This window comes from Azolla caroliniana, unplaced genomic scaffold (genome assembly GCF_043228905.1).
Source record: "Azolla caroliniana isolate FFs.n. ecotype wild unplaced genomic scaffold, voAzoCaro1.0.p SCAF_14, whole genome shotgun sequence".
In the NCBI taxonomy this organism is placed as follows: domain Eukaryota; kingdom Viridiplantae; phylum Streptophyta; class Polypodiopsida; order Salviniales; family Salviniaceae; genus Azolla; species Azolla caroliniana.
In genome coordinates this window covers 17,143,022-17,287,200 of record NW_028230449.1, presented here as the reverse complement: position 1 = coordinate 17,287,200, position 144,179 = coordinate 17,143,022, and the positions used below count along the sequence as shown (strand labels likewise).

The 144,179-nt window shown below is 40.4% G+C and overlaps 5 protein-coding genes and 1 long non-coding RNA gene across 8 annotated transcripts; 5 read left to right on the top strand and 1 right to left on the bottom strand.

Moving 5' to 3' along the window:
* The first annotated feature begins 75,315 nt into the window (after positions 1–75,315).
* On the top strand, positions 75,316–79,668 carry LOC147855661 (uncharacterized). Its single transcript, XM_087330098.1, has 3 exons — positions 75,316–75,568; positions 77,095–78,199; positions 79,288–79,668. Exons 1-3 carry the CDS (start codon positions 75,357–75,359, stop codon positions 79,666–79,668), a joined length of 1,698 nt encoding a protein of 565 aa, XP_087186224.1. The 5' UTR covers positions 75,316–75,356.
* A 34-nt stretch (positions 79,669–79,702) lies between these two features.
* LOC147855660 (transcription factor bHLH68-like) lies at positions 79,703–81,121 on the top strand. The gene is made up of 4 exons (XM_087330097.1): positions 79,703–79,819; positions 80,075–80,140; positions 80,258–80,299; positions 80,750–81,121. Exons 1-4 carry the CDS (start codon positions 79,703–79,705, stop codon positions 80,951–80,953), a joined length of 429 nt encoding a protein of 142 aa, XP_087186223.1. The 3' UTR covers positions 80,954–81,121.
* Positions 81,122–86,178: 5,057 nt separating this feature from the next.
* On the top strand, positions 86,179–95,957 carry LOC147855658 (UDP-arabinopyranose mutase). 3 transcript variants are annotated; one of them, XM_087330498.1, is made up of 3 exons: positions 86,179–86,372; positions 86,863–86,992; positions 87,511–87,613. In XM_087330498.1, the coding sequence occupies exons 1-3, from the start codon at positions 86,247–86,249 to the stop codon at positions 87,579–87,581; spliced, it is 327 nt and encodes a 108-aa protein (XP_087186624.1). In that variant the 5' UTR covers positions 86,179–86,246; the 3' UTR covers positions 87,582–87,613. The 3 variants fall into 3 exon arrangements, with proteins under 3 accessions (XP_087186624.1, XP_087186621.1, XP_087186623.1); XM_087330495.1 differs by lacking the exon at positions 87,511–87,613 and adding an exon at positions 95,614–95,957 and having other exon boundaries at positions 86,190–86,372; XM_087330497.1 differs by lacking the exon at positions 87,511–87,613 and adding an exon at positions 95,164–95,471 and having other exon boundaries at positions 86,190–86,372.
* On the top strand, positions 92,188–93,128 carry LOC147855659 (uncharacterized). The gene is made up of 2 exons (XR_015530817.1): positions 92,188–92,455; positions 92,661–93,128. It is a non-coding gene; the product is annotated as an uncharacterized LOC147855659 (long non-coding RNA).
* A 16,658-nt stretch (positions 95,958–112,615) lies between the features above and the next one.
* LOC147855657 (linoleate 9S-lipoxygenase-like) lies at positions 112,616–118,466 on the top strand. The gene is made up of 9 exons (XM_087330328.1): positions 112,616–112,879; positions 113,560–113,837; positions 114,964–115,204; positions 115,716–116,012; positions 116,137–116,222; positions 116,327–116,434; positions 116,543–116,835; positions 116,981–117,244; positions 117,573–118,466. The coding sequence occupies exons 1-9, from the start codon at positions 112,753–112,755 to the stop codon at positions 118,351–118,353; spliced, it is 2,475 nt and encodes an 824-aa protein (XP_087186454.1). The 5' UTR covers positions 112,616–112,752; the 3' UTR covers positions 118,354–118,466.
* Positions 118,079–123,755, bottom strand: LOC147855656 (pentatricopeptide repeat-containing protein At4g13650-like). Its single transcript, XM_087330329.1, has 2 exons — positions 123,561–123,755; positions 118,079–121,798 (listed from the first exon to the last, which is right to left on the bottom strand). Exon 2 carries the CDS (start codon positions 121,732–121,734, stop codon positions 119,368–119,370), a length of 2,367 nt encoding a protein of 788 aa, XP_087186455.1. The 5' UTR covers positions 121,735–121,798; positions 123,561–123,755; the 3' UTR covers positions 118,079–119,367.
* Positions 123,756–144,179: the final 20,424 nt, after the last annotated feature.

Here is a 144,179-nt window from a genome sequence, read left to right as displayed (position 1 = left end):
GCATGCCTTCTGGCGGCACTCTTGAACTCAGAGAAATCGTCATTTCAGTGATCCATAAATCTGCTTGATTTTCATCCATCTCTGTGGCTACTATGGTGTCAATGAAAAAGTTGAGCGTCGGGAAAATCATCCTTTACTCCTGTACCCGACTCTCCCGACTCTAGTCGACTTAGATAGTCAGTGACTGCATGTTGTACCCTTGGGTTATGGATTATTTCAAATTCAAACTCTTGCAACAATAATGTCCATCGGGCTAGTTTTCTTGTTAATTCCTGCTTGGACACTAAATATAATAATGTTGAATGATCAACATGAAATGTGAATTTTCGGCCCAACAAGTAATGTTGAAATTTATTGATACTATATATCATGCCGAGAGCCTCGTGTTCGGTCGTCGAATAGTTGCTCCCTGCCGTTGATAGCTTCTGACTTACGTAATAAACTGGTCTATACCAGTTCGACTTCGTCATCTGCATTAAGGCACTTCCGATAGCTACATCGGAGACGTTGACAAAGACATGAAATTGCTTTCCCCAGTAGGGAGGTTGCACAATTGGTACCTTAGTGAGCATCTTCTTAAGAAAATCGTAAGCATCTTGCTCTGCATTCATCCATTGAAAAGGTGTTTTATGCACTGCCGTATGTAAAGGTGTTACTACATCGGCTAAATACCTAATCATCTGACTATATGCCATTTGATTTGGCCTAAAAACCTACCGAGAGCTTTAGCATTAGTTGGCACCGAAGCTTCCATTATTTCCTTCACTTTGTCGGAATCAACTGCTATGCTGTCCCGACTGACAATATGGCCGAGTGGTGTACCACTCATTACTCTGAATGCACATTTAGCGGGATTAAGATTAAGTCGGCCTTGTCGACACTATTTTAGACACAAACGTAAATGCTCTAAATGATTAGCTTTTTTACTATATACAACAAAATCATCAAGAAATACTTGCATAAATGAAGGTATATAATCAATGAAAATTTCCTGAATGACCCTCTGAAATGTCGTCGGCGCCGTTTTTAAGCCAAACATCATTTCGACTGCGACAAATACTGCCCATTCAGTTGTACAAATGTTGTTTTCTCCTGATCGTCCGGGTGCATACGAACATGATTACAACCATTAAATCCGTCCAGAAAACTACAAATTTCATGTCCTGGTACCGCATCCAAAACTCCATCTGTAAAGGGTAACGGAAATGCATCCGTTACCGTAGCTGCATTTAGCTTTCTATAGTCGACACATACCCTGATCTTTCCATTCTTCTTGGGTACGACTACGATTGGACATAACCAAGTTGCCTTCTTCATTGGTCGAATAAAACCGACTATGAGTAGTTTGTAAATTTCCTCTTTTACTTTCATAGCATAATTGGGATTTAATCGGTACTGATGCTGTTGTACAAGCTTCACATCTTTATGCAAATTTATCTAATGATGACAGAAGGTCGAATCTAATCCTTTCATATCTTCAAATGACCAGGCAAACATGCATCTTTATATTGACACAATAAATTAGTCATCTTAGCTTTATTAGCCGACTCCATTTCTTTAGCTATCAGAATTGTTTTCAGTTCGGCATCGGTGTCGACTAAGTTTAATTCTTCGAGTGCCGACGCTTGAACTCTTTGGGACCAATGTTGGGCAAAGTCCTAGGAATAGTGTTAACGTTCTGGTTAGGTTGGGACTTTTGCTGGCCAAGGTTGGGGACAACCAAAATCGATTCCGGCCAGTTTTTCGTACCACCGGAATCTAGCCGGTTCATATTTTTTGAATTGGCTATTTATATAGTTTTCTAAAAATATAAATAAAAGTGATTTTTTTTTATGTTTGCCCCTCTTTTTTCCCTCTTTCCCTTGCTTTGCGTGTGCACTGTGAAGCTCTTACAGACATTGCATGAAGAAGAATATGAAGCTCGATGCGGGCATCATACGGATCAGAGGAAGAGGAATATGAAGTGGAGGAAGAGGAAGAGGAAGAGAAGGGTGAGGTGGATGAAGAGACAATAACTGCTCCTGTCATCTACAACTCTTGTATCTTGCACAACATCTACAACTCGCTACTCCTCTAAGGTATCTCTCTCTCTCTCTCTCTCTCTCTCTCTCTCTCTCTCTCTCTCTCTCTCTCTCTCTTTGGTGAAAACACACAATTATATTAATAAATGTGTGTGAAAAACACTACTTACAATACGTGTGACAATGGAGTATGGTCACACACTAACCACACTACACTACATGGGTAGTGGAACATGTTGAATTGCCAATAGACAAGACGAACACTCCACCGAGGAAAGAATTTCCACTTGTTCCAATAAAGAAAATTGCCACATTAGTACTCCCTTCAACTTTCGTAGATATGCTTTCACTCCATGTCTACCATCGAATACAAAAGTGTTGCGCATGTTCCAATTATGACGCAATCCCCAATATCTCAGAAATAGGAAAACAATCTCCATCCTGATTTTGGGTCAGCTTGTGTAAATTGTGCAAACACCCATTGTCTAGGTGTCAAATAACTCTGTGAAAAAACTTGCCAAATTTGAGAAATGTAACTCCAAATTTGACAAGCAATTGGACATTGTATAAATCGATGAGTACTATCTTCTATCTGAACTGTGCAAAAGAAGCAGGTACCCGTTGCTAGTCCACGACGCTTTAAAGCTAATCCCAAAGGCAATCCTCCGATCAAAACTCTCCAAATGAATACCTTTGCAACAAGTGGCAATTTAGAATGCCAACTACGTTGTAAGATCTGCCAACACCCATGATCAGATTTGTGTATTTTCCATTCTGCTTTAGCCTTAGATGATAACCATCCAAGAGACTCAACGGAACAATGATACAAAAGATTAGTAGTCACTTGTAACAATGGTGTTTGACCCCTTAAAATCCAATCAATCCACGGTTGTTCTCTTGTTTGTAGAGGTAAGGGACCTTGCATCAATGCAATATTCTGTAGTTGTTGCCAAATAAACCCATAATTAGGCGGGATGCGTAATAATTGTCGTGCTTCAGTAAACTCCAAATTTTTTTGAGATGGAACCTCAACTATATCTCCCACCTCTTTGACCCCCAAACGAAACAAACGATTAAATTGAGAACGCAATCTCTCCTTTCTTGGCCAACATAATAACCGAGAAGACACAAGTAACTCTTTTTGCAAAGAGTTACAATGCTCTCTACTAGATGATGGTTTCCATACACATAACAAGAGTGCTTCTTGCCATGAGGTAACTAAGTGTTGAACACATGAAGAATCCGGAATCCTAAGTGAAATACATCCATTCAGTAATTGCCACCATGAAGCGTTAATCGTTGTCCTCCCATGTGTTAAACCCTTGTTCTCAATGAAATATCGAACAATAGATATCCATGGTTGTGAGTTTGAACACATGTCTTGTAATAGTGAAAATCTACGAGCCATCATATGCATAGATAAGTTCAATATTCCAACCCCCCCCAATCGCTTAGGGGTTGCTAGATGAATCCAAGCAATCCATGTGATTCCCATCTTATCCCTCTTCTTCCACAACAAATATCGAAGAGGTTGCAAAATAGAATTCAACGCCTTCTTTGTCCATGGCAATAATGGCAAGTAATATAATATCATGGGTTCCATAATACATTGTACAACCTCAAACGAACATGAAATGGCCAAGATTGTGACTTCTAATACATGAACTTATCCCTCAACTTACTAGACATCCATTCAATCAATTGACCATTTGTAATGGATAGCCCAAGTGTCGAAAAATAGAGCCTTTCTTCACCACGGATCCTTGCCATCCTAAACATTCCAAATCCCTTTCAGTGCATGATATGAGACTATACTTCCTCCAATTAATATGTAATCCGGAAGCCAATGCAAACTAATTCCATACAAGCATCCCCTTCTCAAGATTCTCCCGTGAGGCTTGTAAAAACATGAAAGAATCATCCGCCAAAGCTTGTGCTACTATTTGCCCTCCGGACGGAAGGTGTAAACCCACAATGTCACCATTTATTGCAAGTCTTGATAGCATCACTAACAAAGGATGAGAAACAATAGCAAACAACAATGGGCTAAGAGGGCATCCTTGACGAACGGATCTTGTGAGGGCAATATCCGATGTAACTCCCCCATTAAGCATTACTCGAGACACTGCATCTTGTCCTAATAAAAATATGAGGCGAGACATACGAGGTCCAAAGCCCATTGTATGCATTAACCCAGAAACAAAAGACCAATTAACATGATCATAAGCTTTCTCCAAATCTAATTGCACCATAATCAATTCTTGATGAGTGTTCCGAGCATAATCCATGACCATTTGAACATTCAACACATTATGCAATATATTTCTACCTGCAATAAAACCATATTGGGTGGGGTGTATCAACTTTGGCAAATACTTTTGTAATCTATTTGCCAAGACCTTCGTAAATATCTTGTACAACCCCCCCATCAAAGAAATAGGTCTCCATTGATGTAAATATCTTCGTAAATCTCTCTCTCTCTCTCTCTCTCTCTCTCTCTCTCTCTCTCTATGTTACTACTACTACTCTCCACTTACCAAAAGTATCGTCCATCTCATAGTTTGCAAAATATGTTAATGTAGGAATTATGGAGAGAGAGAGAGAGAGAGAGAGAGAGAGAGAGAGAGAGAGAGAAAGATATATTAACGTCTTCTAAGGCCAAAATTGGCCCATGAGGCAAATGGTTTACAACAAAAAATGGGATATTTACCCATTCATCGAAAGTAAAAAATAAAAATAAAAATAGAGTTTTAAGCTAAATAGTTCTAGTAAAATAATATAACAAACATGTTCTACAATGAAAATGATGTTATACTAGGCCTAATTTCCTTTCCATCCAAGTCTCTCGAAGAGAAGCGGGAGGTCAAAGGGTTTCGATATGGGTGTGGCCCGTGGCCCCAATGTAAAAGGTACCCCAAACATAGCTTCTAGTCGACGTAGCTCACGTTCATTTATCTTCTTAATACTTTCTACTCCGTGTCGACTTGTTTTGAAGCCCAACATTCGACGAAGTTTGGTTGTTCTTTGCGTTTTGGCTTCCTCAAGAGAGAGGCCGAGCGGCGTAAGTGTATCCACATGCATCGTCTCCCCTTATTCCTGAAAAATTACACTAGTTACAAGTTGATGAATAGTAAAAGGGTTATGGTTAACACTTTGTAATTTATTCTCCCTATGTTGTTTTAGCTCTAAGAAATACCTACCTAATCTCTTTACATCCAGGGTATCTAACAGTTTGGAGAGGGTGGGAGAGGGTCCTAATATGTCTTGGTATTCCACTCGTATCTCGGCATAAGTTGGGCACTTGCATGTGAAGTGATACTCATCCTCTATCTCTATGTGGCACAACCTACATAGCCTTTCCTCCCTAGGGATTCTATTGGCCCGACCATTCTCAATCTCAAGTTGGTGAGTTGATATCCTAAGTTTTCCAATGGCAACCCTTAGTGCATTTGATAAGAATGTATCTAGATATCTTGGTCGTGTAATAAAACCTAACTGAGAGAAGTGCAAGAAGTGTTCCTTATAGTACAACATTTTAGTTTGGAGTGGCTCTTGTGGGGTGATCCATTTATATCGAGTGTAAATTTGCCATATTTCTTGGCGCATCACTTTATTACGGTCTTCATGAGATATTAGAGTTTGGTCAGTCCCACGGTTGTACTTAAGGTGGGGTAAGTTATTAATGTCTATGCCGTTTGCAAGTAACCAACTCACTAAAGTGCTATACCAAGAGCTAGTGTCTCTAGACGCATGTAGGGATCGAGATGCCTCAAAGGCTGGACGGGATATCCTATCTTGTGGTTGGCTATGTATCCTATGAATAAAAACTACCACTTGAAATAGTGCTTCTACTAACATCTGGGGCAGACTGAACTCTACTCTAATAATGTCATGTGGTACTGTCGATTTGCTTCGGAGTTGATGTGATAACATCGTCACCAAAGGTCTCTCTAATTGCGTCCACTTGAAAGATGGTAGACCTGGAGCCCATACTACTGATGTATACATGAGGGAAGGGGTCACTAATGAGTCGAAGAGCCATCCCTTAGTCCGTGGCTCTTGAAAGTATGCCTGGTGGTATTGTCTCTCTAAGAGTGAGAGGGATTCATACCCTCTCGTAAGCCTATCTTTGGCTGCCTTGGTCATCGAGAATTTACCTGAGCGAGCACTAAAAGTGACTCCCAAGTATACATATGATCCAACTAGTTTATGAGAGAGGATTAGGTGACATTTACTCCTAACTCGGGACAATGTATGAAAGATAAGGACTTTAGTTTTCGCTAGATTCACTACTAGTCCTCGTTGTGTACAAAAGTCATCTAGGGCATTAAGATGCTTTTGTAGGTCGTGTTCTGACTCTGAGAGCAAGACAATGTCGTCTGCGTAGAGTAAGAGACTAACTTGCATATCCCCAATAGCTACTCCTTTGCCTCCCTTACAAGCAATAAAATCAGTGATCTCATCAATGTAGATCCCAAAAAGAGTCGGTGATAGGGGGCAACCCTGTTTTACACCAATGGTGCTAGTGAAACAATCAGATAGGCCACCTAGGCATCTTACGCACCCAGAGACTTGCTCATATAGGGTATAAATGGCCTAGATCATGTCATTTGGTATCTCCAAGTTCTTAAGTCTATCAAACAACTTCTCCCTAGGAACTGTGTCAAAGACTTTGCGGAAGTCCACAAAGCAACAATATAATTTCTTCTTACTAGCCTTTGTCTGGTCAATTAAGGACCTAAGTGTGAAGATATGGTCAATAGTGGAGAAGGCTCGTCTAAAGCCAGCCTGCTCAGATGCTCGAAGACTTAAGGTTTCCATATAATCGCTAAGCTCTGCTTCCATTACCGCACCATATAGTTTAGCGAGCGTATGGACTATCATAATGGTCCTATATGTATTTGGGTCCATTGGGTCCTCTCCTTTATGTATAGGGGCCACTATGTTCATGGTCCATTGTGGTGGAAAACCCTCGGCGAGGGCACGGTTGAAGATTAGAGTGAGAAAGGGGGCTAGGCACTCTCGAGCATATATGATGTGCTCGACTCGCAATCCTGTGTGGTCCATGGATTTGCTATGTTGTAATTTTTTTATGACCTTCATGACCCTAGATGTCATGAAAAGTGTCCCCATGTTAGGTCGGGGTGTGGAAGGCATTGGGATGGGTGGTTGGTTCGGGACATGGTAGAGTCTCTCGTTATATGTGTGCCAAATATTGGGATCCTTGATGGGTGTTTGTGGTCGCGGTTCCCATAGTCTCTTCCATGCAAGGGCGCAATCCCTACTCATGAGCATATGGTAGAGTTCCCAATATTGGGATGCTTCCCAAGCTCATCTTTTACAACGTGTCATCTTGCGCATCTCTTTTCGAGCCTGTACTGACCACTAAGTCGCGACACTTTAAGTTGTCTATACAACTCTCTACAATCCTCGTCATAGCACTTGTTCTGTGGCATAGACCCTATTCTACTATGATTGGAGTGTTTCGTGCATGGGAATCTACTAATTGTTGCCGAGTGAAGGGTGTGTGCGAGTTTTGTAGTGAGGTTCTCTAAAGGCAAGGAAGAATCAATAGAGGAGAGATGGGCTTGAACATGTCGAGAAGATATTTCACCATCTTCCCTAGATGTCTCAAGATCCTTAACTTGTTTCTGAAGGTTCGTGTTGTCTACTTTAAGTTTCGTTATTTCATCAATAAGCACTTCTTTTTCTTCCTTATCTTTTTGTTTTTCAGCTTCAATCTCTTTTGCCCATTTTTCTAGTTTAACTAAACGGTTAAGGACATCTAAAAATTCTTCCGTACTTATAATTTCTTCGTGTGTTGCCTTATGGTTTCGTCTAGAAGTCATGTTGTAAATCAAAAGATAAAAGAAAGAAAAGTCAAAGAGGATAGAAAAAACTTAGCCGAGCATCGATGCCTTGCGTGCTAGGTTCGAGTGTAGAAGGACATGTATGCTTCAACGGATTACGTCATCAGAAGTGTAGGTGATAGTGGGGACGGACAACGACGACAATGCCAACGACTACACACAACAACGGGGATGACAACGGCGACGGCAACAACAACAACAACAATGGCTGCGGCAGCAGGCGACGATAGCTGACGGCGGCATCAATGACAGAAAGAGCCGTTACTAGAGAGAGAGAGAGAGAGAGAGAGAAGTAACGTCTCTTTCCTCCACTCAGCAAGCGGCCTTCTTAGTGTCTGGCTTAGGGGGAAGTGGCTATGAATTATACAAAGTGGCTATGACTATGCCACCAGCTGTGACGTTGGGAAAGTTGGGTTTTGGACAAAATTTTTGGACAGGTTTGAGCTCTGAGTGCATCAAATGGTAATTAGCCTCCATAGTTCATCCGAGGTTGTTGAGCTTTAGGATATGGCTTTTTCTGACGTGTTTTTATGTTCTTGGTGTAATTCCCTTCATGAGCCTTTGGTATAGACTCAATTTTGATTTTGCTCTCAAAATCTCTTTCTATATGTTTGTTAATAGTCATGGTAGCATTTACTAAGAGAAAGAGAGAGAGAGGTTTTTATTGGATAATTGTAGCTTTTTCTTCAAGCAAGAAATGGAACTTTCCTTGATTGGTTTAAAAAACGTTGGAAAGACATCTTTGGTGAATGTGATAGCGGTAACATTATTGGATGACATTTTGAATTTGATACATGTTTTGGACATAATCGGTGATTATGATTGACATGTTTTGGACATTGTATTCGCAGACTGATGGACATAGTGGCATAGTGAGGACATGATTCTTACGATAAACTCTTACCCTTGTTTGAAAGCTTTGTGGCATAGTGGCATAGTCCAACTTTGGACTATGCCACTATGCCCATATGTTACAACTCACTAATGGGTTTAATAGTATCGGTGATTGTTTTAGAATCATGGAACAATACTTCTATTATCACGGGGGGAGGGCTTTGTTCATTGAACTCAAATGATGTCATGTGGAGTGGATACTTTGATATATATTATCTAGGACTATAATGATGTGGACTCTCTATATCCATATGTACATAGGGTGTCTTAAAGCCCATATGGTGTATCATACATAAGGGTAGGGGAGGAACAATGCCAAAGTTCAAGGATAGCCAAAGTTGCATATCCTTAAGTGAGTCGATCCATGGTGGCGTGTTCATAGAGAAATGCCCATTTATGCTTGTAAATTTGCTTCATATAATATCCTCTATCTATGTTGCTATCTCATCTTGTGCTAAATTTTTTTGGTATGTGCAAATTTTTTTTTTTAGCATTTCCGGTTTACATTATCACTAGTAGGAAAGTGGCCGGTCTAATTTTTAAATTTCCGGTTAGGATCATAAGAAGCAGGAAAATTTCTTGGAGGGCTGCTTATAAACTTTGCCCAACACTGTTTGGGACTCCTACATCTCCCTTTCTATAGCTTTTTGTTGAAGTCGTAACTTCTTCAATGTTTTGTCATCAACATGAATTTCTTCTTCTTTATCTTTCTCACCCATATATGATGTAAGCGCCTGTATGATGTCGACTTCGAATAGTGGAATAATCTTTGGATTGTCTTCAAAATATTGATCTTTTTCGGCTTCATCCAATCCTTCCATCATGGTCACAACTTCGGCATGAACTGGTAAACACTACCGACTCGTATTGATCTTTTCTTGTGTTGACACCCAGAATTTACTCTTACCCTTCCGGAATGTTAAGATGTTCTTGTTTCAATTCTGTTTATTATTTGTTGTCTTTAGCGAAGGTTGGCCTAATAATAATGGATATGCACCAAGTGCTTCCAAATGAAGCACTACAACCGAGATCTGGATAGTGTGAGCTCCCACAATGACATCCAATTGGCGAATTAGACCCAGTGGCCGGATTGTACTTGTGTCGGCCATTCTTAACTGGAAAGGACATGTGCCCCATTTAGTAATTCCGAGCTGATCACAAGTGATCTTATTAATCACATTTACCCCTGATCCGCCGTCGACAATAGTGTCGGTGACTTCCTGACCCTGAATTACCTCTTTTATTGATGGACTATGTTCATCCATTACAATAAGCCCGGTGATCGAATTGATGTAATTAACCAACACTTTTTCGGCCTCATTCTGCACAATAATAGTTGTGACTTTTTCCGTGAATCTGGGCACTAGTTTTAATAATCCTACCAAGGGTAATGACACTTGGCAACCTACCAAGATTTTCCATGTTTCTTCATCTTCTAGTGTCGTTTTGGGTGCCGATTGGCTGTCTGGTTGAGGGTCGAATGATGCATCATTGTCTTGCAACATTCTGGCGACATTCTTGTTGTTGGCTTCTTGGACCCATTCCTTAGCCGCCTTCTGTACTTCTTCCTGCACCTCCCACTCTGATTGTTTTCCTTTACTTCGACTGGTTCATATTGAGGTCGACGAGCATCCCAAGGTTCAAAATTATCCCTATCCCTGGAATCATGTTGAAATTGTCGAGACCCCTTCGGCTTGTGGCTGTCATTCGGCTTGTGGCTGTCATTAAACAACTTGCCTGAATCTGAACTCTTCTAATGTAGGTAAATTCCGGTGTACTACTGAATTTGAGTACATTTGTTGATTAGGTTCATAAATTAGACTGCGGGTTTAGGGATGTTAATGGGTTTTAGGGTTAGGGTAGAGGATTACGATAGTATGATTATGATAATGATGATTGGTGATGGAGATGGTGTGTTTGATGAGGATGATGAGCGTTATGGGATTGATGGTGAGAGAGATGACGTGCATCAAGAAGCATTGCGGGGTGGGGGGTGGTGCCTAGAATGGCTCCACCCCCCTCCCAAGGGGGTTCAACGTAAGGGGAGATAGAAAGAGAGAGAGAGAGAGAGTGTCAGGAATAGTACTAAAACAGAGATGGAATTAGTACTAAGAACAGCAGTACTATTAGTACTAAGAGGACGGGACTGCGTAAGATTCCCGAGAGAGGTAGTGAGAAGAGGAGAGAGAGAGAGATAGCGAGAATGAGAGAGATGATGACAGCAGCTATATATTATGTGAAAAGATAAGTACAAGCGGCTAAGAGGCTTAAGACTGGCGTTGAACCAATTTGGTTCAAAACAATGCCTTGTGCCTCCTTTTATAGTGTTTTTAGGAATAATCTTGAAGCTTCTAGAATGTTCCAGAGAGATCTGGAATATACATCAATTTTCTATGATAAAGTAAAAATGAAAATAATATCCTACAAAATACAATTCCTAATCTAATGGTAAGAGCTCGACCCATGTAGCATAAAGTCATGGGTTCGAGTCTTGCCATGACACTATCTCCCCCTTAAAGACGACGAGTGGAATGAGTCGGCGCTAACTGCGGACCGGGTTTGTCCGGATACTTTCGGTGGAAATCAGCAAGAAGATCTTGTGCATTGGCAACATTCTCGACGGGTTCCCAAGTACGTTCGCTCGGACTATAACCGAGCCAATCGACCTACGAGGAGCGTATAATCTCGTGCGGATCCGACCGGGAGATGAGTGGAAGACCGCTTTTCGCACGCGGTATGGACATTTCGAGTATACTGTTATGCCGTTTGGCCTAACCAATGCACCCACAGTCTTCCAACACATGGCAAATGAAAATAATATCCTACAAAATACAATTCCTAATCTAATGGTAAGAGCTCGACCCATGTAGCATAAAGTCATGGGTTCGAGTCTTGCCATGACACTATCTCCCCCTTAAAGACGACGAGTGGAATGAGTCGGCGCTAACTGCGGACCGGGTTTGTCCGGATACTTTCGGTGGAAATCAGCAAGAAGATCTTGTGCATTGGCAACATTCTCGACGGGTTCCCAAGTACGTTCGCTCGGACTATAACCGAGCCAATCGACCAAGTAATAAAGTTTGTTGCGAACAAGTTTGGAATCGAGGATGGCAGCAACTTCATACTCCAGGCCGGCGTCCAACTCCAGCGGGGGCGGCGGTGGTGTCACACGATCGGGAATGGTGTTTGCTTTATAAGGTTCAAGAAGAGAACAATGGAAAACCGGATGTATTCGTCGACAAAACGGCGCATGTGGGGCCACCAAAAAGATCGCTGCACTAACTCCAACGTCTTGGTACTACCGAAATGTCCCGCTGTATGGGTGTCGTGACAATGTTGGACGATTTGAAGGCGACAGGAGCAATCGGGGACATATACGCGCTTTTTAAAGAATAACAAACCATCATGATATTCGAATTGTCGGTAGTCAATACCTGGTTGTTGAGACTGAGAACAGGATGCCCGAGAAGTATCAATGTGCGCCAGGATGTCTTGAGCAAAACTATCCGTCTTCAAGATTGCACGTATGTCATCGGTAATCCGTGAATCCATCGGGGTGTGAAAAATCCGCGTCGTGTGCAATCGTGTTGGTCCCAAGATTACTTGCTTTTGATTATCAAATGTTGCGTCACCAGGACGAGGTGCAAGATATGAACGCCGTGATAGTGCACCGAGTTTCGACCATTTCACTCCATCAACTACGCGAAGAAGGACCCAAGGAGGCAATGTTCCTATTTGCCATATCAGTACATCCTTCTAGCACTATTAAGAAGGACTCCTCAATACAACTTCCGGCAAAATATCATCCTTATGCCGATGTATTTGACAAGGTAAAAGTCGGTACCCTTCCTCATCACCGTCCCTATGACTGTCCCATCGATTTACAACCAGGAACCGAGCCACCATGGGGACCAATTTACAACTTGTCACCCACCGAGTTAGAAGTCCTTCGAGCCTACATAGAGGAGAACTTGGCAAGCGGGTTCATCCGTCATTCGAAATCTCCGGCCGGTGCACCCATCTTCTTTGTCAAGAAGAAAGATGGCTCACTTCGTCTTGTCGTTGATTACCGCGGATTGAATAAAGTCACCATCCGGAATAGGCACGCTACTTAGCGGCTCAGCCTTGGCATGGTTTGCTCCGCTTCTAGAAAAACAATGCCTTGTGCCTCCTTTTATAGTGTTTTTAGGAATAATCTTGAAGCTTCTAGAATGTTCCAGAGAGATCTGGAATATACATCAATTTTCTATGATAAAGTAAAAATGAAAATAATATCCTACAAAATACAATTCCTAATCTAATGGTAAGAGCTCGACCCATGTAGCATAAAGTCATGGGTTCGAGTCCCGTCCTCTTAGTACTAATAGTACTGCTGTTCTTAGTACTAATTCCATCTCTGTTTTAGTACTATTCCTGACAGTTTGAACCAATTTCGTTCAAAACAATGCCTTGTGCCTCCTTTTATAGTGTTTTTAGGAATAATCTTGAAGCTTCTAGAATGTTCCAGAGAGATCTGGAATATACATCAATTTTCTATGATAAAGTAAAAATGAAAATAATATCCTACAAAATACAATTCCTAATCTAATGGTAAGAGCTCGACCCATGTAGCATAAAGTCATGGGTTCGAGTCTTGCCATGACAGAGAGAGAGAGAGAGAGAGAGAGAGAGAGTAAAATGTTCCTTGTATTCATTCATTCCCCATAAGGGGTTAAATGGGTACAAAAGGGTAGATACACAAGGGTGCAAGTCACTCACTCACACCTCTTTGTATCAACCACACTCACACTTACATTCACACTCATAATCGTATAACATTACACATACATATCAACACATTACATCTTTCACCCTCACTTATCACACTTATCAATCACCCGTATATGTCGTACGGTAACACAATATGGTACGCCCATGGGAGTGTGCCTTGCACTTCGATACCACATGCTTTGATCATAATCTTTCTTCGACCGGAACTTCCATCGGTCCTCTCAACGATCGACTCCCTCGATTGGAGCGCTTGACTCGAACATCTTCATCGGTCAACGAATCTTCCTCGACACGAACATTCTCGTTTTGTCGGTTCACGAACTTCATCATGGGTCCAAAATCACATCGTTTGTATGTGTGTTCCTCCTTGAGTTGTTGTAAGTTGTGAGTATATCTCGTCCATTTCTTTTAGTTTGATGAGTTTTACAATTTTTTCACTACCCTTTAGTTTTTAAAATTCTATTATGTACTATCGAGTTTTTTAAAAATTTTGTTCAATAGCCCTAGGTTTTTGAATTTCCTCTCATGCATGCAAATTTCCTTAAATGCTCTTGTATTTATTCTTCTCTCATTTTCTTTCTTTGGTTTTTTTCTTTGGCTGTTTTCCTTGTCTCTTTGTCTTTCTCGTTCTTTCTCCAGTCTTTGTTTCTTCTTATTTTCTGCATTTTCTTCATCTCCTCTTCCTAATCCTTCTCTACCTTCTTCCTAGTATTCATCTAGTCATGTTTGTCTAATCTTCTAGTCGTGTTTGTTTGTTATGTGTCTTTGCGCATTCTGGAAATCGCTCCAGCCGCTATCCGACGGCTGCCGCTCTGCCGCTGCCAATGTACGACTGCGGCTCCATCCGGTCACTGTCTCTCTTTGACCGGGCCGCTGCTAGTCAGCAACCACTCTAGCCATTGGTATGTGGCCACTTCCGTCCAATCGTCTTCCTGGCTCTGTCACCGTTCTGATTGTTCGGCTCATTCAGGTCGTCGTTTGGTGGTTCTCTGTCCAGTCCGTCTGGCCACTACGGCCATTGTTCGGCTATTCTGATCGCTTCGGCCACTCCTCGGCCACTATTTGGCCGCACATCCGTCGTTCCGGCTTCATCTCCGACCGTTGATGTCATCCTTGTCTGGCCGTCTCCATTTTCGTTTTCCTCTCCAGATCCGTTATCGTTGTTCGGCGTCTTGTCCGTTGTTTGACCTTCATTTTGGTGACCGCTTTCCGGCCTCTCCGGCCTTTTCTATCTTTATCGATTCGTCGTCGTCCGGTCCTTCGTCCCGGTTCTATTGTCATCTTCGTCGGCCGGCCATCGTCAGGCGTCGTCGTCATCTCCATCGGCCTTTCTGGTCGTTGCCGCTTCATCTGGCCGTTGGTTTGGTCGCTCTCTGACTACTGCCTTGTCACCGCTTGTTCGGTCCATTCTACCGCCGCCATTGTCAAGACACCACTCCTATGGCCGGTTTTCCTGTTTAGGTTTTTGGCCACCCCTTTGCATTCTGGTCATTGGTCCAGCCGTTGTCTGTCCGTCCGACTTGTTGATGTCCATTCAATTGTTTTTCCGGTCCAGTCGTTCGTTTTTTCTAGCAGTGTTTGTGTCTATTAGGTCGTATGTGAATAGAAATGCTTTCTCTCGTATTTGGAAGTTACAACATGCATAGATCATAGGCTTTCTTTCTCCCTTTCTTTTTTCTTCTTTCTTTGCGATCCGATCCACGCCAAAAAGACATCATCACTGTGTTACATTCCTCGACGGCTTCCAATCACCATCACCATTTCCTGCACATCATCCATTTGATTTCTCGCACATTATTGCCACCATTCTTGCACAACTCGTCGTTGCCATGTCTTTGCCGCGTATTAGTCTTCGACTTCGTCTCCAAAGGGGGGTCGCATTAGTGGTCGCCAATAAGTGTGTTGTCATCGTCCTGGACAAGCCGCTAAAACATGGTGTCCCTTTGGAACACTTCACAAAAGGGGTGGTACGGTAAGGAATGTGCAGACTGTGATACAGGACCGATCCTTCCCGGTTACTATCCGGAATGATTAACTTGATACATGCGTATGATAATCACATTAAGCACAGAATGGTATTAACAAGATACACAATATGTAAAGACACAACACCTCTCTATTAATTATCAGTCCTTCCTTACATCGTCTCCAGATCCTTTTATAGGTATTCGGCTGGGTTACAAACCGGTGCCAACCGACAATCGGCTAAGAACCGGTTCAGATCCGGATCGGCATACCGATTCCGGTCCGTCCGTCCGCTCTTATAATTATCATAATTGAACTAATTACAACTCCCAAAACTGACTCCCCTTTCATACTCTGGCCTAACCAGCCAACAAGGGAATTAGAAAATAATTTGATAGTGGATGAGTATGTCAATGTATTTGTGTTTCTTTTAGCATTGAATTCGAGTACATTTGTTGATTAGGTTCATAAATTAGATTGAGGGTTTAGGGAATTAGAAAATAATTTGATTGTGGATGAGTATGTGAATGTATTTGTGTTATTTTTACTGCTGAATTCAAGTATATTTGTTGATTAGGTTCATAAATTAGATTGCGAGTTTAGGGAATTAGAAAATAACTTGATAGTGGATGAGTATATGAATGTATTTGTGTTGTTTTTACATCTGAATTCGAGTACATTTGTTGATTAGGTTCATAAATTAGATTGAGGGTTTAGGGAATTAGAAAATAATTTGATTGTGGATGAGTATGTGAATGTACTTGTGCTGTTTTTACTGTTTAGTTCGAGTACATTTGTTGATTGGGTTCATAAATTAGATTGAGGGTTTAGGGAATTAGAAAACAATAGATATAAGTCAATGTGAAATTAGCTCATTAGCCTTATTACAGAGATGAATTCAACCCATATGCGAGGTGTTGGACCTTGTTTGAATGATGAACAAAGGTTACAAATTTTGGAGATAGTGGAACAACCATTAGTTGCTTCTCTTCGCAACATAGGTAGAAATTTTGGTGTAAGTGAATTGGCGATTAGAAGTTTGATCAAGAAGAAGGATGAGATACAAATGTGTGTCCAATTAAAAGATCATAATACAAAGAAAACAACTTTTAGGGGATCCAAAGGGAAATATCTTGAATTAGAGGAACACTTGTATGCTTGGATTGATGCATCTCGTCGATTTTCAATTGCATTGCCTCCATCAGTTATTATGGAGAAGGCTCAACGATTGGCTACACAAATGAATATTTGTGATAATGATTTCAAAGCAACTTGGGCTTGGTTTAGGAAATTTTGTCATCGCCAATGTTTGAATACTAGTTATTTTGTATGGCGAAGGAGTGGCAATTAATCGAAATGACCCAGAATTGTTGGCTTCTTTGGAAAGGCTCTATACTATAATCAACGAGTATGATGCTTGTTGTGTTTACAATATGGATGAAACATGCTTGTTTTTATGATTAGTTCCAGGTTATATAGTGCTTTTGCCTAGTGAAGATCCTATAACAATTCGTGGTAAGAAAAAATTGCTAGATAGAGTTACCTTAGTTGTTTGTTGTAATGCGACTGGAACTGAAAAAGTTCCCATTACAATGATTGGAAAGTCTAAGGAACTAGCTTGTATTGTTGGAAATTCTTGGCCATTACCCTATTTAGCACAAAAAACGCTTGGATTGATATCCCTACATTTAATAAGAGGTTTGATCATGTGTTTGTACCTTTTGTTCGTTCTCGAACTAATCGCAAAGTGCTTCTAATCCTTGATAATGCTCCTACTCATGCCGAAACATTTGAGCGTGATGTTATCAAAGTGATTTTTTTCCCAGCCAATGTCACATCATGGAAGCAACCAATGGATATGGGAATTATTGCAACGTTGAAAAAGAGGTACAAATATCATTTGATAAGAGAAATTTTGACATATCATAATAGTCCAGAAAATGTTAAGTTTCGTTTGGAGGATGTTGCTAAACGAATGAGAAGAGATTCTATTGGTTTAACTTTTGGAAAGTTGGCACATTTGTTAGATGTTGCCAATATCATTGTTATTGCTTGGAATGAGATCAAGCAAGAAACACTTTTCAATTGATATAGAAAGGCAGATATTATTCCATCATTCTGTATTAATGATGTTAAAGTCGTTGAAATGGAAGATCAATGTCTTGATGATCTTGTTGCTTTGTTATGTAACTGCGGTTTGCTTGAGAATGCCCATAACGTAGAAGAAATTTGAGAGGAAATCATGGAATGTGTCAATGCAGATGCAAATGAATCAAAAAAACTAAATCAAAATCTCCTTGAAGAGATTGATGAAGTTATAGCGCAAGCATCCAATACCAATGAACCACTTGCATATGATGAAAATGATTCAGATTCTGAGTTTGTTGAGATGCAAGATATGCATGGATGCTTAAAGGAAGAAGATGTGATTATTCCTGAAGTATTGCAAAATATTGTTGATATCGAACTCATGCTCAACTCGATAATGACAACAACGTATTTGAGTTCCGAGAAAGCAAAGCAAGTAAAATTAGCTTTATCGAGTGCTCGTAGAATTATTCAAGAAGAAAAGTCTACCATTGTTTCTAAGCGTATCCTGAAAAGTAGGCAAATGACCTTACATGATTTTGGTATGAAATAGCGAAAGACATAGAAATCCTATTTTTGTTGAATTTTTGCCATTGTTTGTAAGTTATCGCTAAAAGTAGGCAAATGACCAAACATGATGTTGGTATGAAATTGCGAAAGAAATTAGAAATATTATTTTTATTGGTGATTTTGTTGTTTTTTGAATTTTTGGAACATAATTTCCATTTGGTTCAATGTATTTTGTCATAAAACAATATATTATTTTTGAACAGAATTTTGACATCTATAAAAAGCGCACTTAATAGAATTGCACACTTAATTGGACACACACTTAACCGAATGGTTACTGTAACTTATATTAATTCCAAAATAGAACAATAGATTTACAATATTTTCAGCCCCCCTTTTATAGGTAAAATCGAGAGTATCTTTTCAAGATTACACTTGCCCTTGTTCGGCAAGAACTATTACAAAACTGTCTAACTAATTCTAATACATATTTTTACTATTTGGCAAAATTCGTAAGTGCTGACTCATCGATCCGCCATGACAATCCGACTCCGACTCCTTCGTGCTTTCAAACATTGTCGGATCCGACCCTTTCACACCTGTCCGATTCCGACCTTCCGACCCTATAGCTGACTAGCTAACAAAAAGGTACCCTAGCCATAACTTCCAGGTGGCGCAACTCACGTTATGTTTCTACTCCACGTCGAGTTGCTTTGAAGCCCGACATCCGAGCGCGTTTGGTTGTTCTTTTCTTTTCTGCTTTAGTAAGGGTGAGGCCGAGTGGTGTAAGTGTGTCCACATTCATCATCTACCCTTGTTCCTGAAAGGTTTCAGTAGTTACATGTTGGTGAATATTAGAATGGTTATGGTTAACATTTTCTAGCTTATTCTCTCTATATTGTTTTAGCTCTAAGATATGCCTACCTAGTCTCTTTATATCCGGGGTATCTAATAGTTTGGAGAGGGTGGGAGAGGGTCCTAGTATGTCTCGGTATTTCGTCCTTATCATAGCGTAAGTTGGACACTTGCATGTAAAGTGATACTCATCCTCTATCTCTATGTGACATAATCTACATATCCTTTCCTCTCTAGGGACTCTATTAGTACTACCATTCTCAATGTCAAGTTGGTGAGATGATATCCTAGTTGTCCAATGGAAACCCTTAGTGCATTTGATAAGAATGTATCTAGATATTTTGGTCGTGTAATAAAACCCAACTTAGAGAAGTGCATGAAGTGTTCCTTATAGTACAATTTAGATGGGAGTGGCTCTCATGGGGTGATCAATTTATATCAAGTGTAAATTGGCGCATTACTTTATTACGGTCCTCATAAGAGATTAAAGTTCTATTAGTCCCATGGTTGTACTTAAAGGGAGGTAGGTTATTAATGTCTATACCATTTGCTAGTAACCAACTCACTACAGTGCTATACCAAGAGCTAGTATCTTCGGATACATATAGGGATCAAGATGTCTGAAAAGCTTGACGAGATATCCTATCTTCTGGTTGGCTATGTATCCTATGAATAAAAACTACAAGTTGGAAAAGTGCTTCTACTAACATCGGGGGCAAAGCGAACTCTACTCTAATAATGTCATGTGGTACTATCAATTTGCTTCGGAGTTGACGTGATAACATCATCACCAAAGGTCTCTCTAATTGCATCCACATGAAAGATGGTAGACCTAGAGCCCAAAATACTGATTCATACATGAGGGAAGGGGTCACTAATGAGTCGAAGAGCCATCCCTTAGTTCGTGGCTCTTGAATGTATGCTTGGTGGCATTGTCTCTCTAAGAGTGAGAGGGATGCATACCCTCTTGTTAGCCTATCTTTGGTTGCATGGGTCATCAAGAATTTACCTAAGCAAGCACTAAAAGTGACTCCCAAATATACATATGATACAACTACCTCAACTAGTTTATGAGAGAGGATTAGGTGGCATTTACTCCTAACTAGAGACGGTGTATGAAACTTAAGGATTTTAGTTTTTGCTAAATTCACTACCAATCCTCGTTGTGTGCAAAAATCATCTAGGGCATTAAGGTGCTTTTGTAGGTTGTGTTCAGACTCTGAGATTAACTTGCGTACCCCCAATGACTACTCCGTTACCTCCCTTACGAGCAATAAAATCAGTGATCTCATCAATGTAGATCCTAAAAAGAGTCGATTATAGGGGGCAACCTTGTTTTACACATGGGCATCTTTCTCACCCAGAGACTTGCTCATATAGAGCATAAATGGCCCAGACTATGTCATTTGGTATCTCCAGGCTTTTAAGCCTATCAAACAACCGCTCCATAGGAATTGTGTCAAAGGCTTTGAAGTCCACAAAGCAACAATATCTAGTTTCTTCTTGCGAGCCTTCATCTCATCAATTAAGCATCTAAGTGTGAAGATATGGTCAATAGTGGAGAAAGCTCGTCTAAAGCCAACCTGCTTAGGTGCTCGAAGAATTAAGGTTTCCATATAATCATTGAGCTCTGCTTCCATTACTGCACCATATGATTTAGCGAGCGTATGACCTATCATAATGGTCCTATATGTATTTGGGTTCATGGGGTCCCCTCCTTTATGTATAGGGGCTACTGTGTTCATGGTCCATTGTGGTGGAAAACCCTCGGCGAGGGCACGGTTGAAGATTAGAGTGAGAAAAGGAGCTAGGCACTCTCGAGCATATATGATGTTTTCAGGCTCGCAATCCTGTGTGGTCCATGGACTTCCTATGTTGTAATTTTTTTATGACCTTTGTGATCCTAGATGTCATGAAAAGTGTCCCCATGGTAGGTCGAGGTATGGAAGGGTGGTTGGTTCAGAACGTGGTAGAGTTACTCAGTATATGTGTGCCAAGTGTTGGGATCCTCGATGGGTGTTTGTGGTCTCGGTTCCCATAGTCTCTTCCATGCAAGGGCACAATCCCTACTCATGAGCATGTGGTAGAGTTCCCAATATTGAGATGCTTCCCACGCTCGTCTTTTATGACGTGTCATCTTGCACATCTCTTTGCGAGCCTGTACTGAGGAAAAAGTACCACTAAGTCGCGATACTTTAAGTTGTCTATACAAGTCTCTACAATCCTCATCATAGCACCTATTCTGTGGCATAAACCCTATTCTACTTTGATTGGAGTGTTTCGTGTATGGGAAGCTACTAATTGTTGCGGAGTGAAGGATGTGTGTGAGTTTTGTAGTGAGGTTCTCTAAAGGTAGGGAAGAATCAAGAGAGGAGAGATGGGCTTGAACATGTGCAGAGTATATGTCAGAGAGCGCATGTGTGAAATGTATTGTGGTGTGATGGCGTGGTTGACTAGATTTGGTGATGTTAGCGATATCGCATTTTAGCTCGAAATATAAGAAACTATGGTCCACGCCAATAGGGCATGGGGCCACCCGGAAAGAGTTAATCATGTGGGTAGCTTCAGGGCGTCCTATTAGGTAATCAACTGTGCTTTCCCCTCCTCCATGTGGGAAACATATGAGCTCTTCCGAGCCCGGCCACTTGGCTAAACCATTATATATGATCATCTAGCATCGACTTCCAAGTTCAAGTAGATGATGGGCAAAGCTTGTGGTGTCCACACCTTGATCTTTTGATATACATGTGATATCTATGGCTAAAGGGTTGACATTCACCATTTCTAGGTTTTTATCCATCTGAAATATTGGGCATTGTCAAGATTAGGTTCTCGCATTGAAATCTCCTATGAGGAAGACTTCCCCTTGAGAAGAATATTGGGTTATGTCATTCGATAAAGGTTTGTATGGAGATGACCCATGTTGCGCTCCGTCATCAAGTAAAATCGCTCCTCCAACCATATTGTATTGGGATCCTTTCGAGGGAAAGTAACAAATGGCGATAAATATTCCCTTATCCTTGCTAGTGAGGACTTTGACTCACATCAAATGGGCTTATGGGTCCATCCTAAGTATTTCTACCCTATTATGTATCTCTCTTCGAAATAGTATTGCAACCCCTCTAGACCCTCTAGTAGTGTGTTGACGCGAGGTTTGTCTAAAGACAAACTCCCAACAAAAACCTTCAACTCATGGCAATCCTCTATTTGGACTCGGATATGTTTCTACTAAGAAAAGTGTAGCACATACCTTCAAAATCTCATCTAGATGGCCAAGGTGTGCACAAAGTGCACCATTACAATTCCATAAACTTGTCATCCTAATTTTATTTTCTGTCACATGGGCAACATGCCGTCAATTGGGGGCGCGATCATTTATTATCATTCGTCCGTTTTGGTAAAGGCACGATGCCCTTCTTTACGAGCTTGCATGACTCACGACATACAAGTTTTACGATGCTCAATTTGCATATTGGTGAGGTCTTCATCTAGGTAGATAGGGTCCCTGTCTAATCCTCGAAGAATTAGTCTCTTCTTAAAAAATGTGATTCTAGATTCCACACCTTTAAACTGCAGGACTAAAGCTCTCTTCCTAGTAGTGTCACGTCCGACCCTCCAAGTTTTGGTGATTGGTAGGGCCTCTGTGTACCCTAACATTTTCCCGAGTGTTTGGGCATCTTCGTCGGAAGATGCCCCTTCCTTGAGTCCAATGACCCGTACTTTTAGGCGTCGAGCTTGACGCATTTTCACTTCCTCAAGGTTAATGTTTAAAATATTTTCATCTTTTATTTCCTTTTTAATGTTACGTTTTACTGCATTGACCCAACTAGTTTTCTCTAATTCCATGTTGTTTCTTACCTCTTCCTTAACCATTTTAATCTCTTCCTTAATATCCTCTAGGGAGGATATTTCACCATCTCCCCTACATGTCTCAAGGTCATTAAGTTGTTTCTGAAGGTTGATATTTTCTATTTTGAGTTTCGTTATTTCAGCCATAAGTATGTGTTTTTCTTCCCTACCTTTTTTCTTTTAAGATTCGGTCTCTTTTGTCTAGAGTATACAGAAAAGCAGAAAACCCTATTCACAAGAAGCCATAATCAACCAACTGACCACTACAAAGTGGAGGAGAATGTGCTTAAGTCGCTCTCTCTCTCTCTCTCTCTCTCTCTCTCTCTCTCTCTCTCTCGTTTCTATCTATTTGTGATAACGACAACCCAGTCTATTGTTGCGCCGTCATCTGCTGCCATGTGGTGTTGTCTGCTACTGTGTGGTGTCGTCTGCTATCACGTTGTCGTCAACGGCCGGTTGCAACCGTCTGTCGCCGTCTGCTGTCGTCTCCGTGTTGCACGGTCTGCTGCCGCGTTGTCGTCTCTTGCCGTCTCTTGTCGTCTATCGCCGTCTATTGTCGTCGTTGGCCATACTCTCGTGTTGTCGTGTTCTTTTCTTGACGTTGTTGTGAAGTTTTCTGGCTATAGTGTGAAACCGGGGTGGAACGGGCAAGTCGGTGGTGTGCAACATGTGCACATATATAGTAGGAAACGGTGTATAACATAAGGGGGAGTATTTATCCCACATTGTAACATTCCTCCCTCCTGATATGCAACGCTCGGCCACAACTGAGTCTAAGATCAAACATAGAAAAACGGATAATGAACGCACGACACAATGGAGAGAAGAGTACACAGGATGTTTAACGTGGAAAACCCTGAGAGGGAAAAAACCACGACAGTCCACTGACTACTAACTATCACTATGTCACAATAATTACAACAATGAGCTCACGGAGGCAATGACCTCGCGCTCACGATCTTCGCCACAGGCAGTGGTTACAACAAAGGTAGCGACCTCTTCCTCTCTCTCTCTCTCTGTACACTGTTACGCACTCTCAAGTCTTGCACCAACAAGAATGACAACACCGCTATCTAATAAGTTTGCCCTAAGTCATATTTATACTAATATGACTTTTCGGCTATTTACAAATATAGCCCGGATGGACTCTCAGAAGACATATTTACGAATATGTCCCTTCATCTGGTGAGCGCTCCTCACCGGGCCTGCATCATCCGGATCTTGCCGGGCACTCGTCATCCGGTTCTCACCGGGTCTTCCGTAGCTAGGTACTCTTCATCCGGTTCTCACCGGGTCTTCCGTAGCGGGGTACTCGTCATCCGGTTCTCACCGGGTCTTCCGTAACTGGGTACTCTTCATCCAGTTCTCACCGGGTCTTTCGTAGCCGGGTACTCCTCATCCGGTTCTCACCGGGTTTGCACCATCCAGCTCATGCCGGGTACTCCACATCCGGTTTCGGCCTCAGCCGAGTTTGCTCATCAGTACTGCTCTTTTCACTTCCCATCTGGAGGGACCTATTTCCTAACACCTCCTTGTTCTATAAAAGGAAGGGATGGTCCCTTGTAGAGGGGTTGCCCATTTTGAGTCAGGAGGGTATACCAATTTTGTCAAGGGTCATTTTGTTTCCGAGGGTTAGTAACTTCTTCTTCTTCCCCTTCTTGAGAAGTCGGGTGTCACAACCATGGCGGCAAAGCTGTTAGGGCTAACTTCTCTTCTTCTGAGCGTACCCGGCTCGAAGCCGAGGTTGTATCTTCCCCCTTTGTAATATAAACACTTACATTTGTTGTGCATATTGGTGGTTCTGGTGGTGTATAGCCCTTTCTGTTTCTTGTGCATAAGAGTCGGTGTCGCGCTCATGCCCTTTTTCTCTCTCTCTCTCTCGTGTTCGGTTGTCTCCGGGTTGTCTTCGGAGTCGGTTTTCTTGGCATCCCTTTTCTCCCTTGCCCGAAAACCCCGTGGTCCCGCCCCTTCTACACGCACGCGCGTAATAACATGATATCTTTGGTGAATCCGACGTGAAAGGGCGGCAAGGGAGAATGGAGTTGGAAGAAGCAGTGAGGGAGTTTGGACGAGCAACAACGAGAAGAGAGACAACGCATCAAGCTATTGAGCGGGTGGTCGACAGAGTTGGCCGTTTCAACGGGGACAAAGTTCCATTCTACTTGGAAGCCTACAATGCAGAAATGGAGGAGCGAGACGTACAGGAGGCGTTGAGGCTTGAGTTCTCCTGTCGGGTCGTCGCCGTCCGTATGCACGCAGAACTGAAGGAGCTCCGAGAAGCTCATAGTTCGTGGGAGGCCTTCGAAGAGGCGCTCCTGCAGGCATATGGAGGACGGTGGAAGAGCCAGGGACAACGCAACTTCGACTAGTGGGTGGCATCGGCAAAGACCCACCGGAGTGCAACGAAGGTGTTCTGAGAGTTCAAGCGACGGCTCGCTCAGCTCCCGTAGCGGGAGCAAGGTTTGGTGGGGGCGGACAAAGTCTTGTTGTTCGTTAGGTCAATCGACCGAATGGAACGGGAGGCCATTTGGATTGAGCTCGAAGATGATGATGGGGCGAATGGCCTTACGGAGGACTAGTCGAAAGTCAGAAGGGTATGGCAACGGCTAGATGACAAGCGGGCTGAGAAGGCTAGGAGGAAGGCGCGCGACGGCGCGCCATCACAACGGGAAGAGGTCGAACAGCAAAGAGAGTCGGCAAGGCTCGGCTTCAGGGCCAGGATTGCGGAGGCGTACACAGCTCTCGAGGCAATGCTCAAGGAAAAGGAAAGATCGAGGCCCCAAACCGACACCGAGGAGACGGACCTGGTCCACGAGAAGGCAGAAGATCGGTACGATAGTACCACGGGAGAGGGTGCGAGACAAAACGCCCTTTCGGCTTGCGGGGATAGAACGACCAAGGACAAAGCCGAGATACCGATCGCAGAATCGGAATGTCGGGACCGGGGGTTTTGGGCATGTCAGCCCGAAACTCCGGACATTGGAGAAGCAAGCCCAGGCAGGGCTTGCACGATCGGTAAGGAGACAACCACCGATCACGAGGAGGCAATGGCTACGAACAAGGGCGTAAATAGGACGGGCGATTCTACACGTCTTCCCACACTTGCTCCCGAGACGATGGCAATCGGGCCCGAGTGCCCATGTGAGTCCCAAGAGGAGGAAGGTGGTGGCGAGAGACCGAGAATCACCGTCGCGACGATACGGGGAAGGAACAGACAAGAGCCCTCGGGACCGATTCCGGAGAACTCGGCATTCAGGCCCTTACGCCCATGTGAGACCGAGGAGATGGGTGACGGTATCGAGGAGTCCTAGCACGATGCTAGCGAAGATGGATGGGAAATGGCCCGCGAATAGGTCGAAGAAGAGACCAAGAAACAACCCGACCGGGGACCGAACCGCACGGCACTCCGATTCGGTTGGAGCACGATCTGGTCGTGGATTGTTCGACCGGGGCCAGAATCGGCATGAGGGTGCCGATACTGAAGAGGGTGCAGATCGAGCCGCCCTTTTTTACATGGGGAGAAACACCGACCGGGCGAAGGTCGGGAATAGAAAGGAAGGTGACCAAGGGTTCAAAACGAATTCGGCAGGATCAGCATCGGAGCCGAAACTCCGGACATTGGAGAATCAAGCCCAGGAGGGGCTCGGTTGATCACAGAGTTGATGCTATCCACCGACACCACTAAAGGGTCTGTGGCCCCGGATGAGTAGTCGGGAATCGTTACGAAATCGGTCTCCACGTCCTAACCGGAGACTTCAACAGTTCAAGCCAACATGGCAACGTGAGGCCGAAAGAGAAGGGAGATGGTGGGGAAGCGCAGGAAAGAGGATCAGCGACGACGAGTTCGGGAGAAGTACACGGGACGAAGGCCGAGCGGCAAGGAGGTATCGGACCGATGAGGCGGCCACAAACCAAAACCAGACCTTCCACCAAGGTCGATGGAAGGAAGGGGGGAGAAGAAAAGGAAGACCGGTCCTATGGGTCACCTCACACTGGGCTAGAGACTTCGGCAATCAGCATCGGATCCGACGTAAGACCAAGATACTGACGGTGGCGGTAGGAGAACGGGACCCAACAATGCTGAGTGACAATCGGACCCGGACGAGAACCGGGTGGAGCGGACTTCCAGATAACCGATCCGGAAGGAAGGAAGAGGCGGGCCTACAAAGAGGCCGGGAGCACGATATGACGGTACCACGAGGGAGGGTGTGGAGCAAGCCACCCTCTCGACATGCAGGATGACCCGGGAAAGTGTCGGGAAGACGAGAGGCCCAAGGAGGATCCTTCACATTGGATCTAGAGACTTCGACAATCGGCAACGGAGCTGATGTAAGGCCAAGAGATTAACGGTGGCGGCGAGGGGACGAGGGTGGAAGGCAGCGATGGGCGTTCCTATGGGGTCCTCACACCGATCCGGAGACTCTGGCAGTTCGAGCCAACATGGCAACGTGAGACCAAGTGAGAAGGATGGTGGCGGCAGGAAACGGGAATCGGCGATGCGGGAAGTGCAAATGGGGCGTTCCTATGGGGTCCTCACACCGATCCGGAGACACCAGCAGTTCGAGCCGACATGGCAAGGTGAGACCAAGTGAGAAGGATGGTGGCGGCAGGAAACAGGAACCGGCGATGCGGGAAGTGTGGATGGGGTGTTCCTATGGGGTCCTCACACCGATCCGGAGACACCGACAGTTCGAGCCGACATGGCAACGTGAGACCGAGTGAGAAGGATGGTAGCGGCAAGAAACGGAAATTGGCCATGCGGGAAGTGTGGATGGGGTGTTCCTATGGGGTCCTCACACCGATCCGGAGACACCGGCAGTTCGAGTCGACATGGCAATGTGAGACCGAGTGAGAAGGATGGTGGCGGTAGGAAACGGGAACCGGCAATGCGGGAAGTGCGAAAGATGGATGGTCCTATGGGGTCCTCACACCAATCCGGAGACACCGGCAGTTTGAACCGACATGGCAATGTGAGACCGAGTGAGAAGGATGGTGGCAATAGGAAACAGGAACCGGCAATGCGGGAAGTGCGAAAGATGGACGGTCTTATGGGATCCTCACACCAATCCGGAGACACCGGCAGTTCGAGCCGACATGGAAACATGAGACCGAGTGAGAAGGATGGTGGCGGCAGGAAACGAAAACCGACGATGCAGGAAGAGCGGGACCGGTGTCGCGTTGCTACGTGCGTGCGTAGAGAACAAGGCGGGACCACTGGGGTCTTGGACCGAGGAATAGGTGAGGAAGCGAAAGGAGAGGAAGAGAGAGGCACTCACTCACGTATAGACAAAGAAGCGCACGGGGGCGCTCACACAACAACACAAGAGACACGAGTTGAGAACACTAGAGTATGTATGTAACAATATGCATGTATTTGCGTGTATGCAGACGACTCGAACGGTTACAACCGACCAGGTCGGCGAGGCGGATGCCGACGCCCGATCACCCACGCACACAGGAGAGCAAGTTGGAGATTCTGCCGGAAGCACACGGGCGTTCCACGGAGCAGAATCAGCCTCTCGAGAACCTGCGCCAAGAAAGCTATGGAGAACGACAGAGGAGAAGAGCTCGGTCCCAGTCCGACAACACTTCATCCCCTCTAGCGTGCGATACCTTCTCTCCCCGTCTCCCTCTCTTTTATAGCTCAAGGAGGGAGACCGCCTTGCCCGTTTACATCACATTAATTCTCTGTCCTTTCGGACAGAGATACTCCTCGATTTCCCTTACAGAATATTGCTACCTAGGATTTAACCTTTGTGCCTACCTATCTACTATACGACAAGGGACGTGCCCACGTGTAAGGGCCGGTTCACACACACTATACACGGTTTGCGCCTGGGGACGGTTTTCTTCACGACATCCGCCCCCACCTAACCGCGCATCCACTGGTATGCGCCAAAATTGGGTTCCTGCATGGAGAAAACCGGTCCTTGCTTTTATTCCTCCTTAACCGGTTCGTCCTCTGCCTCGGGCTGCTCGTCGTTGCTGTTCGTGCCTCCTAGCTCCGGCTCACCGTCGTGTCGTTTCTTGAACGCTTTGATCCTCTTCCCCGCCACCGATATCGCCATTCTCGTACCGTCGAGCTCCGCGAGATGGTACGTCCCATTGCCGTTGGTGCCTGTTACTACGTAAGGCCCGAACCACCTCCTCGCAAACTTCCGCGTGGCCCTGTGCTGATTGTCGAGGCTGTTGTCGTAGACTAGCACCCAGTCGCCTTCCTCGATCTTCCTTGGCCAGAACCGGTGTGTTCGGTCAAACCGGGCTTTGTTATTATCCTCTCTACTTGAAGTTTCTCTGCGGCTCGCTCTACGTCTTCCGGCCTCCGCTCGAGCTGTCGAATCCGCACCGCCAACAGTTCCTCCCGGCTCATCTCATCCCTCCAGTCCACCGTGGCCCACAAGGAGATCGTTCGCTCTGTTGGCATGATCGGCTTCTGTCCGAACATCAGCTCGGCCGGCATGAACCCGGTTACCGAACTGTGCGTAGTCCGGTCCGCCCACAAGGCATAAGGTAGCAGTCGTGGCCAGTCCCCGACTTGGCCTCCGCACGCCCGTACTAGCGCTTTGACAATTGGCCCTAGCCGGTCAAACAGCTCTTCGGCTTCTTCTGTGTTCAACTCGCCACGGTCAGCCACGATCTTCCCTACGCACCCGTATCGGCATACTACGTCCTCAATCAAAAACCGGCATACGGCTGCAGTCATCTTGTTCGGCAGGGCTCGGCCTTCAACCTGGTTCGTTAGATCTTCCCGAGCTAGCACCAGATACCACATCTGTCCTACCCCCATCAGCATCGTCACCAAATCCATCATCCACTTGAAGTGGATGGTCGGAGGGTAGGTCGGGTGAAGCTCGTCCCGATGTCGGATCGTGGAGTGCATCTGGCCGCTTTCGCAAGTCGTCACGAACCGATGCACGTCCCGGTATAGTCCCGGCCACCAGTAATTCCCCTTTAGCTTTTCGAACGTGGCCCACGTTCCATGGTGTCCAGCCCACGGGCTATCGTGGTACGCCGCCAGCAAATCCTCCTGTTCCTCCTTCTTCGCCACCACTTGAAGCGGGATGCCTTTCCTCTTCTTCGGGTGCTTCCAGATGTATCCGTCCTGGAGAAAGAATCGGTAGGCTTTCTTCCGAATCCGGTTGGCCTCGTCCGTTGTCCATGCCGCGTCCGGTGTCATTGTTTTCAGGAACCCGCCAATCTGTAGCCACTCCCCGTTGTACTTGCTCTCGTCGAAGTCGTTAAGCTTCGGAGAGCATTCCCTGTTGGTTGTCACGTAAGCCGCCTCGAAGAAGTCCACGCCGACTTCATCGTCCTCTGAAACCATGCCGCCGTCGTTTTCGAACCTCGCCCTTAAAAGCATGTCGGCCATGGCATTGTCATTCCCGGATATGTGTCGTATTTCCGGATTCAGGGACTTGATGTACACTATCCACCTGAGCATTGCCAGGTCTGGCGTCGCGCATCCGGAAACCATGCCAAGAATTGGCAGGCAATCCGTCTCGATAATTACCTCTGCCCCGATAAGGTAGTCTTTATCGACCTTTACCGCCGAAACGATACCCCAGAGCTCGCGTTTAACCTAGGCGTATCCTCGTTGTCGCTCGCTGAGGACCTTCGCGCCGAACCGGATCGGGAAACGCATGCCGTCCTCGTCCTCCTAGTTGACGACCCATCCGATCCCGGTCGGACTCGTGTCTACCGTTACATAAATTGGAGTGCTCTTTCCGTAGACAGCCTTTCGGAGCGCCGGAGCCGCGGCAAGTGCTTCCTTCATCTTCCGGACAGACTCCATATGCTAGTCTTTCCACTCGAATCTTCGCCCCTTTTTCAACAACCCATATAACGGCTCCGCGACGTGAGCGTAATGCGGGATCCATATGTGGTAGAACGCGAACACTCCTAAGAACCTCCGAACCTCAGTGACCGAGCTACAGTCGTTCTTCATCGCGGAGATGGCTTCTACCTTAGCCGGAGACGGTTTCCGGCCGTACGACCCGCATAGGTTTCCGACGACCATGATCTCTGCTTGCTCGAAGGCCGATTTTCCCCCGGAGAAGGTGAGCCTCGCGCCCTCCAACCTCTGTAGCACCTTCTCGCAGTCATCGATGTGCGTCGCCATGAATTTCCGGCACCCGTCCGGTCCAATCGTCTCGTCCTTTCCCTCCATCGGGCATCCCTTGATCGGGACGTCGTCCAGAAACGGCATGGTGATGTCCGGGATACAATCCCTCAGCACCTTGTTCATTGCGTTGACCATGTGAGCCACCAAGTTCGTCCCTCCTTGCAGTAGGGTACACATCCGTACTAGGCCGAGAGGAGTTCGCATTGTCGTGATGTCTCTGCTTTCTATGGCTAGCTAGAACTGATCGTACCCCGAGTAGAGATCACCGACCGAGTAAATCGACCTTCCGGTGAAGGCCTCTGCAAACTCGTCTATTGTTGGTCCGATCCCTGCATTTCGAATGGTCATCTTGTTGACCTGTTGCAGGTCTTGAATAAAGTGCAACGTGCCGTCCTTCTTCGGCACGGTAAACCACCGATTTGAGTATGGGGCACTCGACAGTTCGAGGATTCCCATCTCGACCTTCTGCTTTAACAGCTCCATCAGCTTCGGGATGTGAGCTCTGGGTATTGGAATCGGTTTAGGACTCCACGGCACATGCGGTATCGTGAATATCACCATCGGTTCCACGACTGTCGGGTCTACCCGTGCCTTCCGAGCATTCCCCGAAAATGGTCCTCTTCTGCCAGCAGTAGGAAGCCGCCCCCACTGATTTTGAGCTCGCGTTGCGTTATATCAGTGAACGTGTGTCCTATGCGGGCCGGACTTCGTAAACTCGGGTCCGACGCAACCCCTTTTATTCGCAACTCGCTGCCCTCCAGCAAGGGAGCCGCGACTGGCCTCACCTTCCGGTCCACAGTCTTGTACCTCGTGTCCACCCGGGCCGTCCGACCCGACTTGAGCCCTCTACTGAAGTCCGCGATGACTTCGTACATCCTTTCCGAACATACCGGAATCGTCCGGTCCACTTTAAGGACCCCTCCGACTACCTCTCGCAACTCCCCCAAGGTATCGTCGAAAGAGACCACCTCCACGGCTCTGTTGATTTCCTCTCCAAGGCTGAGGACGCCACATTCCCGAAGTCACTCCTCCGCCCTTCTCTTCTTCCGTCCAACAACGTCAACTATCGTACACCCTCCCTTGTCGGAGAACCAAAATTTCCTATTTATAGTACAGGGTTTCTTCGCTATCTTACACTTGTGGGGTTCTCCTAGAGTGTCCGGACTATCGCGGCCCCACGCCTTGATAGCCCTCTTCAAAAATCCTCCCGGCTTTCGCCTCCGAGGGTCTCACGGTTCCTCTCATGGTTTGGTCTCACCGTCAGGAACTGGACCGAGTGGCGCCCATCCTGGCTCTTGACCCTTGCATAGGCCGAGCCGTTGTCCAGCACCTTGGTCTCCATCCGTGCTGTCGTGATGTACGGTTCTCCTAGTATAACTGGATGTGAGGACGTCTCCTGCACAAAGAAGTGTTGGTCAATCTCGACATCGCCGATCTTTACTCGTACATTCGGGCAGGCTCCATGCAGTTCTTCGGTGGCACGCGTCGTTGCCCGTATCTTCCACCCGTGCTTGGTGTTGATCGGCCATTTCCCCTTCTTATAGAAGTCCATGGACATCAAATTGATTTTTGAACCGTGGTCCACCAACGCCACCACCGGTTCATGAACATCTCCGATCTTCACGGGGGTCTACGTGGTCGCTCTGGCCCAGTGCGGCCTCGAATAGTGGCTCTCCGCCAACTCGTCTTCCAACGCCATGTCCTCTATGTGCGTCGTCCGCACCTCCACCGGCTTCTCCGGTTCTGTCTCTGTCGACAGCCTCTTCCTCTTCACCAAGTCTACGATGGAGTCGTGGAACTCCTTCTTGGCGATCCCGAGCACTTCCCTCAGCGACAGTTCCACCTTGCTGTCAAGGATTCGTTCTTCCAGGACCTTTCGCAGGTTCGTGGATCTTTCGAATTCAGTGCCCAGCCAGTACCCGCCCTTCTTGGGATTATCCTGGGCGCCGGATGCACCGGCCTCATTCCGTCTTTGACCGAATCGAGTGTCATATCGTTGCGAGGGCCTAGCCCCTCCGGATTTCCCTACTCGCTTGTCCTCCACCAGAGCCTCGTAGTTTTGACAAGCGGCTTCGACGAAGCCCGTCTTTTCTTCCACCGGGTCACTCCACCCGGTTACCTCCCGGACCCGTTTTTCGGCGCGGTCCACCTCTTTTTTCCTCAGCCATGCGTCGGCGAGGCCTTCCAGCATCGTCGGCCAGAACCCGGCTTTGTTCTTCTTCGGGGTCTCGCCTCCTCCGACCCGAATACCAGCCGACGCCGAGTAGTGGACGGTCTCCGCATGACGAGCCGCCGCCTCCTCCATCAGCCTTTTCATACCCCCTCGCCCGACGTTCAGGTTCAGGGCCCCTTCGGGTTTCGCTGGCGTGCACTCGACCGTTCCACAGGTACACCACGTTGCTTCTCATCGCCTCGGCGAAGTCCCCGCAGTCCTTTCGGATGTGCCCAACCGCGTCACACCACATGCACCTGTTTTCAGCCAGAGGTCGTCGGTCACGGGCCTGTTCGCCACCATCCCTCCGTGCCTGGGTGATCTGGAGATCCCTTACCATCCGCGTCAGCTCCTCCAGAGCTGCTCCCCCGGACGAGCCATTGACCATATCGGTTGAAGCAGACCCGGTCTCGAGCCATTCTCGGGTCTCTTCCCTTTGCGTTGGTGGTGTTGGCTCGAGCTTCCTTGTTGCGACGGAGCCCGCCCCTGTCGATCCTTTGTCAGCCCATTCACGCCGTTTGTCGAAACGGCCACAGACCCTTTTCAATACGGCCCAGTCGGCCGTCAGCCCGTCATCAGTCTCCAATAGGAGGCCTACCTGCTCCCGATCTCGCTCGTCAACCAACTTAACAAACAATAGGACATGGCTTGTGTCCAGAACGGTCCGGTCAAGCATCGAGAGGCGCGCGAAGCGTTCCTCAAACTCCCGAAGGAGCACTGACGTGTTCCTTCCTTTGTCGGGGGTCTCCTAGGTCCGGCTCTCGGTTCGTACCTCGAGCACCTCCGTATGGATACCCGGCATCGCCAGTCGAGGGAATCCGTCTAGACGCCTCTCTTCCGGAATGTCCCTCATTACCATCTCAGCCCGGTAGGACGCCAAGTAGCTCGTGGCATCCTTCCCACTAAACCGGCCGATCGTACCGACAACCGCCTCGATAGCCCTATCAAGGGCGCCGGTGCCTTCGCGAGCACTCACTATACGGTCCACAGCCGAACCCATGGCTTCTGCAAGGTCCGACCCCCTCATCTTCTACTCCTCTGCCGCCTGTTCACGTCAAGTTCACCAAATATGTCGCGTTGCTACGCGCGTGCGTGGAGAACAAGGCGGGACCACTGGGGTCTTGGACCGAGGAATAGGTGAGGAAGCGAAAGGAGAGGAAGAGAGAGACACTCACTCACGTATAGACAAAGAAGCGCACGGGGGCGCTCACACAACAACACAAGAGACACGAGTTGAGAACACTAGAGTATGTATGTAACAATATGCATGTATTTGCGTGTATGCAGACGACTCGAATGGTTACAACCGACCAGGTCGGCGAGGCGGATGCCGACGCCTGATCACCCCCGCACACAGGAGAGCAAGTTGGAGATTCTGCCGGAAGCACACGGGCGTTCCACGGAGCAGAATCAGCCTCTCGAGAACCTGCGCCAAGGAAGCTATGGAGAACGACAGAGGAGAAGAGCTCGGTCCCAGTCCGACAGCACTTCGTCCCCTCTAGAGCGCGATACCTTCTCTCCCCGTCTCCCTCTCTTTTATAGCTCAAGGAAGGAGGCCGCCTTGCCCGTTTACATCACATTAATTCTCTGTCCTTTCGGACAGAGATACTCCTCGATTTCCCTTACAGAATATTGCTACCTAGGATTTAACCTTTGTGCCTACCTATCTACTATACGACAAGGGACGTGCCCACGTGTAAGGGCCGGTTCACACACACTATACACGGTTTGCGCCTGGGGACGGTTTTCTTCACGACACCGGGAGCCGGCAAGGCCAGAGTTAACAGGGCCGAACCCTTACCGGCCGGTTACGGTTTCGGAAGGAAGCCGGTGAGGGGTAAGCTCGGAGCGGATCAAGAGGCGTGCGAGTGGCCATCGAGGGCCAAACCAAAGCACGAGTACGGGACGGTGTTCGGTACAGGCGGTGCTGAACAATGACAACGAAAGATGGCACACGACGGTGCCGGGAACGAGAGCACGGGCGCACAACGGACTGCACGGTTTGGAGGCCGGAAACGATTCAACGGGCCGAAGGAGGATCCTCCACACCCACTTCGGAGAACTCGGTGGCTCAGTCAGAGTAGCAACGACTGGCATGGCAAGTCAAGCCCAATGTAACAAGCTAGTGGGGGTGAGGGGACGACGGCAAGCAGAAGGCACCAAACTAGTGGCAGGAGTGCAAGACGAAAGGGGTCCAAGCGGGCTACTATGGGGTGTTCCTCGGATACAGAGGACACCAATATGCGGAGAAACGACAATGCACGATCTGGTAGGGCGAAGGCCGACAACGCTGTCGTGCCTTTCGGCTCCGGATCGTTTGCGTGAGTCGGGTGGGAACCGCTGAGGTTTTGGACTAGGAGGAGGAAGAATTTGAGGCTAATCTAGTTATGAATATGAATATGTTGTAAGAAAGAGTAATAGCAAACTCGTGAATCCCACGAGTGTATTGTATTAGATTAATCAATATGAATATAAGAATATAAATTTGGGTTGAAAGAGAATGATATATAATCCTCGTGAATCCCACGAGTATAGTTTATTAATTGGTGTTTTTTAGAAACATATCCAGTTTCCAAATATTTTTCACACACAATTACATTGTGCTCCCCATCCTTATGTAGTGATGAGGAAGTCTTAGTAATCCATGCTTTTTCTCTAACTATAGACCCCATGCTTTTCCTATAGATAGACTATATGCTTTATCTAAAGTGATCATGCTTTTTTCTAACTTGTGCGTTTTTTATCATGCACGCTAGATGTGTATGTGTAGCTTTTTCTTTTGTTATGCGTTTTTTTAATGTTTATCCTAGCGTGAATTTACCTTTCTATGTGGGACATCTATGCTTTAACACTAATGAAATGCTAGTGTAATGGTAAGACATTACATTATTAACATGGAGGTGCAAGGTTCGAATCTTGCCCTATGCATGTTCCATTTATTTTGCTATTTTCTTCTATTTCTTCATTTTTTATTGAATCTAATACTATATACGTTTTTCACGTAGTGTACAAAATACACTATGACACTCACCCCCTCCAAACCCGCACATCCTCCGGTATGTGCCGAAGTTGTTGGTGTTTGTTAGTCTCCTCCGTCCAGTCTCTACCCGATTGGTTTCGTTGCCGGCTCGTAGTACCCTCGACTTCTCTTGTTATGTTGACTTTGTCTCTCCATTTGGAGCACATCCATTCTTTCCACCCGAACCATTGTCGACATCCGATCCACCATAGTCTTCGTTCGCTTTTTGCATGGCCCGCTTGGTCCTTGTCATCCGCGGGAGTATCTTTTCTTGCCCTCTTTCTTTTCTTCATCAATCTCGACTTCTTTTCGGATTTTCGGTTTAGTCGGATTAGCTTACTTCCGATTCGGTCTCGTCGGATCGTCTTTCGTTTAGTTCGGCTTCCTTTCCGATTTGTATTCGGTCGATCCGGACTCGGTTGATCGGTTTTTACCGATTCAGTGCTCTTTCGGGTCGGTTTCTTTTCTTTTCTTTTCGTCCGGATTTGCTTTCTTTTCTTCGTTTTCACCTGCCTTGTCCGGTTCGACTTTCGGCACTTCTTTCCGTTGTTCGCTACGTAGGTCCTCCGATATGTGCTCGTTGTTCGGTCCTCGTGTGGTTGTAATGCATGCTTCTTTTCTCGCCGTAGCGCGTGCTTCTTTATTCGCCATAACACGCGTTTCTTTATTCGCCGTAGAGCGTGCTCTGTATTACGCGCTTCTCCCGTCGTAGACCCGACCTCCGCATTGTCGCACTTTCTTTTAGATTGGAATTTCGGATGGATCATTTTCCATCCGAACCGACTTCCGACTTTACCTTCCTCGCCGCCATCTCCCGTCTCTCCGATCTCACGTTGGTTCTCGGACACAACCGCCGAAGTCTCTAGATATTGTTGGCATGAATCCTCGGTATTACCTTCTTTCGTAGTTTCACCCTTAGCATTCTTCTCGGCTATCTCTTCATCGTATTCGTCGGCTTCGACATTCGTTTTCTCTCCGCCACCTTCCGTCTCTTCGGTCTCACGTTGCCTTTCGATCGCAACCGCCGGAGTCTCTGGAATCAGTGGTGGGGAAGTCTCGATATGGCAATCCGCCATTGATTCGTCCATAGCCACCTCCGATTCGATTTCGTCTTTTGTGGCTACCTCCTTAATCACATCCGCTTCACACTCTTTATCTGCATCAATTATGCAAACATCTATTATGCTTACCCCTTTTTGACCCGATGTCTCGGGCACTTGTATCCCGAAATTTCCTTCTACACTTGAATTATCGGCCTTATCCTTCGCCATCGTTCTTTCACAAGACGAGTGGGTGTCTTGTTCCACTCTTTCTCCCGTGGTACCATCATGTTGTATTTCGGCCTTCATATTGGCTTCATCGTTTTTCCTCAATCGACCATCCTTCATGGGCCATGTCGTTGTTGACGAGATTCTCAGCTTCCTTTCATCATGTCTTCGGCATACCCTTTCGACTTTGGCCCAATCCTCGGTAAGACCATTCGTACCGTCATCGTCTTCGAGTTCGATCCCGATGTCCATCCTTTCTTTTCGATCGATCGATTTTACGAACATTAGGACTTTATCCTCCCCCACCAACCGTTGTTCCCGCTCCGAGAGTCGAGCAAAACGATTCTCGAACTCTAGGAATGCTTGTGTTGCACTTCGGTGGGTCTTCTCCGATGCCACCCATTCGTCGAATTTTCGCCGATCTTGTCCCTTTGATCTCTTGTAATCATATGCCTCTCGTAAAGCTTCTTCGAATGACCCCCATGTCGAGTTTTGTTGCCGTATCTTGTGGATTCTCTCTTGTAGCTCATCCGTGGCCACCCGATTGAAGGATGTCACTTGCAATCCTTCCGGTATCCCACATCGTATCATCTCCGCCTTGTAGTCACGTAGATAGCATGACAGATCGTTTCCGTTGAATTGTCCGTTTCGTTGTACGAGCCGCTTTACTGCCCCCGTGATCTCCGACATCACTCGTTGTTCTTGTAGCATCCGCTCGAACATCATCATCATCGTTATGCTCATTGCCTCTTGTTGATTCTCCATCTCCTTGCCACCCGTCTTCACGTCGGGTTCACCAATTGTGTCGTGCCTTTCGGCTCCGGATCGTTTGCGTGAGTCGGGTGGGAACCGCTGAGGTTTTGGACTAGGAGGAGGAAGAATTTGAGGCTAATCTAGTTATGAATATGAATATGTTGTAAGAAAGAGTAATAGCAAACTCGTGAATCCCACGAGTGTATTGTATTAGATTAATCAATATGAATATAAGAATATAAATTTGGGTTGAAAGAGAATGATATATAATCCTCGTGAATCCCACGAGTATAGTTTATTAATTGGTGTTTTTTAGAAACATATCCAGTTTCCAAATATTTTTCACACACAATTACATTGTGCTCCCCATCCTTATGTAGTGATGAGGAAGTCTTAGTAATCCATGCTTTTTCTCTAACTATAGACCCCATGCTTTTCCTATAGATAGACTATATGCTTTATCTAAAGTGATCATGCTTTTTTCTAACTTGTGCGTTTTTTATCATGCACGCTAGATGTGTATGTGTAGCTTTTTCTTTTGTTATGCGTTTTTTTAATGTTTATCCTAGCGTGAATTTACCTTTCTATGTGGGACATCTATGCTTTAACACTAATGAAATGCTAGTGTAATGGTAAGACATTACATCATTAACATGGAGGTGCAAGGTTCGAATCTTGCCCTATGCATGTTCCATTTATTTTGCTATTTTCTTCTATTTCTTCATTTTTTATTGAATCTAATACTATATACGTTTTTCACGTAGTGTACAAAATACACTACGACAACGCGTGCATAGGAGTAACCAGAGAACGGAACAGGCGGTGCTGAACAACGAGAAGAAAAATGTGCGACACACGGAAGCGCTAGAGCGGAACTACTGAGGCAAAGGAAGGTTGTCGGTTCAGGTGATCTCGAATAGAAAGCCGGAGAGGGATCCTCCACACCAGTTCCGGAGACTTTGGCAGTTCAAGCCGCCGAGGCAACGTAAGACCAAGGAGAAGGAAGGTGGCGGTGAGGGGACAACTACTGAGAGAGAGCGCAGCAAGCGAGGTAGAAACAAGGAGTGCGTAATGGGGTCACCTAAGGACCGAAGAATGAGCGCACATTCGGAGGACGACAATCACACATGGGTAGCACCTATGGGAGACAAGCGTGGATCGGATAGAGCCGACGGATCAAGGCTGGTAAGGAGCCAGCAAGACTGTCTGGTATCGGGAAGGAGGAGAACCCGGTTGATCACCGTCACCGAAATCTCTCATCCTTTCCTTTCTTGGCACGTACCGGTGGACTTGCGGTTTGGATGTCGTGAAGATTTCCGGCTATAGTGTGAAACCGGGGTGGAACGGGCAAGTCGGTGGTGTGCAACATGTGCACATGTATAGTAGGAAACTGTGTATAGCATAAGGGGGAGTATTTATCCCACATTGTAATGTTCCTCCCTCCTTGTTCTATAAAAGGAAGGGAGGGTCCCTTGTAGAGGGGTTGCCCATTTTGAGTCAGGAGGGTATACCAATTTTGTCGAGGGTCATTCTGTTTCCTAGGGTTAGTAACTTCTTCTTCTTCTCCTTCTTGAGAAGTCGGGCGCCGCAGCCATGGCGGCAAAGTTGTTAGGGCTAACTTCTCTTCTTCTGAGCATACCCGGCTCGAAGCCGACGTTGTATCTTCCCCCTTTGTAATATAAACACTTACATATGTTGTGCATATTGGTGGTGTCAGGTGTATAGCCCTTTTTGTTTCCTGTGCATAAGAGTCGGCGTCGCGCGCATGCCCTTCTCTCTCTCTCTCTCTCTCTCTCTCTCTCTCTCTCTCTCTCTCTCTCTCTCTCTCTCTCTCTCGTGTTCGGTTGCCTCCGGGTCATGTCCGGAGTCGGTTTTCTTGGCATCCCTTTTCTCTCTTGTCCGAGACCCCCGTGGTCCCGCCCCTTCTACACGCATGCGCGTAATAACACGACAACGTTGCCTAGTGCCACTTGGTGTACGTGCATGGTCTGCGTTGCGACTGTTGTAAAATGCACATCCTTGGACCATTGAGGTGTGTGGGTTTCACCTCGAGTGTCTACCTCTGTTCGTGGGTTCTTTCAGCGTGCTCGTCGCGTGCTACAAAATGTCGATGTGACTACGACATACACACAAACTCGGCTAGGTCTCACATCCATTTATTTTATCTTTTTCTTATTGACACCACAATGACGTCTAAACGAGCTAAGGAACATAAGGATATACAAGACGAGGCTATAAGTAAAGAGGACTTTTTAGATATGTGTAATCGTTTAACAAAATTAGAGATGGATATCAAAACATGGGCAAAAGGCGTCGAAACCCACAAGAAAAAAGATAGAGAGGAAAAAGATGCCCTCAAGGCCGAAATAGAGAAACTTGAAGTGGAAAACATCAACCTTAAAAAATAACTTAACGACATTGAGGTATCTCGGGAGGACGGTGAAAGATCCTCCATAGAGGATATAAAAGAAAAAACATAAAGTTAGCTAAAACGGGTTGGGTAGATGTGGTTAAAAGAAACATTAGAAAGGAAAGAAAAGATGAAAATATTGTTTATACCACCCTTGAAGAAGAGAAAATGCGTCAAGCCCGATGCTTAAATGTACGTGTCACTGGGCTCAAGGAAGGTGCATCCCCAAACAAGGATGCACAAACACTTGGGAAAATGTTATGGTACATAGCGGCCCTACCTATCACCAAAGCTTGGAGGGCCAGACGTGACACAACTAGGAAGAGAGCCTTAGTCCTTCAATTTAAAGACTTAGACTCTACAATCACTTTCTTTAAGAAGAGACCAATTCCTCAAGGATTGGGTGGGGACCCTATCTATCTCGATGAAGCCCTCACTAAGATGCAAATTCAACATCGCAAGAGTTGTATGCCACGAGTTATGCAAGCTCGTAAAGAAGGGCATCGCGCCTTTTATCGAGATGGGCGAGTGATTATATATGATCGCACTACTAATTGACGGCGTGTGGCCCATGTGACAGAAAATACACTTAGGATGACCTTATGGAATTGTAAGGGCGCACTCTGGACACACACCCCAGCCGCCTAGAGGAGATATGAAAAATATCAAATATACTTTTCTTGGTAGAAACACACCAAAGCCCAGATAGAGGACTCCCACAAGTCGAAGGATTTCATTGGGAGTCCCCTTTTAGACAAACCTCACATTGATGCACTACTAGGGGATCTGGAGGTGTCGCAATATTGTTTCGGAGAGAGCTACATAAGAGGATAGAAATACTGAGGACAAACACAGAAGCTCGTTTTATGTGGGTGAAAGTCTCCACAAGCAAAGACAAGGTAGTATTTTTCGCCATTTGTTACTTTCCCCCGAAAGGATCTCGTTATAATTTGGCTGGCGAGGTGAGATTAGTTGATGACGGAGTGCCACATGGGCCTTCCCCATACGAACCTCTTTGATGACATAATCCGATATTCGTCCCAAGGAGAAGTATGCCTTGTAGGAGACTTTAATGCGAGAACCCAATCCCGACAATGCACAGTATTTCATATGAATAAAAACCTAGAAATGGTAAATGTCAATCCTTTAGACATAGGCACCACACGTAGATCAGAGGATCAAGGTGCGGACGCCATGAGCTTTGGCCATCATTTGCTCGAACTTGGCAATTGGCACCAGATGGTTATATATAATGGTTTAGCCAAGTGGCGAGGCTCGGAAGAGCTCACATGTTTCCCACATGGAGGAGGGGAAAGCATAGTTGATTACCTAATAGGATGCCTTGAAGCTAGCCACATCATTAACTCCTTCCAGGTGTCCCCATGCCCTATTTGCACGGACCATAGTTTCTTATACTTCGAGCTAAAATGCGATATCTCTAACATCACCAAATCTAGTCAACCACGCCATCGCACCACAATACATTTCACACATGAGCTCTCTGACATATACTCTCCACATGTTCAAGCCCATCTCTCCTCCCTTGATCCCTCCCTACCTTTAGAGAGCCTTAGTACGAAACTCACACACATCTTTCACTCCGCAATAGTTAGCAGTTTCCCATATACGAAACACTCCAATCAAGGTAGATTATGATCTATGCCACAAAATAGATGGTATGATGAGGACTGTAGGAACTTACATAGACAACTTACAATATCGCAACTCTGTGGTAGTACTACCTCAGTACAAGCTCGCAAGGAAATGTGCAAGATGACACGTCATAAGAGACGAGCATGGGAAGCATCCCAGTATTGGAAACTCTACCATATTCTCATGAGTGGCAATTGCGCCACTGCATGGAAGAGATTATGGGAACCAAGACCACAAACACCCATCGAAGTTCCCGAAACCTGGCACATATATACAAAGAGATGTTACAAAATCCCAAACCCATTCCAATGCCTTCTACACCCCGACCTACAACGGGGACACTTTTCACGACCTCTAGGGTCACGAAGGTCATAAAGAAATTACAACATAGGAAGTCTGTGGACCACACAAGATTGCGAGCAAAACACATTATATATGCGAGAGAGTGCCTAGCTCCCTTGCTAACTCTAATCTTCAATCGTGCCCTCGCAAAGGGTTTTCCACCATAATGGACTATGAACATAGTGGCCCCCATACATAAAGGGGGGGACCCCATGGACCCAAATACATATAGGACCATTATGATAGGTCATACCCTTGCTAAATTATATGGTGCAGTAATGGAGGCAGAGCTGAGCGATTATTTGGAGACCCTAAATCTTCGTGCACCTAAACAGGTTGACTTTAGATGAGCCTTCTCCACTATTGATCATATCTTCACACTTAGATGCTTAATTGACCAAACTAAGGCTCGCAAGAAGAAATTATATTGATGTTTTATGGCCTTCCACAAAGCTTTTGACACAGTCCCTAGAGAGCGGTTGTTTGATAGGCTTAAAAGCTTGAGGATACCAGATCACATGGTTTGGGCCATCTATGCACTATATGAACAAGTGTCCGGGTGTGTTCGATGCCCAGGTGGACTATCCAATTGTTTCACTAGCACTATTGGTGTAAAACAAGGTTGCCCCCTATCTCCGACTCTTTTTGGGATCTACATTGATGAGATCATAGATTTTATTGCTTGTAAGGAGGCAACAGAGTAGTCCTTGGGGATACGCAGGTTCGTATCTTGCTCTATGCAGACGATATAATTTTGCTCTCTGAATCCGAACACGACCAACAAAGGCACCTTAATGCCTTAGATGACTTTTGCGCACAACGAGGATTGGTAGTGAATCTAGGGAAAACTAAAGTCCTTATCTTCCACACATCGACCCAAGTTAGAGCTAAGTGTCACCTAAATATCTCCCATAGCCCAGTTGAGGTGGTTGGATCATATGTCTATCTCGGAATCACTTTCAATGCCCGCTCAGGTAAATTTTTGATGACACACAACGAGGATTGGCAGTGAATCTAGGGAAAAATAAAGTCCTTATCTTCCACACATCGGCTCAAGTTAGAGCTAAGTGTCACCTAAACATCTCCCATAGCCCAGTTGAGGTGGTTGGATCATATGTCTATCTCGGAGTCACTTTCAGTGCCCGTTTAGGTAAATTTTCGATGACACAATCAGCCAAGGATAGACTTACAAGAGGACATGCATCCCTCTCACTCCTCGAGAGACAATGCCATCAACCATACTTTCAAGAGCCACGAACTAAAGGGTGGCTCTTTGACTCATTAGTGACTCCCTCCCTCATGTATGCATCAGTGGTTTGGGCTCTAGGACTACCATCTTTCATGTGGACACAATTAGAGAGACCATTGGTGATAATATTATGACGCCAACTCTGAAGCAAATTCACAGTACCACATGACATTATTAGGGCTGAGTTCACTTTACCCCCGATCTTAATAGAGGCACTTTTTCAACTTGTAGTCTTTATCCACAGGATACATAGCCAACCACATGATAGAATATCCCATCAAGCCTTTAAGGCCTCTCGATCACTATATGAGTCCGATTATACTAGCTCATGGTATAGCATGATGGTGAGTTGGTTTCTTGTGAACGGTCTAGACATTAATCTCCCTCCCCTTAGGTACAACCACGCGATTGATAACACTTTAATCTCTCATGAGGACCGCAATAAAGTAATACGCCAAGAAATATGGCAAATTTACACTCGGTATAAATGGATCACCCCACTAGAGCCACTCCCATCTAAAATGTTGTAATATAAGGAACACTTCATGCACTTCTCTAAGTTAGGTTTTATTACACGGCCAAAATATCTAGATGTATTCTTACCACATGCACTAAGGGTTTCCATTTGACAACTTAGAATATCATCTCACCAACTTGAGATTGAGAATGGTCGTACTAATGGAGTCTCTAGGGAGGAAAGGATATGTAGGTTATGCCACATAGAGATAGAGGATGAGTACCACTTTACATGCAAGTGTCCCACCTGCGCCAAGATAAGGGCAAAATACCAAAACATACTTGGTTCCTCTCCTACCCTTCCCAAAATATTAGATACTCTAGATATAAAGAAATTAGGCAAATACATCCTAGAAACTAAAACAACACAGAGAGAATGAGTTAAACAAAATGCTGACAATAATGTTGCTAATGTTCACCAACATGTAAGAAATGAAGTTTTTCAAGAACAGGGGGAGAATCGAGACAACTAATGTCGACACACCTACACCACTCGGCCTTTTCCTTGATGAAGCAGAAATTCAAAGAAGAACCAAACGCCCTCGGATGTTGGGTTTCAAAGCAACTCGACGTGGTGTAGAAGCAATAAAGAAAATAAGTGAACGTCAGCTACACTGCCTAGAAGGCATGACTGGGGCACTCTATACACCCACACCAAAACCCTTTGACCTCCCACTTCTTTTTGAGAGGCTTGGGTGGAAATGAACTTAGGCTTAGTGCAAAGTCACTTCCTTTTATTGAGTATACCATGTTTTGTACACTTCTAGAACTCTTTTAGTTTAAGTTCTATTTTTACTTTATTTTATTTTAGTCTGATGATTGGATAAATACCCATTTTGTTGTAAACCAACTGTCTCATGGACGAATTTTGGCCTTCAAAAGACGTTAATATATCTTTCTTTCTTTCTTTCTATGTTCTATCACTACAACCACCAGTTGAAAAGAGGTAGAGACGTAACTATCTACAAAATATGTGTCATAGAACCCTAAAGTTCTATGACACACTAGTTACTATACTAGGAGATGGGGTGTTCACACACTTGAGTATACTAAGGTGTGTTCCCACACTAGGGAAGTTGAGTTTGATTCTCAAAATTTCTGTATGGATAGAGCTAAGATTCTTGCTTCAACTCGTGATCCTGTTGAGATAGAATTTAGGATGTCTTTGACGTCACATAAGGTTTATGAAAAGGCGGAGAAATTTAGAGGTCAGTTGATGACATGTTCAAATTAAATGAGAGGGAACGAAATGGTAGATCTAGAGGAATGCATTCTAATAGCTTGCTAAAGAAGGATGGAGCTCAGGTGAAAGTGAGAAGCTAGTGAAAGATGAGGAGAAAGGGGGAAAACATTATAAACATGATGAGAAGGAATGGATTCTTCATACACATCTTGCTTCTAATTAGCAGAACGAATGGATTCTTGATGTGAATGAAAGGATGCCAGCATTTAGGAAGACCTCGGTGAGGGAGACGAGGCAGTCGTAGACGCGTGTCGGGGCCAGCTTCGAGGCATAGATGGGCATAATCAACATGTTGAAGCCGACACCGAGCTTGGTGAGGAGCCGGTTGGATAGCTGGTCCAGTAACTAGCGGACACAACCGACCGTCTGGTAGAGAGAGTCGCAACCGGTGGATGGCGATGGCTGGCCGGACGACGGGGACAGTCGGCCAGCCAGACAGCCGACAGCCTAAGAACGGTGACACTTGACATATGACAGAGTTGGTAGACGGCAACAGAGCCGACGAACATACGATGACGGCTAGACGGCAGAGACTACGGGATAGAGAGGCGGTGACAGGGGACAGATCGACAGACAGAGATGGCACCAAGAGGAGACAAGAACAAGTGAAAAAGAAGAAAAAGACAAAAGAGGAAGAAGAGACAGACAAAGAAAAAAGAGAAGAAGAAATGAATGAAACATAAGCAAAAGAAGATGATAACAACGATGACATAGACAGAAGAGTATGCAAAACATGAAGATGGAGAAGAACGAGGAAACAGAAGATGAAAGACAATGGAAGAACAGACAGAAAGAGGAAGAAAAAGAAGAAACGAAGAAGAGAGGGGCATGGTAAGGAAATTTCAAAACTTTGAGGGTAAAAACAAAATTTCGGAAAACTCATGGTACAAAAACCCAACTCACATGAAGGAAAGAAAGAATACACATACACGCAACACGATCTTATGACCAATGCCACAATGGATGAGCCGATTGGTGTGTGATCCAATCGTGAGTGTGTTGACCGAACGCGAAGGTTTGTGTCAAGCAAGCTCCGATCAAAGTTAGCGGTCATAGAGTAGTGATCCAGTCAAGGGATTTCCAACCAACGAGAAGACCGATAGAGTTCCGGTCAACGAGAGTTTTCTATGGAAAGAGGGTTCGACCATCCAATGCATTGTCTCATAGGCGTGCCATGTGTTACCCATAGGAGTTGTATGGGGAGGTATAAGGGTGAAACACGATAAACTAGTTGTTGTGTATGTGTAATGTACATGATTGTGTGAGGATGAGTATGTGTATGAATACATGCACATTTGTGTGCATGTGTACAAAGATGAGAGATTGGGTAAGTAGTGTAACTCCCTACTTGTCTCATTCTTTATTTGTAACAGTTACCTCTTGTACTATATAAACCCCACACATGGGGTATGAAAGATATAGAAGAAGATTTTCCCTCGCATTTTTTGTGTCTCTGTTTCTCTTTCCCTCACACATAACCCCCTTGGGAGGGGGCTCTGTCCCTCACACATAACCCCCTTTGGGGGGGGGGGGGGGACCATTCTTGGCTCCACCTCCCACCCATAAACAATGATAAATGATTTTTCTATGTCAACGTGGACCAAAATTGGAGCATTCGTAAATGCTTGCTTCAAGTTATCAAATTCCTTGGTTGTACTTGACGTCCATACAAATTATCAGTTCTTTTGTATTAGTTTTGTGAGGGGCAAGAAAACCTGTGAGTAACTCTTGATGAATTTGCGGTAGAAATTTGCAAATCCCAAGAAACATTGCACATCCTTAATTGAGCCTGGTATCTTCCAATCTAGAACCATTCGTACTTTCTACTTGGTTGCAGTCAAGGAAACACTTCTCTAGTTTGGCATAAAGACCATATTCCCATAATCGTTGTAGAACTTGTCAAACATGGGTACCGTGCTCCTCTTATGTCATCAAGTAGATTAATATGTCATTCAAATAAATTTTTGTGATGATATCAAGAAAATCTCGAAAGATATCATTTTCCATATGTGGAAAAACTGTAAGGGCATTTGTAAGACCGAATGACATTATTGTGTACTCAAAGTGACCATATCGCATGTGAAAAGAAGTTTTCCATTCAGCACTAGGGTGAAACTGAACAAGATTGTAAGCTCCTCGTAAGTCTAGCCTTATGAAGTATTTGGCTCCACTGAGACGCTCCAAGAGATTTGGAATCTATAATAGAGCATATCAATTTTGGATGATAACCTTGTTCAATCCTCGGTAACCTATGACCAAACATAAAGAGATATTTGTTTTCTTAACGAGAAGAGTAGGAGCACCAACAGAACATCAAGAATGTCGAATAAATCCATTTACAAGATTCTCATCAATATATTCTTGAAGAACTTTCAGTTCTGATGGCGAAGGTTATAAATTGGTCCCCATGGTGGTTCCTTCTCAGGATTCAAATTGATGGGACAATCTTATGGCAGATGATCAACAATTTTCTTGGCCTTTACCTTATCAAACACATCGGAGAATTCTTGACACTTTGATGGTAAATGGACCTCAGAATCTTGTGGGTTTAAAAATGGGGTTATAACCACTGCAAACACGAACATCTCTTCTACCCTAGCTTCTTTACATAATCTTTGTAGAGAGATAGTTGATATATGTGTTGGCCTTAGCTTTGAGGTTGTTGCGGTGAAGAGCATTGAATTGTTGTTGTCTTGTGAGTCTATGATTTCACGCTTCCTCCAATCAATCTTTGGATTATGAAGTTTGAACCAAGGTAAGCCAAGAACAATTGGATGTTCCGAACTACTTATGAACATATTGAAAGAAGCTAAATTACTGAGAACTACACAATTTGGCTATGATTCTTTAATAATATCTCCTGATGCAATAGATCATTCATCAATTATTGCTTTAGATGCTGGAAAAGGAAGCTTTTAGAGTAGAATTTCTTGTGTTGTGGCCAAATCCCTATCCATGAAACATGAGTTGGCCCCTAAATCCAAGAGCACAGATGCAAGAACTTGATGACATCTTAATGTGCTAAGTTGAACTTGTGCCACTAAAACTTTACTAACTTGGTTCGACAAAATGGAACCTGTGCTTAGAACAAGTTCTATATGATTTGGTTGGTCCAATTAAATGGCTCCAATTTTGGTCGAACTTACTCGTTTAACACATCGTCCAGTGATTTAGGTTTGATAGAGTGAAATGTCATGATCAAGTCTTTAACATCATTGAACAAACCATGGTGGAATAAGTCCATCCCAAGGGATATCACAAGCAAGAAGACGAAAATCAGTTGTGCAAGCTGAGGCAGGGTGATCTCCTTGATGCAATCTTCGAATCTTGTTTATCGTGATTCTTCATTGATAAAGGTATCAAAGTCATCTAGTATTGGTGACTTCTTCCCTAGCAATGGTGTAAACCTTGCTAGTATGGTTCCTGTCAATAATGTTCCAACTAACCTAACTCGAGTTGCATCAATTGGATATCGGTTGGGATGCATATGAATTACAAGGCGCACTTGATTTAAGAATGTTTGAAATTGAGACCTTGTAGCATCAAACTTTTCTAGCAAACTAATTTTGGGTTCCTTCAACAAGCTTTGAGAGGTTGAACCTTGTTGTCAAAGAGATAACACAACTGCTTCAAGTTGTTGGACACGTTTAGAGAGTTTGTCATGTTGTTATGCCTTTTCAACACTCACTTGTTGTAAGTCTCTAAGAAGTTTTTGATTCTCTTGTTCAAATACAACAAATTTTGTTGTTAGGAGGTCAAGTTTTGATAGAATATGCATATACTCTTGTTTATTGACGGTCTCCATTGTGATGAGGAGATTCTACTAAATACTTGGGGGGGGAAAATGAGTATATTCTAGTTCAAATTGTCATGACCGAAGCTTCGAAGGTGATGTAGATTTCGAAGAAAAGAAGATTATAACAAAACAAGAAGACAACAATTTTTGTTACCCAAAGACTAAGATGACAAGGGTGTTGAAGACCGGCATTGAACCGGAATGGTTTAACACTAAGCAAGTCGTCCACTTACATAGCATACATAGGATCACTCATGATCACCACTTTGCATACATGTTGTGCACCACTAGGCATACATGCATGCATGCCATTTGGTGGTCATTCATTGTATCTAGAACTAAATAACTTTAAATAATATATAATGAAAATATACTAAAATAAATGGGTGTGATGGTTAGAGTGTAAAGCTCTTATTTAAAGGTAACTTATAAGTTTGAATCTTGATATTGACATTTTGTGATACCATGATTTTTCTTTCCTAAATAATAATAAAGTCACAAATGCCCTTCCCTTCACCTCTTCAACCTACCAATCAACTTTGTTAATAATCCTAGTTTAACTAAATTCCTCCTATGCACACCCCACATCACGACATCGATAAGTTGTGATACAATCGTGTTCTCTTCAATTAGACTAAATTGATATGGAGGAATACTAACATGTGTCATACCCAAGATGAGATCAATATAATGGTCAATGTAAGGTTGAGGTAGGTAACCCTTTTGATAGTTCCTCAATGAAGACATCCTAAACCTCTTTTAAGAGAATCAAGCACTTCTTTTTCATAATAGTAAGTGTATAACTTTTTGTTCAGTAGTTGGTGACATGCTCCAAAGCATTCCATTGTCATTCAAGCTCGGTAAGTTTCTTGGTGAGGTAACCTAGAATCTGTTTTTTGGTAAGTTTCTCAGATTTCTAAGCCTAAAATTCTGATTTGATCCCTACTCAATAGAGACTAATATTCGATGGTAGATTACTGATATTAATCTTATATGCCTATTGAAAAGGGCAGAACATATCAAAGTCTTAAAGGGTTATTTAGATACAAGCGAGATACCTCTCGACTCCGTTACATGGCGTGACTTGAAAAGAGAATAGATAAGCAAGATAGAGGTATTAGAAGATTTAGCAGATCTTCAAGAGGAGATCCCCATGTTTTGGTTTAGCAAACCAACAAGTTAAGTGATGATATTTCACGAGAGTCGAGAATCAAGCCCGCTACCTAAAGCAGAAATTCAAGTGTTCCATCAACCAAATCATGGTGTTTTCATGAAAATTTGTGAGTCTCAAACCTCAAACCTTGCATATCAAACACTTAGTATGAACTATTAAGATAAGCTCTTCCATAAGCTCACTTTCTCATAATTATAATTTTGGCTTATGTGTGTATTCCATACATGGTGTGTTAGGGCTAAATCCTAATGTAAGCATTGTTGAGAAACAAGCTCAACAAAGGTATGTGATGCATATTGGTAAGTGAGATCTTCTATAGTAGCTATTAGGAAATTAGCTACTAGTGGACATAAAGGTGAAACAACTATTTAGCTATTCACGCCTAATTAGTTGCATATATAAGTCACTTATAACTTAGGTAAAAAGAAGAGTAGTAAGTTGCAAGAGAAGAAGAAACAGACGAGAGGTTCTCTCTTTGTAATGAAATAGAAGCTTTTGGTTTTGGTACAGAGGTAAGTCTCCTTCCCCTTTCCTTTTCTATCTTGAGCACATCATGATTCGTTGTGCACAAAGAAGAGCCGGAGCGCCTTCGTAACATGGTATCAGAGCAAAGTTGCTCGTAAAGAAGATTAGAGCAGTACTGATATGAGAAGTTTGGTTCTGGTTGTTGATCTGAATCAGAGAGTTGTCTGTGAAGTTAATCGTAGCAAAAGCCCTAATTGAAAGAGAGAATGGTTGCTGAGAATGGAAGCCAAATATTCACAAAAAAGTTGGATAAAAACAATTTCCTAGTGTGGAAATTTAGAGTGACAAATTTCCTGATGGGAAAAGGATATTGGAACTACATTGAAGGAGACCTAGAAGAGGCTCCAACGATCCCTGAGGAATATGCAACTAATGCACAAATTAAAGCATTTAAGGATTGGAATCAAGGGGCAAGGAAAGTATTGCATTGGCTACCACTTAGCATCTCAAATTTGATGCTTGGACATATACAAGATGCTATGCTTCCAAAAGAAGCTTGGGACAATTTGGTAAAATTGTTTGCAGTAAGCTTCAGTTGAAGACTGAGCTAAATACCTTGGAAAAATGTAAGATGTCAGTAAATGAGTATGATCTGAAAATAAAGAGTATATGTGACTCACTTGCTTCTATTAATGTGAAGGTAGAAGATGATGATAAGGTGGAAATATGCTTAAGAGGTTTAGGACCTCAATATAAAAGCTTCAAAACATCTATTCTCACAAGGGATAGCATCCCAAGTTTTTCAGATCTAGTTTCAATGCTTGTAGTGGAAGAAAGAAATCAGATGGATGATGTAAACAAAGGAAACTTTGAGACTGAGGGGCAAGCCCTCTACAATAGTGTTGGAAGAGGCCGAGGAAGAGGCCATAGAAGATTTGGTTCAACTAGAACCAACAATAATTATCAAGGAAGAGGACAACAAGCTACAAGTGGAAGAAACAACATCAGGGGCAATGGGAGCAATCGAAGAAGAGGTAAGCAAACTTATTTGAATGATGATGGTTGTTGTTATTGTGGAAAACCAAGCCATATACAGGCTAAATGCTATAAAAAGCAAAATGATGAAAAAAGAGGGAAGAGATAGCAAAATAATTATGCTTCAACTAGTGAAGACTATGATAAAGATGGTGCATTTGTTATGCAACATGAAACAGTAGCAATAGTTGAATGTTCACAGAGATGTAATGAAGATTTTATGTGGTATGTAGATTTTGGGGCATCTAATCATATGACAGGACATGCAAATTGGTTTGAACGTTTAAGGGAACCAGAGATCCCTAGTTTTGTACAGACAGGTGATAACACCACTCATACAATCGAGCATGTTGGAGATATCCCATTGTGGGAAGAAAAAGGAAAAACTAAGTATATGCCAAATGTTATGCATGTGCCCAACCTTTCAAAAAATCTAATTTATGTTGGACAGATAGTAGAGCAATGAATGCAAGTTAAGTTTAAGCAAAGTGGATGCTTTATACAGAAACAGGGAAGGCTTATTGCAAAAGGAAAACGTTAAGGAAGAATGTTTGTGTTAGATGTGGATATGCCTAAAAAGATTACAACCATGTTTGCAAAAGGAATAAGTGTAATCTCAGATGTGGAAATGTGGCATAAAAGAATCGGTCACATAAGTATGCAAACATTGAAAAATATGTTGAGAAAAATGCAGTGGCTGGACTGCCTAAGTTGAAAGACTATGAGATGAGCAAAATATGTGAAGCCTGCCAATATGGAAAGCAAAACAGGTTACCTTTCCCTCATGGAAGACGTGTAAGCAAAAATTTGTTGGATTTGGTACATACGGATGTATGGGGACCAACAAAAAATGTCTCAATTGGTGGCTGTAGGTTCTATGTAACCTTTATTAATGATTGCTCAAGGAAAACATAGGTTTACTTCATGAAAGAAAAAAGTGAAGTATTTGATTGCTTTCATAAGTTCAAATGCATGGTAGAAAAGCAAGCCAGGACTAGAATAAAGTGTTAAAGATCTAATGGAGGAGGATAATACTTCTCACATAAATTTTCTGATTTTCTATGTAATCAAGGAATAAGAAGACAGTTTACATGTAGATATACCCCACAGCAAAATGGAGTTGCTAAGAGAAAAAACAGCACTCTGGTGAACATAGCAAGAGCCATGATGACTGAAAACAATATGCCATTGTATTACTGGGCAGAAGTTGTAAACATTGCAAACTTTATTCTAAATAGATGTATAACATCTGGAGTACAAGAAGTAACTCCTGAAGAATGTTTCTATGAAAGGAAACCTAGTTTAGGACACTTAAAAGTGTTTGGATGTCTTGTCTATGTCCATGTACCTACTAAAGTAAGAAGTAAGCTTGATCCAAAAGCTGAAAAATGTGTTCTTGTTGGATATTCAGAGGAGCAAAAAGGGTATATATGCTATAACATGTTGACAAAAAAGATTGTGGTAAGCCGTGATGTAATATTTGATGAGTTGGGCAACTGGTACAACCCAAAAGAAAATGTAGAAACTGAAGAAGACTGTGAAAATGAAGATAGGGATAAATCTAAAAAAGGAAGAGATTGCCATAAAGATGGAAACAATGTTGGACAACAAAGTTCAACATCAATAGAATGTTACGGGCCATCTAAAATCTCTGGAAGTAAATCTGATTCAAATGCATGGAGTGGAAAAAATGCAGGACACAAAAAATATGATGATAGAAAGGGAAAACAGAAGATGCCAGAATATGAAATGCTTGATGATGGATCTAGAAACATGGAAGATGTAGATTCACATACATCATTGGATGATGAGCTTGGTATAGGAGCCTTAAAAATCCCTGGTATGGAAAAGGCAATGAAAGATGCAAATCAAAAACTGAGAAGATCAGATAGAGAGAAAAAGACTATTGAAAGATTTGGTTATGGTACATACATGGCTATGCATTATGCATACATGTCTAAAGTGGTACAAATCCCTGATCCAAATAATTTTGATGAAGCAAAATCTGATAAGAAATGAGTGAATGCAATGCAAGAAGAAGTAGATGCATTGGCTAAAAACAGAACATGGGATTTGGTAAAGTTACCAAAAGGAAAAAATGTTGTAGGTTGCAAATGGGTCTACAAAACAAAGCATGATTCCAATGGGAATGTAAGTAGACATAAAGCAAGACTTGTGGCAAAGGGATATGCCCAGATGCAAGGAATTGATTATGATGAAACATTTGCAAAGATGGCAACATTGAGGACACTACTTGTTGTGAGTGTAATCAAAAGATGGGTCCCTTTTTTACATGGCAAATTAGAAGAAGAAGTGTATATGTGTCAACCACTAGGTTTTGAAGATAAGAAGCATCGAGAATATGTATGTAGGCTGAAAAAGGCTCTTTATGGACTGAAACAAGCACCGAGAGCATGGCATAAAGAACTTTCAGAATCTCTGAAAAAATTTGCATTCAAAATGTCAAAGGTTGATCCATCATTATATGTAAAAAGGATAAATGATTGCATTGTTGTGATTTTGATTTATGTAGATGATTCTATGGATGAAATAAGGAAGCTAAAAAACAATCTTGAAATGCAATTTCATATGAAGGATTTGGGAGAGCTGAGATACTTTCTTGGCATTGAGATGATCAGATCTGAAAGTGGTATATATATGTTGCAAAAACAGTATGCAACAACTATGTTGAAGAAGTATGGTATGCTTGGATGCAAACCTATTGATATACCACTAGATAAGAACTGCAAATTGGGGGATGATTTGGGAGCCAAAATAGAATATGTAAACATGTACAGGTCTATGGTGGGCAACCTCATATATTTGACTATAACAAGACCTTATTTGAGTTATCTTGTTGGATTAGTCAGTCAGTTTATGCAACAGCCAACAAAGCCACATTTGGACTGCATTAGAAGAATCTTGAGTTATGTACAAGCTACTCAGAACTATGGACTGTTTTACAGGGTTGATCTGGACATAAAGCTGGAAGGATATACATATGTTGATTGGGCTGGAAGCCAAATTGATAGAAGATCCACAAGTGGATATATTTTTACATTGGGAAGTGTAGTTATTTCATGGAGTAGCAAGAAACAAGCTATTGTTGCATTATCAAGTACTGAAGCTGAGTATAGAGGAGCTGCAATAGCCACTTGTGAACAGGTATGCATTAGAAGATTGCTTGCTGATTTGGGAGAATATATAGATGGTGCAATCACAATTTGGTGTGACAATATGAGCAACATTCAGCTCGCAAAAAACCCAGTGTTCCATGCAAGAACAAAGCACATTGAAGTGCATTATCACTTTGTTAGAGAAAAAGTGATTGCTAGAGAAGTGGATCTGTTGTATGTAAGTACAAATCAGCAAGTGGCTGATATTCTTACAAAGGGATTGAGCATGGAAAAACATACACAGTTTAGAGACATGATGGGAGTTATAAGCATTGGTATGATAACAGAAAAGCATGATGAAAAGAAGATTGAAGATGACCTCAAGAAAGGATAAGTTGAGCTTGAGGGGGAGTGTTGAGAAACAAGCTCAACAAAGGTATGTGATGCATATTGTTAAGGGAGATCTTCTATAGTAGCTACTAGTGGACATAAAGGTGAAATAGTTATTTAGTTATTCACAACTGTAAAGAATCGGGTATGATTCTTGTGTAGCGGAATAGGTGTGAACGGTGTGTGTGTATGAGAGAGAGAGAGTGAGTGAGTGAGTGAGTGACAGAGACAAGGAGTAAGACATAGACTATACGCAAGGTAGATTATATTAACAAAGGAGAAAGACTCAACATTATACAAGGTGGGAGGAGGGTGCTTTATATCGTCACCCTCTCTCTTCATTAACTACAAGACTCATGGAGCATGGGGAATGTGAAACCTCATAAGTTATGTGTCATAGAATATGATTCTATGACTCATACTAAATGATAGAATACAAAGTGGTGACATAATGGTAACTCTTGACCGTTGGAGTGTCTATTCACTCTCAAGGTGAGTTCACACACAAGACCAAGTTGAGCTTGATTCTCAACACGCCCCCTCAAGCTCAAGTCAGGTCGGTTTCAAACGGTATCTGAAATCCGCTTCGACTCACGTTCCGGAGTCTGCGTCGACTCGTATTTATGTGGAGTTGCGGAATCCGTGCTCCAGCTTGCGTTGTGCGTAGTTGCGAAGTCTGTGCTTCGGCTTGCATCTTTCTTCACGACTTTGCGCGGTAGATCGGCTCTTCGCGGCTTCGTTAAGCAGTTGCGGAATCCACGCATTATTGCGTAGTGTCTTCAGTACTCCCCCTCAAGCTTGGCAGGTCAGGGATCGTCAATCCGAGATCGGTCATGAATTGCCATAGCTTGTCGGCTCCTAAGGCTTTAGTGAAGATGTCGGTCGTTTGAAGATTTGTGCTAATGTGTTGTAGGTTGACATCGCTAGCTAGAACACACTCTCGGATGAAGTGATAGTGCACTTCGATGTGCTTTGTCCGCGCGTGGAACACCGAGTTCCGAGCCAGATAGATATTGCTCATGTTTTCGCAGTAAAGGGAAGTCGGATCCTTGATGGGTACGCCCAGATCCTTGAGTATCCTTTAGAGCCATACGGCTTCATATGCGGCCACTGCCGCGCCCCTGTATTCCGCCTCTGTGCTTGAAAGAGCGACAATTGGTTGCTTTTTGCTGCTCCAGGATATTGCTCCTCTGCCGAGGGAAAAAATAAATCCGGAGTTTGATCTTCTATCGGCTTTGTAGCCGGCCCAATCGGCGTCTTTGTACCCCTCGAGTCGTACTGGCATCACGGTCTTGTAGAGGATGCCGCAATCCATTGTGCCGTTCACGTATCGTAGAACTCTCTTAGAGCAATCCAAGTGAGTATCACACGGTGTTTGCATGAATTGACTAAAGAGACCGACCGGATAACTGAGATCGGGTCGTGTGATCGTGAGGTAGATGAGACTCCTAATGAGTTGCCGATACTGAGTCGGCTCACACGCTTTGGTGGCGGATTTTTCATCTAGTTTGAGATTACGATCGAGCGGGGTTGCCGCGGATTTGCACTCAACCATACCGAACTTGTATAACAAGTTGAGGATGTAGTGCCGTTGAGAGATCATGATTCCGGCCGGAGTCCGAATTACCTCGATGCCGAGGAAGTAGTGGAGCTCCTTCATGTTCGTCATCTCGAACTTGTCGAAAAGGAGGGATTTGACCTTATTTATTTCGACAAGATGCTCACCTCCAATGACTAGGTCATCCACGTATAAGATGATGATGATCAGACTTGCGGAATCGCTTCTAATGTATAGGGAGTTGTCCGATTTTGACATACGGAAGCCGGTTTGATGAAGATATTGTGTTATCTTCGAATGTCAAGCACGCGGTGCTTGCTTGAGGCCGTAGAGTGGCTTTTTGAGTCGGCATACAGCTTTCAGATGGGTGCTCGAGTTGAAGTCGAGTGGTTGTATCATGTACACCTCCTCTTCTAATTCGCCTTATAGAAAGGCGTTCTTGGCGTCCATTTGATGGAGGTGCCACCCTTTCGCCACCGGGGCAAAGGTCTGTACCATCGTCATCTTTGCCACCGGGGCAAAGGTCTCCTCGTAGTCAACTCTATGTGTTTGGGCGTAGCCTTTTGCTACAAGTCGAGCTTTGTAGCGGTTGACAGAACCATCAGCGTTGTACTTCACTTTGTAAATCCATCTGCATCCGATCGCCTTTTTGTATGGTGAGGTGGGAACGAGATCCCATGTCTCGTTCTTGCGTAGTGCCTGCATCTCCTCGTTCATGGCTTCGATCCATCGCGGATCCTTGGCTGCTTCGGAAAATGTTTCTGGCTCGCATACTGTCGCCACCTTCATCATAAAGGCATAGTGATATGCCATGTAGTCGTTCTAGCCAAATCGGCTGACCGGATTCTTTTCACGGGTGGAGCGACGGAGCTTTTCATTTGCAAAGATGAGGGCTTTCTTAGCTCCGATTGGTACATCGAAGCCGCCGAACTCACTCTCGAGTGAGTGAGTCGACTCATCGCCGTCAAAGTGATCATCTTCGTATTCCGACATTTTTGCCTTGCCTTTGTCCATCTTCGGGCTAGGTCGTGATGTGCTTTGATCGCTCAAAGGCTCTTGTGGTCTGCTCAGTCGAGTCGTGATCGGACTTTCTTCGAACATGCTCGTAAGGCGATCTTCATCCTCTATCTCTTGTTCAGCGGATTCCGGGTCGAGCGGAGTCATAGTCGAAGTTGTCTCTGGTGCATACCAAGATGCGGACTCGTCAAAAACAACGTCTCGACTTACGCGAGATTTTCGAGTTGCGGGGTTGTAGCACTTGTACCCCTTTTGCTCCAGTGAGTATCCTACGAGGATACATTTCTCCAACTTCAGGTCAAGCTTTTGACGCTTCTCGTCTGGGATGTGCACGTACTCGATCGCGCCGAATATCCGGGTGTGCGATAAGTCCGACTTCTTTCCGAAGTATTTTTCATGCGGAGTGACCTCGTGCACACCAAATGTTGTGCACCGGTTCATTAGGTAGACGGCCGTATTTGCAACTTTGGCCCAATATGACTTGGGCATATGCTTCTCATTCATCATGGCCCAAGCTACTTCGAGGATATGCCGATTTTTGCTCTCAGCTACTCTATTTTGTTGCGGAGTGTGTCGGCAAGTGAATTCTCGCCGAATTCCTTCCTTTCGGAGATACGCCGTGAAATCGTCCGAGAAGTACTCCTTTCCGCCATCCGATCAAAGACATCATACATGTCGGCCCGTGGCTTTCTCAACTTCATTCTTGAATTTTTGGAAGTGTCTGAACACTTCGCTCTTTTGCCGCATCGGGTAGATCCAAGTGTGCCTAGAGAAGTCGTCGATGAAGAGCACGTAATATCGGCATCCTCCGAATGTAGCCGTCTGCGTCGGTCCCCATACGTCGGAATGGACTACATCGAGTAGACCTTTGCTCACGTTCCACTCTTTCGGGAATGGGTGTCGGTGTTGCTTGCCGAATTGGCACGCTTTGCATACACCTTCAATCTCCTTCTCCTTGAATGTTGGGAGCCCGATGACGACTCCTTTCGATTTCATTGCTTTGAGTTTGTTGAGATTGATGTGGCCGATTCGCTTGTGCCATAGCTCTATGTCAGAGTCGGCTTTCGTGCTTTTTGCGAACATGGCGGATTTCATCGCATGTGAATCAAGAATGAACATCCGGCCCTCTCTTCTTCCGCGCACGATGATTCGGCCCTCTTTTTCGATGAAGCACCCTTCTTGGTCAAATCGTACTTGCATCCCTTGCTCAACCATTTGGCTGACCGAGACCAAATTCTTCGTGATGGTTGGAACATGCAAGACATTTTTAATGTATGTTTGCTTACCTCTTTCGCCGAACGTAACATTGCCGATGTGCCGAATCGGGTGCGTAGTGTCATCTCCAATTTCGACATAACTGAGTCGCTCCAGCTCTCGAAGTTTGAGAAACCATTCTTTATGAGATGTCATATGGTTTGAGGCTCCGGAGTCAACAAACCATACGTCCTCCGGATTGAGGGCACTAGTTGAGGTAGAGGCCGACATAGAGTTTGCTCTATGTTTCATCATGAATATTCCGCCACGGTCGGAGTTGTGTGCATACATTCCGCCACAATCTTTGTAGTCGGAGTTGTGCCCATACATTCTGCTATACTCTTCGTGGTCGGAATTGTGCGCGTAATTCATGAGTTGTCGGCTTGTGGAAGCCGATTCATGCATCTTCTTTCGACACTCTTCTTCGTGGTGGCTGAGCTTTCCGCAATATCCGCATTCGGTTGCGTTTTGACAGTTCGGGTTGGAGTGGAAGCTCCCCCTTCTTGCGAAGGTTCCTCGTTGGCTTCTGTTTTGCGGCCGAAATTGGGAGTTGTTGTCGTAGGTCGGACCTCGTCCGCCTTGTCCTTGCCCGAATCGGCCTCTCGCTCGTCCATGTCCTCTTCCTCCGTTCGAGTGCATGTAGAGCATGTGGCCTTCCGACTCATTGCTCCTTGTATGCACGTGGTTTTCTTCAACCAATAGCATTGATTGGAGCTCGAAGAAGGAGGTAGAACGGCGGTTCGCATCGCGCCGAACTGTGGTGCAAGGCCGCCGAGGCATATTTGCACCATCTCATCATCATCGATACTTACGCTTATCGAGTTGAGCGAGTCGCAAAGCTCCTTGACCTTCAAGGTGTATGTCGTGATGGACATGTCCCTTTGTTGAATGTTGTTCAACTCTTGGCGGAGTTGAAGCCTTCTTGTGGTTGTGTTCGCCGTGAAAATATTTCGTAGATTTTCCCATGCCTCCTTCAGCGTCTTGGCTTCGCGAATGTAGCCAAGCATGTGATCGTGAACACATGTCGCCAAGCAATACATCACACAGCTTGCGGCTTGCTCCCATGTCACGTATCTGGGAGCCGCTTCGGCGGGTCGGTCTTCTTGCTCTCCTTTGATGTAGCTCCAATAGCCTTGTCCGACAAGGTATTGGTGCATCTTGTACTCCCAAGATGCGAAGTTGTTTCGATCCAACTTCTCGGTAGGGAGAGCACTCCCCATTTGAGTATTCATTATGTCGATTCTTCTTCTTCTTCTTCTTCTTCTCTCTTCGAATGCGAGCTATGTAGCGAAGCTACGATAGCAATGAGCCGGTTCTTCTTGAACATCGGCGTAGAACTCAACACACGCGGATGGGCTAGATGGAGCTACCAAACTGCTCTGATACCATGTAAAGAATCGGGTATGACTCTTGTGTAGCGGAATAGGTGTGAACGGTGTGTGTGTGTGTGTGTGTGTGTGTGTGTGTGTGTGTGTGTGTGTGTGTGTGTGTGTGTGTGTGTGTGTGTGTGTGTGTGTGTGTGTGTGTGTGTGTGTGTGTCTGTGTGTGTGTGTGTGTGTGTGTGAGAGAGAGAGAGAGTGAGTGACAGAGACAAGGAGTAAGACATAGACTATACGCAAGGTAGATTATATTAACAAAGGAGAAAGACTCAACATTATACAAGGTGGGAGGAGGGTGCTTTATATCGTCACCCTCTCTCTTCATTAACTACAAGACTCATGGAGCATGGGGAATGTGAAACCTCATAAGTTATGTGTCATAGAATATGATATTATGACTCATACTAAATGCTAGAATACAAAGTGGTGACATAATGGTGACTCTTGACCGTTGGAGTGTCTATTCACTCTCAAGGTGAGTTCACACACTAGACCAAGTTGAGCTTGATTCTCAACAACAACTATTTAGCTAGTCAAAGCTAATTAGCTACTCACAGCTAATTAGCTACATATATAAGTCACTTATAACTTAGGTAAAAAGAAGAGTAATAAGTTGTAAGAGAAGAAGGAACAGACGGGAGGTTCTCTCTGTGTAATGAAATAGAAGCTTTTGGTTTTGGTACAGAGGTAAGCCTCCTTCCCCTTTCCTTTTCTGTCTTGAGCACATTAAACAATCTAGCACATCACAATCGGTTGTGCACAAAGAAGTGCCTGAGCGCCTTCGTAACAAGAATGAGAAAAGAAAATAGAATATAAATATAAATAGAGAAGAGAGTGAAAGAAGGGTGTTGATCCACCCGCCCACCCCTGAGCGAAGGGATCAAGACGAACTTGAGCCTCAATCGACGTCCCATAGCATTGTCGTGGCATCGACTCGTACCCGATATTGGTGTACTCACTTCAAGATTTTGATCACCACGACGTCAGAGTCTCGACGTAGTCAAAAGATGTGTCAAATGAGGGTGCCTAGGCCTCATATTTATAGCAAGACCTAAGGCCCCCATGCCAGTTCACACTTGGCCTTAATGGGTTGTCTCAATCCCTAGGATTAAAAGTAATACTACGGTTAACCCTCACATGTTATCCTTGTGTGTAGAATACTACGGTACAACTTACCACGGGATATTATATGGCCATGCCGGATATCGTGGAGAAAACCGTCCCTAGGCGGAATCAGAGAATATCAGGAGAATCGGCGGAGTGCATCCTACTGAATGCAAATGTAACCGGGCGTGCCAAAATTTACTGTGTTGTTTGGCCAACATACGACTTTATGTGACCGACTGATAGTAAGGTTGAACGTTCTGTGACGAACATTCTATCAAAGAACTGTGGAATATGAATGGATTATACTAGATTAATCGTAACCTACGTACTATATTTGTATCGTGATCAACTATTTTAGTTAGTACAGTTATAGCAGAACAGCATTATAGAGAACAATATTATTAACACAAGTGCTCAGAATTCCTATAACTAAAAACTATATTAACTGAAAACAGACGATAGTAGTACAATGCTTTCGGTTCCTTTTTATAGGTAACCTGAAGACTTCCTCATCAAGAACTATATTTTGCCTTGTTGGCAAGAACTACAAAAATAACTAACTTAAATATTCATAATTATTATTTTGTCGGCAAAACTACTGACTCATTGATCCGGCTAGTTGATCCGACTTCAACTTTGTAGTTTTCGAACATTGTCGACTTTGACGCTTTCATACTTGTCCGGCTCATTCCTTGACCAGCTAACAATTCCATGGACAATCAATCCTAAACTCCCCTTACTTTTGGGAAGAATCAACGTAGACCGTGATACTTTAGTTGTCACATTGTCTTTCCTATTCCCAACCCATAGAAAGGCCCCGATACACACTTTAACAATACGAATAGCATGCATGTCAAACATCCACATTGAGACCACATGCCACAGCGTAGACAAGAGCACATGGTTAGCTACTATGATCCTACCAACTAATGATAAATTCATCCCTAACCAGATGCGGATTTTGTCGCAAATTTTACTTTGAATTTGTTTCAATTGTATTCTTTTGTCAATATCTACACCAATCCACATTCCCAGGTAGGTGCAATCCATCTTAATTCAGCATTTGGTTTCCATGCCGGCTCTTTAGAAGTTATATTATGCAAGGTGATATGTACCAAGCTCATGGGTAGCAACCCGAATTTACTATGAAGGAAGTTCCCATCTATTGATTTGCATTTCTTAAGCTTTTGAATGCTAATTTTCTTTAGCTCATCTTTTCTTTTTTCTTTTTTCTTTTTCCTGACACCATTATATCCCTAATCACCAAATTCCTCTAGATGGGCCTATTCTTTGACTGTCACATTTCATAACATCCAATGCAAATGGTGAACATGGTTTCCTATACACCAATATATCCCTGATCACCTAATTCCTCTAGATGGGCCTATTCTTTCACTATCACATTTCATAACATCCAATGCAAATGGTGAACATGGTTTCCTATACACCAATATATCCCTGATCACCTAATTCCTCTAGATGGGCCTATTCTTTCACTATCACATTTCATAACATCCAATGCAAATGGTGAACATGGTTTCCTATACACCAATATATCCCTGATCACCTAATTCCTCTAGATGGGCCTATTCTTTCACTATCACATTTCATAACATCCAATGCAAATGGTGAACATGGTTTCCTATAAACCTTCACACCATTATATCTCTAATCACCTAATTCCTCTAGATGGGCCTATTCGTTCACTATCACATTTCATAGTTCATCCAATGCAAATGGTGAACATGGTTTCCTATAAACCTTCAAAGGAATATCAAGCTCCCTTGTTCTCTTTCTATGTTTCTTCAAAACAACTCATGTGCTCTAATATAGAGACAAATACTTATGGGCCTATGGCAATGATAGGTTTTTCACAATGATGTTGATGAAGATATATAGAAAATTACCATTCTCATCATTTATTAAATTATTACTAAGGCAAAAATACATTCGGGGGGTTTGTTATGACGTTGGCATCCCTAGTCAAGTACTTGGATGGTTTGTTTGGAAATGTGTCATGATATCAATAGCAAATAAATCAGTATAATGAATAATGCAAAGTCTTGAGCATGGCATGTTGTAAAAGGTCATGGTGAGGAGGTCTATCTATATCAATGTTTTCATAGACTTGACATCATGTATCAATCATCTTGAAGTCACCGTGATGTGATTGAGCACTATCGAAATTGAAAAACGGGTTTACTTGAGCTTAATGCCATGTAGTGATGATGTTAAATAATGTTTGCCATTGACACTTTGGACATTGGGCTTCTTGAACTAAAAAATGTATCTTTCCCATCTGTTATTCTTTATTATAAAACGCATCCCGACTCTTCTTATTATTAAAGGTTTTACTCAACTATATTGTTCAGGTGTGCTAGTCCTTATTTTTTGTTCAAATGTGTTAGTGCTTAAATTTTATTGTTTTTAGATAACCTTTGCAACATAATATGATTATAATGTCCGAGTCATAATGCATTGTTCCATATAGAGCCATAGAATAATCCAAGATGTTTCTCCGAAATTTGTGCAAATCCCATAACTTTTTCTTTCCATGTTGGGAAAATGTTCTTTTCATCTAATTATTGCAGTCTTCCATGTGAAAGGGACAGCTCATGGGATTGATTCTTTAGGCTTGCCATTTTTTAATATTGTGTGCATTTTATATCGTTTAATGTTCGATTCAAGGATAATATTGTCGTTCCTTGATTTCAATCGAATTTGTTGCTTGGATCAATGGGAATGGAATACTCCATTCCATAGTGACACCTAATATATTTGTGCAATCACATGGAGATATTCCCAAACTCTTATGATACAAATTTGGTAACCTATTTCTCGATGGCTATTTTATGTATTATACCTCGAATTCCTTTGTAACTCGGTTGGTCCAAAGAAGTGGGAGAGTTCATAGCATGTTATACTGTCATGGTTACATTTATGCGTAAATTAATTGACGTTTAGGATTCCCAATGAGCTACAACTTCATGCAAATTAGTAGAGTTTGGGCAATGGGAACTCTCTTGCAAATTTGGAGACATGGGAAAACTAGTTGTGTATGTTATAAGTTGGCTAAAATATGGATTACCAAATATACTCTAGTTTCAAGGAGTGGTAGGCTGGTAGCTAAAACACTAGTAAATGTGATACAAATAGTGGGGTTAGTTGTGTGTTAAATTAGATGGAGGAATTGAAAGAAATCCCTCGTATTGACAAATTTAAGGTTATCAACACGAGATTGAGAACCCCGTGAAATTAAAAGCGAAAGGGGGATTATAATACTTGAACATTTACCGAAACATGGTCCTATCAGTATGCATACATGTATGTGTATCCAAATTTCAAAAAGTATGCTAATTTACTTTCAAAATTACCTATATGTGCTTGGTCAAATTTGACCTCCTAATCACATGGGAATTAAGATTAATCGTGTAATTAATCATTGTCTATAAGAAAACTATCAAGTTAAGCTTCTAATTTTGTTGATCAACACCTACCTAAATTAGCAAATTAAGACTCTAATCAAAACAATCACACATGTTCACTTTTTAATCATAGAACAATTAATAGTTGAATCTTGTGATTAGCCATGACAAATTAATTTTCACAGCCTCACGCTATACTTAAACATATAACAATTATGTGTTAGAATCTTAATTTGTGACAAGATTTAGCAACTCAACTTTGACCAAGGGCCCAAGTAAAGATGAGTTTGAGGGTAACCAAGCATACTTTTTGAATTTCTAATGCATGGAGGGTATATTTTGGTATTCTTCCCCATAATAAAAAAAACTTTGGAATAATTTTTAAAGTTCGTGATAAGAAAGTTGGTGAGGATAACTCCTGGTTACTAGGACTCCATAGGAACATCCTCTGACAAGACCGAAAAAAAGATAATGAGAATAAGAATTAACATGGGAAAGTGTGGAGTAAACGATTTCTCTTTTCATGTTTTTTAGAAGGCCCCGCGAGGAGGCATGTGCCGAGGGCGAGAAAACAAACAAATCATTAAAAAGAAGACAATACTTGAAGAAGAAAAGGTAGTAAACAACCAAAAGGTGGTCAAAACAAACATTGGTAAATGCAAAATGTGTCTACCCTAGTGTGAAAGCGTCCTCGATATGACCCATAATATTCGTGAATGCAAAAAAAGTTTCTGCCCAAGTGTGAAACCATTCTCGATATAACCTATGTCATCTATGAATGCAAAAATGTTTCCATGCAAGTGCGAAACTATTCTCGATCTACCCAAGTGCGAAACCATTCTTGACATAACCTATGATATCTACGAATGCAAAAATGTGCCCATGCAAGTGCGAAATTATTGTTGATCTGACCAAGTGTGAAACCATTCTCGATATAACCTATGACATCTATGAATGCGAAAATGTGTCCATGCAAGTGCGAAACTATTCTCGACCTGCCCAAGTGTGAAACCATTGTCAATATAAGCTATGACATCTACAAATGCAAAAATGTGTCCACACAAGTGGGAAACTATTCTCGATGACCATCTTATTTGTAAACGCCAAAATTGTCTCTGCAAAAGCGTGGAACTGTTCTTTGATGACCCATAGCCATTCACCCAACAACATAATTATCTGTCTCGAACTGAGATCACATTCCAATCCAATTTATGCAAGATATGTTTTTTTATATATATTGAAATGTTATTCTAGAAGAAAAGGCAAGAAACTATTGCTTTTGATTTTGCTTTTTGTCTTTAATTGTTATTTACCTCTTTTTCAATAAACGTTTTTGTAGGTTCTTTTGTTACTCTTATATTTTTTATAAAAAAAAGGAGAGAGGAAGAAAACAAAAAAACATTAGGCAAGGAATTGTTTGTTTTTTGTCGCGATGTTGTCGTGAAAATACTTATTTGTGATAAATAACTAAATAGTATTTTATATTACATAAAAAAACAATTTAATGAAGGAATGCTACCAAAAAACGCCATCATATCGTTACCCTAAAATCTCAAGAAATACCCTCAACTTTTCAAAATGCTTAAAAAGTGCCCATCATATTTCAACCCCCTTGCCTCGCTACAAATTATCTCCCTTCTGGTTCTTTCTCACTCGCTCGGCACTACCAATGGTTTTAGGCACCATGGTTCAATTGGCGAATGAGAAATGGGTTCTTGTTTAATGTTCTTTACGAAGGAGCTCAACAAGTATAAAGTTGAAAGCAGAACTGATTTGGTAGTGTTTTGCAAATGAGACATGCAGGCACATTGTCCTTATAAGTGTAGCCTTTATGTTAGCTAGTCTTACAACACCTTAGGCGGTTTAGCTTACCAAAAGATCCCTCCATAGTATGGTAGGGACAACTACGGTTTTGTACTCTTGTTTTAGGATGCATTCTAGTCTTAACTAGAGAGAGAGAGAGAGTTTTCATTCTCTTCTAAGATTGTTGATATTATTGTATATTAGGATAGTCTATATATATAGTTTAGATTTAGATGCTACATAAACAATGTGCTTAAGTATAGCTATATGCATAATTAAGTCGAAGTAGTTGAAGAAAATCTTTAAAGGAAAAAAATTAATTAAGTCGAAGTAAAGTAAAGATTGTGAGGGGTAAACATGAATTTAACTATATACAAACATAATGTTTAGGTAATATGATTGTTAATTTGCTTAAACCTAGTGTATGGTTCACCATACTGCTATTTTTCGATAATTTATATATCGATATCAACAATCACAAAGAAAAGAAAAATCTAAAGTTTAAACACGGCTAGCATTTGTTTATCTTTAACCATAGCACAAGACATTCAATTGTCGACAATCATTTAGTAAATTAAAATGGTATATTTTGTTTGGTAGAGAGTGGGGTGTTTGTGTCAAAACATGTAACGTTTTTCCGAAAAGTTCCAAAACGTGTGTGAAATACAGCTTTCTATTGCGAAACAACATTAGCTATGAGTACAGTTTATGTGTGTGCATAGACCATGAGGTGTAACCTTAGGGTTAAGTTAAATATTAGGGGGAATAGCATACAATGAAGATGTTCATATGCAAGTATTGAATAACTTATTATGTTTTATCTACAATGTGTGCACTACCGGAGCTATAACTACACATCTACGCAATCACTATTACTATATTCTTATTTATTTATATTAATCCTTCTATTTGTAATCCAAACATAGACCATGTTACTCTCTTCCCTGCTAAAATGATTTATTTATCTCTATTTCTTCTTTTTATGTTTAATTATATAGTAACTTGAATAGAAGTGTCATTTGTAGTGATCACGGTGGTATATGTATACACATGCATGTATCACAATGTGATGGATACATGTATTCATGCAAGAGTCTTGTGGGTCCCATCTCCATCTCTACATGGGAGATAGTCACAAGGTTCACTCAACCAATTCTATATACAAACGAGACAAAGGTTGTCCATCTACCTATAGTTTGTGCTTCATATACATATAAATACTTCATCCTAATGTGTGCTCAAACTATCTGCATTTGAATTGTCTTGTTTCCTAACTTTTGATTAGTTTATGGTCACACTCAATAAAACTTGCCCTTGTCCCAACCTTTCGTTTGTGCTTGTTTAGTCCACGCCTAAGTTTTGTTTCTCTACAATAAATCAGAATTTTCGTTGCACTTAGCAGTCACCTTTGAGCTTTACTTTTAAAGTTTGTACATTAAATGATCGCATAATTCCAAAGCTTGAGATAAAAACCTTCAAACATAAGTTCATAAATCAAGTCTACAGATTACGAAGTCTATGACCTTTCTGTAGATTTATCAACTTTAGAAATTGATTTCAATCCAAAGAATTTTTAATGATGTTTTTCCAATGCATTCTAGATTAATTGGTCAAATAAACCAGAAAGATCTCTTCTTCTTCTTCTTCAGCTCTTATTTAGATTTCAACTTTAACCAATATGTATTGACATCTTATGCTCTTAATGCATTATTTCTTAGTTGTTAACCTTATTGTTTGATTATAACTTTACTCTACTTTAATAATTGATCATGAGAATTTCAATCATAAAATCTCCAATGCAATCATAGAGAGATATCTTTTCTTGGGAAACACCTTTAAATTACATAAAAAATAGTGCCAAATAATCTCAACACACCAAAGGTCAACTAATACACGGCACTAAAACATGGTAAACATTTGAAATTGCATCTTCTCACTATATAGCTCCTTGAGTGATTATTCCGATTGCCCTAATTTTCTCAAGCTTTACATATGCTCATTTTGTAGACCACATGAAGCATTGATTGATGTTACATTATGTTGTGCCATAGCTATATCTTAAGAAATTAGTATTAAGTATGAAATGTTCTTTGAATATCCGTTGATCATCCTAAAGTATATTCTAGTCTCATTTATGTGTATCATTCAAATCAATTTTCACTAATAATAGTCTTGTATTGACATTGAACTTGGTCCAAATTTATGTTGGTGACACCTTTCATAGAATAGTACATGTTTTTCCATTGGGAAATTTCTTTCCCTTTCAAGATTTTTACTTTCCTTCACGAATACCTTGAAATTCCATTCTTGTATTAAAATTAACTTTATGTTGTTCTTTAGAATCGTTCAATTTATCAAACAATGGGAGTAATCATGTGGATCACCCACCTTGAGAACAAGGACATACATATTATACAAGCAATTTGGGTAGACTTTGTACATTTATCTTTAGGTTTTCTCACAAGTTATGCCATAAGGACTTCAAGCTTTTTCTAATTTTGTTCTTGATTGATACATGTCTATTTTGAATGTCAAATGCATTCTTGGTGTTTTCATATTTGAAACTTGATTTTATATCAAGATTGTAGATGATTTTAGTTAAGTTAACTGGAAATCTTAGAACTATCATGCACCAAACAAATCTTATTCATGGAAGCTTCATTAGAACATGTGTGCTTTTTTTCTTCCATCTATATCATGAAACGTTGATGGTGTACTCAACTTGGGTATGATAGTGAATCATATAAGGGAAAAGTACCAGGATACCCTTGGAAGTTCGTCTATTTACCAGAATGCCCCTGAAAGTTCCAAATTTACCAAACTACCCCTATGTCCAAAAAATTACACTTTATAAAGTAATTATACACTCAAATCTTCTTTGGTAAATAGGGCTAGTTCGGGTCCATTTCTTCCATCTTTGGTAAATAGGGCTTGTAGATTTGAGTGTATAATTACTTTATAAAGTGTAATATTTTGGACATAGGGGTAGTTTGGTAAATTTGGAACTTCCAGGGGTATCCTGGTACTTTTCCCATCATATAACTTGTCAAAGTTCCATGATACTAAATCAAATAAAAGACAAAAAAGGAAACCTCGAGTAAGTTTGGATAATCCATCTGTTTCTGAATTTGTTTACTTTTGACTTGATTACGTATCTATCAAAGCAACAAAGATCTCCTTATTCAAATATATGTGAATAGCTAATGCATCCTTTCCCAATTCAAGTTATGTTATAAACACCTCATTTTTGAGATTTTACATGAATTAAAATGCATCCTTATCTTTATAAATCCATGATAATATGTTCAATAAGATAAAAGTAAACAATTCATTGCTACGTTTCTAATGCTAGGTCCATGATGTGGGATATAGACATACATCCAATCGGAGACATGAAAAAAAGAACTTGCGCATTAGTGACATATACACACTTTCGTCTAGCATCACCGACCCACGTCATGGACATATGTCGTGCAATGAAAACATGTTCTATCAAGCATAACGAACACAATTTACTTTTCTATCATAAAGTGCTTGGTTGTCGGTATGAATGTTAAATAATTTCCATACATGAAAATCAAGATTCGGCAAAAAAGTTACTCAAAGAGTATTAAGACTGTTAATCAACCACTTTCAAATTTCTTTGTATTATATGGTAATCTTATAACATGTAAATATTAGTAGTGACTACAACATAAAGCATTTACTATTAGTTTCTTCAATAATGCCATTGTGACTACTATTGATTTCAACATGTACTCTAGAGAAAAAAAATAAATTTTAAACACATGAAGAGAATCCCCGCTTGCAACTACTATTGATTAAAATGGACAATTGGTGACTACCAAAGTTGTGAACTGCGTGGAGACAATCGTAGTAGTAGTATTAGTACATTAAAAATTTGAATGAAATACTCGAAGAGTATATTATACATGGTGGGACACTTGTGAAAATGAGAGGAAGGGATGCGCATGCGATCATGAATTCCAATGAATGATGGGTCATTATCGTTCACATTCTCTTGTACCATCACTTCGGCCTTATTTCTCTTGCTCCCCTCTTTTCTTTTAGTTTAATCTCGATCACTTTATAGCTTCTTCTCGTTTTGTTGCTTTCAAACCCTTGGGGTGGCACCGTTATTTATGCCTTTCTTTTTACGGGAGGGATGTCTACATTTCTATTGTTACTTTGTTCCTTTTAATTATTTCCTCTCACGTCCCTCTCTCCTTTTTCTCACACCCTCTTTGCTTTAGCGGTTTGATGTCTTTTTATATGTTGCTTATTTGAAAAGAATCTAATAGTTCATGTCAACCCACTACTTTCAACTTATCATATTTAATATGAGCTCTCAATTTCGATCCCATGGGTATGTTTGACGTGAGTCAAATTAGAACCAATTATTTGGGTCCGACGTCATTACGAGTTTGATAGGCGTCAATGACCAAGTCACCTGGACATCACCTCTAATTGTGTGACAGACCTACTAGTAATATCTAGCAAGCCGAATCGGACATGGACACCCATAGTTGTATAAATGAACATGAATTTATTCTATCAACTTACAACCCCTTCGAGAACTTTACCGATCTCAAACCCTCCTAAAGGGGTTCAAACAATTTATCACTACCCTTAATTGCCAAAATCGCTTTTAGGTAGCCTCCACCACAATGAAGAATAAAGACAAATGTGGCCTGCAACTCTTGAGTTTCCCAAGGCACATCGGTCAATGATGGTCTACCACCTACATAGATGTATATTTATCCCTAGGTGGGGGATAAGCAAGATATATGGCTTTGATGTATTGCTTTGTCATCTTTTGAGGTATCCTTGTCGATATTGCCTTAAATATAGAAAAAGCTAAAGGGACAACATATCATTGTCAATACATTCTCCTAAACATGCCTTGGATATATATATTGCCATCAATATACCTTTTAAACATATAATTTTATAAATATGAACCAATTACATCACAGTGTTACCTTTGCATATAACTCTGACACTTCACAATCGGTAGTTGGGGTTTCTCTCGATGGCTACAATACCTTAAACATGTGTTTTAGACATGAGCTCCTCTTCATACACATAATGGCATTGAGATAAACTAATTTAGAATTGTGGGTTAACCCCAAACCTTTCATCATGGCAAGAAGCAATCATGTTTATGTTTATTTGTTGCGACTATTTCTTTAGAACATTGTTGGGCTAGCAAATCAATTTGTATAGGTAAAGTCACAACGTCAAACTAAATTAAGTTTGTGTTATTACACTAGTACACATGGAGCTTACCTTTATTGCAACAAGAATAGATGTCCCTTTAGGGAGGTGGATTAATGCACACTTCACAACTACAAGTGATGCTCCTTCAATTCGTCTAAGTCTCCGCAGCCATTGACTTGTAAAGAAATGTTTTGTTATAGGATACTAGTAAAACCCTTACGTGTATGGGAATTGTCATGAGTCATCATTACTCCTACATGATATTGTGTTTCCATAAGTCTCTTAGTGTTTTGTTTCCAAATATATAAATACCATTCACATGTGTGCAAAACACACACACGCACACAATGGTAATCCATATGTCTATCTCATGTTTGCATACAAAAGAGAGACAATGCAAAATACTGCATTACAGTGATTTAGGCCAAGACAATGTACACGCCCCTAAACAATGTAGACACCCCTATACAAGTGCATCTCTCTCTCTCTCTCTAGATGAAAATCGAAACAGTGAAATTCGACAACCATTCCAACTTTTACTTTTACTTTTTGCTCGACCATTTAAAAACTCCCTACCTACATGATTGAAGAGGGTTCATCGTAACGAATGTTGGTCCAATGGGTCATGTTGGGCCCCCCCTAGACGTTATCATCATCATATACCGCTCTTTCTACACCAACCCACTCACACATACATGTGTGTGTGATCCATGGATTGGGGGTGTGTGCCAATGTGGATGTATAATATATAAAAGAGGGAGAAAGAGAGTTTAGTAAAGCAATGTAGTCAGAGTAGGTAGTGATTTTGGTTTACTTTCATGATTATTCCAACCAAGTCTCCCATTGCAACCTTAGCAATGAACCTTCATCTTTTTTATTTATTTTACTCAAGTGGCGCCATGTGAATCGCTCATTAAGTTATCATTTGTGATAACTATAGACTTTCTTTCAATGGACCTTTAATTTCGACTTGAGGAATAAGGAGATTAACCTCATATATTTCCGTTATTAATAATGTAAACAAAGAGGGGAGACAAAGCAAGAACCAAAATCTTGAGGCTAGAAGTAGTGTTACACAAGCTAGAAACAATGAAGACGTTGTGATCATAATATCCATCAAGAGTGATGATCCATCACGGTTATAAATTGAAGGCAAGAAGCACAACGTTGGCTTTCAAAAGCTCAATCGGGTGCTACCACCGATTGCCTTACTAAGTGGAATGGTTAAAGGGCGAGGTGGTGTCATAATACACATATGTGACAATTGTTCCTGGTCCCGAGTTGTTACAGTTGTTGAGAAGGGCCGACATAACTTGGTTGAAAATGCAGCAAGTGTGTTTGGGACGGAACTGGCAGGAGGGAACTGTGTGGTACTTAATGGACAATCGGAAAGGGTGACGAAACTAGTCGATATATTTGCGGCCAATGTTTCGGAATGGAACTGGCAACATACATGGAACCATATGTTGGTGCGGACATGAAAGCTAGTTGATGTGTGTGTGTGTGAGAGAGAGAGAGAGAGATGGCCTTGAGGAGGTGTGGCCAAGAGTTTGGGATGGTCGGGAGTAGGACTCAAGACCCAAAGACCCCTCCTCCCCATAAAAAAAACAAAATAAATAGATAAATAGTAGACAATTAAATAGAAATAAATATATAAATAGGTAAATCGATAAATAAATCAATAGATAAATAAATAAAAATAAATAGATAAATAAATAGATTAATAATTAGATAAATAAATAGATTAATAAAGAAGAAGATAAATATCAATCAATAAATAAGTAAATAGATAAATCGATAAATAAATAAAAATAGATAAATCGATAAATAAATAAAAATAGATAAATCGATAAATAAATAAAAATACATAAATCATAAATAAATAAAAATACATAAATCGATAAATAAATAAAAATAGATAAATAAATGAATAAATAAGAAGATAAATAATTAAGTAGATAAATAAATAAATAAATAAATAATCCGCCGGCACGAGAGAAATGGAGAAAAAAATTAAAAAGTAATAAAAAAAAAAGCGAGGAACAAAAACGCCATCCGTTTTTTTATTATTATCCTCCATATTATTTATTCTCTTATTATAATAATTAATTTATTAATTAATTTTAAAAGAACAAGAGAGTCAATTATGTAAATAGTAGAAATTTCGAGCAAAAAACTTCGTGTTGAAAGCCGCCTCTCTCAGTCTTTGTCTTTCAGAAAATGAATTTAAATGAATTAAAAAAAAACCTCAGAAAATTTAGAAATTTAAGTCTGTCTCGTTTCCTTTTTCTTATAATTCTTAGTTTTTTCTGTCTTCTTCTCCGCCTGCTATTATGATTATGATTATTATTATTATCGCCGTCGCTGCTGCTAAATCAATCGCTAATTACCGTCGAGCCTGCTAAATCAATCTCTAATTACCATCTCGGCCTGCTAAATCAATCGCTAATTACCTTCGCTGCTGATGGATTAACCGCTAATTACCGTCCTTGCTGTTAAATCAACCGCTAATTACCGTCGCTGCTGATAGATTAATCGCTAATTACCGTCTCTGCTGCTAAATCAATCGCTACCTGCTGCTCCCCACACACTAATCACTGCCAGATTCGCTAATCCTTCCTCATTAAAATCGCTAATCCAAACCCCATTGTCTCTACTTGCTCATTGATCGCTACTAGCTGTCCCTCCCTCTACCCCCCTTAATCACGTCCAGATTCCATTAATTACTATCCGGAGCTGCTTAATCAGTTATCGCGAGCCGCTTAATTATCATCCTCTGTTGGTCATGTGAATGAATCCCAGGGGCTAATTCTTACTCCTCTTTCTAGTTAACCCATTCACTGTCGAGAATCTAGCAAATTTTGGGAGCTACTTATGCATCGATTCTAGCCAAGCCTTTAATTATAGCCTAATCGAGGCGCTAATTACTAGAAATTGACACGCAAATCCTGGCCGGCGGGGGGGTGCTAATTATCACTAATTACTTGCTTAATCCTGAATTATTGTGCATGGATCGGTCAATTAATATCGATAATCATCATCATCACCGTGCTAACAATTATAACAGTATGATGATTAATAATGCTCAGTCAAACATGGACGGCCAGGATGCGTCGGATATCTTGTTATCGGACGGTGCTAACCATTTGCCAGCGCATAACGAGATTAACGATATCCATGCCCACTTACAGTGGCCTGCTTGCCAAGATCAGTTTAATCTGTAAGTTTTCATTAAATTTCTCTCATTAATCGAATCATCTAACTCTGTAAATCCTCGTTCAGTTGATCAATCACTCAGCTAGTTGATTTAAACCAGTTAATTAATGGAACCATCCTCTTAATTCCGTGTGCATTATCCTTAATTACACTGTTAATGACGCCCAGTACTGAGGATTAAGCCATTTTTTTTCAGTCGTGAGCTCCTACTCAAACCTTAGTCATAAACCAGATCATGATAGCCCTAGTCACCTACTGAGGATTAATCGCTTAATCTCGAGGATAATTAGTTTAATTAGTTGGATCAAACTCCTCAAATGGGCATCCCTAAGCTCTCTTTATGTCATGATTTCCCTAAAGAATGGTCTGGATTAACTGACCAGGTGTAAATTTTACCCTAATCATCACTGGAATTTTTTAGTCTCCATGATTAAGCTCCCATTGAGATAGGATAGGGAAGAGGGAGATTAAATTCAGGAAATACCCCTCTGTGTTTGTGTTTAATTCTGCAATATGTGCTTCATCCTTGGATTCATATCATATGAATGTGCTCTCAAATCGAAAGCATATATCGCAAGTATGTATAACCATGATCGAGCACATATGAACGAGATTCCGATGAATCGTACCCTTTTGGTGACTAATCGGATCGAATGACAGATTCCATATTACATGCCGGATTTCATATAATAAACTAGAGAAATGATGGAATGATTTCAATTTTCATATATAAAATAGAGCAATGATGGAATGATTTCATATATAAAATAGAGAAATGATGGAATGATTTCATATATACACTAGAGAAATATAGGAATGACTTTGATATATAAGCTAGAGAATGAATGGAATGATTTTCATATATAAACTAGAGAATGAATGGAATGATTTTCATATATAAACTAGAGAAATAATGGAATGATTTTCATATGTAAACTAGAGATTCAATAATGGAATGATTTTCATACATAAACTAGAGAAATGATGGAATGTTTTTCATATATAAACTAGAGAAATAATAGAATTATGATTTCCACATATAAACTAGAGATTCAATAATGGAATGATTTTCATATGTAAACTAGAGAAATGATGGAATGCTTGAACATATGTATATAAACTAGAGAATGATGGAATGTTTTTCATATATAAACTAGAGAAATAATGGCATTATGATTTTCATATATATAATAAACTAGAGAAATAATGGAATTATGATTTTCATATATAAAATAAACTAGAGAAATAATGGAATTATGATTTTCATATGTATAATAAACTAGAGAAATAATGGAAAAATGATACATACATTATTACATAATATGGGTGGCAAGGATTGGCATACATATATATATATATGTACATATATAAAGGCACTATATATGCATACATAATGCCAAACATTGTAAATAAAAGGGCATTTAGGGAAAAGAAGGAGGACATAAAAACTTAGGAGGAGGCATTCACTAAACCCTAAACCCTAAACCCTAAATCTTGGTGTTTGTCTTGTTCATTTCCTACACTTGCCAGGATCAATGTGGATGGGTCGATTCTCCAGGACAACAATAATAAGCCGAACAGTATTAACCAGAGCAGGAAGGATATGGGAGATACGGACATAACTCCGGCCGGCCTGATGGGCGGACATAACAACGTCGTAGACATTCAGGACATAGCCGGGTTACACGAGCTCCTGTATCCGAGGCTATCCATCCGGGAGCTCCTGTTCGCGGACGAAGCCTGGGAACACGGCTTGAGCCAGTTGGTCATTCAACACCAGGGGCCGCACCATGGGTCACACTTGCAAGGACCATTGCCACAACAAGGACAACCACATGGGGACAACCTTTTGTCCGTCAAGTGTGAACACGAGCCGAATATGCTCATGTCCCCACACTTCGTAAACCCTAATACCACCCCCTTGATAAACCCTAATACCACCCCATTCATAAACCCTAATGCCACCCAGTTGATAAACCCTAATACCACCCCATCGATAAACCCTAATACCACGGCATCAGTAAACCCTAATACCACCACCAACAATGAGAGCAATCCCACCTTCATGCAACAAATGAGTGACTACAGGTTCCTAAACCCTAATTTATATCCCAACCATAATCTCATGAATCAAGATGAGGCTAACTATAATTACATGCTTAATAGCGCTCATTCGAATGCTAATCCTATGATTAGTGCTGCTAATCTCCCCACCTCCGTCATGGACCATGCTGGTAATCTGTCAACTCACGTGCCGCCATGCAATCATGATCAGAGGCTCATAATTAGTAACCCTGCTTCTGCTGCTGGAAATACTACTACTATCGCTAATTATGCTGATTTTAGAGGAGGATTAGAGAGCCTAATGAATCCCAGAGATCATTACTTAAGTAATCCAGGTATACAGCATATGGATCAGCACCAATTGCAGCTATTAATCAGCAGCAGTAATCATAATCATACTCATAATCATAATCATGGGGCAAAATCTGGTTTGATTATGGATAGTATCAATCATCACCCACATGAGATGAATCCACAGTTCGCCATGATTGATCATCACAATCAGAATCAGAATGTGCATTTGGGTTCTGGGAAGATCAAAATATTGACTAGGAGTGGCAGTACCATGGAGGTAAATTATGATTCGTTGAAGTCTTGTAATTAAACATCAAATGGCTTATATCCACATTGGCATTAAGCATTTAATCTCATGATTAGCATTAGCATTAAGCATTTAATCTCATGATTAACATTAGCATTAAGCATTTAATCTCATGATTAGCATTAGCATTAAGCATTTAATCTCATAATTAGCATCAGCATTAAGTATTTAATCTGATAATTAGCATTAGCATTAAGCATCTAATCTCATAATTAGCATTAGCATTAAGCATCTAAACTCATAATTAGCATTAGTACATTTAACACTAGCATTAACACATTTAAAAAACATTAACATAGTCACATTAGAATTTAGCATCCACATTAGCGTTAGCATTAACATTAGCATTAATAGTAACCTACCTACATTAGTATGATTCAGCATTAGCGTTAGTATTAGCATTATCATTATCATCACCATTGGCGTTAGCATTGACATAGTTATATTAGCATCAGGATTAGCGTTAGCATTAACATAGTTACATTAGCATCAGCATTAGAGATATCATTAGTATTAGTACTACCATTAGATTTAGCCTGAGGATTAGCATTAGCAAATTGCATTAACATTTACATTAATGTTAACATTAGCATTAAATATTAACATTAAGCATTTAACCGCATAATTAGCAGTAGTACAATTAACACTAGCATTAACACATTTAAAAAGCATTAACATAGTCACATTGGCGTAGCATTCGCATTGTCATCATCATTAAGATCATCATAATCATCATGAAAATTAGCATTAGCGTTAGTGTTAGCATCATCATCATCATTAGCGTTGACATTAATATAGTTATATTAACTTCAGCATTAACATAGTCAAATTTACATCACCATTAGCGTTAGCTTTAGCATTATTATTAGCATTAACATTAGATTTACCATCAGCATTAGCATTAGCAAATTGCATTAACATTGACATTACCATTAAGAATAACATTAACATTGACATTGACATTGACATTAACATTAACATTAACATTAACATTAACATTGACATTAACATTAACATTCGCCTTAAAATATCAACATTAACATTAAACATTGTTGCAGGATGAGGATAATAAAGAATTAATAATGCTTGCAAATACATCAACATCATCAACATCATCAACAATAAGTGACCAAATTCAAAAGGCCAACAACAACAACAACAATAGCAATACTAATCTTCTTCAAAAGCATAGTATAATAAGTGAAGAATATAATTACAAAAGATCTCGGTTAGAGAATAACATTCAGAAGCCTACTACTACTACCTCTACTACTACAACAACTGGTAGCAGTAGTAATAACAAGAATTATAGCAGCCTTAATGCTGCTTCTGCTACCAGTTCTACCGTCACTAATAACAATACTAATTCATCCACAAATCATTCCTCAAATTTCAAAGTAAGCTTCTCAGATAATTACCCAGACATAATCATCTACTAATCCAATTAGCATTCAAAGAAATGGATTGAATTGAATGAAATTAATTTTGCAGCAGAGTAGTGGCGGCCAAGTGGTAACAGCTCCACCCAAGAAGGAGAAGCTCGGGGAGCGGATTACAACACTGCAACAGTTAGTTTCCCCTTTTGGAAAGGTCCATAAATTCCATTCCATTCCATTTCATTCCTCAAATTTCAAAGTAAGCCTCTCACATAATTACCCAGACATAATCATCTACTAATCCATAAATTCCATTCCATTCCATTTATGGAATTTATGGTCCATAAATTCCATTCCATTGATTGATCCATCCATTTTTGCAGACCCTTTTGATTCTCCTCCATTCAATTATAATTAATTCTTTACAGTACAAAAAATTTATATACTGCTCATTTTTGTAAAAATGCAGACGGACACAGCCTCTGTGCTGCTAGAAGCCATTGGCTACATCAAATTCCTGCAAGAGCAAGTGCAGGTTCTTAATCATGGCCTAAATTTCATTCCTTGCTTTGATCTCTCACCACACAATTAATTTCTTTCCTGAGGATTTCTGATTCCTGACTGATGAATGGATTCATGGATGGATTGACAGGCATTGAGCTCACCATACCTCAAAGGCGGAAACGCAAATCATGTAAGCCTGCAGACCACCCCATTGAATGTAATGTATGAAATTGAATCAATCGATCACACTGCAAGCAGGGCTTCAAAATAGTGTTCCTCAAATTGAAATTGGATGGGAAAATACTGATTTTATGAAAGGATTAATGCACATTTTGAGATAAAAATCATTCTAAATTCCTCAATTGAATTTGAATGGGAAAATACGAATTTTATGAAAGGATTATTGCACATTCTGAGATAAAAAACATTATGAATTCCTCAATTGAATTTGAATGCGAAAATACTGATCTTATGAAAGGATTAATGCACATTCTGAGATAAAAATCATTATAAATTCCTCAATTGAATTTGAACAGGAAATACTGATCTTCTGAAAGGATTAATGCACATTTTGGGATAAAAATCATTCTAAATCCCCTATTAATTTGCTCCGCTTATGAAGAAATGTTATTGTTTGTAGCAGCAGCAGCAGAACAGCAATGGCGATCAGATGCAGATTAGGATGAATAGCTCAGAATGTGAAGTAAACAGTGGCAGCATTAAGGGGGTTACAGACCTCAGGAGCAGGGGATTATGCCTGGTTCCTTTATCCTACTGCACAAGCCATGTCATAAATGACATGAATGGTGCAGATTATTGGTCATATGGAGGAGCTTTTAGATGACTGCAGCAGGATTCAGAATTTCTCGCCCATCACCATTGATCCTGCTTACAGATCAATTGTATTCTTATGATTCCTCGTGCTAATAATTATGATTATAACCAGCTAATTTGATTTGAAGGCCCCTTTTTTTATAAATAAGATGATTAAAATGTTTATACATATTTGAGATTTGAGATGATTTGCTAATAATAATTATATGTGTTTGGATCAATTGTATTCTTATAATTCCTCATGCTCATTCCCCATCCATGATCCCTTCTTTATCAATTATAACTACCATATAGCCAAATAATTTGATTTGAAGGCCCCTTTTTTATGAAGAAGCTGATTAAAAATGTCCATACATATTTGAGATTTGAGATTATTTGCTAATAATAATTATGTGTTTGGATCAATTGTATTCTTATAGTTCCTCATGCTCATTCCCCAACCATGATCCCTTCTTTATCAATTATAACTACCCCCACAAAATCACCAAATAATTGGAATTTAAGGCCCCTTTTTTATTAATAAGATGATTGATCAGAATATTCATATTGAGATTAGAGATTTTGCTAATAAGTAATCTTTTCTTATTTTTTTAATTAAGATTCCAGTTGGAGTAGAATGTGAGGGATGAAAATGGGTTTCCATCAAATTCTGGTGCACATTTCCATACATACTTTATTAAAACGCTTAAATTCTTTTCTCTTCACATTGATTTACTTTTATATTCCAAATTACTTTATTTCAAGCGCAATCACTTTGTTATTGATAATCACAAATATTAGTTTGTTAGTCTCTCTAATCCTAAATTTTCATAGCAAGTAATCACTTTGTTAGTCACAAAAAAGTAATTTAGCTATTATTATCAGTTTGCTAGTCTCTTAATCGATTTGTTAGGCTCTCTAATCCTAAAATTTCACAAGAGGCTTAATAGATAATTATGTATGTAATTTAATTTAATCTACATGTTTCAAAAATATTTTATAAACTGAGTATGAGGTCTTCAAAAATTATGTTCATAACTCTCTTAACACAAATATGCCTTTTCTCACTGTTTTTTATTTACAAAGTGAGTATAGATATGTAAAATACATATAAGAGTGGGTGGGCGTTTTCACACGGTACATATTAAGAATAATAACATTTGGGCATCAAAGACCTAGTGTGGCCAGGAAAAACTAACAATGGCTATCCAAGACCTAGTGTGGCCAGGAAAAACTAACTAACAGTGGCTAGACTACGATTACGAGTAACTTTTGCCATACCCAGGGGAAATAAGATAAAGAGGACCTAACTTGAACTCCAATCTTGTATAGGCTTCACTAATTTTAGATGATCGTTCCTAATATAGGAATTATCGTCCACATTAGTGAGCATAGATATAATGCGACTACTAATCGTTGATTAGATGTATGGTTATGTCTAATGTAAACTTTTGCTTATTAAAATTAAAAATCTAGAGTAGCCTTTTTGCAATGTGCATGTAATGGTTAATAGGTCAAAATTAAGAAACCATAATGGAGAAGATTGTTTTAACTCCTCCAAAGATGGATTACTGGACTTGACAAACATAGTTTGGAGCTCAGAACTTGACTTAAACATAAGAGATGTTGAATTCTTTCGGTAGGTTACCATGTAGGAATGTTAACTGTATGATATACATTAAGGTCAAAGATTGGTGGCTACATCCATAAGGCATTTGAATGATGCCATATGGAGAACACGTGAAACATAGGTCTCATAAAAATCAAGTCCTTTGATTTGGGAGAAACCATGAGCCACAAGATAAGCTTTGTAACATGGAATTGTACCATCAAGGCATAGACTTCTCTTTATAATGTGGAATTACACGAGAATAGGTGAGTTGTCTATTGGGAGTGGTATTAGAGTCCATGCTTTATTGGCAGGGAAAGAGATTCAAGTTCTTTCTTCATGGTAGTTTTCCATTCAACACTATCTTCACTCTATGATGCCTCATCATGAACATTTGATTTGATTGAGGGGGAGCTAAGTGTAGAGAATGCAAACTTTGTGTTGAATTTATGATCCACAATAAGAGAATCTAATTTGTTAATATGATTGTAGATATCCGAAAGAATTCAAACTTTCTTAAAAGTTGGTCTACAACTAGGTGAACTAGGGTGATGGCAAAATGTCTAGCTTTTCACACTATATTGCAAACTATGTTCGTTAGTGGGAGAGGAGACATTTGTACATCCTAGTTGGATTAAATTTTGCATCCTCATTACCAATGCCTTTCTTTTTACTATATGTAGTGGTATGAGGATCTTCATAATAAGATAAAAGAGCTTTTGCAAGAATTTGAACATGAATAATCAAGATGACTTAGGTGTGTTGTGCTTGACGATTTCACATTACAAATATGTATTTGGATGATGATAAGAGATCTTCCTAGTAATTTGGGTATTATTGGTATTTGTGATTGGAATATGTGGCTCACATTGTTGTTTTTTGTTTGGTTACTATGGATGAGGAATTAGAGCCATTACCTAGAGGGGAAATGTGGTGGTGGGGCATGTCATGATTGGAAGTTGGAACATTGATGAAAGGTGGTTAATGTGCATTTAGTGATCAATTTTTACATGTTGGATTTCCTAGGAGATTGGTGGAACTCGACAAGAAGTACTAGTTAATGACACAATTTCATTTGTTTCAATGACAGATTTAGTGATTGAGGGATTTGGTATGATGGTTATAGTTTGTGTCATTCCGGATATAGGGTGTGTGTGAGTATGAGACTATCTTCATCAAATATCATCCTTCGATTGAATATAAATCATTTGTCTTTTGGTTCATAGAATCGACGATCCTTATGGCCATTAGGTTTTCCATACCCAACAAACATGATACAAATTGCGTGATTATCTACTTCAAGCTAGATATCTAGGGGTACCAATGCATAAGTTGGTGGACATCCAAAACTGTTAGATTTATATAATATGGACTTTTACCCAACCATAGATATGTTATATCTCCTATTGAATGTCAAGTTTAAATGTTAGATCAACCATAGAAAAGTGTTTAAATGTCAAGTTTGATGTTGGATCAAGATTATAGTCAGAGTGATCTCGAGAGAAAAGGTTAGGAGAGGATTTTTTTTTAAAGTGTTTAAATGAAGGCCAAAAGCCACCACCAAAGATTCAAACCCAAGACACAATATGACCCAAGAAAGGGGTGGTGATGAGACAAAGATGAATAATGACATTAAGGATGAAGACATTAAGGGATTAACACAAGTTAGTGTGAGAGGCCAATTGGTTTGGGATTGTTCAAGGAATGTTTGTTGAGTTAAACAATGAGGAGAAAGTAAGTGAGGATAATGACCTCACTAAAGATTAGAAAGAAGAAAAAGATGGGCTTGACATTAACCCAATCCGTACATTCTTCACAATGTTGATTGATTGTGCTCTTTGGAGGATTAGGCTCATCCTTATTTCTACATTCTACACATCTTAGTTGTGAGTTTCTCCATGGTATTACCTTCTTGTCGTTGACATTGTTTTGTTTGTTGAACTTGTATTTAAATCCATCTATGTAGATCTTCTAGATTGATGGTGGTACAAGGCTATGATATCGTGTAGGAGTTTAAAGTACCATCTAGAAAAGTATAAAATTTGTAAGGGTTACGATCCCTCGACCCTGTAATAGTTTTGGCACGTAGGGAGTCCATTGAAGAAATGGCTCAAACTAAATGGTATCGCGCTAGTGCACTAAAACCAACCAATCAAGAAGATGGTGGATCCATAAGGCGAAACCAAGCAATTGGTGTGAAGAGAGGAGCATCTATCGACATTTCACAAGATCTTATTGGTAGCTCTCCAAACACTTCCAAAACACACACCAGAAACATGCAAAGAGGAGCAAGTTGAGCTAGGAGGCGGTTGCCAATATTTGTGATAGAGAAGATTAGATGCTTGCATTGCAATGCCTTGACCTTTAGATCAAGGGACTCGAATGCTGAATGTTGCAAGAATTGTGGCTGCATCTTGCCATCATTCCCAGATGAGCCACAAGCTTGATTTCAATGGTTGTTTAGGAACTTTATTAGCTTGATTTTGGAACTTTAGTTTAATCAATTTTGAATGACCGGAACATTTTGTTTTAGGACCATTCTAATCAGGTTTACGAATAAAGTATGTTTTTAAAAGTTGATTTATGTTTTATGATTTAAGTTTTATGCTTAAAGTTGATTTTTGGGTGCTAAGTCTAAGTTTGTGTATTTTTTGAAGTTTGAAGTTTTATGTTTAAGATGATTTTGTTGTTGTTAAGAGTCTAAGACTAAGTATTAAGTATGGTGAAGTTCATCGATTTTGGAATTTTTAATGTTTTAGTTTGTGGCAATTTGATTTGTTATTTTAAGTTATAAGTTTCAAGTTCAGAGCGATTAGAAGACTTTGGTGGAAATGATACATTTGGTTGGGCGACCTGCAACGGTCAGGGTTGGGCGATCTGCAACAGTTAGAGTTGGGCGACATTTGACAACGCTTTTCTCGTGCATTTATTAGTATTATTATCCAAAATCGGAGGGTGCAAATCGCATGCGCCCTCAGCTGACACCGTCATGTGGCCGCGATTTCCGTCGCTAGGCCTATTTATGATTTGGTAGCAGACAGACACGAGCGGTCTCAACGGACACCTCATAATGGGACATGGTGATGATGCTCATATACCATGGGCAAGGGCATGGGCATGCCCATCCTCTTCAAAGCCTACAAAGCCCTCCTCCTCCTCCATCTCCATATTCTCTCTCTCTCTATATATAAAGTACATATAGATATATCATATACATATACATGTACATGTACACTTGTATGTATATATGTACATATACATACATACATGCATAGTACGTAAGATTCGTGTTTGTCAGCCAAAACATTCGTTTCATACGTATGAAAACGAATGCGCATGTTATTTAAAACATTCTTGTTTTTTTTTTTTAAATTATAAAAAATTGCACTTTTTTACCTTAACTTTCTTACCCTAAAAGGAAACTTACCTTCTTATAATAAATAATGAGTGCAAAAGTATGGTATTTTACCATACTTCGAGGGTGTTTTTTTAGCAGAATGCACGAATGGTACGTATGATACATGTATACATACACGTACGTATATATTATACATATACGTATATACATATATACATGTGTATACATATACATACATATATACCTTCTGTTACAGGAGGAGACTGAGAGGTCTCTCTGAGCGAGAGACAGAGAGAGAGAGAGAGAGAGAGAGAGACAGACAGACAGACAGAGACAGAGACAGAGACAGAGAGTTATATGTCAGTCCGTGGATCCGATCCGCCTTCTCTCCTCAGCCTCTCCATCAAAGCAGCGATCTTTAACATCCACCATATCCACAATCTCACCTCCATCCCTGATCCCCTCGTTGCAGAACTGTTTCAGGTAAAACAAACACCTCCTTCTTCTTCCATTTCTTTCTTCTCTTTCCCGTTTTCATTGTTTCTTCATTTCTTCTGTGTGATGACCCTCGGAGAAGAGGAGTTCGCCTCTACAATTGTGTATTTTATTGCTCTAATACCTGTCGGTGATAGTTGATTTGCTCGAATATCCCTGTGTAGTTTTTTTTTTCCAGAAATTAATACAGTACTGTCAATTTCTTCAGAAACCACTGGGAATATCTGAGTGGTAATTTTTTCACGAATTGCTAAATTTTTGCCCCAAGAACTGTATTTTAACCAAGTGCCTCTCTCAAGTTGACATTATTTGAATCCAAGAGGAGTAGGTAATATTTAAAAAATCAAAGGGACATTCTGGTAACTGTACAAAGCAGTTGGGGGTATTTTGATGTTTATTGTTTTCAAATTTTGTTTTTTCTTCTTATTGTCATTGACAATGTATATTCTGATTTTCCTATTTCTTTTGTTTCTTGTAGAAGACTCTATCCTCTGGAAAGCTCACAGAATCTGTTCTTAGAGTATTCATGGCGACGGGCAATAAGGAGGTCTTGAATGCTGTTAGAGCCCTCGATATTCAACCTATCTACCTTCCTGTTCTTCCAACTAGTAAGTTTTTGTATATAATGGTTTGTTGAATGTAATTGCTTGTACTAATTTAAGAAATAATAGTTAAGTTCTTACCCTAATTTTTTCGTAGCTGTCGAGTGGTTTGTAAAAAGGTTGAAACTTGTAGTAACATTACAAACAAAAACACAGGCGTTGTGTTTGCCACTCGATGAGAAGCTTGTAAAGAAACAAAAACATACAAAGAAAGAAGACTATATTAAGATAGAGAAAATAAAGCTTACATAACCTCACTTTTATCACCTTCTGAAACGAAAACCTTGATCCTCTTGGAAACAGAGTCAATTCTCTTGCAAAGCATCAAAAGACATAAAATCCTTACTGAAATAGAAATTTCCATTGATGTACACATATCTAATTACTCTAAATAACGACAACATGTGCCATTCATATAACCCGATAGTGCTAGACGAATCGATTAAGAAGTGCTATATAATTTAAAATTGGAAATCTAATTGAAAGAGGGTATCTCAAGGCATTAGACCGTTTGAATTATGTAGGTCATGTTATCTTCTTGAGTCAAGTTTCTGATTACCATTTCAATGTTTTTTCTCAAGGAGAAGATGCTTGATTATATTAGTCAAAAGGTGCTCAACATAAATCTAGTGTTGGGGTAAAGGCCCTAAATGACCCCCTTATAGTGTGTACATGTGTATAGGCCTATTTATAAAGGCCAAAAGTCACTAACCACTTTTTCATAATTTTTGGGCCAAGTTCAGTGTGAACTTAGCCAACCCTAAATGGGTCTTATAGAACATAAGTTAAAAACTTTTGGATCTCACTTCAAAGGTGAGCTCCTCCAACTACTACTCTCTCTCTCTCTATCTTTTCTACCACGGCTCCACTATTGCATCTAAAGGGCCTATACTAGGGTGAATCCTGAGTATTCCTTAGCCCGATTGACATCATTCCTAACCCTTTCAACTGGTATCAGAGCAGATTTAGGGTTTTTGAACTTCTGCAGAGTTGCTGTACAACAAAGAACAGGTGTTTAGACCTCTTTATTGTGAGGTATGGCGTCATCCTCCTCAGAAGCGAAGAATCTTTTTGAGATTCAACAATTTGAGGGAACAGGTTTCGACTTGTGGAAGGAAAGAATGCAAAGAACATTTTCTTGCTAATGACACTACCTGACTCATGGGAGACATTGGTAGTCTCATTGTCTAATAGCCCCAACTTAACCTTTGATGGTGTTAGGGGCTCCATACTCGATGAAGAGATCAGGACAAAAGCAAGTGGCAGCTCAGCCAACATGGTTAGAGGTAGGACAAATAAGAGAAATAACTATGCACATAGGAACAAAAGTAAAAGCCAAGAAAGGGGATATAGCAGCAAAGTTAAAAGCAATGACGTAACATGCTATCAATGTGGCAGGAAAGGCCACAAGAAACCCGATTGCCGCTATTACAAAGTAGAACTTGAAAGAAAAAGAATTTTGGAGATAAGAGAAAGGACAAGACTAATGCACATGACAACCAAAAGGATGAAGAGAAGGCCAATTTGGCCTCTAATGTAGTCATAGAGGAGTTGTCAGATGTTGAGGACATTTTATGTGCTACTTTTTCAACTAATGATACTTATGCATATGATGCCTCTCTAAATATTCATTCAGAGGACATGTGTATCACTAAGAATGGTCTTATTGATGCTTTGCCGATTGTCAATGATGCATTGGCCCAAACATGGATAGTTGACTCTGGTGCTTCATTTCATGTGACTCCTATCAAGGAGTGTTTTTCTACTTTTACTGCAAGCAGCCATGGCCATATATACCTTGGAAACAATCATGCATGTTCCATTGAGGGTATTGGCACTGTGCGTTTTTCTACAAATGGCGCTAATGAGCTGGTTTTGCATAATGTGCATTATGTATCAGGGATCAAGAAGAGCTTGCTTTCTGTGGGGCAAATGGATATGCATGGTTATAGCATTCTCTTTGAGAGAGGATCATGGAAAATGACAAAAGGTTCAAGGCTGATTGTGAAAGGCACAAAGAAGGGAACTCTTTATTGCTTACATGGAAATGCTATATCGGGCAAATTTATTGCTTTGGCTGAAGTTCACTCCCATATGGAGTTGTGGCATAAGAGACTTGGCCATATGAACCAAAAGGGTCTCACTAGGCTTTGTAATCTAAAGAAGCTTGATGCTAAAGGCACGAAGCTTGATTTTTGTAATGAATGCCAATATGGAAAGCAAGTGAAGCGTTCCTTTTACTCTGGTGTGTCTCGTAAGTCTCGTGTACTTGATTTGTTCATTTTGATGTGTGTAGCATGCCCACGAAATCTATGGGGGTTGCAATGTATTTTATCTCATTTGTTGATGATTTCTTTAGAAAAATTTGGGTTCAATTGCTTAAATCTAAGGATGAAGCGTTAGCTGCATTTAAGCGTTTTTATGCATTTGTGACCACCCAAACAGGAAGAAAACTGAAATGTTTGCGTACGGACAATGGTGGTGAGTATACAAGTGCTGAATTCAAGAAATTTTGTGAAAATTTGGGTATTAAGAGGGAGCTTACTGTTCCATACAACTCCTCTTCTAATGGTGTGGCTGAACGATATAACAGGACACTTTGTGAGAGAGTGAGATGCATGCTGTCCACTGATAATCTCCCTCATGGATTTTGGGGAGAGGCACTCAAAACTGCAGTACATGTATGCAATAGATCCCCTCACACGTCTCTAAAGGGTGACATCCTAGAAGAGGTTTGGTCTGGCAAACCTGCTTCATATGATCACTTATGTGTCTTTGGATGCAAGGCTTTAATACATATAAGGCTTGAGCTGAGAAACAAACTTGATGCCAAGTCCATTAAGGACCTCTTCATGGGATATGGTGAAGAAGGCGAAATGGGTTATAGGATTTGGATACCCCAGCTCAGGAAGGTTATACGCGGCAGATATGTTGTTTTCAATGAGGCAAGGCTGCTTCAAAACAATTATGCCTCAAAAGATGACCATAAAAGGGTTAGATTTCAGCATGACCAGCCACCTGTTAGACGCAGTTTTGACCATCAGGATCCACCACAAAGGACTGAAAATATTGATCATCCAGTGGTTTTGGAGCCAGAAGATGTTGGACAGCAAGATGAGGATCCTGAGAGGAATATGCAGCCAAATAATAATGCTGAAAATGGTGCTGAAAATAATGGACAGCAGCCTAACAATGATGATTTAGACATGCCACCTGATGTTGATCCATTACATGACAATATGGATCATTGGGTGAGACGTTCTACTCGTATAAGATGAAATGTGAGTAGATTTGACCCCTCGTTGCACTACATAATGTTGACCGATGTGGGAGAACCTCTTACATATAAAGAGGCAAAGGCATGTCAGCACAGCAATAAGTGGGAGCTTGCTATGCAGGAAGAGATTAAGGCTTTGCATTCAAATGATACTTGGGACTTGGTTGAACTGCCCAAAGGAAGGAAAGCTATTCCTAACAAATGGGTATATAAAATCAAGACCGTTGATGACAAACCCAAGTATAAAGCAAGGTTGGTTGCAAAAGGATATGCTCAAACTAAGGGCATAGATTTTCAGGAAGTGTTTTCTCCTGTGGTAAAAATGACCACTTTGCGAGTGCTATTTGCTATAGTGGCTGCACCTGATTTGGAATTAGACCAAATGGATGTACATACAACTTTTTTGCATGGTGACATTGACGAAGAGCTTTACATGAAACAGCCTGAGGGCTTTGTTATTCCTGGAAAGGAACATTTGGTATGTAAGCTCAATAGAAGCTTGTATGGGCTGAAACAAGCTTCTAGACAATGGTACAAAAAGTTTGACGCTTTTATGCTCAAACATGGGTACAAAAGAAGCCATGCTGATCGCTGTTTGTATACTAAAAGGGATGAAAGTGGCAGCCCAATCATTCTTGTACTATATGTAGATGATATGCTCATTGCTGCCAAGAAAAGGAGCACTGTTGATGTCCTTAAAAAGAAGCTGAAATCTGCATTTTCAATGAAAGACCTCGGGGGAGCTGAACATGTAAGAATTAGGAGACAAAGGGAGCAGCATACATTGTATTTATCTCAAGAAAAATACATTGATAAGGTGCTGGACAGATTTTGTATGGCTGATGCAAAGCCTCTTGGAGTGCCATTACAACCATATGATAAGACACAAGAAGCAATCAAAGACATGCATGGTGTACCTTATGCTTCAGCTTGTAGTTCACTTATGTATGCTATGGGTGCTACTAGACCTGATATTGCTTATGCAGTGGGAGTTGTAAGCCAATTCATGGCTAATCCGGGCAAAGCCCATTGGAATGCACTAAAGTCCATTATGAGGTACTTCAAAAGGGACTAAAAATAAATGCCTTTGTTATGGAAAAGGCCCATTAGAGCTGAAGGGTTTCTGTGACTCTGACATGGCATGTGATGTGGATATACAGAAATCCACAAGTGGCTATGTATTCACACTTGCAGGTGGTGCTGTATCATGGTGTAGTAGGTTGCAAAAGGTTGTTGCTTTGTCCACTACCGAGACAGAATATATCTCAGCCACTAAGGCTTCCAAGGAAGCAATATGGTTAGCACGTCTATGCAGTGAGTTTGGTTTGCCTGAAAAGGCACCCATTCTTGGTTGTGATAGCCAGATTGCCATCTGTTTAGCAAAGAATGCGATGCTTCATGCACACACAAAACACATTGATGTGCGATATCACTTCATTCGAGAAGTGCTTGAGGATGGCCTCATCACATTGATAAAGTTCCACACATCACAGAACCCTGCGGATGTACTGACCAAGTGCTTATCCAAAGCACAACATCAGATATGTATACAAATGGTGGGAGTCACGTAGCTTAAAGGCGTCATTTATGCCTTTAAGTGGGAGGTTGTTGCGGTGAAGGCCCTAAATTACCCCCTTATAGTGTGTGCATGTGTATAGGCCTATTTATAAAGGCCAAAAGTCACTAACCACTTTTTCGTTATTTTTGGGCCAAGTTCAATGTGAACTTGGCCAACCCTAAATGGGTCTTATAAAACATAAGTTTAAAACTTTTGGATCTCACTTCAAAGGTGAGCTCCTCCAACTACTGCTCTCTCTCTATCTTTTCTACCATAGCTCCAGTATTGCATCTAAAGGGCCTATACTAGGGTGAATCCTGAGTATTCCTTAGCCCGATTGACATCATTCCTAACCCTTTTATCTAGTGTAAAATCGATGTATGTCCTTGAATTTCCAATACTCAGATCTGTGTTACATTGACAAGTTTTCGTCAATTTGATGATTGATACCAACAATGATTGGGAATGAATTAGAGAATTCTAGAGCTCTTGAAGGCTTTGGGCTATGGGATAAGCCTCCCATGCATAACCTAACAATACATTGCATAGACGTCTGAAAATAGCTCTTGACATATCGAATATCTTGGAGGGAGATCAAGATGATATTATCTTGATAACTTGCATTAGATTAAGTGTTCGTGAATTAGATGATTGATACCAACAATTGTTGGGAGCAAATTAAAAGATTATAAAGCTCTCAAAGGTTCTAGGCCATGGGATAAGCTTCCCATGAATGACCTCACAATACAATGCATGGACTTTTGAAAAGCTCTTGATATATCATATATCTTGGAGGGCAATCAAGATGTAACTATCTTGATAACTTTCATTACATTGAGAAGTGTTCGTGAATTGATGATTGACGAGCAATAGAGCTTCGGAAGGTTCTGGGCCATGGGATAAGCCTCCCATGGATGACCCCACAATACATTGCATGGACTCAACCACATTTCACAACCATTGCAACCATTTTGAATACCATCATCCTTACCTTCTCATGTTATAATTCAATCAAGGGGTACAGAAGTAGGATTTTGATCACAGCATCTAAAAGGAGTTGTATTTTCAGAAAATGGTAATTTTTTCTGCGCATAGGCTACAACAGGAATATTTGGTACTTGAGCCAATTATATATATCTACTTATGTTCATTTTGTTTTGTTGTTATCCAAGATCAAGCAATATTTCTTTCTCTTTCTCTCTCATAGGACGCACATGCACAGATAATTGTTATGTTTAATTATGCATTGCCACATGGCATGCATTACGATTGGAGTACGAATTGGATCAAAACTTTACACATAAGCAGAGATGTAAATAATGCAAACACTGATTGAATGGTCATAGTTGGCACTCATGCAACAAAACTATTTGGATATATAATGGAATCAAAGATAAATGCATGGGCTAAATAGCACTATTGGTGGTAAACAAGGATGCCCTCGCTCACCAACTGTATTTAGTCTATGCATTGATGATTTAGAACAAATGGTTGCCATATTTGTAAAGGAAGAAGGAATTAAAGAAGTTGTCATCAGGAATGTAATCATCATTCTTTTGTGTGCAGATGATGTGGTGCTTTTTGCAAGTACTTTAAGAGATGTAAATTAGAAAAGCTTTACATGTACACAAAGTTTTTTTCTAAAACAAAGATTATGCTTACAAAGATCCAAAATAAGGATAAACCATACATACATTACACAATAATTCCTTGGCATTGAAGTTACTACAAATCATAGATGGAGTGAATATGCTACTCACACTTGAGGCGGAAAGAGAGCATATTGTGTATTTTCGAACAGATGTAATGTTTCGAAAGAGTCTGAATATGTTCAAAAGCATTTTCTTACAAAGTTTCTCAAAGCTGAGTAACAAATGCTATATTGTGTATTTCGAACAGATGTAATGTTAGAGAAACTAAATGTTGGGTCCCCAATACCTTGTGGACACTTTGGTGACAACTGTGCTTCTTTATGGGGTGGTAGCATCCCCAAGTCCACTCAAAAGAGTTTGAATATGTTCAAACGCATTTTCTTACAAAGTTTCTGAAAGTCGAGTAACAAATGTTATATACCCTCCTATTTCTTAAGATGAGATCACATCTCACTGAGATCATGGCCATGGAAAGGGTTATTGAATATGTGCTTAAGTTTCAAAATAATCCCTCACATCTACTTCTTCAAATTCCAGAAGCAAGCAAAAAGATTTAGAGACACTTGAAAAGCAAAATTTTGTGTTCTTGCTAGATGTTAGATATAACAAAATGGTTTGGAAGATGGGATGCAACACATTTACTTCATGATGCATCAATATCTTTAATGAATGAGACCATTTGCAATGCTCACACTTCATACACTATACAACATATGTTGCAGCTAACTATAAAAATATATATTCTTTGCTAAACGAGGGAACCACGAACGACAACGTATGGTAGAGCTCATCTTCTTGTTTGCCATCTGAATCATCAATGCCATATGACAACTCACACTCACTACAATCTGAGATAGGGTGTTGTTGCACAAGGGATTAGAGTAGTAGACTATGCAGGCTTTTCCATAAACAAGTTTGAGATTTTGAATAATGTTGTTATGCTTAAATTGATTGATTGTGTTTTTTATGTTTTATTATCTGCATTTGTTTTCATAAATAGAAGAATGTTGCACATTTATTTTATGAAGCGAGATCAAGAGAAGCTTGTACCCGAATTTCTCTATGTTGTCCCTTTATAGTCGGTTCTATATAGTGTTCCTGAAAATTTTACTAAAATCTTGGATCGTATAAATGTGCACCTATTAAGATAACTAGGTAGTCACGCTATATGAATGAACCACAACCTATAGTGTGGGGAGCTTATAACTGACTCTTGATTTGATGAAACCAAACATGTTCATGTAATGTGGAGTTATAGGCCACTCTTGGTGCCCAAGAATTTTGCTAATAAGCATTGCAGTTTGGTTTGCAACATGCCTTTGAGAGGTAACTATTTTTATAAGCTCTTTTGTTATCTTTGGATGGTTTAGATCTAGGGTTTTTGGTTACATGAGATAGATTTAAGATAAAGGAGAGAAATCAGTAGAGAGGCATGTGTGATATTAAGTTTGACCCCAGGTCGCACTCTACATCATCCAAATTTAATATTGATTGAAGCAAAATAGGCATGGTCATTGAACTCTAGTAAAGATTTGTTTGTTTACGTGCAATAATGGTTACTAGATGCTTATGTATCACACGTTGGATCTATAGCCTCCTATCATAATACTAAGATTGGGTTTGATATCTATCTCATTTTCCCATTATTGCATCAGAATATATGCGTTGCCTCCTATTAATTACTTTCTAGACAACTACTGAAAAAAGAGGAAAGAATGCTACAAAATGGAAGAGATAAACGAACACAATAATCAAATTTCATGTCAAAAGCCCAAAAACCTTATATAGAGACTCTGTAAAGATCAATGGTAACAATTAAATTGCTTTAGAGATTATGAGGTTCATTTCTTCTGAAAAACTAATTGTCTAGTCTAATGCTAGCAAGTCACCCTTGAGTCTTGGTATATCTGTCGTTATCATAATAGGAAATTGAAATCATGTTTACCATATGATTTTTATATTGAGATGAATCTGAAGCTACCACTGTTTTGTTTTGTAGTGTTTTTATATCTTGATCATTTCATGTTTGTTCATCGACATTTTTTTTCTATTGAGTAGTTTAAGCTTAATTTTGAATTTGTCTACCGTATTTTCACAAACCTAATCTTGTCTTATTTCAACAAATCGTTTTTAAACTCAGGATGTGGGGGAAATATTCTTTGATGGATACTTCATGGTGTTTTTCTCCATCAAATTATTCATTGTAATTGCAAGTGATTAAGTATATAGCTGCCTTCCATATTCTTTCTAAATGCATAATTCATGTTGGAGACATATTTGGTCAGTACATAGCTATATCTTCAACAATGTTTAAAGGCTTGAAAATGTACATTAGTATTTGAAGACATTGTACATGCATCCATTGCCATCATTCAAATTAAATGCAAGATGCATGAAATAAGATGCATGTGTGATTCATCTTCCAGAGCAATTTATCTGATGATATTGTTTCCTAACATCGATTTATATTTATTGACATCAAGAGAGACAATTGAGCATAAAGGCCATGTGCAAATGTTTGAATGCTTGTGTGAAAACGTGAAATATAACTAATACTTGTATTATATCTATCTATGTATTTACATAGGAATTTTTGTTTGCATATGTTTTATCTCAATTCAAGTGATATATATATTCACTTGACAATGCTATAAATATTTATAATATTATTGAAGACCATGATGCAGATACAGTTATCCTCAATGCAGAAACCATAATAATACAAATGCTTAGACTGAGATTCCTGATATTATTGGCATCATCCGTTATGCTGCTATGCTAATAAGCTGTGTAGCAAATATGGTAAATTCTAGGTCATTAAATGAAGAATACTGTATTATTCATGGATGATCAGATGTGATTAATTTTTTGTATTAGAGCTTTATCTTAGTGGTAATCTAAGCATATGTGCTACTTTGTTAGATTCCACTACGAAATGTACAAGTTCAATGCACATTCAAGGAAGCTAATATATTGATATCCAAGGGGTATAGGATAGCCAATCTGACCATATTTAGGAGAGATATGAAACATAATTAGCACAGTCGTGAAGCCCATCATTTATCTAGCCAAGATTAATTGTATGATTGAATTCAAACTTCAAATGTGTAGCACACATATAAGAAATTGGCTAATCAGAAATCGAGTGTTTTTATGACTATTTTGGAGATGTTATGTGTAAAATGTAGAAATTTGTAGTTTTGTATGCTAATCAGAAATTGAGTGTTTTATGACTATTTTTAAGATGTGAAAGTTGAAGATTTTGAAATGTGGTTTTTTGCCAATTTGGGTGATATGACTTGGGTTAGAGTTGGCGCTCATACCCACCCACATTGCAATATTACCCCTACCAAATACTCCCAACCTAGAGAGAAGAGCTTCACCAATGAAGAAGTATCTTCAACATGATTGTTAGAGACAATAGTTTTTGGTATAGTTTGACATCCCCTAGTGAGCACTAGTGCCATCAAAATATATGAAGCTCGGAAAAAAGAAAAACATAAGCGGTATCTTGATCATACATTTAGTGTTTCAAAGCGATAAGTTGCCCCCATCTATTATTTTAATAGAATTTCATAATCAAATTTCTACTTGGGATCACATTCAATATTTTGTAGGTAAAAAAACCAGACTTTGTTAATATTTAAGGATTATTATTTATTTTTATAGATGGGTCCCAATTCTTATTATTTAATTAGAATTTAATAATCAGTTTTGTACATTTCATTCTTTACTCATTACTCCTTGGACTACATTGAATATCTTGGTTTTCGAATATTTGGTACATAGCAAACTTGTTAGATATTTAAAGAGTAAATTCAAAGACTAATCAACGCCTTTACTAATGTAATGTTCGCTTGAATTTATGATGTAAACTAAGGTTGGCTCGCCTTTACTAATTTAATGCTAAATCACCATCGCCACAATTGCTTACTTGCCTTCACAACTATTAGCCATAACCATAGTAGGAACCATATGTGCCAAACGTGCATTCGCATTTGAGAATGTTTCAATCATTTGAGTATGGTAAACACCCTCGAAGTATGTATGGTAAATACCATACTTTTGTATTCATTATTTATTGTAAGTTTTTTTTTAAGGTAAGAAAGTTAAGGTAAAAAGTGTAAAAAAAAACTTAAGAATGTTTTGATGACATACGCATTCGTATGAAAAAGAAGATTTGCCAAAGCGTTTGAGTATATATTATGTACATACTATGGGGCCCATAACTATAAGGATGAATTGATTCCACAACGACAAGGGCAACTTGCATTGACAACTATAAATGGCTAACTCGCCTTTACACTAAAGCCAACTATCCTTTAGGTTTGCAAATCAACTCCTCCTTACTACAAAGGGTCAACTTGTTCCCAATAGAACAAGGATGATTTGTCAATAGTACAAAAGGTTGGAATTGACTCATCTTCGGGCATTAATAATGATTCCTCATCATCTAATTAAGGTTGGTTTCTTGATGATGACGAAGAAAGACTCTATGATGAGGCAACAAATGCCTACCACCACAACAACCAACTTAGAGGGAATGATGCTATGAGCACCTTCTATTCTTATACCCCCTTGAAAAGTTGAAAGAAAAGTGCGTTATGTATTAAATGTAGAATGAACAAGAGACAAGAGTGTCCTCATTTTGATCCATATAAGTCCTAATATTGAAAGTGGTGCAAGTTGTTTGGTTTAGGCTTCTTCGCTATTCCAAATCCCCTATTAGAACACCCATCTTGTTTATCAATAAGAAAGATTCATTCTAGCTTCTTTGTGAGATTGTGGTCTAAATCTCTTAATCATCAGGAACCTGTATCCCTTACCCTTTATCTATGAGTTTCTTAACTACCTCCAAACCAAGAGAGTCATCTCCAAAATCAACTTATGTAGTACATGCAACTTGATTATGTAACAAGCCTAGCAATGAGTAGAAGATTGCATTTTGAATCTACAATGGGCATGCTAGTTACATAATAATGTTATTTGGGCTTAGAAATGTCATGATCATCTTTTAACACCTCATGAATTACATTTTCTTGGAATACATGGATCAAATGATCAAGCTATATTTGGATGACATTTTTATCTTCCCACAAGCTCCAATAAAACACATTGAACATCCATGTCTCTTCCACACCAAGCTTGCAAATACAGGATTATGTTACAATTGGAAAAATGAGAATAGACAAAACTCTTTGGCGATATAACAACACATGAGGAAGTTGCCTAGCCTAAGCTTGCAAGGCTTCGACACAAGTCATGGATGTACCATCCTTGTTGGGATTCATCAACTATTATGGGTAGTCGTTAAGGGTTTTTACTCACAAGGGTTAGCTTTTCTTATAGATTATTATCTAGGATTTTCCAACACCCATAATGTGTAGTCATTAATGAATGGTTTTTACTCATAAGAGTTAGCTTTTTGGATAGACTATTGAAGTTAATGTGGCTTTAAGACTCTATCCATGGAGGGTTTCACCTATTCTCCTTTATCATAATCCTACAATGCTTTTATCGTGGAAAAGGAGGTATCCAAAATCTACTCCAATGTTAGTCTATCCCCCATTGCATTCTTCTCGTGGACATTACACCTTTGGAGATCAATTACTTGGTGTATAATTAGGGGCTAGTTGTAAGCATCTAGATGGTTATCCTAGGGCCTCCACTACCTAAACTCATATTATATCATGCTTATAAGAAGGGGTGGTATGCAATGAAGAAACCATTGGGGTGCAAAATGTAGATACATATGCATTAATTATCATGTGAAAATATATTTAAACAATTGTATTGCCAATAACTAGGGAATAAATTATAGAACACTATAAAAAATTCAATATTTCCACGAAATGGTAGAAGGTATGATCTATTCATACAATACCTAAATTTGTTGTAAAATATATACTTACATTACATGGTAGTTGCATACATGCAAAATACATACATACATACATTACATGGGCATCACATACATTATGTCCATTCGTATCCATGCATATAGACATATGTATACTTAACACATATATTTCCTATATATTGTGGTGTGCATGTGTTCCTTTGTGCCACCCTTTTAGCTCACCCTTTTTAGATGCACGTACCAAAGTTGACCCACCCTTTTAGCACACCCTTTTTAGCTAAGCCAACCCAAATGGGTTTCGTTGTATCAACTATAAATTGATTAAGAAGTAAGAAGCTAAGTAGACTGGTTTTGATCTCTTATGTGCATTTCACATATTGGTGGAGATGACGGGGTACCAGTCCCCCACATCCAAGCATCCGCCTCTTCCGCTTCGTAGGTAGCATCGCCCTCACCACCATCACCGACACTCTTGTTAGTAGTATCTCTTCTATTAGCACCGCCTTAGTTCACTAGTTAGGCCTCCCGATATCCACCGCTTCATCATCAACATCGCTTCATTGTCTCTATTTTTTAGTTTCTTTCGTGTTCGTGTTCGTGTTCTAGTTCCTGATGAGGGCCGCACAAGGCCACTCACACTCCCGTTGGTGTTCAAGTTCCCGATGAGGGCCACACATGGCTGCTCACTCCCGTTGGTGTTCGTGTTCTAGTTCCTGGTGAGGGCCGCATGGTCGCTCACGCCCGTTCGTGTTCGAGTTCTCGATGAGGGCCACACATGGCCGCTCACTCCCGTTCGTGTTCCTGTTCTCAGTGAGGGCCGCATGGTTGCTCACTCCCGTTTTTGTTCCAGTCTCCGGTGAGGACCGCACATGGCCGCTCACTCCAACTATTGTTCGTGTTCCAGATCCCAATGAGGACCGACATGGTCGCTCATGCCCGTTGTTGTTCATGTTCCAGTTCCCGGTGAGGGCCACATGGTCACTCACTCGTTCGTGTTCCAATTCTCGGTGAGGACAACATGGTTGCTCACGCCCGTTGGTGTTTGTGTTCCAACTCTCAGCGAGGACTGTTCCAGTTCCCGGCAAGGACCACACATGGTCACTCATGCCCCTCAATCTCTTGTTTCTCGTAGGGGGGAAATGTGGTGTGCATGTGTTCCTTTGTACCACCCTTTTAGCTCACCCTTTTTAGATGCACGTACCCAAGTTGACCCACCCTTTTAACACACCCTTTTTAGGATGCATGTGCCCAAAATGACCCACCCTTTTAGCACACCCTTTTTAACCAGGCCAACCCAAATGGGTTTCGTTGTATCAACTATAAATTGATTAAGAAGTAAGAAGCTAAGTAGACTGGTTTTGATCTCTTATGTGCATTTCACAATATGAACATATGTGCAAACCCACATTAACAATATATAAATACATACATATAAAACACAAAAATGTATAGAAACACTACAATATATAGATACGTACATACATTGCATATGTATATACACACATGTAAATACATGCATGTCAGCATACATATGTTGAATAGGACATGTCGGCATACATATGTGGAAGAATATGTGAGGACCTTCAAGAAGATGTGTACAACAAGCAACACAGAAGAACTATAGAAGAAGACAATAGGCAAGAGTCCAAGATATCCACTTGAAGCTCTAATGGAAACTATATTTCTCTTCTATAAAATGCTCTCGTTTTACAATGTTTCATTTGGGTTGATATATACTTAAACCCTAACTTGAGGACATGTTCACACTTAGGGATACAATTTGGAAGGAGTCGGCCTTTTATGCCAACAAACTCCCCCGTAAAAGGGCTACTCTTCCTATGTATACAAGTAATTGGGGTTATCTCCCCCGGGACCCTAGATTACAATTTTAATCTATAGTTACAATTGTATACGTACAAGGTAGTCAGTATTCAGCCGAATCTGCAAAGGTAAAGTTGGGATCTACCCTCATTCGATTAGTCATCCGGATTGTATGTTGTCCAGGTCGGCTTGTCTAAGTCGGTTGTATCGACTAGTTCAGATCAACATTTGTCTGAATCGACTCATTCATTCGGATCGGCTCATGTCCGATTCTGACTCTTGGCCTTTGGTCAATCGTTTGCTTCTCGCTCACGCTTGCTCCTATGCTCCCCGCTGGATACTTGATCGGTCCTCTGCTCCGGTTGCCCCCCGATCTTCTAATCTCCAGTTAATCTCCTTGCACTTGGCTATGTCTTCGGCCTCAAATCGGTATTTCGATTCTTTGGATTTTGCCGTTTCGGCTTATCCAATTAGGCCAGTCTTCGACTTTCCTTCTGCTACTATTCGTTCGGCTCCTTTCTACTTAGTTTCTTGTCGTAGTCCTATCATGTTCCTTAGTGCTATGAAGCGTTGTTTTCGGAGTGGCTTCGTCAGGCAATCGATGATGTTCACCTTGGTGTCGATCTTTGTGACTTTGAGCTTCTTCTCCGTTACAAGCTCTCAGATATGATGAAACCACACCTCAATGTGTTTCTTTTTCGCATGGTAGACGGGGTTCCGAATGAGGTGTATTGCGCTTTGTGAGTCGCAATAGAGAGTCAACGCTGGATGGTCAGTTTTTTTCTTTAACAAGAAATTAGTTGAAAATCGGTGCAACCAGATTGCTTCCTTTGCTGCTTCCGACACGACAATGTACTTGGCCTCTAACAAAGTTGTGCACTCTTGCAATTTTGATCTCCATGATATGACGCTGGTGCCATAGGTGAATATGTAGCCTAATGTCGACTTCTAATTGTCTGGATTGTCAACATAGTCGGAGTTGGTGTAGCCTTCAACTTTGGTCGGATTTGCCGATCCGAAAGTTAGTTGTACATCTTCGGTTCCTCGTGTGTAGGAAGGCCGTTTTGATGTGACCGTGTTACTCCAACCTTCCGTCACCATGACCCCTAGAAGGAGCCGGAGGGTGGTCATTTTGACTTCAAGCGAAAACATTTCGTCATAGTCGACCCCATGTTCCTGTTTAACACATTTGGCGATGAGCCGAGCTTTGTACTTGGGTTTTTTTGAACCGAATACATACTTGTATTGGTAGACCCATTTGCACGGTAGCGGCTTTTGATTAGCTGGTAATTCGACCAACTCCCATGTCTTATTTTCCTTGATCGATTGCATCTCGGATCTCATGGCTTGTAGCCATGTCTCAGCGTTGGGTGCAACCACAACTTCCTCATAGGAACTAGGTTCACAAACATCCGTGTAGTTGATGTAGTCGAGGCCTGGTTGGTAAAACTCTATTGCCCTTCAGACTTGTCCGAATCTCCTAGGTGCCAAGTTCTTCGGTTCGGATCTTTCAATCATCTCTATCGGTTGATCGGTATTTCTTGAACTATCTCTAGGAGTGTTGTGGGATGACTTGGCCCTTAAATAGGATTTTGGCGATGTTGGGTTATTCTCCCGTTTTTTTGGGATTGATTGACAAAGGAGTAGAGGCATCTTATCTTGTTTTCCTTTTATGGCCCATTCGAGATACTTTATTGGTTCGACATTTGTCAATCTTTTGGTCGAATCGAAGTCGACTTCGACTAGGGGACTGCTTGCCCTTTAGGATTCGATAGGGGGGGGTCGTTGGCTTGGTCGTCTTTGACTGTTTGTCGAATCACCGATTCGGCCCAGTGGGTCGGTCCTTCTACGATATTTGTGTCTATGTCGAAGGAGACCTTTTTACCGACCCCTTTTTGTTGGTTCCGTTCAAAGAGAATTGAGTCTTCATTGAAGACTATGTCACTACTCCGGATCAATTTCCCGTTCTCTAGGTCCCATAGGTGATAGCCGAAGTCCTCATCAATTCCATAACCAAATATACGGAGTCTGTCCCCATAGCTGAAGTGCATGGGGTGCCAACTTGGTCGCTTTATCCCCAGGATGAAGGTACAACCTTCGCATCCAAATATACAGATAATGTCGTAGGTGGATTGGTTGCCTGACATAGTGCCTATGGCACTTCAAACTGTATCGCTCTCAACAACGAAAAATTTATCAAGTATACTACCGTCTGCAATGCTTCAGCCCAGAATTCCAGCTTTAGTTCAGGTTGCTGGAGCATTTGTCTCGGACACACCAACCTTAGACTACGATGGGGCATGAATGACGAGGCTACGACCGATAAGGTTATGAACGTGGAACTCAACGTGATGAGGCTAGAAACTTGGGAAGTTGGGCGTGACAAGATGAGGAAGTTAAGACGCTAGGAAGAATACAAGAGAATAAAGACAGAGATGTAAATCAAGGAGAGAAGATGAGGCTAAACAAGAATATTGGATTGATGTGTCTATGACTGGTGTTGAATCCCTTGAAAGGGACCAAGAAGGTTACAAGTATCTATACTATAAGTTGAAGTACATGCATTTGAATATTTTGAAGAATATTCTAGAACCTTATAGAACTTTGTATATGTCTAGAGAGTATACTTAGATCATGTACGTCTTATACAATGATATGTAGATCAAATATATCTTATACAATGCTCATATGAAGATGGTTGAGCATGATGTATTGTTCATGTGAGGTTGTAATTTCAATCCTCACCAACTATATATTTTATGTCATTGTATTGTGACAACATTGTTGTCACCCTCTCCTAGATCGTGTGATTGATTCGTTCTGCCACGCCATTCTGCATGGGGGAGGGAATGGTCTTTAGATGTCAGATCCCTTTGTCGGACATGCACTCTGTTTCAAGGCTTGGGAGCTGTATTCACTTCCGTTGTCGAACCGAACTGTCTTCACTCGGTGTCCTGATCGGTTCTCCATTTCGGCTAACCACCAAGAGAGGACCTCGAGTGCTTCGTCTTTCTACCTAATGAAGTAGGCCCAGACCTTCCATGTATAGTCATCTACGAATGTGATGAAGTACTAGGAGCCTCCTAGTGACCTTTCGGGCATCGGTCCACATGTATCTATGTGGACCAATTCTAGGGGTTGTCATACCGTCTCGTAATGGAGGGAGTGCAGACTTTGGGTCTGTTTCTCGTAATGACCGTCGACAATGCTCATAGAAGTCCATCTTCAACTGTAGTTTCGGGATGTAGCCAATCGTCATTAGCTAGTCCAGTCCGACATGAGACATGTGGTCGAGTCGGCCATACCATAAGTTCAAATATGGGGATTCAGCTACATTCATTGTGCCCTCCGGATTGGTCGCCATCAGTGGATACAGGTTGTCGTACTTGCATCCGCTCCCGATTTTCGTATTTCCTCGGCTGATCATCCATGATGACTCACTAAGAGTCGTGCGGTACCCGACTTCGGCTAACATGCTGATGGAGACAAGACTCCTCTTCAGCTTGGGTATGTGCCGGACTTGGTGCAGGGTGATAGTATTGTCGTTTGGTAATTGGATGGGGACCTCGCAGATCCCTACTATTATGCACTCATGCCCGTTGCCTAGTGGGATTGTGTCGTCGGCTCCAGTAGAATAGTCCGAAAACCATTCGATGTTGGGGGTCACGTGAAATGTGGTGCCAGAATCCAGCACCCACGTTTGTGCGTCTTGCGCGTTGTATAGGACTTCACTGGACGACGACGACTCTAGGGACACAATATCTCCAGTCCAGGATTCGACAACATTGACTTGGTTGCCGGTGGGAGAACAGTTATTCTGTCCTTGTGTCCATGCCAATTGGTTCACCGACCATTCGCCTTTCTTTTTATGGACTAGCAGTCGGAAACTTTGTGACCAATCTTTCTACAATGAGTGCAGAAATCACTTGATCGACTATTCCTCGACTTCAACTGTTGTCAGTCTTCCCTCCTCCTCGGTCGACTAGTGTTTCGACTAGTTCTGTCGGCTTGTTCTCTCGATTGATTAGTTTGTCCGATCGACTCAGTCGATTCATCGATGGCGAGTCTCATCAATGAGGACTTGTTCGATCGTTTTGTCTAGATTCAACTTTGGACAATTGTTGGCGAATATCGTGCAAAATACCTCCCAACATGTCGGCAAGCTCGAAAGGAGGGCAAGGGCTTTAACTTCTTCTTCAAAGTTAATCCCTTGGGAGGGTAGCTCAGACAACACCAGGTTGAAGGTGTTGACATGGGAGGTCGCTAGATCTGTCTCTCTCATCTTCATATTGAACAACTATCGGATCAATATGAGCTTCCACGAGGACTTTTTCTCGTATACGGCCTGGAATTTCTCACACAAAGAGAATGTCGTTATCTCCTTGGCCATGTTGAAATAGACGTTCTTGGCCAAGTGCATCTGGATGGTTGATCGTGTGATTTCGTCTATTGATCTCCACTCTTCAGCGGATATCGACGATGGTTTGTCGCTTTGGCGAATCACTTCAACTTATCTTCAGATTATGAGCATGTCTTGCATCATTTCTTTCCATAGGGCGAAGTTATTCCCGTCGAACTTCTGGATTTTCACGTTTGTGCCTAATTGTGTCGCCATTTTCTGGAAAGTAGATGTTGTTGGCCTTGTCTTTCTGTTAGCCAGATAGTTTCTCTTCTCAGTCTTGCCATTTGTTGCCGCCGGACAACAAGGTCGCTCTGATACCACTTGTTGAATATGATATGCGGAAGAATATGTGAGGACATGCAAGAATATGTATATAGCAAGCAACCCAGATGAACTAGAGAAGAAGACAGTAGGCAAGAGTCAAAGATATCCGGTTGAAGCTCTAATTGAAACTATATTTCTCTTCTGTAAAACCCTCTGTCTTTTTACAATATTACATTTGGGCTTATATATACTTACGCCCTAACTTAGGGATGTGTTCACACTCAGGGATACAATTTGGAAGGAGTTGGCCTTTTATGCCAACAACATACATACAAGAATCTATATGTGATACAATGAAGTAAAAGAGAGAGATAGTAGATAGATGGATATATTTTTAATATCCACAAGATTGATTGTGATCTATGAGATGGGACGTAGCCCATGGCATGGATCAATTATAGGTTCTCTCAATTTTATGGCAAGTTTGATGTTATGGTAGCTAGTAAAGAGAGCCGATGCTTTTTTTCGGGTGATGGCGTGTTTTGAGTAAAAAGGGGGTATATTCCCAAGGGGTTCCTTACATAAATGCTAAATAAAAAACTTTGTTGTTGTGATGTGTTTTACACACAATGTTTATACTAACCAAACCTAGGCTATGAATGCATTGGGGAGCATGTTTAAGGGAGGAAGAGAGCTCAAAATCATCATCAACTCTGTGTACATGTTTATGCTTTTCTTGTTCGAGTATGCATATGTTTCTTTGTTCATGGGCATGTATGTGTCTACACATACGTGTCTAGGTGTGTGACATGTCTAATTGCTACCAAATCATAAAGAGGGTTGGCGAGGGTATCACGGCCACGGACGGTGCAAGACACTTAGTAGAAGGCGTGTACAATCTGCACCATCCGATTTGGATAAGACTACTTACTCACACCCATCACACACTCATAAATTGTGTGAGGAGAATTTTGAAATTTTAATTTTGTGGTGGGAGAGGGCGGGAAAACAGAGAAGACGACTATGCAAATTGAAACCCTAGCACATAGTATGAATGTTTCAATCATTCAAGTAGGGTAAACACCCGGGAAGAATGGTAAATGCCATACTTTTGGATTAAATATTTATTATGAGGTAAATAAGCCTAAATAAACAAGAAAAAACCTTTAAAAAAGGGGGCAAAAACAAAAAAAAAGTACAAGAATGTTTGAATAACATTCGCATTCGTTTCCCAACGTATAAAAACGAATGCTATGCTAGACGAACATGAATTTTATGTATTATGCCCTAGCATACGGTTTAGGGTTTTAGGGTTCAACGTTGTTGTCTTCTCCTTCTCTTTCGACTTCCTTGTTCCTCTTCCTCCAACTTCTCTTTCAGATTTTCAGTGTTATAACTTTTTTCCATTCATAGGCTTTGCTAAAGACTTCTCCATTTTGTTCATCTTCCTCTTACAAGACCCAAGGAGGATAAATACCATTTACATGATCTATCAATTAAAAGAAATCAAAATTAGAACTCTTCTTAGTCCGTATATATGCATATCTTCTAATTCCTTTATATGTATATATTCCTATTCCTTTTTATGCATTCTTTGGATTCCTTACCTATTTTTTGATATTGCAAGATTATATTTCCCAAGAGCATACACTTTAATGATTTCAGCCCTAAAATTCCGCATGAGAAGCAAAGGATCCTTCATGGAGTCACTCAATGACTTGATATATATTTTCTCAACTATTTATTATGGTTGAAAATCAGGATTTGCTTTGTTTTTCAAGTGGAGTTCAAAGCTTTACTGAATGCAACAAAGGATTTGTAGTTTTTCTGTTGAGGTACTGGACTAGGATTTTTGGATTTTAGATTAAAATTTTTAATTATTTCAAGTGGCTTGTAATATATGCACACACACACACACACACACACACATTTGTTAAGCAAAATGGCAACAAAAGGAGAAGAAGCATTGATATGTAGAAGCATCCATTATCTAATCAACCTAGAAAAGTTGTCTATAGTTTTTATTCTTTTTTGTAGTTGTATTGTGTAAAATCCTTATATTGTTGTCTATAGTTTTTATTCTTTTTTGTACTTGCATTGTATAAAATCCTTATATTGACTGCTCTCATTGAGGAGATAGTTACGAGAACTGCTCTATTATTTGGAAACATAATCTTGGCCTTCTATAAGAGCGTTGGTTTGTAAACTCTCATTGTGGAGATAGCAACGAGAATAGTTCTATTATTTGAAACATAATCTTGGCCTTATATAAGAGAGAGTTGGTTTGTAACTCTTTGTAACAACAATTCATTTTGTTAAAAGAGAATAAGAATTTATTGTGTCCCAAGTTTAGGAAATAATCTGCCTATCCGAGTCACCAAGTTCCCTACCAATCCTACTCACCAAATAATGTTACCTTCTCTTTGCATTTGCAATGCACAAATCATTTTAAATGAAATAATTGTACGTGTCACATTCATTGAGTGATTTAAAATATTCAATGTGTTTTTTATAGCCAACGCATAAAACTAGGTAGCATAGAACAACAAATGCATATTGTATTTTTTAGACAATATCAACTATGTGGTGACATTTGTTACATGAGTCATGACCACTCATCCATCAATTGCCAGTGGTTATCCATGAACAATATTCGTTAGATGCACAATTGTGCCATACGTAGCAATATGCATTAAACTTGCAAACGATAATTTTAGCTTTTTCTTACCTTTGAAGGTCATATATAAGATCTCCTTTGACATGCAAATCGCTTCCTCTTAAATAACTCATTAAAAAATATGTTGAAACTTATAATGTAATGTCAAATTGTATGCATAATATGTAGAGTAATCTTACATGCATTAACAATTTAGCTTAAGATACAATATGTATGAAATATGACATTTGTCAGTGAGATGGGTGAATTTACAAAAACAACATCTCAAGGTATGGAAAAATGGTGTGAATTGTTGGTTGTCAAATTGTGTGTGCAATGTTGGTGATTATGTTGGTAATGTTAAATAATTAAAAGTACAAACTTTAGTATAATAAATTTCATAATCAAGATGGAGTTTGGAAATTCTAAAAAGTGTGATTAGATGGAGAAATTCATTGCAACATTACTCCTTAAACATGGGATGCATAGCTGATTTATGATCCATATGGGGTTCCATTCATTGTTTGACTTTGTAAATCTCGTTACACAACATGTTCAAAATGCCACCCTGGAAAGCATAACTCATTCATGATCAATATCTGTTCCCAATTGTTGATTGACCTTATAAAGAGTATTACACAAAATATGCACAAAAAGCAAGGATTGCTTCTTATCATGATAATTAATCTCTATATTTTAAGTAGTGCTTCTTATTGTGATAACTCATCCCATTTGTTTGACCTTATCTTACTTCTCTTTATTACTTTTATCAGGTGATAGGGTCATGTGCTTTGTGATAGAAATGGTGATCAAAGTTGGGCGCCTTTTTATTGGTGTGTTTAAAAAATAATCCAGATCGGACGGTGCAAATCGCAAGTGCCCTGCACCATGTGTGGCCGCAATTCCCTCACTAGCCCCTCTTTATGATTTGATAGTAGTTAGACACAAGCCTAGGTGTGTGTCCTCTTGTGTGTTGTGTGCATGCTTCTACATTTACGTGTACCTGTTTCATGGGTGGGTGTGTTTATTGGTTTGTTTGTTATCTTTGCTTTAGTGTGTTAAATGTGAAAAAGAAAAAGAAAGACAATGAAACGGAGAATGAAAAAGAAGGAAAAATGTGGGTGTTCCAGATGGGAAAGAGAAACGCCGAGAAGATAAAAATAGATCATTAATGTTGGAAAGATCTCCAATTGATCATATTTGTTTTTCCTGTCTTTTTATCGTAGTAAAAGTGTCAATATAAGTTCTAGGAATAACTCATGCAGTAGTGTAGTGTAACGTGTTTGAAGCTTTTATATTGATGCCTACATATAGTACCGTTCGAAGTAGTAGAGTTCTACACGGAACAACTTCGTTTATTGATGCCCACTTCTATTTAAAGCATTAATGCATCAATTTATTCCTATTGTGTTTTAAGCATGGAAGTCTTGTTATCATTTATCAAATCATATATCACTCCATCTGTATGCAAATGATTGAGCATGATTTGTTATAAGCCGTGGACCTTTTGGATTTTGTGTTAATGATTATTTTTGAGCCATATGCTCGTTTGTCACCAACAAAAAAGACAAAAGGATAGGATCTGAACACTACAAAAATATAGATAAACATTTTTAAGTCCACAGAAAGTATTTTATCGCGTTGAATTATTTCCCCCCTCATTTTTGGCTTCCCTTTCCCACATAAGCAGCTCTAGAAAAACAATAAAATCATAACAAAAAGTCTCAAAATATACTTCAAATGTGATGTACCAACAATGACAGGTGATAAACATTTATTTTTTCTAAAAACTAGATGATAAACATTGTCCACATAAAGTATTTGACATTGTGACTTATCGCATTGAACAAAATGTCTCATAATATACTCCAAAAATGATGAACCAACAACAACAGATGAATTTAGTCTCATTATCTTTTTGTCTTCATTTAAATGTTTTTGTGTGTGGATTTTTTCAGTAATTTTAGCCTTATTTTCATCATGTTTCTTTATAAAATCATAACAAAAAGTCTCAAAATGTACTCCAAATTTGATGAACCAATTTACTCTCATTATCTTTTTGGCTTTATTTAAATGTTTTTGTGTGTGGATTTTTCAGTAATTTTAGCCTTATTATCATCATGTTTCTTTATAAAATCATAACAAAACGTCTCAAAATGTACTCCAAATTTGATGAACCAACAACAATAGATGAATTTACTCTTATAATCTTCTTCTCCTCATAATATGTGTCACAACAATACACGAATGATGCAAGACAATACCAACTACCTTATGCAATAAATAGCATCTTTTTACATGTGAGAATCTTCCTCCAATTCATCTCGAATTGGTGAAAAAAAACAGTCATAATTGTAGAAAGCCATGCCATCATCAAATTTTGTTGAAAACAAGTCTAGTTTCTAGAGTTCCATTTTTGAAGTCAAAATCCCCATGAACTAATCTTATTGAATGTTACCACTTATGGTCACAAACTTCATATGCAATCATCACAAGGTTTTAAAAAGAAACATTGCATTTTTTACGGCAATTACGCTTTCCCAAACTCGTACAAGATAAAAATGGTTGATCCTTGTAATGTGGAAACCTGTAATTGCCATGGTCCACGTACACAATAGGATTCCTTTATCTATGTCATCATTTCAAACTAGACCTCTTATTATGCACGTTTCTTACTTCGGACATATCTAGAAATAAGGAGCAATTCATTTTGTGAGCAAAAATTGGGGTTTCTTTTTGTATTTTTTCCTCATCCATATGCATTTTAAATATTAAATGACTCACCAAAATAATTTTTGGCTGTCAAAGGTGCAATATGGATATAATTTAGATAGATAGATACACAGGTGATCCCCGTGTAGACATTTCAAATATATGTAGGTACTTTATATGAATAATTGTTTTGCCAATTATACAGATGGGTGTACTTTGCAATCTTTATGTCCTCCTATATTTGGTGTTTGTGAAAGTGAAATGTGTGGTATTTTTGGTATATAATTATCTTTCCTTTCCTCTTGACCTGTCACAATTATGTGAAATCCATCCGACTTTGAGCACGTATAAACACCTCAATTACGAATTATGTGCGTAAAACATAATCGAATTGGCTGCTATGTTTGATCCTTGTAGTGCGAAAAACTGAATTTATACACACACAAGGATTAAGTGACATCTTAATTAATGTATACAATCAAATAGTGTAAAGTGTTAACGTAAACGTAAGGTCAATGATAAAGTTGAAAGTAAAATTTTATCTCAATGGCATTCACATGTTGAAATAATTTGGCATTAGAGTTGAATCTCAAAAGTGCCACCAAAACTAGAGCCCTTAACTTTTCAACTACTATTTGAAGAAATAATGTATTCTAGTCGGTTGAGACCCCTAAAGAACATTTAAAGCTTTTCAAATACCTCTAGGTGAATCAAATAAAACCATTTCGGGATTCGAGAAATGGACATCTGTCAAATGTCTCCGATGAAAAATACAAAAGGCTACCATTTAACACATTTTCTTTTCATGTACCAAAAAGTGTCCATCGTCCTGACTCCTGACTCCTACCCATGTGTCACGTTTACTAGGTGGAATAGTAAAATTAACTTAATGAATAGATGGGCCCAATGAATTGTTACATCCCCCATGGTTTCATGCGTTCACAAGTCATGCACAATAAAATAACTTGATGAGAATATGCATCTGAATAAATCGACCTGACTTAAGAGACAATCAAGCACATTGTTACATCGACCTAACTTAAGAGACAATAAAGCACATTGTTACATATAGTTGTAAGTTGTTAACCCCCATGGGTAACAAAATTGTGGATTAGTTTGTGCATGGTAAATTAACTCGATGAGTACTTGTACAAAGACGAAGAACCCATGTGAATAAACAATAATGTGCATTGGTACATATAGCTACATATATGAGATATCCTTGTGCTTGTGTGACAGTTGTGCATGGTACGTTACATGAGGAAGAAAAGCCCATGAATATTGAGCACATGTGAATGAACAATAGTGGACATGGTTAGATATTTCTTCCTAAGATTGTGCTTATTGCTCTCTCTCTCTCTCTCTCTCTCTCTTTCCTAAGTGATACTCTCTCTATCTTAAGTGATACGTTTCCATACAACAAATGCTAGTATCTTGAACCTCTTCTTCTTCTAAAGATATATGTGTAAGTAATATTAGTTTAAGTACCTTGTGCTCTACCTAATTAGGAAGTTTATCAACTAGAGGTTCATTCCTCTAGATTCCAATATTACCTCAATTCATTATGGATACCATCAAAGCCACAATCAGAATCTTCCATAAGAATCTTGTATTCCAACTCATTCATGCCTTCCGCCAGCTTTTCCGACAATCCGTCAAGCTTCGCCTTGTTAGCCTCGACACTAATCCTGGTAAGATAAAAAAGGATATGTGTTTGTGTTAGGATTTGAGGATTTGCATGTGAACACACATCATTGACTAGCTTCTCGGGATCATTAATCTCACTTGCTCATCATTCTAATCATTGTGGAACAATATACACGTCAATTTATTAAAAGAGCATCAACATATCTAAATTAACACTCAATTAAAACATTTTGTTTCAATTCCATTGGCCTCCATTGGCCTCCATTCAAGAACTATCATGGAATGATGTCTTCATCAAATGTACATATAATTGTTGGTATTTTGTTATATGAATCATCATTATAACATTTTGTTTCAATTCCATTGGCCTCCATTCAAGAACTATCATGGAATGATGTCTTCATCAAATGTACATATAATTGTTGGTATTTTGTTATATGAATCATCATTATAACATTTTGCTTCAATTTCATTGGTTGACTTACATGCCTCCATGCAAGAACTGCCATGGAGTGATATCTTCATCAAATATACATATAATTGTTGGTATTTTGTTATATGAATCATCGTTATAGCCCATACTACCGGAGATATACATTGAAATATCATTTTGTATTCCATCATTATATATATATATATAACTCTTATCTCTTCCATTATCATAAGTTTCACTCCATTTTCTCTCATGGAGTTATCAATGTTTCATGTTCTCATACAATTTTAGATACGAACGAAGAGAAAGTGACCTCGGCATCAACATTGTCATTGTTTGGTGGAACTGTGGATGACATGGATATGCTTCTCACAACGAGTTTCTCCGTGGGGGCTGATTTCGGAAGACCAGGAGCTATCCTATTGGAAAGCTATGACAACAATGAGTTCTATATGAAATCCATCACTTTGGAGATGCCTGATAAAACCCAAATTTACTTCCCATGCCATACTTGGATCAACCATTCCAAGCTCAATTCTGGTCAACCGCGAATCTTCTTCACAAATCATGTTAGTTGCATTCTTTCTCTCTCTTTTCTCTCTCTTCTTTCTTATCTTATGTAGACACTAGAATTAGATTGTTACAAAGCACAAGGTCATATGCAACTACTTTTAACTCTCTCTCTCTCTCTCTCTCTCACTCACACACACACACACACACATGAATATAATGGTACTGGCTTGTATCCTTGCACAATTGTTTAATAGGTGCTCTGTAAAGCAACTTCCCAACACATGAACCATGCAAACACTTGTGCTTATCCAGTTAGTGCAGCCCCTCCAATCACAAAACTATCAAAATATTAGTTAAAGGGGGCAAAGCTAAAAAAGGAAACCGAGAACTTTGGCCTTTATCGACGTTGACAAAATTATGATAACTTTAGCTAAATAAATAGTATGTCCGAAGTTCTAAGTGCATGAATTTATTTTTCTTGAACTCAACAAAATTGCCATTCAATAGAATGAAGTTTCCTACTTTCAAAAGGAATAGGTTTTATGTCTTGGAAAAGAACGACATCATCTACATAATCATTATTAGCATTAGTTTCAATGTGAAAAGGTTTGCATGGGATAGGCAATGTAAGTGCAGGAGCAATGCATAAAAGTTCCTTGAGGATGGTAAAACATTCTTGCAAATGCTCATTCTACAGAATTGGTATAGAATGTGACCCATCGTTAAGTAATCCTTAAGCTAAGTAGAGTCTCATCCTGATCTTCAAGGATTCTTACTCTATTCCACCCTCTTTGGATTGTGCATCACACATGGAGGTAGTGATGAAATCAACACATTGGGGACAACCATCCATCCACATTCTTCTTTACAGTGATGACATAATCTTGGTTTATAAGATTCTCATGTTGGTGTACAAAATCATCTCAATGCCTTAGATGGTTTTGGTGTGGAGGGATACACCTTTCTACAAACTGAAAATACAAACAAGTGGCGAGAAGAATATTGAGGAGCAGAGAAAACTTACCAATTGAGCTGCATTCTCTAGCTCCATGTGTGTCTACTTGTATTTACAACCAAGAACATTAATACATCATCTCTACTTGATGGATATAATGGTGGATATGAGATATTATTTATTTTGATTCATATCATCACTTTGTGTACTACTTGGTACTTGTGCAGCCCTACCTTCCAAGAGAGACCCCACCGGCTCTTTTGAAGTATCGTCAAAATGAAATCGTTTCCCTTCGAGGTGATGACACGGATGAAAGAGTGTATGGGGAACGCAAATATGGTTTCGATGTCTACAATGATATCGGCAACCCGGATGCGGATTTGAAGCTCAAAAGGCCTGTTTTAGGGGGCTCCGATGAATATCCATACCCACGTCGGTGTAGAACTGGCCGAAAGCACACAAAAAATGGTAAGTTATATCAGTGAAATAATTATAAGTCTAAACATCAGGTGTACTTTTATAAATGACACTTGCAAAAGGTAGTCATACAACATGAATACTCTTAATGAATATTACTTTACCATTGATCTACAACATGTTCATGCATGCTTGTATCACGTGCAAAATCCACTTTTTAAATATATATATATATGCTAAAGCTGATAGTATGTTAATCTCAATATAGTTCAATGCAGGCACATTAGCACAAGTATTACCACATAGTATTTTTGATGAACCTTATTTCTCCAGCTTAAAAATATATGATGTTAATTTTTTTTTATACATAAATATTGCCCTCAGATCATATACATACAAGATCAAAAGCAAAAACCTCATGAATACTAAAGTTGTGATACAGCCCTGTCCATCTCACAACTAACATTTGTGCAAATGCATAAATCCTCTATATATATCTGGCATGCAGAAAAGTCGTGTCAATTCAATTGGTTTTCTATTTTCTATTTTTTGGGATGTATAGATAAAGACTCGGAAAAACCAGCAACGGGTTTTGATTCTGGTTATTTACCACGAGACGAGAAATTCAGTAGATACAAGAAGATGCTTTTCGTAACTGCCGGAATCCGATGTTTGGTCCATCATTTTATTTTCTCAATTCAAAGCATCATTTTGCAAGATCACATATTTACAGAAAAGGAGGACATCCATAATCTATATGCTGGACAACTCAAGCACGATTTTAAATCTACTAAAGAAATTATTAGAAAGCCTACTGATGGAACACTAATGGAATTCCCACCACCTGGTATTGTTCAAGGTACAGATCCTCAATCAAAACTACACATTTCATACAGTTATTGCTTTTCCATTTATAATAGATTCATGCCAAGTACATCCAATCTATCGGATTATGAGAATCGGCTTTCAAATAATGAATGCAGCAAATTCCAAAGCTTGGAAATCTGATGAGGAATTTGGACGGCAGCGACTTGCAGGAGCCAACCCTTTGGTCATCCAACGCCTTGAGGTACATAAACCTCAATGCTGCCTCATGTTCATGATGATCTTTTAGGCTTCCAAATTTGAAGTAATTGTAATTTGTTTCTTATGTTGAAACATCCATCCTGTAAGACTTTTCCTCTGGTGAGCTCCTTGGACCCTGCCCTTTACGGTGATCCAAAGTCTTCCATCACTGAGGGTCACCTTCAACCATTGCTTGAAGGTTTCTCGGTGAAAGAGGTAATTCTAAGTTCATTTTCTCAACACGAAGTTCTGGTGAACAAAAGTTGGGGGAGAGTTTTATGAGATAAAAATTCTGCTGGGAAACTAAAATTTTCTTTTTGCCAGGCACTGGAACACAATTTACTGTACATACTGGATTACCATGATGCATTGATGCCCTTCATCAACAGGATTAATAAGCAAGAAGGAAAGACATATGCCTCTCGTACTATTTTATACTTGACAAAATCTGGGAAGCTCCTCCCTATTGCAATAGAGCTAACTTTGCCTCCCGAAACGAAGGGAGAAAATGCTATCAGTAGGGTCTTCACTTCTTCGGATCCAGAGTGCCTATGGCACTTGGCAAAGACTCATGTGGCAGTTGTTGATGCAGGATACCACCAAATCGCCAGTCATTGGTAATATTATCTTGCATCTAGGAAGCATAATGATATGCTGCCACAATCGTGTTAGAATAACATTTGTTGCCTGTTAATGATCAATCACATGATATTAACTTGGAATTTTTCCAATTCTCTATCTTTTGATGTTGGTTCTCTGTAGGCTACGAACCCACGCATGCATAGAGCCCATTAGAATTGCAACAGCAAGGCAAATCAGCATAGTACATCCCATCCACAAACTATTATTACCCCACTTCAAAGATACTCTACATGTAAATGCATTCGCAAGGTCATCGTTAATAAATGCAGGTGGAAAGATAGAAACACATTATACCACCGGTGAATATTCCATGGAGATATCATCTGCTGTCTATAAAAGTTGGAGGTTTGATCAGGAGGGTTTACCTGAAGATCTTCTCAAAAGGTATAAGCACATACGCTTATTAAGAAGGATTTTATACCAAATTTGCAATGGAAGCATGTGCATAATGAATGGATAACCAAAGCGTGTTAATCAAAATTGTAATTGCAGGCAAATTATTAATAATCTAATAGAATACAAGCTTAAGGAATCATTTAAGCATTGATTATGTACAATACAAATTTAAGATTCCAATTATTCACCGATCAGGAAATGTGGTGTTTCTAATGGCATCAAAAGTGTCTGGATTGCGTCATTATATTCAAAACCACTTATATAGTAAACACGTTGCTGAAGTCATGTGTTGGTATAACTTATATTGGGTGTGCAGGGGGATGGCAATAAAGGACCCAAGTGCAAAACATGGATTAAGGCTGACAATAGAGGATTATCCATATGCCGTAGATGGATTAGATCTATGGGCTGCCATCCGAAAATGGGTCGAGGACTATGTGAATATATATTACAGGGATGATGAGGACGTTGTGAAGGATGAGGAACTCCAAACCTGGTGGTTGGAAGTTAGGACAACAGGGCATGCTGACCATGCCAATGCCAGTTGGTGGCCAACAATGACAAGTGTCGAAAATCTGATCCAGATAGGGTCCACAATCATTTGGTTAGCTTCGGCTCATCATGCTGCAGTGAACTTTGGGCAATATGCCTATGCAGGGTACATGCCCAACAGTCCATGCATGGCAAGAAAATTTATACCAGAAGAGGGTACTCCAGAATACGATGAAATGGTATCAAACCCTGATAAGTTCTATTTCGAAACCATTCCTTACTATCGGGCTACAACATTGGCAATGGCAGTGCTTGAGATTTTGGCTCAACATATGAGTGATGAAATATACCTTGGTGAGCAAAGTGATTCTCAATGGACATCTGATAAGCGTGCGATTGCTGTCTTCGAGAACTTCCGCGAAAACCTGGCCCAAGTGGAAGCTTCCATTGAAGCTCGAAATCTGGAAGCGGAAGAGAACCCAGAGAAGTCTAAGCTTTACCATAGGGTTGGTTCAGTACTCTTGCCTTACACTTTGCTTGCTCCCAGTGGTTCTGCAGGGCCTGGTCTCACCTTCCGTGGCGTTCCGAACAGCATCTCTATCTGATGGGGAAGAGTGAGTACAGGGCAGTGTTTTGTGCAAACTTTTTTTAGTCTCCAGCACTGTGTTGAACATATATTAAAATAACAGTTTCTTTAAATGAATGAACAGTTTCTTGATTACATCTTAAAATGCTGTCTCTTCTTTGAAGAGCAACAATGAAAGTATCTCGTTAATGAAATAGAACTGTTCCCATCTCTACTCAGATTATATCATAGGGCACCAACGCTCTGTTCCTTATCATGTGATCTATTGTTGAGACAAAAACCCTCTGAGTTGGTCCAGTTATGTGCACTATGAAGAAGAGAAAAATAAACTCCCAAATTGTTTTTCCAAAATCACAAGATAACTTGGGTATGTTTTGCATAACGCATATTTATTTCATATGACAATGGTTTCTTTTGCTATATATATTCTTATCAATAACAAGAAAAGGGAGTTGTACATAGTGGGTTAAAGTAGATGACCTCCGAGTATTATATGCCCTCTGAACATGGTTCAATTGGGTACAACTACTCTTAGCCTTTTGTGAAGAATTGATGTCCCCTAATGTCCAGATTTTTACTACTATTTTGGTGAACTAGAGAGTGATTTTCTAATTGCTGTTTGCCCCACAAGCTGAGTAAAACAGAGACATCCCTCATCATGGACTCCATTTCAGCTTTATGTCACGGCGATTTCAGATTACACATAGATTGGATAGGCTCGGTTAAGTCTTGCTGAAGTACTCACACCCATATTTCTATACAGAGATCATAGTCTTAATTGACAAGTATAAGCATTGTTTGATAGTAGAGATTGATTCTCTATCAATCGAATTACAGAATGAAAACACGTGATGAACAATGTCAACAGATAAATGGTATCAACAATCGTAAGGATGCAGATGCTCTCCTCCATTAACTCTAGTCATAAAAGGTCCTGTCAGCCAATAGGGCTCCTGAAAACTGCAAAACAGGAAAACTGTTGAAACCACCATATTAGTCTTAATCTTAACTACTTTACAAACATTTTGGTCGCCTACTCTGTTTGCATGCATTCATTATTCACGTGTAGAATCTCAACAAAGTCAGACATTTGCCAAGGTGAGGCATAGATATCATGGAGCAACCGGAAGGGTGCAGCATTTTGTGGCTCAAGCTGATGAACTCTTTCAGCTGCTACCTCTGCGATATCAACATTTCCATACATTCTACATGAACTAAGTAGGGACATCCATGATGGAGCACTAGCTTGAGGCGGCAATTTTTGTATAAAGGTGTATGCATCCTCAAGTTGTCCAGCACGGCCAAGAAGGTCAACCATGCATGCAAAATGCTTCACTGTAGGTTTAACACCGTGATCACGAGTCATAGAATCAAAAAGGAACCAGCCCTCATTTAAAAGACCTGAATGGCTGCAGGCAGACAAAATACTGATGAGTGTAATATGATTTAATTGTATTCCTTTTGCACACATTTGAGCAGCGAGTTGGAGAGTCTTCTTGCCATGACCATGTTGAGCATATGCAGTGATCAGGGCACCCCATGATCCTACATCTCGTACTAATATTCTGTCTAAAACCTTGTGGGCATGATCAAGATTCCCACACTTGGAATACATATTAATCAGAGCACTACCAACAAAAATGCTTGATTGAAGTTCAACACTAAGAATAACAGTGTGAATTTGCTTTCCTTGCCCAGAAGCTGCTATGCTAGAAAGCGCATCAAGGATGCTCGCGAACGTTGTCTCGTTTGCAAACACACCTTCTACACCCATTTGACAGAATAACTCCCAGGATTCTTCCACACGACCGTATTTTGCATAACCTGAAATCATTGCATTCCATGTTATCACATTATTTTTTATTGTCTCGTCAAACATATCCTGTGCCATGTTCAGCTTTCCACAATTCGCATACATGTGTATTAATGTATTTGTCATGGTCAAATTGTGTTTCATCCCAGCTGCTTCTATCTGGCAATGGATTTGCCTGCCCCTCTTCATACTCACTGGACTGTGGATCACACTTAAGAGGGCTAAAAAAGTTATTTTATTAGGCAATATGCTCTCCTGTTGCATTTGGATATATAGAAGAAAGGCATGCTCTTGCTGCTCGTGCTGCTCGTGCTGTGCATAGCCTGTGATGGTGGCGGTCCAAGAAACGACATCTCGATCCAACATCTTATTGAATACACTACATGCATTGTGTAAGCTCCTGCATTTTACATACATGTCAATGAGTCCATTGCACAATGACAAGATATGATTCATGCACGTGGTTGTTATGCAAGCATGCACTTGTCTACCTCTTTCTAGAGCTGCAAGGCCACCACATGCATGTAAGATGCCTAAGAAAGTAACTTCATTCGGCATAATACCTTGCAATTTCATTCTTTCATGAAGTTCAAGCGCCTCCTGGAAGTTTCCCTTCTTTGCATTTGCAGCAATAATTACATTCCACGTTACAACATCTAACTTGGGAATGCTTTTAAACAAGACTTGTGCTCTGTTCACCTCACCGCATTTCATGTACATGTCCATCATTGTACTGCACACAATAACATTCGTTCGGAGTTCACTCTCTTCTACAAGGGTATGCAATCGATGGCACTGCTCAAGATATTCTACGGCCTTACAAGCATTTAAAATGTTCACAAGTGTTCGATCATTTGCATGCATGCCTTCATTTAGCATTTGGACAAAAAACAGAAATGCTTTTTCCGGTAATCCATTCTTGCTGAAAGCTGCAATCATTGCATTCCATGACACTACATCATGTTCTGGCATATCATCAAATACTTTCAAAGCATCCTCAAGGCTACCGCACTTGGTGTACATATCAATGAGAATATTGTTGACATATATGTTAGAGTTGGTGCTCCTTATGAGGATATCCTTGTGGATCTGTCGACCACATTCTAAGCTTTCCAAACACGCACATCCATGCAATGCCATCGTGAATGTGATATCAGTTGGTTGCATACAACTATAATTCAGTAACTTATACAAGTTCACAGCATCTTCAGCGAATCCATGCTTTGTGTAGCCAGTGATCATAGCATTCCAAGACACAATATCTCGAGCATCTGACACCTTCTCAAACACATACCGAGCATCCTCCAGGTTTCCCAACTTTGCATACATGTTGATAAGGGTACTATTCACATATGTGCTAGCTTCCGTGACACTCATAATGAACAGGGCATGAATCAATCTCCCAATTTCCAAATCCCCTAGCATAACAGATGCCTTCAAGGAGCTGGAGATTGTATAAGCATCTGGATCGATTCCATTCTGACACATTTTTTGCGTAATATTTAAACATCCCCTTGCATCTCTGTCTCTCATCCGATTTGTTATCTTGGAGTTCCATGGAAGCAGACTGTTTTCCACTGTGATCATGCTTCATTTGGTGCCTCACACACTTACCTTGTCTTTCCAAGAAATATGAAACATACCAGGCCATCTTGTTTGGAACACATTATGGTTACTGCATATTATGATTATTATTAAACTTGACTTTGTTGTGAAGAATTTAATAGCTATGTAAGATCATAATGATCTAGACCTCCCATCATTATCACCACAATTCGACCTCTAGATCAGATGAAATGTAATCGGGAGAAAGAAATAGATTTGTAAATATTGCATTCCAAATGATGAAGCTATCACCTGAAGCTTTTTCATTTTATGGAGAAAAAAAGTAGCAACAGATATTGAAGCATGTTCATTTTGATACACACATCTGCATATAAGAAAACTCCCCCTTTATGATTAATATGCTTACACTTAGTAGAAAATCACCAAAATATTTCAGTGCAACTGTGCATGAGTAACCTTGCATCAGGGCATTGCTCTTGTCAACTGCAGCATGCCACATAAATTCTTGATAGAATGGATATCTAAAACATAGTTTCTTGACTCTCTATGGTCATTAGTCTTTTTACTGGGTTTCAGCACAATTAAGGACGGGATAACTGACATCATGAAATGATAATCACTCAGTGAACAATAACCATAGGCATTCACTGTGAGATCACCTATGAACATGACCAAATTGATAATGATGAAGATTAAGACAGAGAATATAGACGTTAACCATTGCCAAAGACATACAAAATGTGAGTGGGAGGAAAAGAAGGAAGAAAAAGCTATTGATCAGGTTTACACTTCTTCACATCCAGAGTGCATATGGTAGTTAGTCAGGCTCACATGGCAGTTGTCAACATAGAATACCACCAAATCGCCAGCCATTGTAATATTATCTTTGATCTGGGAAGCAAAATGGTATGATGGCATAATCATGTTCAAATAACATTTGACCCCAATTGAATTGATGGTTGTGATCAATATTGATATTAACTTGGAATGCTTCAATTTACAATCTTTTTATCTGTTTCTATTTAGGCTATGGACTCACTGATGGATAGAGCCAATTACAATCACAGTGGCAAAGCAACACAGCACCATGCATCCTATCCACATACCTTTATCACCCCAATTAAAAGATTATGTACACATAAATGTGTTCGCACGGTCATCTTTAGTAAATGCAGGTGTAAAGCTAGAAAGGCATTATACCACCAGAGAGTACTTTGGAGAGATACCATCTGTTTTCTATAAAAGTTAGAGGTTTGATAAGCAGGGTTTACTGAATATAAATAAAAAAGATATAAACACAATGCTTACTAAAAAGGTTTATGTCCCATGTTTGCCAAGGAAACATGTGCATAATCTTAACCTTCAAGGAAAAATGCAATCAATCATCATTACTTGCAATCAAATCTTTAATAATATGATAGAAATCATCTAATACAAGCTCAAGCAATTATCTAATGCTCGTCAATTTAGTTCTAAATCAGTGAAGAAGGAGAAGGAGCAAGAGAATTTCAAAACGCTATAGATAGATGCAAAAATCATACAAAATCTATAATTAAACGCAGGCTTCGAAGCACAAAGTATGTAATATATGAAATATAGAATACGAATTAAGTTTCCAATTATTCATGAACCAGGAAACTCATACAAACATCAACCAAGAAACTCATTTCTAATCTGTTTGTATTACATATTACTTAATTCATCAACCAGGAAACTCATTTCTAAACCGTTAAAACTTCTAAAAATTTCTAAGGAGGAGCAGCTCTATGAGAAAGTTGGGACTTTTTATTTTTATTTAGTCAAAATGTAGCATGTAAAGAGAGAGGGTGAGGAGAAAATAGGAGTACCGTAGTAGTGGTAGTAGTAGCAGTCGTAATGGTGGTGGAGGAGGAGCGAAGGAGAAACGCTGAAGAGGAGTACATGTGGCCATCGCTGAGCTTGAGAGGAGCCTCCGAAGCTTCCATGGAAACTGGAGATCGCGTGGCAGGAGAAGAAATCATCGTCGTCTGAGTCTGAGTCTGAGTCTGAGTCTGCGTCTGAGTCTGAGTTTTTGAAAGCGTTTTGTTGAAAATTTTGTATGTATGTGCATTCGTGTTCGTTTAGCCCAAAACATTCTTTTTCATACGTATTTTCACACGAATGAGTATGTTATTAAAACATTCTTGTGTTTTTTTTTTTTAACACTTTTTACCTTTAACTATTTTACCCTAAAAAAACAAAATTTACCTTATAATAAATAATGAGTGCAAAAGTATGGTATTTACCATACTTCGAGGGTGTTTTCCATACGCGAATGTTAATAATGTTCGAGAATGCGAATGGTACGTATGCTTCATACTAATAATGTATGTGTTATTTTTTGTGGAGCCCTCTAGTAGTTGCTAGTAAGTAAGTGTTCCATAGAAACTTGGGGTTGGAACGTAAAGACTTCCCCCTTGGTTGACACTTGGTGAGGCCCGAAGCCGGCCGAATGAACACAGGAGATTGGACGACGCATTCACACTGAATGGACAAAGGCGATCGGCATCCCGAATCCCAACACTCGATGCCTCTCCATCATATGCACTGGCCGGGGTGACCCCCCCATCAGTATCGGCACCTTGTAATCGAATTTAACCAAATCTTCCTTTGAGTCATTTGCACCAATCCACGGTATAAGGCCTCAACAAATAGACAGTGCAGATCATGACCGTCCATTATGATCTCATGTGTGTCTATGTGACACTTACATCGCATTTTCCTTGGTCCCCAAATACATATTTTCAACACCCTTTGATTGAATTTAGGTTTGAGACTTTCCTTGATATAATATAAGGCCTCAAGAATAGATGGTGCAAATAAGGATCACTTATTATGATCTCGTATGTGCTTGTGTGGCACTTACATGGCATTTTGCTTGGTCCCTGAATACATTTTTCGCCCTTTGATTGAGTTTAGGTTTGAGACTTTCCTTGATATAATATAAGGCCTCTAGCATAGACAGTGCGGATAAGGTTTGCCGATTATGATCTCCTATGTGCTTGTGTGGCACTTACATGGCATTTTGCTTGGTCCCCAAATAAAAGTTTCACCCTTTGATTGAATTTAGGTTTGAGACTTTCCTTGATATAAGGCCTCGAGAATAGACAATGCAAATAAGGTTCGCCGATTATGATCTCGTATGTGCCTGTGTGGCACTTACATGGCATTTTTCTTGGTTCCCAAATGCATATTTCACCCTTTGATTGAATTTTACATTTTAGACTTTCCTTTATGTATCATGTTAGATGATAGGCATACATATAGATAACTTGAATATGAATCGTGTGGGCAAAACATGTGGGGATTAACTAACATGATTTATTATCCCCATAGTGAGCTAAAATTTATTGTATATTGAGATGGTCGAAGAGATCTCTTAATGTTTGCAATGATACTTTCCTTTTTGTATATTGTTGTTGATGCATTGGTCATAGTCATTTACTTTATGTCTAACATTGGGCATCTCTAGACATCTTGAGCAAGAATCATGTGGGGATTACATATTAGGATTAACTATTATGGTTCAAGCCCATAGTGAGCTAAAATCGAATGTATGCTCCAAAAGGTCAAAAGGAAATCTTAATGGTTGGAATGTGTCATGAGGAAATGGTGTCATGACGTGGCATGGACAAAGAGAGGAAAATGCCAAAATGTTAAGTTTCACAATAGGTTGAGATTTTGGTCAAACTGAATACTATGGGAAAAGGTGGAATATGAAGATTAAAATAATGTGAGTACAAATGGTAAGAGTTAAGCATTAGAACAAGGTCAAGGTTCTAATACCCACTAAAGGTGACATAGGGGGAAAGATGATCTGCAATGTGTGATTGGGTGGCATGGAAGTGTATGGTAAATGTATACACAATGACTTGTGCCCATGCAAGGATAACATCATGAGGCATGTGATGGAAGAAGCCACGAAAAAAGGAGAACTACGTTTCTCCTCTATCGCCAATGAGTTGGTTCCTTTGGCTCACTAAGAAAAAGTGCTTGGTTATTCTCTCCTTGAGAAGGACACCTTTGTATCCTCGTGGAATGTATAGAGCTATCTTTCAATGTAGACCGAATAGATCAATTGTTGTAGACTGTAGTGAAGATTTAACGGAAGAAAAGTGTGTCGTAAAAAACACTAGAACATTTGAAACAGGATGTGCCACATTTTAAGAACTATCCGTAAAAAAAACGGCACAAAATAGGTCGTTTCACAAAAAGGGGTGTTGCATGCGTAAAGGTTTTTCAAAACTGACCCAAAATATATCGATTTTTAGGATGTCCAAAAGTCTAGGGCTTTCCAAAAATACCTAAATAATAGACATGCCAAACTTACAAAAGAATGTAGAAAATGTACTAAATGACTACCACCTATATTCATAGATTGACACATGTGTGATGTCATATTCTCCATGCATGATATTCGCAATATTCGAGAATATGAAATGGCCCCAATAATATTTTTATTGTCCAAGTCCCTTTTATTGTATCCTAGGAAACTAAAAAAGGAGGGAGTTCTTGTACTCTCTTTTCTTTTCTTTAAACGAATACTTGACCATGCATTCATACATGCGTATTTGTTTGCATTTGAATGGGAAACCCCATGAATGCGAATATGTCAATCTATGCCTATATTTATACATATTCATGAATTGACATTTTTATTGTATCCTAGGAAACTAAAAAAGGAGGGAGTTCTTGTACTCTCTTTTCTTTTCTTTAAACGAATACTTGACCATGCATTCATACATGCGTATTTGTTTGCATTTGAATGGGAAACCCCATGAATGCGAATATGTCAATCTATGCCTATATTTATACATATTCATGAATTGACATTTTTATTGTATCCTAGGAAACTAAAAAAGGAGGGAGTTCTTGTACTCTCTTTTCTTTTCTTTAAACGAATACTTGACCATGCATTCATACATGCGTATTTGTTTGCATTTGAATGGGAAACCCCATGAATGCGAATATGTCAATCTATGCCTATATTTATACATATTCATGAATTGACATTTTGATGTAAAATACAATATTTAGAGTTCATGTATCAAAACTATCACTTCTCAAAGTTATGCCATCATTTTCAAATCCATCCGATGAACTAGAAGAGCTTTGTGAGGTCTCATCCATGATATGAACCATAAATAATATATGTGCATTCGCATTCGAGAATGTTTCAATCATTTGACCATGGTAAACACCCTCGAATTATGGTAAATACGATACTTTTGTATTCATTGTTTATTATAAAGTAAGTTTTTCTTTAAGGTAATAAAGTTAAGGTAAAAAGTGTAAAAAAAATCATAAGAATGTTTTGATAACATACGCATTTGTATGGAAAAGAATGTTTGCCAATGCATTCGAGTATATTACGTACTATGGGACTCTCATCCTCATCATCATTGGCAACCAATGCATTGTCTTCATCCAATTGCAATCCAACCTCGCCGTGATGATGAGACATGCTCCTTGGTCGTCTTTGTGTCATGTCGAGAGGCACATTTGGGAACTTCTCTTTTATTATCTTGATTGTGGTATGTCTTAGATGGTCTGTTTTGGTTAAGGAGAAGTCATGCATTAGTATGTCAACATTATCCAATGTCAGAGTAGACGTGCTCGGTAGATTCTTTCTTTTTCACTTTCTACTTGTGCCTCCGACATCCTTAACCATTTGTAAAGAGTACTTTTCAGTAAATGCATCTAGGGAAGAGGTGTGATACCAATGAACCACAATGGACTTAACTCAATGGTTGCCTTGTTCACCCTTCATTATTTCAAGAATTTTAGCAATCCAAAAGGGATGGCCCAACTCATCATCCCCAGCTAATGTTGCAACCAACATACCAACTTGTAGCTCATGCAAATTGCCTTGCCATCTTGCCTCTACAATACGCGATATTCTTGGTCCCATGTAAATATCTCTCTACCGTGGGCAAACAAGATTATTGAGTTCAGTAAATTATCTAGTGACTGATAATGAGTCGTGGACACCATTGATGGTACACCAATATTCCATGTGAACGGATTTTGGAGTGGCTAGTATCCGACAATGTGGTTATCTAAAATCATATGCTGATGGTTGAAGAAGTTACCCACCATTCAACATTCTGAACACCAACATACTTCTTGGTGCGTTAATATTTTTTTGTTTCTCTTCAAGGCATCGCATCCAATATATCTTTTGCTCATCAACCGAACTACTGGGAGCCAATTTTTTCCGAATAACCCACTTACAACTAACAATTTCCTGATTAGGTGGTGGATCGAAACGACTCCAAGTTTTCTCTTCAATAAGGCTATCATCTCTTCTTCCATGGCTACTCTCCATTTAGGGTCATCAGTACTAGACAATGCTTCTCAAACGGTAATAATTAATTCATTTGCAGTATCTGGTTCTTCTTGAACTATGAAGGTGTCCATATCGAGGTCCACAAAGTGTGCCTCAAATTGGTCGAGCTCCTTATATATATCGGTCAAGGAGCATGTATAGTGAGGTGGTGAATCGTTATCAAAGGAGTTTGGATAATCTCGTAAGGATTGTGGTTTTGAGTTGGTTGAATAACCACGAGTCACATTGGGTGAGTGAAGATGAAATGACAGAATAATTTGACGAGTATGGGTGGCTTTCGGGACTATATTGATTTGAGCTTGAGAAATTTGATAAAGGAAGTGGAAAAGTGTTTGGTGTATTTAACTGTGGGGAAGACGAGGTCGATGTAGAGGATGCATTTGTGAGGTTGTGATTATATGTAGATTTGGATAGTGTGTAAGCAGAATCAAGATTTGGATGAATATTGTTATTTTGTTTACTTTGGGTGGTCGTTTTAAGGTGGTTGGTAGAGATATTACTAAGTTTTAATGGTTTATTTTTTATTTTACTTTTATTTTTATTAACTCTAAATTTAAATGTTGGTCTTTTATGTAGACAAAGTTGAGCAGGTGGAGTTCTTGGAACAGAGAAGATTGAAGGAGATGCAAGGGAGATCAGTGGACATGCAAGGGATTGAAGTGGTGGCTTATTAGTATAGATAAATGAATGAGGAATTATAACGTATCGATTTACAATCCCTGTCTTATGCTTGTTGCTATGAGCAGAGTGGTGATCTATAGCAGTGGGGTTGTTGTCAAAGTGTTAAATAAGAGGATGATGGTGGCCAATGCCAGAGGGTGTGAAAAAATAATTGGGCAAGAGGTGACATACAGAGACGACGATGACAAATTTGGTGACTTTGTTATGCTGATAGCTGGCGGCGGCATTGTTTGGAAGGTAGCGGACGGTAGTGGTGACGCTGATTTGTTGTTGGTGGACTGGAGTGGCAACATCGACATCAGGGGGACAAATAGTCTTTTATTTGTTCACCTTCTTCACGAAAATCATTCTTAAGGTTGTGATTACGTTTCATGGGGTCAAGAAGAGTCAACTCATTGAATATGACGGTTCAACTATAGAAGAAGGTGTTCATGGTAGGGTCGAATAAACGATAAGCTTTGTAGCTGTTTGCATCTCCGTATCCGATAAAGATCAATTTTCGGGCTCCTTGCTATAACTTTGATCATTTATAAGCGGGAATGAAGGCATATGCGAGGTAGTCGAGAATCTTAAGATCCTGCATATTTGGTTTTACTCCAAACCATAACTAGTACGGTGTGATTAACCGAAGTATTCAATGATAATTCTGATTTTGGAGGTAACATGTTGTTATAGACACACCAACCATGGACTACGATGGAGCATGGATGACGAGGCTATGACCGATAAGGCTACGAACATGGAACTGGAGGTGACGGGGCTAGGAACTCTAGAAGTTGAAATGATGAGACTATGAACTTAGGAAGTGAGGAATAACTAGAGAGTATGAAGATAGAGATCAAGAAGGAGACAAGATGGAATGGAACAAGAAGACTAGGTTGACGTTTCAATGACTAGCGTTGAATTCCTTGAAAGGGACCAAGGAGGTGACAAGTATTTATACAAGTTTGTGGGCTCTACATGTAGTTCCATGCATAGACCCATTTCCATGCCGAAGCTTCTAGAATGTTCCAGCTTTTGGAGCTTTCTTGAAGGTTTTAAAAAATCCTAGAACTTGGAATAGATAATCTACTAATAATCTACTAAGATATGCATAACATGACCATGTATTTGAATGTGTTGGTTAGATCATAACACTTGAGTATAATATAAGAGGATAAGAGTTTGGATATGTTGGTTACAACATAACACTAACTATAATACAAAAGGAGAAGAGTTCGAATCTTGACATGACTATTGTCTTGTCCATGACATTATTATTGTTGGCATAAAAGGCCGACTCCTTCCAAATTGTATCCGTCCAAGTGTGAACTCGTTAATAAGTTAGGGCTTAGTATATAAGCGAATACCTAACATTGTAATGAGTGATTATGAGAAGAGTATTGTATCTCTAAGTGAGAACGAAGTAATAAGAAGCTTTCCATTAAAGCTCGATCTATTGTCTAAGTCTTCATTCACTGTATTTTCTGAGCATAAGCGAACAGGTCCTCAAACGTTTCCGCATACGTATATACATATATACATATATATATATTCACAATTGTTAGATATAATCAATGATCAACCTCAAGTTGCCAATTTATCCCCATATGTACTCTTAGAGTGCACATTTTGTGATAGCACCCCAAATGAGGAGTAGCTATTGTGTAACTTGACCATATGGGTCAATAAGGTGTCAATCTAGGAAACCGTAGATGAGTAGGACAGAATGTATTTAGGAAAGAGCGAAGTAGCCTAATAGGATTGACTAATCAATTCAACTAGAATATTTTGTGGGCAACTTACGATGTACTTAGTCTTGAAGTATGTGCCATTAACTTTAAGATAAGAACTATCTAGCACTAGCTATATCTAGGGAGTTGGGTCATCCAGAGGGGGAAGATATGAAGTTGGTACCGTATGCATTGGCAATCGGCTCCCAGATGTACGAGATGGTCACAACACGGCTTGACATTGCTCATGCCGTAGGAATCGTCAACATATTCATGTACAACCCAAGCCGATCGCATTGGAATGCAGTCAAGCATGTATTTAGATACGTGGTGGGCACACAAGACCTTCACATCTTCTTCGGTTTGAACAAGAACTCAAGCGTAGTTAGTTACACCGACTCAGACTTTGTCAATTGTGTGGACAACCGAAAATCAACAACAAGATACTGCTTCAAATTTGGCAATGGAGCAATTTCATGGAAGTCAAATCTTGGGAATGCACGACCACTTCAATGATCGAGGCCAAATATGTAGTCGCATCCGATGTGGCGAAAGAGGCTCTTTGGCTCTGTCGACTGACGTGTATGTTTCGACAAGCCGATCCCAATCGGCTCTAGTTATCTATAGTGACAGTGAGGGTGTTGTTGCTTTGTCAGAGAATCTGGTTTATCATAACGTCTCCAAACATATCAATGCTCGGTATCACTTCGTTCAACACTATGTAACTTTAGGAAAGCTCAGCCTCGAGAAGATCTCCACAACCGAGAATGTTAGGTAACAGGTCCCTCCGAATGGGAAGAGGAGCACGAGTCGAAGAAAAAGGAGAACCAAATTAGTTGACAACAACTTGGCCGAGGCCAAAAAATCAAATCGATTGTTCGATTTGGTCATGGCCAAAAATCGAATCTGAATCGATTCGGCAAATAGCCGAATCGGTCGAAGGCAACTCGGGGATATAATTGTAAATAACCTCATTGTGCCCTTAGTGGGCTATATTTGTAAATAGCCCAACTTGTATATGAGTATAAACATACTTAGGGTAAGTAGTTAGAAAATAGTTGTTGTTGATTATTGTTGTGCATAGTTACTACTGGTTGTTGCCTCTATAACTAAGAGAGTGTAAGAGAGTGAGAGTGAAGAAGTCAAGGTCGGTGCCTATATAATAGCCCAACTTGTAATGAGTATAAATATACTTAGGGTAAATAGTTAGAAAATAGTTATTGTTGATTATTGTTGTGCATAGTTACTACTGGTTGTTTCCTCTGTAACTAAGAGAGTGTAAGAGAGTAAGAGGAATACAATAAGGAACTGCATAGTTACTGCAGTTTCTTATTGTATTCCTCTTACTGATAGAGATCTAGTTCGAAGTCTGTGGGTTCTCATGGTTTTTCCCATTCAGGGTTTTCCACGTAAACATCTTGTGTCTTTGTACTTTTGTTATTTGTTGTTTGTGTACTGTCATTCTCAATCTTTGTATCCACATACGCACAAGAGCGAACCGGTTGTGGCCGGTCAGCGATCCTTACAAACAAGTATCAGAGAGATGGAAGACTCATTTGGCGGCATGTTCAAACTAACCAACTCCAACTATTTAGTGTGGAAGTCAAAGATGAGGGACATGTTGGTGTGCAAAGATTTATGGTTGTTGGTGCAATATGGTAAGACCAAAACGAACAAGATTGATGCATCGACTTGGGAAGTCATGCACTTGAAGGCAGCAACATACATAAGATGTTTTATAGACATGAGTCTATACAACAACTTCAATGAGGAGAACAAGGCGGATGTCCTGTGGGAGAAGATTGACATTATTTTCAAGAACAAGAACGTTGTCCACAGAGTCTTAGTGTTTAGGAAGATCGTGAGACTCCGGTATCAGGATGGCTCCAGCATGGCGGAGCACCTGACGCCTTCCAGGGATTGATCAATCAAACCACCTCTCTAAAAGTACCTCTGGACGACGAGGTATTAGCAATATTATTGTTGAGATCCCTTCCAGATAGTTGGGAGACACTCGTCACATTGGGAAATGCTGAACCAGAAAGGAAACACTTATCCCTAGAGAAGGTGAAGTCAAACTTGTTGAATGAAGAAGCTCGCCTGAAGGATAGAGCAGCAATTGCTGACCCAAAGGCCTTAGTCACAGAAAGTGACAAAAATTGGGGAAGAGGTTGAAATAGAAGTCCCCAGAATCAGGAAAAGTTGGGGATTGGGTCAAAGTCAAGGGGGAGGCCCACGTGCTTCTATTGTGGGAAGCCGGGGGACTTCCAAAAATATTGTCGACACTTCCGGAAAGAGGAAGGGGGAATTGATGGTGTAGAGCTGAAGAAAATCCTGGATAGCAATAACACCTCAACAATCGCTACGAGTGAAGAGGAGTTGTTGTTCATTAGTGAACAAAATGAAGTTGACCTCGCTGGCGAAGAATCAACATGGGTGGTTGATTCGGGTGCATTGTTTCACCTAACCCTTGATCGAAAGTGCTTCTCATCGTACAAGGACGGAGACCACGCTCTTGTAAAGATGGGAAATGAAGGAGCATGCCGAATTGTTGGCATAGGAGATGTGTGTCAGGTGACGTTGACCGAGTGCTAACTAGTTTTGAAGGATGTTCGACACGTTCTGGAAGTTCGACTAAATTTGATATTGGCCGGTCAACTAGATGACGAAGGCTACACCGGTAGCATCCACAACGACGTCATAAAGTTTTGCAAAAGGAGCATTATTGTGGTTAGAGGCCGGAAAACCAACACATTGTATCTAATGCATGCCCAAATATATTGGGAGGAAGTGAATGTGGCAGTCGACACTGTCAGGAGGAAGTGAACTTGCCAATGATAAACTCATTCTGGAGGTGAAGAACATGCAACTTGAGAGGTGCACCGATTGCTTGGTCGGCAAGCAGAATAGAACCTCCTTCCGAACTAGGCCCCCGACAAGGAAGAGAATGCCACAGGAACTCGTGCATACCAATGTATGCTACATAGACACTAAGTCACATGCCGGTTCACAATATTTTGTGACCTTTATTGATGATTGTACTCAGAAGTTGTGGGCTTCCGTATTGGAGACCAAGGACCACGTTTTGTCAGTCTTCAAGGAGTTCCAAGCAAGAGCCAAGAGGGAGACCGTTCGGAAATTGAAAACAGTCTGAGCGGATAATAGAGGAGAATACTGAGGACCGTTCGAAGAATACTTCCGAGCGAAGGGAATACAACTGTTAGAACCAAGAGAAAGGATAGAGTGGTAGACGAAAGATGTAAAGAGATAACGAGAAGAGAGGAATGAAGTGATAAGAGAAGAATGAATGTATTAGTAAGATAGAATGAAGATGGATACAAGATGGATACAAGAAAGGTGACGAAAGCTTGAGACTGGTGTTGATTCGAATTGGTTTAAGAAGAATTGTATGTCCATATTTATAGGTTCCTATAGAATAGCCTAGTGATTTCTATAATGTTCTAGAATGTTCTAGACCTAGAATATTCTAAGATGTTCTAGGATATTCTAGAATGTTCTAGAATGTTCCAGAACATTTACAATAATCAATCTATTATAAGAAGTAGTTTTTATCATTTTATATAATCATATGCTATCCTAATGGTTAGGTTCTTGATTATATATTACAAGGTTTTGGGTTCAAGCCCAAGTGAAGCCATGATGCTTATGTATTCATGACACTATCTCCCCTTCGAGAACGACGAGTGGAAGTCGTCGTTAACAATGTAGGGCTAGGTTTGTTTGGATAACATCGATGGAAGTCTTTGACAAGAGCTTGAGCATTAGAAACATTATTGACGGGTTCCCAACTGCGATCACTCGGAGGATAGCCAACCCAATCAACTAGATAATAGAGCTAATTCTGCAAAATCTTTGAATCAAGAATAGCAGCTACCTCGTATTCAAGGCCGTCAACAAGTTGGACAGAGGGCGGAGGTGGCACGACACGATTAGGAATAGAAGAGGTGTGACAAGGTTCCAAAAGAGAGCTATGAAAGACTAGGTGAAGCCGCATGTGTGCTGGAAGATTAAGACGAAAGGTGGCATTGTTAATACGCACAATGATGAGAAAAGGACCTAAGCGTTGATAATCGAGCTTCTCACATGGTTGGGTAGTCTTGATGTGATGACGAAGCAACCAACCTTAAAAGGAGACTTAAGACGATGGTGATTGGCGTTGGTCTTATGTTGTGCTTGAGTTGTTTGAAGATGTGAAGATAACGCTAACTGGATTCGATGTAGTCGATGAAGATGATGCTCAGCACTAGGGTTTCGTGTGACCTTGGGAAGATCCAAGATACACCATCGAGGATGTTTACCGGTGTAGGCAAAGAAAGGTGTAACCTTGGTAGAAGAGTGTACAGTGTTATTGTATGCAAACTCAACAAGATGTAGAATATTGCTCCAATCATCTTGTTGATAACTGATGAAGCATCGAAGATATTGCTCGAGCATTTGATTTGTGCGCTCTGTTTGTCCATTGGTTTGTGGATGATAAGCCGAAGAGAGTTTGCAGGAGATTTTGAGGCCTGTCCATAGGTGGTTCCAAAAGTGAGAGATAAATTGAGGACCACGATCAGTAATTATATCGTCTGGAAGACCATGATGGCGAAATACTTCACGCATAACGATATCTGCGGTTTCCTGACTATTGATACTCTTTACACATGGTAAAAAGTGTGCCATCTTGGCAAACTGATCCAATACTGTTAAAATGGTATCAAATCCTTTTGAAGGTGGCAGATCCGTAATGAAAGCCATAGAAATAGACTGCCATGGCTTGGTTGGAGGCGGTAATGGTTGTAACAAGCCATAAGGATGATGCCTAGGTATTTTGGCTCGACAACATGTGTCACATGTACGAACATAATCTTCGACAAATTTTTGCAAATGAGGCCACCAAAACGAGCGCTTCACCAACTTCATGGTCTTGGCAATACCAAAATGTCCAGCCATAGGGGCATCAGGACAATGCTGTAATACTTGAAGGTGGGGTGATCCATCAAGGACATAAAGGAGATTCTTGTAAAAGAGTAAGCCATCTTGCCACTTGAATTCCTGATAATGTTGAGATGAATCTTGCAATGTGGAGCAAGATGCATGACTTGGACTAATGTGGGCTGAGACATCCTTAGCGAAATCATCAGAGTGAAGTTGTTGCCGAATAGTATCAACAAGGCATGAATCAAGCGGCGTCAAATAAACTGTTGTTGCTTGTAGCTTTGATGGTCCTAGTAGAATTTTCTTTTGGTTGTCGAAGGCCGGATCTCCAAGTCGAGGTGCGAGATATGAACGTCGAGATAGAGCATCTGGCTTCCCTTGTTGCTTCCCGGGGCGGAAAACGATCTTGAAATCAAAACGAGTTAGAAACTGTGTCCACCGAGCTTGTCTCCTATTTAACACTCAAGCCATTTGAAAATATGTAAGATTTTTGTGATCACTATAAATGATTATTTGATGAGGCGATCCTTCCAAGAATGTTGCCATTGCTCAAAATAGTCAACCACAGCTAGTAACTCCTTGTCATTCACCTCATAGTTTATCTCCGCAGTAGTAAATTTTCTCGAGTGAAACATGATTGGATTGGACTTCCTGTCCTTGCCTGGTTGGGATAGGATACTCCCCAATGCAAACTCTGACGCATCCGCTTCAATGGTAAATGGCTTTTCGGGATCAATATGTGCTAATATAGGAGCTGATGTGAATGCCTCTTTGAGCTGAGTAAAAGTTGTGTCTGCTTCAATAGTCCAAACAAACACTTGATTCTTCTTGGTGAGTTGGGTGAGAGGCAACACGATCTTTGAATAATTTCGTATGAATTTGCGATATAAGTTAGCAAATCCGAGGAAACATTGGATGTCTTGAACAGAACGTGGGGGTTGCCATTCCAATATTGTTTTGACTTTTGCTGGATCCATGAAGATACCCTTAGATGAAATAGTATAACCCAAGAATTCGACTTGTTCGCTGTCAAAACTACACTTCTCAAGTTTGGCATATAGACCATACTTTCTTAAGCGTTCAAGTACTTTCCGGACATGTATATCATGCTCCTCTTGTGTTTTAGAGTAAATCAACAGATCATCTAAATAGATTATCAAAAAGATATCCAGAAAATCCCAGAAAATGTCATTTGCCATATGTTGGAAAACTACGGGTGCATTTGTGAGCCCGAAAGGCATGACTGTATACTTGAAATGACCATACCGAGTGCGAAATGTCGTTTTCCACTCATCCCCCAGTCGAATGGGAACAAGATTATATGCACCCCTTAAATCAATCTTTGTAAAATGTTTTGCCCCACCAATGCACTCTAAAAGACTAGAGATTAAAGGAAGAGCATACCTATTTCTTATGGTGACTTTATTTAATCCCCGATAGTCCACGACCAAACGAAGCGATCCGTCCTTTTTCTTCACAAAAAATATAGGAGCACCGGCTGGAGATTTTGAATGTCGAATAAACCCATGTGCAAGATTCTCCTCAATGTATTCTCGAAGAACCTCAAGCTCAGTTGACGATAGATTGTAGATCGGACCCCACGGTGGCTCTTTTCCTGTTTGGAGGTCAATGGGACAATCGTATGGCCGATGCTTTGGAAGTACACTAGCTTTGACTTTGTCGAAAACATCAGCATATTCTTGATATTTTTCGGGAATTTGGATGTCTGGATTCACCTGAGTCGCACTAGAAGGTGTCACTGATATTCCAAATAAGAAAAGTTCCTCCTTTCCTCCCACTTGAAATAATTGTTGCAATGTGATGGTTGAGATTTGGTGAAAAGGAGATGGTGCACTGGTAGAACTATATTCTTTCAGGGAATACTCCTGGGTTTGATCCTTAGCAATGATGTTTTCTACAGAAGGGCACCAAATTTCTCGCCTCCTCCAATCTATTCGTGGGTTATGTAGCTCGAACCAATGCAAACCAAGGACAATTGGATGCTCGAGGCTACAGATTATATTAAAGGAAACTACACATCCTAAATCACCTAAGAGTATGTGTATTGGCTCTGACTCTTCGAATAACTTCCCGGAAGCTATGGGATGTCCATCAATCACTACTACGGAAACTGGGCAAGGAAGTGTGTGCAAGGATATTTGATGTTTTTGGGTAAAATCTCTATCCATGAAACAAGAATCGGCTCCGGTATCTAAGAGGGCTTGGACATGAAGTTGGCAACTTGGTGTCCTAACTTGTACTTGGGCTGAGAAGACTCTACTAACATGCTTGGATGAAATGGAACCTACACTAGGTTGTACTGAGCTAGGGTTGTCCAACCAAATGGCTCCTATTTTGGTCGGACTTATTCGTTTGACTCCTCTTCTAATTGGCTTAGGACTTCAAATTTATTGGACAAGGGTGGATTATTCATAATATTAGAATCACTAAGTGCTTCTAAAATGTTAGACTCATTTTTATTGTCATAGTGAATTTGATTTACTTGACGTCTCGGCCTACAGGAGCAATGAATGGCTATATGTCCTGAACCTTTGCAATATAAGCACCGATGGTTTGCTCGGCGTCGTTGCTTCTCTTCATCCAACAATGGTCCTTGACGTTGGGTCATATCGATCTCCATGGGTGTCGGCCTATCCATTGGGGTTGGGCTACGTGTTTGCCTTCGGGTTGAAGCAAGGCTATATGTTTGCCTTGGAGACGATTGTGTCATTACTAATGTATAAGTTGGTGTGTATCTTGATCTTGTTATTTGTTGTTGTCGCTCACATCAATGCTCAAAAAGACGATTATCACATTGTATTGCTCGACTAATAGCTTCTGTAAGTGATTTTGGATCCTCGGGGAAGGTAAGAAGTAAGTCCTTCACATCACTACAAAGACTGGAACAAAATTGCTCCATTAGGGCTTTTTCATCCCAAGGAATATCGCTTGCGATGAGACAAAAATTAGCTGCATATGTTGAGGCTGGTTGATCACCTTGACGTAGTGTACGAATCTTGTTGATTATTGTTCTTGCCCCATCTGTATCTCCGAAGCAAGCCTTAAATTCTTTGACAAACTCCTCGAAATTATGCAGTATAGGAGAATTTGTCTCTAGTAATGGAGCAAACCATGACAATGCTATGCCAATCAATAAGGTGCCCACTAACTCGACTTGTGATGCATCTGTTGGATAACGAGTGGGATGCATTTGGATTACCAATCGCACTTGATTCAAGAAACCTCAGAAATGCGCCCTTGAATCATCGAATTTAGATGGGAGACTGATTTTGGGCTCCTTAATACTTCTTGACCTTCGACCCTTTGTTGTTGTAAAATTACAATTGTCGATTCTAATTGTTGCACCTGTCGTGTAAACTCTTCTTCTTGTTGTTGCTTCTCAATAGTAACCTTTTGTAGATCCCCAAGAAGACATTGATTCTCTAATTCAAGAGATGCGAACTTGGATTTAATATTCTCCATTTCTGCAATAAGGGTGAGATATTTTTCCGAGTTGATGGCAACCATGTTTCGTGATGTTTATAGAGGAGGATAGAGAGAGAGAGAGAGAGAGAGAGAGAGAGAGAGAGAGAGAGAGAGAGAGTCTAAGAGAATTCAAATAAAACTGTCAAAACCAAGAGAAAGGATAGAGTGGTAGACGAAAGATGTAAAGAGATAACGAGAAGAGAGAAATGAAGTGATAAGAGAAGAATGAATGTATTAGTAAGATAGAATGAAGATGGATACAAGAAAGGTGACGAAAGCTTAAGACTAATGTTGATTCAAATTGGTTTGAGAAGAATTGTATGTCCATATTTATAGGTTCCTATAGAATAGCCTAGCGATTTCTAAGATGTTCTAGACCTAGAATATTCTAAGATGTTCTAGAATGTTCCAGAACATTTACAATAATCAATCTATTATAAGAAGTAGCTTTTATTATTTTGGTTAGGTTCTTGATTATGTATTACAAGGTCTTGGGTTCAAGCCCAAGTGAGGCCATGATGCTTATGTATTCATGACACCAACTGAAGTACACCGTGTCGAAGACTCCAGAGTTCAAAGTGTTGGCTGAGAGGATGAACTGGACCATCATGGAGAGGGTCCAGAGTATGTTAGCACATGTCAAGTTGTCCAAGACGTTTTGGGCTGAGGCGTTGATGACGACAGTGTATGTGATCAACAGATCACCCTCAACACCCTTGGACAGAGATATTCCACAAAGAGTGTGGACCGACAAGGACGTCTCGCACTAACATTTGAGGGTGTTCGGTTGTCTTGCCTACGTGCATGTTGCTAAGGACCTTAGGGGAAAACTGGATCCAAAAACTCCGCCATGCATATTTCTCGGATATGGTGACAACAAATTCGGCTATCGGCTATGGGATTTAGCCGAGAAGAAAGTGATCCGGAGTTGAGACATTGTCTTTATGGAAGAAAAGGAAATCGCCCATTGGGAGAAAGAGAAGTCAGATATGTCCTCCTGGCCAATCGGAAGTCGAACACCAACTAAAGAACTGGAGGAGTCGACCGAATTCAAACTAGGAGTCGGATCGGTCAGAGACCAGTCGGGAGTCGGATTCAGACATGAAGTCAAACTCGGAGCTGGATCGACAGGCAAGCACTCGATTGGATCCAAAGAGGAAGGATTAGTCGACTCTTAATCGGACGACAAACTAGCCGAAGGAGAAGAGGAAGGACCTAGTGAGCTAGCTGAAGAAAGCAGGGGAAGGAGATACCCTCCCCCAGAAATTTCGGGATAAAGAATACGTGTTGCTAACCAACAAGGGGGAGCTGGAAAGCTTCGAGGAAGCGAAGAGGGACACCCACAACAGAAAGTGGTTAAGTGCCATGCAGGAAGAAATGATTTCTCTACATGAGAACCACATATGTGAATTAATGGAGTTGCCGAAAGGAAAGAAGGAACTCTGAAATAAGTGGGTATACAAGTTGAAACCTTGAGATGGTGGGAATCCACCCAGATTCAAAGTCCGAATCGTGGTGAAAGGCTTTCAATAGAAGAAGTGTGTGGATTTCGACGAAATATTTGCCCCGGTAGTGAAGATGGCATCCATCCAAACAGTGATGAGCATAGCAGTCAGTATGAATCTCGAAGTCGAAAAATTGAATGTCAAGACGATGTTTCTGCATGGCGATCTCGAAGAGGAAATATACATGCATCAATCGGAGGGATTCATGGAGAAAGGAAAGGAGAATCTGGTGTGCCGGTTGAGGAAGTGCCTTTACGAATTGAAGCAGGCTCCCCGACAATGGTACCAAAAGTTTGAATCCTTCATGGTGGATCATGGTTTCAAGAAGACACAAGCCGACCATTGTGTCTTTGTTAAGAAATATGATGGAGGAGACTTTCTCATCCTCCTGTTGTATGTTGATGATATGCTAATTGTTGGACAGGACCCGAAGAATATCGAAAGCGTGAAGAAGGCCTTGAGCAAGTCGTTTGCGATGAAGGATATGGGTCCGGCAAAGTAGATACTGGGTATGCACATTCTCCAAGACCGAACAAAGAAGTTGTTATGGTTGTCACAGGAGAAATATGTGACAAAGGTGCTCTAGAGGTTCAACATGCAAAATGTAAAACTAGTTGGTTCGACATTATCAACAAAGAGTAAGTTGTCTGGAAGTCAATGTCCGAATACGTGGCTGAGATGAGCAAGGTCCCATACGCCTCAACAATCAGAAGCCTGATGTATGCAATGGTTTGCACTAGGCCAGACATCGCATATGCTATCGGAGTCGTTAGCTGGTATATGAGCAAATCCCGGAAGAGAGAATTAGGTTGCAGTGAAATGGATACTTCGGTACTTGAGAGGCACCTCGAGCGTGTGCCTCTGATTAAGCTTTAGGTAACCCCATATTGGAAGGTTATACTGATTTGGACATGTCGGCTAATGAGCTGTCTCATGGAAATCGAGGCTACAGAAGGCAATGACATTGTCAACCATGGAAGCGGAGTACATGGCTTTTGCAGAAACCGACCAGGAGATAATTTGGATGCAGTTTATCAGTGATCTGGGAATTTGACAAGAAGAATTCTGACTCTATTGCGACAACCAAAGTGCCATCCACCTTGCGAAGAATGTTGCCTACCACTCGAGGACCAAGCATATCCAGAGGAGATACCATTGGCTCCAGGAACAGATAGAAGAGAAGGAGATTGCTCAGTGAAGGTACATACAACGGAGAATGGGTCGGACATGCTAATGAAGGTGTTGTCGGCCGAAAAGTTGGATGCATGTCGAAGACAAATCGGACTAACAAAACACCCCATGCTGGAGTAAATGGGGAGTTTGTTAGGTAACAAGTCCCTTCGGATGGGAAGAGGAGCACGAGTTGAAGAAAAGGAAGAACCAAATCCGTTGACAGCAGAAAAATCAAACCAATTGTTCGATTTGGTCGTGGCCAAAAATCGAATCTAAATCTGTCAAAGCCAATTCGGGGCTATAATTGTAAGTAGCCTCATTGTGCCCTTAATGGGCTATATTTGTAAATAGCCCAACTTGTATAAGAGTATAAATATACTTAGGGCAAGTAGTTAGAAAATAGTTGTTGATTATTGTTGTGCATAGTTACTATTGGTTGTTGCCTCTGTAACTAAGAGAGTATAAGAGAGTGAGAGTGAGTAATTTCTCCATAGCCATCTCTTAGATGAAGACGAACTCAAGGTCGGTGCCTTGTAGTTTCTTATTGTATTCCTCTTACTAATAGTGATCTAGTTCAGAGTCTCTAGGCTCCCATGGTTTTTCCATTCAGGGTTTTCCACATAACATCCTGTGTCTCTGTACTTACGTTATTCTTTTGTCTGTGTACTGTCATTCTTAATCTTTGCATCTGCATACGCACAAGAGCAAACCGGTTGTGGCCGATCAGAGATCCTTACAGACAACATATTAGACGGGATGACTAAGTGTCTCACAGTTGACCAGTTCCAGTCACTTCGGGACCAGATGGGCTTAAGGAGAAATCAGTATGATCGAGTCAGACAACAGAGATAGCTTCAAAAAATCAGCCTTGACAGCTGAATCGGCCTCTGCACTCGAACCAGCCGATTCGACCCCTGTTTCTTTTGGTCGTCAACGATTCGACTATAAGCCGATCTATCCTAGCATCTTTTTCTATAACTTGTTTCTCCTGTTTTATACTACAATCCTCTCCTTAGTGTATACGCCCATTACGAGGGAGTGTCGAATACGGGTGTATAAATGCCCATATTCACACTGTCCCTCTGGACAACCTAGAAGGAATCTCCCAAGATTCTCTCACATTTGTATATGGTTCGAAAGTTTTTCGAAACATAGAAAGTTTATGCAAGGGCCAAGAAATGCACAAAATGCCGAAAATTACACATGGAGATTGCAGAAGAGGGTTATGATTCATATTTTTCAATAGCTTGTGCTCTACTGGATATGCATGCTAAACTTGGGTTGATGTCAAAGGCACAAGATATTTTTGATTCATTGCCAAATCAAGATCTACTCTTGTGGAACACACTACTCTCAGGATATGTTGAGTTTGGGCCAGATAACAAAGTGCTACATTGTTTTACACAGATTCAGATAGAAAGTTTATTTCCGAATGTTATCACATTGGCATGTATAGTGAGAGCTTGTGGAAATTTGAAGTCAATTAGTATTAGACAAAATCTAATACATATCCAAATCTTATTGGCAAGATATGAGAATGCTATGTTTATTGCTAGTATGTTGTTAACTGACATTTATGCCAAATGTGTGTATGGTTTTGACAAGTCTAAACATGATGGCATCTTATGGAATGCACTAATTATTGGACTCTTAGATTGTGGACTGCGACATATATGTTGTTGTCTTAAAAGCATGAAGTATCGTGCTCTTAATGAAGGTCAAATAGACATAGTGAAATCCTTCGGAAAGCATATGAAAAAGATCTTTTTGTTGGATTCAACAGTTTGGTCGACTTACATGCAAAATGTGGTGCAACCCATGAAGCATGCATTATCTTCAAGAGTCTCTCTGCACATGGGATGATGTGTTATGGAATGTTCTACTTTCTGGATATGTTGATAATGGATTTAATCAACAACCACTAATGAACCTTAATTTTCATCTTGAAAGCATGTGGCGGCTTAGGAGCTGTAGATAGGCTACATCAAACATGTCGAATACGGGTGTATAATGGTCGTATTCACATTGTCCCTCTGCACAAACTAGGTTTAAAACAATTCTGTAAATAAGTCAAAGGGCAATTGCCCTAGCCCAATTAGTATATAACTAGCTTTGTAACCTAGTTCAGAGAGTTGTTGATAGCGCAATTCTTGTATTGTAACTTTTGGAATAAGATTTTTACATTGTGTGCCTCTTTGTCTCTGTCTAAGACTTTCTCTCACTCTATCTCTTTGATCTTGCTTTAACTTGTTAACTTGGTGATCTTCTTAACATAGATGTTGTTCATGTTTCCGCAATGGCAATCTTAGACTCCAACAAAACACTCATGAATTTTTTTAAAGAAGGGATTTGATAGAGAGATCCTAGTCAGCAACACGCTTGTAGATACATATGGCAAATGTGGCAGCATCAAAGACGCACAAAATATTTTCAATGCTCTATCTATAAGGGACATTACATCTTGGAATGCAATGATAAAAGGGTTTGAAATAAACCACGATCGCTATATCATTGTCCAATGTTTCAAATGTATGCTGAAATCGGGTCTAAAACATGATGCAAACACATTCACATGCAATAATCATTGTAATAGTGAACTAT

What these genes read in the sequence shown, in the direction of transcription:
- LOC147855661 (XM_087330098.1), top strand. Translation starts at nt 75,357, where the DNA reads ATGGATCGGTCAATTAATATCGATAATCATCATCATCACCGTGCTAAC. An exon ending in TGCCAAGATCAGTTTAATCT is followed by an intron (nt 75,569 to 77,094) that starts GTAAGTTTTCAT and finishes TACACTTGCCAG; the next exon opens with GATCAATGTGGATGGGTCGA. An exon ending in GGAGTGGCAGTACCATGGAG is followed by an intron (nt 78,200 to 79,287) that starts GTAAATTATGAT and finishes ACATTGTTGCAG; the next exon opens with GATGAGGATAATAAAGAATT.
- LOC147855660 (XM_087330097.1), top strand. Translation starts at nt 79,703, where the DNA reads ATGAAATTAATTTTGCAGCAGAGTAGTGGCGGCCAAGTGGTAACAGCT. An exon ending in TAGTTTCCCCTTTTGGAAAG is followed by an intron (nt 79,820 to 80,074) that starts GTCCATAAATTC and finishes GTAAAAATGCAG; the next exon opens with ACGGACACAGCCTCTGTGCT. An exon ending in AAGGCGGAAACGCAAATCAT is followed by an intron (nt 80,300 to 80,749) that starts GTAAGCCTGCAG and finishes TATTGTTTGTAG; the next exon opens with CAGCAGCAGCAGAACAGCAA.
- LOC147855658 (XM_087330498.1), top strand. Translation starts at nt 86,247, where the DNA reads ATGTCAGTCCGTGGATCCGATCCGCCTTCTCTCCTCAGCCTCTCCATC. An exon ending in TCGTTGCAGAACTGTTTCAG is followed by an intron (nt 86,373 to 86,862) that starts GTAAAACAAACA and finishes TGTTTCTTGTAG; the next exon opens with AAGACTCTATCCTCTGGAAA. An exon ending in CCTTCCTGTTCTTCCAACTA is followed by an intron (nt 86,993 to 87,510) that starts GTAAGTTTTTGT and finishes TGAATTATGTAG; the next exon opens with GTCATGTTATCTTCTTGAGT.
- LOC147855657 (XM_087330328.1), top strand. Translation starts at nt 112,753, where the DNA reads ATGGATACCATCAAAGCCACAATCAGAATCTTCCATAAGAATCTTGTA. An exon ending in CCGAAAGCACACAAAAAATG is followed by an intron (nt 115,205 to 115,715) that starts GTAAGTTATATC and finishes TGGGATGTATAG; the next exon opens with ATAAAGACTCGGAAAAACCA. An exon ending in AAGGTTTCTCGGTGAAAGAG is followed by an intron (nt 116,435 to 116,542) that starts GTAATTCTAAGT and finishes TCTTTTTGCCAG; the next exon opens with GCACTGGAACACAATTTACT.
- LOC147855656 (XM_087330329.1), bottom strand. Translation starts at nt 121,734, where the DNA reads ATGATCACAGTGGAAAACAGTCTGCTTCCATGGAACTCCAAGATAACA.